Here is a 144179-nt window from a genome sequence, read left to right on the forward strand (position 1 = left end):
GCAGTTTCTGATTAATATGCTGTTGAATTAAAATGCACTCAGTGTCAAAATGACCAGCCTTCAGTTTAATCTACCAAGGCCCAGCTGGAACCGTCTGACGTGACTGTATCTCTGCCTTGGATATTTTCTCAACTGTATTTTTCATTCAGGAAAATTTACCAGAGTAATTTCTCTCTCTGAGGCAGGTGTGTACTACAAAATTTTATTAAAAGATATATACCAATTTTTCCTTAGCAAGAGATTATTTGTGCTCTGCAACTTTTAGAATTCTAGTATTGCAAAAGTCTTAGAGCTAAATCCCTGAATTTTCTTTTGATGTAAATTTCTGTGGATTATTTTTATAATTAACTTCTACTATGGTAGTACCTAGAATCCAAGTTAAAATCAGAACTTTGTTGTGCTCTGCAAAACATCCCTCCTTTTTGCCTCCATCCCCTCTCTGGAAGTCCAGTATATTATTAATTGAGCCATASCTGCCAAAGAGAGAATTAGGCACAACTCTAATGAAGGCACTGCAAACCCTTTATAAAAACTGGTGACTGTTGCTGGGCTATTGTTTGGTTTTAGATCTGATTTGGAAAAGAACTCTGAAAAGCTGAAAAAATAACTGAGAAATAATATTGCTTCATGCATTTGAATAACACTATCAATTGTTTAAAAAAAAAAGAAAAATAAGCTAGTTCACCATAACAAATTTTTTGTTTTATAACAACTTCTATGTTAAGATTCTCATGTGATGTTACCATGCTGGAACTTGAGGAGGGCTTTGTTTAAACTTTTTTTCCTATTCCAGTAGAAACACTTTATTCCCACCTAAAATATTATAAAAAGCTTATACAACAGCTTTTTATGGAAAATGTACTGTTAGGCCAAATCTGTCTAGACAGGTACTGTAAATATTAAAATGATACACATCATTTTTACTTGTTGGATACACAAATCTCTCACCCAAGTAGCTGGTATATCATGATTTTGTATGAGTCAAGTCTCATGTGGCAGTTGCACACTGCTCAGCAAAAACAGATCATCATTAGTTAGTTGTGTGGTGATTTGTATATCCAATTCCAATAGAGCAAACAAATCCAATTTTTACTAAATTATAAAGGAGTTTTGCCTTGGATTTTCAGTGGCTCCAGGCTTTCACCTACAAACTAACTTTGACCATAATCTAGAGTTTAAACAAAAATGAAATTTGCTTACTACCTGGTAACTAGAAAAGTGGTGGCTTCACAGCACAGAGAGAGAACTTCTCTCCAGTGCTGACTACTACTGTGCTTGTGTAGGCATCCTGGAGTTTACATTTCCCATCTTCTCCTACTCATATCTCTTCACATAGTCAGAGCACACAGAACCTCAGGTGTCTCCACTTACAGTGTTAAAAATTAAAAAGCGGTTTCCATCCTCTCCAATGAAAGATGCACCACTTGTAGTTGTTTCACAGTGCTGTTTCACAGTTGTTTCACAACTGAAAGTGGGGTGCTGGGGACCCTGTGTACAATATGCACCTTGTTCACTTTCCAAAGCTGGAGGGTWGCAGGTTAAAAACTCAAGGGGTAATTATCATTGTGTGGACCATAATTATTATTAGAAATGGCTGAAATTAGGGGAATGTATTTCTCAATATTTCTTCACAAAAGTCCCCTCTTTGTCCTTTCCTCAGATGCCTGAGCTGCTATTTAAATTTCCAAATTCAAAAACACTTGGGATAGGCTCCTGTGCAATATTCTTATCCACTCAAAAACAGGTGAAAAAACAAGACATCAGCCCAGCCCTGAAGACACACTTATGTGGAACAGAATGGAAAAGCTACCAAAACACTGTAATATTTACCAAAAAGGACTGTACTCCTGAAAAGGCCAATGCCACCATGTCAGCAATTTCAACAACTTGTGTTGGCCCTGAATATGCTGTGTAGCATAATTTGTGCATCTGACTGGTAAGAGAGTCTTTAATAAGTTTTCTTTCCTAAAGAACTTGGGTTTTATCCCCTATCGGTGCTTAGTAACATTGCATTTTCACCTTCCAGTAATGCCACCAGCACACTCCAAATAAATACGTTTGTCTGCTGGCTGGGAATTTGTTCTTTCATATATAGCAGATGCACTCACTGTATGGCTTTCAGTGGACTAAGTAATTTATGAATATGGCTCTTAGTTCTCTCACTGGGGAATCAAGAAATGATGTTGAAGGTGTTAAACACTTTTGTTAGCTGTCAAGGTAACGGTCCCCAGTATCAGTCTCGCAATATCCTCTTAACTTGCCTCAAACAATCATTGGAATTATTCAGAATCCAAATAAAAACACAAACTTTCCTTTATTATTATTTCTTTTAATGCAACAAATACTTAAATGCTTTGGTGCAGCCCTGCTCTTTGATTGCTTTGAATTTGAAATTTGGTCATGTCAAAAATTATCACAAAGATTTTTTTTTTTGTTTATCTACATAGTTTTTAACCAAAATTACATTATAACACACGAACACAGTCTTCTCTTTAAGGCACAACACATCATTATGCACATTCTGTTTGCCAAACTTATAAAAGAGACAATATTATATAACCTTTCCCTCCCCTCCCCCCCAAAAAGAAAGAAAAATTGCATCCACTTCCAAAATCAGCTGCTAATAAAGTCACAGTAAATTATTTTCATCAATAATTTACACAAATTACAGGACTAGACAGGATTGTCATTATACAGTCTGAGTGCATTCCAATTCAGATTTTCTGGGTTAGGTAGGCTAAAGTCTGGTTCAAACCTCAGTGCTGAGAATATATCCCATTTTGAGGAATGTCGGTTGGAAAACGCATGTTGGTGCTTTGCCAGTTTGAGTCCTTTGTTCTCTCCTGTCAGGGCTCATTTGGTATGTACCAGCAACCTCCACAGTTTTAATTCATTTAAAAACGTTGCATATATAAGACCATAGAGCTTCCTTACGTAGCACTAACGTTTCAACTCCATTCAGTAATCTGAATTCTTCAATTTGGAATTTTTAATTCCAAATATTTCTTCCCTTCTTAAGACAATTCATATGTGTAAAGCCAGAGGCATTGAATCACACATAAAAATTCAGTGTACTTGAAATATATATATATATATATATATATATATAAAAAGGAGCGCCAACTTTAGAACACAGTTACAAATACTCTAGTTCCAGTGCCTGATGGAGAGCCAAGAGGTCCGAATGACTGGATATCCTCCAGAAAGGCATGTTGTGCTGTGTTTGTTAGATGAGGAAAAAAGGTGAGGAAAAATGAACACTGTGACATAGGGTGGTATATGACAGACATCTGGTCAACTTGCAACCATGTATTTTACACCATTGTGTTTCTGGATTGATTTTTGTTAGTAAGATACTGACAAAAATCAGACCAAAATAGATCTGAGCTTATTTCTTTGACTGAAAGTAAATAAATAGATTGTCTTTCCTACTAGTTTCTTTGGAAAGAACTCACTACTTAGAGAGGGCTATTTGCTTTTTTTTTAGCATGGAATCCCATACAGTGGAGCATCAATAGGAAATCTCTGTTTCAGCTCCACTTACTATACTTTGCAAAAGATGGAGTGACCATTTAAAGGGTTATAAGACTTTCATTAAAGGAGGCCTCACTTACAACACTTTGAAATAGAGCTGAAATACATTTTTTTCCACTGAGGGAAAAAAAAATCTCTTTTAGGGAGAAAACAACAAATTACTAGTTTTAAAAAAAGATAATTTATGTTGCAGTCAGCATCAGTGTCTGTGGGACAAGCAGATATATGCACTATTCTCCCTTAGCAATTGTCCAGAATGGAATAAAAAACATACTTCCCCATTCTGTTCAGATCTATTTGTAATGTACTGGGTTCATCTATCCCTATGAATCTGCATCTGTTCATGCAATATAGCTACCATTAAGAAAAAAGCATGCCAAACTGGAAAGTACACAATCCAACCACCTTTGTTTAGCACAAACTATAAAAGACCCATCACCAGTAATGTACCTGTATTAAAGAACCATTTGGAATGAGCATTTTGGTTATTTGCATTTTGTTTCCATTACAACTACACTGTAAAAATTACTTAATACTAAAAGGGCATTTAATTTTGCTTTTCCTAGCACAAAGGCATTTATGTCACTTGGCCTGTGAAAGCCTGAGGCAAAAATTTTCAGTTTCTGCACACTTCCAGGGGTTATACTGGGAAGTATAGCTCTCAAATTATTACTAATTTTATCTGTTTCTGAACATTGAAAACTTATCTGGTGAAGTTTTCACTCAAACTTTTAACTTGAGAAAACTGAGTAATTCTAAAGAATCAGATCTTTTTTATAAACACCAATTTGGTGCACAATATGTACATTGTGTCCTTTTTGATTTTGCAGATACATATTTCTTGAAGTAAACTATATGCTCATCACATTTCCTCCAGTAAACTGCAGATCTCTGTTTATGTTAGCAAAAATTTGCACTATCCTTTAGATATTTTTCCACATTCTCTGTAACACTTCTCTTGAAACCTCCCTGATTTCACCCTTTAAAGAAAACCACTACCCAACCATCATTTCCTAGCTCTTGCTGTGTCATCTTTTTAGGATTACTTTGCTTGAAGTTAATCAGACATTTTGCCCTCATCAGTTTTTGTATATTTTATAAATAATTTTGCAATTTTTATTTCCAAACTGAAACAAAGCAAATGCTAGAATCCAAATGGTTCATTTCATTGTAAGTGTTGGTTTCATCATGCTTTTGTTGCCTTGCATCTGTAGACTGAAATTATTTGTCATTCTGCCATTGCGCAACACTAACAGAAATGCAAACAGAAAGGCTTGCATTAGTAGCTATGTATCACACCAACATTTCAGTAGACAGGTTACCTTTTTTGCTGCCTGTTCTTCTTCTACACCATCCCCAATTACAACATATACTACTTTTCTGCCAAACCTTTGCATTATTCGTTCAAAGCAACTTTCTTTTCCTGGAAGATAAATGAGATAAGAGTTCAGAGTGAAGTTACCTGATTAGCTGCATGCTCCTCATCTCGGCCATCTCCAATCACAACATAAGTTATGTTAGTGCCAAATCTGGACACTATACGCTCAAAACAGCTCTCTTTGCCTGAAAAACAATGCACTAATTAAGCTATCAAGTGAGTTATGGTGAAGCTCTATAAAGGATTATTGCAGTGGTAAGGCATTGTTACTACTACTTTTTTATAGCTCTCAGCCTTGTGATTTAGAGCTAAAACTGGTGAGAAGCAATGAATTCCCTTAGTGACAATAAGCTGCTTCCACTAAAACTATATTTCTATGTTAAGAGTTACAGAAAAGCTACTAAAATAAAGGAATTACCAACACTGTAAAAAAAGAATAGGTCAGTGAATGAATAATTGAATTAAATGATTCCCTATTATTGTAATAATAATTTTTCAACAAAAGCAGCAACTTTACTTCAATGTATCTGCAGCAATGAGCTATGCAGCAATGGAAAAAATGGTCAAAGAACAATGGACAAGGAAAACAAAATTAGACAGCAGTTTCCAGGGGGAACTTCATGAAATATTTGCCTCTTTTACAGGGCTATGGAAGCAAGGAGGCTAAGACAGTAACAACAAATAATAAGTAGGATTGAAAAGGACCATGAGAGGTCATCTAGCCTATCTTCCCCCACTACTGCAGGTTCAGTTTTACCCAACAAATGCCTCTGCAAGCTATTCTAAAAATATTCTGATGTTGGTGATTTCACAACTTCCACAGGCGATTCCCATGTTTAATTAACCTTTACCATTAGGAAGTTTCTCCTTGATATCCAAACTACACACACCTTATTGCAATGAAACCATCAGTTACTGTCTTACCTCCCATCAACATAGAGAAAGATTATTTCTTTTCTCTCTGCCATGGCTTTTTAGATACCTTAAGGCTGTTACTATGCCTCCCCCCAGGTTTTTCAGTCTCTTTTCACAAGCTCATGTTTTTTAGATCTCTGATTCTTATTGCGCTCCTCTTATTTTTCTTCAGATGGTCCACAAAAAATGGCTTATGATTAGCAAAAGCATTGTGTGTATTATGTTGAATGAGGATCAGATTTCACTGTGTGTAAACAGTAGTCACAGTTATAGCTCTGTGCCCAGTGCAGTGAAGAGATCACCGAGATGAAAAGTAAAGAGAGATCCTGCACCCAGCAGAGTTTACTGTGTTCCTGACAGAGTTGTAACAGTGGCCACGTTGTTCCTAGAAGGAATTCCTGATGCAGAAATCCTTCAATGGCTTCCAGAAATGGTGCTTCACTTCCCACCCCTTTCTGTGATGTTGGCACTATTTCTCAATGCTCCTTCCCATGGTCTGAGTGTAATCTCAATAACTGAATCCAAAATACACAGGCTGTAAGACAGACGACATTCTCTCCCCAGGCTGGTTAATACCATGTGATGTTTGGGATACTTCTGCCTTGACTCAAGTTTTTTAAAGTATTTGAAGCATTTCTGTCTATAAGACAGCTACAGCTCATTAAAAGATGATTAATTGATTTTCTTGACCCTGTTAGAATATGCATTGTTTTTTCACTTATGAAAATCATTTAGGAAATATATTCGAATACTCTGTCAGTGCAGTCTCACACTCTGTTACATAAGATGATGTGGATACCGAAATTAAGCATTCCTAAATCAATAAACGATACATCATGAAGTCTGCCAAGATTTTTGGAAATCTGCCAAGTTGTTAACAGGCTGTGTCATGTTTCACAGGAATGGTGACATTTCTTAGTTTACACGAAAATTTTGGATGTGATTTCAAAACTATGAATTCCCAAACTGTGATACACAAGCCCCTTCAAAGAGGTAAGTAGCTACCAACAAAATAGGGAACTGCCCTTGTGATATCCATCAACATGGCTTCTGTTGGTAACATTACCATCACTGATGTATTATGCTTCCAGAAGAAGCTTGTGAAACTGTGGCCTAGCTTACATAAAGCTGAAGGTCAGACCAGAGACTATTTTAAAGAAAGTTCTGTTTAGATTTTAATTAACAAAACTCGTTTCTTTATTCTTTTCCACATTTTTTCTGTACTATGAGAGGCTTTGAAGAGAGGCCTAGTACTGGAGCCTTTACTCCTTTAGGCATCATAGAAAATATGCTCAATTAGGATTCCTATAATTGATAAAAACAATCTAAACACATGCAATACATAACTCTTATAACTGACAACATAAGTGTCAGGAAAGTGGTTTTGAATCCATCCATTACTGGCAAAAAAATTGTTGATAATGCAATGTTTCATCCGATTGGATGAAAGTATCATTTTCTTACCTATTTTGGTTGCACTGTAAATATTTTCAATAGGAAAAGCTCCTCCTAAGCTGTATAACAGGACTTTTGCAAGTGCTGGAATAAGCTGGGTTGTTGTTACCAACACGTTTACGCAGTTACTCCTAAAAGGAGAGAAGCAGTTTAAATCCATTTCCCAAATGCTGATGTGATAACATAGCCAATGAGAGCATATTCAACATTCCTCAGCATTTACTTTCACTCATACTGCTGTGCTACTCAGCACCACCACCTCCAGAAAAAGGTACATGAAACTTTTGGAAAAATCCCATCTTTTCCTATCCTCTACATAAATATGCAGGTCTGACTAGTAGGAAGTATTCCACACTGCTTTATGAAAACCAGAACCCTGAAGATGACTCCACTAAAATACAGATATCTAACATCACTGATTACTTTTGAAAATAGGCATCCTAAAGCTTTGGAAGCATGTTTTTCAAGCTGGCAATTACTTATCACTAACTACCAGCCAGTTAAAAGTGTTAGGAGAAAGTGAAAAGATCATTTGTTACTCTCCTGAGGGGAAAGAAACAGACAATACACATTTCTGCATAATGGGAATTTAATAACTAGACATCACTTTCTTCACGTTTCAAGAGTAGGAATATTTCTGAGAAGAGGGAGAAGCTGAGATAGCAGTTACACAACAAAAACTCAAGGCCAAGCTACTTCACAAGCACTGATAGGCTGGAACATGAGTATGACCAAAGTGTGAACACGGAGCCAAGAGCAACTACTTGTGATTTTTGATCCTGGTCCTTCCACAAATTCCAAGAAAGACCTTCGGCTACTGCCTTTATGTATGTCTCAATTTCCTGTCAGCGACATGTAAATAATGTTTAGCTGCCTCATAGATATCTTCTGAAGATTTATATCTGTACCTAATGTAATCGTAAATCTGTAAATAAATGACTATTATTTAACAGTTTTGAGTAACTGATAACGATTTTTCCAGACTCATCCACCAATGCTCAAATGGTCTTCATTACAGAGTGCATGAGCTAAGAAATGCAGAGCTAAGCACAGCAAATTAAACAGAATTTTTATTTTTGTTCTCTCGAGGTACTTAAGATGCTTCTAATAAATTTAAACAGCAGAAACATATTGCAAAAATATTTATGAGTTTAAAATAGTTTTTCACACCTTTCCAAGTTTGTTCTTTTCACTCAACACTGATTCCTCCCTCAGACATGCTCAGGAGGCAAGATGGCTAAATGTTGTTCCTTTTTATCATTTAAAACTTCCATTTTTGAGGATTTCAGAAGAAAAACTGCATGGCTAACTAAGCAGCAGCAGCAGTGTTCCCCATTTTGTTATCTCAAAGGAACAACTAATTTTATGTTTCAGGACTGGAAGCACAGACTTTTAACTCAATATTAGTGTATAACATAAATACTTGCTTTTCTAAAAACTTACATATATGCTTAATCATATTGATTATTTGAAAGAAGGACAGAAAGAAAATGATTTTGTGTTCTGGGATCTGTACTGTACTTAGGCACCACTATGAATAGGCACAAGCATTGAAAAATAAAGCATATTTGGAGTTCAGAGGATGCTGCCCACAGGACAATAATTTAAAGGCTGGCTCAGAGTTCTAAAAATATATATATACACAGGGTCATTTACCACATTTTAAAAGTCATTTCATACAATCTCCAATAAATGCTGGAATCACTGAAAATGAAATCAATTTCCATGGAATTTTTCCTTCATCCCATCTAAAAATCATGTTAGACCTATTCTATTCTATAGAGGTACTAGTATCTTGTAATCTAAAATGTCAAAAAAGCCATTACATGTCAAAATTTTTTTTAAAAAGTTTTACAGTAGACTCAAATACATACCTTGTGCTGATAATTGATAATGATTTAAGTGCATTTGTTAGCCAGGAATCTGTTAGAGCTTCAATCTCTGCTCTTAATTGCAACCATGCATCTCTTTTAGCAGGACCGAGGAGACCTTTTATGTAAAAAATCAAGGAAAAAAAGCAGTTAAATTCTGTGCTAGCTGGAATTTATAGATTTTGCAGAGATTGTTTCTATTTTAAATTCCTCTAGAATTTGAATAAACAGCAAAGAGAAAAACTGTTGTCTTCAAGGCTCAGTAAATTGCTTTCTGCTTTCTTTGCAGTCTGGTAACATCAATGTATCAAGCAATGTCAGAGGGTATTGTAGATATCTAATAAGTAGTCATCTTATTTTTTTCATATATTCAGCCTCCTTTACCATGTTTTTAAGTGTACCTCTCTGAAGAATACATTTTTGAAATGAAATTCTCACATACACCTTACCCTCTAATTATCAGAGGCAGTGACAAGGGGATCATGCCATGAGGATCATAGGTAGAGACACTCATAGAGAACAAGGAACTTTAGAATAAACTTTTTTTTCTAGTATCTGCATATGCTTATAACTGCCCTGCTTATGGCTCATTTTATATGTAAATCTCAGGTTAGCATGTGAAAATACAGCATTCGTTTGCTTGCTCTTCACTTCCTGTTCTAGTTACTAATGGCAACTCCTTTTGCAGTACTTACAATATTACAGCCTTGTCTGTACATCATACATTCTCAAAACCTAGGTAGCCCTGACTTCTTTAGAACCAAACTATTTTAAATTTACATATGGCCCTGGAAGAGCAGGCAAGAAGGCACGGTGACCTCTAGTATCCTTCTCCTCTTTCACATCCCATATTCTCAAGAAGTGGTGATGACAGTTTTCAAAAATCTGAAACAAAGCAACCTAAAAACTCCTAGTTTGACCTAGTCTTCTGCTGGCTTCTAATTGCTATTTTGAAATAAAGAGTTACATACATAATAAAAAAGATTATTATAAAGGCTAATGAGTGGAGGGTGCATGAAGGAACTTGCCCCTTAATGCTGCTTGCCCAAGTGGAATATATTTCAGAACCACGATTTGTGGGGGACAATAAAAATCTTAACACAATGTACCAGCACACAGCTGTACTGTGTCTTTGCAACAATGCTTCCTGTTACTGTGTTTCTCTATGCTGTGCTGACATAAGCTCTCATTAGTGTTAAAGCTTTAACGAAATGTAACAGCTTTAGAATCCCAGATGCATTAAGAGATGTCATACAGAAACCCAGTAAATTTGTGGGTAAGACTGTTTCATGTATTCTTTATATATAAAGATTCCATTGATGACAGCAAGGAAAGTCAGGGCAGGGCAGTTTCTTTGGGGACTATCATTCACTTCTCAGGGATTCAAGTCACCACGCTTCAGAGCAAGTAAAATCTAACCATCTACTATCACCCTTCTCTGCTATTGCTTCATCCTGTGACAAGAAAAGACTTTGAACCAGTAAAAGTGAAAATATATAAGCCATATATACCTATTTTATAAAATGATTAAGCCAGTGACAAATTCACTGTCCATATTATTAGCAATATTGTTTTCCATTTTTGAGAAACTGCAGGAACTGCTAAGAGCACACCTATCTGTTTTTGCTGCAGGTGAGCTTTACTTTGAGTTTCAAGTTTCTTTGAAATAAATTTCAACTGAGTTGAAAAAGTCCATGCTACAGAATGGGAAAGAGTTTCCTTGAACCACTGCCTGGTTGGGCTGGCCTCTTCTCAGCCTTGAATGTGGCTGTAGAAATGTTTGAAGATCTGTAAGTATTCTCTGTTCTCTCAATCTCTTGAGTAGTCAGCTGACATATTCCCCTCTTCAGAAGAGGGTTGGCTGTCTCTACAATTCATACACAACTCTCCAGGACATATTCCTTCAGTTCTGCTCCTCTGACTTCCCGAAAACGTGCTGGCACTGAGATGTCCATGAGCGAAAACAACAATAAAAAGCTCTCTTCTCAAATGAAGTTGGGATTTTCTTGCTAACACAATTAACTGTGTTAGCTATGGAGTTATTTTATAGTTAGCTGATTTTAGGCAAGGTAAGTGACTCAGCCAGTAAGTCAATAGGAGGTAGGTATATCCGAGCTGGGTCTGAAGGAGGAAAAATGGGCTCTCTGCATGTTAAATGGAATTCTGCTCTGATTCCCCATTTCTGGTTCTCCTGCACAAGAGCACTATGTAGGATCTGTCATTCCTGTAACCGTCAATAGCAGAAGGTCCAATCACTTAATTTTCTATTCACAAAATGGCTTCCAAGGCACATTCACTTGGCACGAGTTCATTACCATACGGTTTAACCTGATCAGTATTCTAAATTGTTTTTGACAAAAATGTGTTCCTTAAACTCACCTCCTATGTTGTTCTTGTAAGTATTATACAACTCTTTTACTCTTCTGTAACGGAAAGCCAGCTTCCTCATCCAGTCAACCCCTCCTCTTACACCTGTTGGCAGACAAAGGTTTGCACTACTTGCAGCTGCATGGAAGCCATCAGTTGCAAAACTGTAGGTACTGCAAACACCCAAAATACAGTAAAAATAAATACAATGTATTCCTGTAAATGCTCAATTTATTTAATCTTTGAAGAAAAAATTTTGAAACAAACATTTGATCTTACCTTAGGTCTTGACCATTATCATCAGAAGAAACATCATCTATATGAACTTGATCACACTCCTGTTGAAAAAAAAAAATTAAACGATAATTTATTTTAAGAGAGTATGATCACCATGTGCTCAGCATATATGTTGATCTTTGCAGGCCACTAACTGCACCAGAAGATGGCAGTGTATGTACGCTCACAGCCTCATATCAGATCAATTTCTTCAAAATAATAGAAACTTCAACTCTTTCTACACTATAAAAAATATGGGTGAAAATAGGTCTTCAGAAAAGTGATATGTTATTTCAGTGTGGTTTTAGATAAAAATTATTTTTAATTTTAAAAGACAACATTTATCAGCCCTCTCTTAGAGTCTCTCTAGTGTGCCAGTATTTCAAAATCACCTAAACCGTATTTCCCCACTCTCTGAAAAGTAGTAATGATGAACCTCAAAAGGCATGTCATTTATGTTAGGTCTCTAGGAGTGTGGATGCTTATCAGATTCTTGTCTTGATTTATCCAAGTGCCTTTGGCTGGGAAATCTCAAAGAATCAATCAGTCCTGGAGAATGTCACTATTTCCTGGTTTTGGAAGGGCTGGAAGTAACTCCAGGGAACTGCGAGGTACAGTGAAAATTTAACTCCCCTCCAAAATGTTTTTATAAGTGCATACCTATCACATATCTCTTTCTGCACATTGGTTACAGCAGAAAGACAGGAAAATACAGAGGGAAGCAAAAATAAATAGGTATTTCAAGACACCATGCAATGGTAAATATAAACAAGTCTTGCAGGCATTGTATTATTGCCTTCTGTAGTTGCTAGAATTAACATCTGAACTCAAAGACACACCTGAAATTCAGTGTCTGGAGATTTTACTTTCCCGTATAAGTGTTTTTGTTTTTGTTTTTTGTATTTAGAATAGCTGTTGTTAACATAATTAATTTAATTTGTGAAAAAATTCAAAGACAGATTTAAAAATGACTCACCAACTATGTTGTTTTCAATAATTTAATCTCATCACTAGAACAAAGTGGGGCTGAACTTTCCAAATGCACAGTTTCATGCTTCAAATAAAGAGTTATCTGGGTCACCTACTTCAAATAAAGTTGCTGACAAGCTACACTTAGGTCAGACTCTCTGTGACATGCAGGAGTATGCAGTTCTACATTTCAAATCTCAGTCTAGTACTAGGGCTAATCTGTCCAGAAAAAGGACAAATCAGAGCACAGGAGTGATTTCCAAATGTATATACCACAAATTCCTAGAGTTTTTTCAGGGAAAACAATATCAGTGTGAGTTTGGGGAAATACCATTTCTGGTCCAAAGTTTTGTTTGCTTTGCACTGAATGAAAATTTAGTAGGTTTTTACCCACATGAAGCAATTTTGTTAAAAAAATCAGATTAGCAATTTGTGGATAAATAAATACATACAATGTCATTTTAATACATGCAATCATAATGTAAAATTCTGCATCAAGACTAAAAGATTGAGTGGCTAAATTCTGCTCATCTGGCTTAATCTATTGAGACAGGCATGAAAGAACTGCAGTTTGAGGAAAAGAAATTAATCACTCTTCTCCCCACTAGAGAAATAAAATACATTTTTGATTATATCTGAGGAGCAGATTAATCTGAGCTGTAGAACATTTTAAAGAAGCTGAATTTGGATATAAATAACAGATGAAAAGAGAAAGAAAAGAGGAATTGACTGCTGTAATAAAAAAGTTCGTTTTTTAATCTTTGTTTATTATTTATTCTCCTGAAAAAAATGCAACTATACTCCACCCAGTGGAGCACAGGAACTCAAAAATCAGACAAAACGCCCCTTTGGGACAAATTCTAACCCAGTATTTTACAGTCTCTGAGCAATATCTGGCTTCCTCATCACCTTCACTGGTTTCAATGGGACTGGTCAAAGCATTAGAAAATTTTAAAAGTTTAAGAACCAGTCCTGTGAATTTGAACAAGTACTAAGTACATGGAGAGCACACAGAAGCCCTCATGGATAAAAATGAGTGTCTGCTRTTCTTTGGTTTTTTTTAAGTCATTCGGCTATACTGCTCCAGCCTTGAAAATATCAGATAACAATTCTACTGTGGGTGGCAAAGGCTCAGCTGTTTACTTTTATTTTTTTGCTCACATTTTGCTCATTGACTCAAGAATTCTGATTACTTGACTCTTGTCCCTGCAGTAAAGTCACTTAGTTAACACCCATCTAGGGTGGATCAAAATCAACAGCATTCTCCACCTTCCTCCATTTTCTTCCTCCTCTTCTCCTTTTGGAGCCACTCAATACCCACATCCACTCAACAGTCTGGCAGTACACAGTTCTTGAACAACAGCAAGCTCATGTGTCCACCACTCTTTGTTTCATTTTATTTTGTTTTCTATTTGTTTCATCAACTTCAAGTAAAATGTTTACATTTTACAAATTCATTTATCTAGGGCGAGCAAACTTTCAAAAAGAGAAGAAGGCTTTGTAAAACTGAGTAGACGGTTTGGGCAGATTTGAGACAGTTCTCTCCTTTTCCCAAAAGAAACAGGAAAGTGGTGGCACAACACTAGATTTGAATTTGCTCGTAAGTGAGACCAAACAGTTGTGCAGAAGAAGGAAAGCAAGCTCTCCGTCAGTTTAAATGTTAAGGTAAAGTACCTTTCACAACAGCTACAGTACTGGCTTACACCCTTCTCAACATGGGTCACTGGCTGTGCAAGGTCAAAACTAAGAAAGATAAAATATATTTGCTCTTACTGAGTGCACAGAAAATAATATAGGTATGATAACTGTTTTTTTGTTTGAAGCAATGCTAATTTAAGTAATATCTGAGTGCCGTCAATTCTTTGCAGGAAGTTTTAGAGCCTGAAAATTTGAGAGTACAGAATCAACAAATCATCCATAAAATTATCCTCCTGGAATGGCAATGTCATTATCTAGTAAAAACACTGACTCACWGCAGTGAAAACAAAAATGCTGTTACAGAGCAGATATTCAGCACTATGCCTTCTCAGGCTATACAGAACTAATCATTTAATGTATATGCTTCAGACTCTGTTAAAACTGGTTTGAGCTGCTTCCCAAATTTTGAGTGTTATTTAAACATATTTTTTCTCCCTCATTTCCATTCCCTAATGAGAAAAAAACAATTACAAAATCTTATTTAAAATATGCTAGGCTTACCATAAAAATGAAAATGTAATTCAGTTCATTTTAAATAAATATGCTTTTCTTCATTGCTCTAGAGAGTAGAGGAGGATAATGGGAGTAGAAAAACTCATGTCCAAATTACTGCTTGCATTTTGTAGATGCTGATTGTTTTGTGGGTGTGCATATAGTATGCCCTACCAATTTTCTAAAAGCTGTCCTAAAATTAATATTGAAATAGAGAGAAAAGCTTCATTTTATTTCTGACCTGGTGGAGAACAGAATGTATTACTCTGGATGTTATTACTGAACTTAGTCCCATCCCCTACGCATTGCTCAGGCACATGAACTTTCTAGAGCACAAGACTTCTACTTTCATGGCAAAATACCAATTGCCTCCCAAGTGATATTTCTCAAGCTAACTAAAATTTATACACTGAGAATGAAATAGCTGGAGAACAGCCTAGCCTCAAATAAAACTGCAGCTTGGCTGATTAGAACACGGGTTAGTAGGTCAGCAGGGAATGTCTCAACAGACTGGAATTTCTGCATCAGCAGTCATTGTAATAAGACATATTTGCATAAAGGAAGGAAAGCTTTATTTTTGTATGTGATAACTTTCAATAACTTGGTTGTTATTACTAGCCCTTGGTATGTAGTGCTTACAACCAAGCAAGAGAGGGAAAAAAAAAGACAGCTTAGAGGACTTAGTGACTGGAGTCAACATTATAGGAATATGGCTTCATTGGTCTCTTACAGGTATCATGTCCAGAGCTGCATGGTTTATTGTGATGATAGATGAAAGCAAGACAGACCATATGGGACATGATGGCTCACCACTTCAGAAAAGTGAGATGATGAAAGGATAAGTAATCTGTGTACTGAATAAAAGCCCATCTCACTTCTCCCAGTAAGAACTAAAGGCCTTGTGCCTTGATGATCATGACCATCAGAAGCTCAGCCTGCTGTTGTTACATTGCAGACTACCTCCCCACTCCTGAGGAAGGGGGGGGGGGAGAGAGAGAGAGAGAGGAATACAAAACAAGAACTGGAGAAGGATATAGCGAATTCTCAGAATCCCTTACACAGTTATCATGCAGATCCACGGTAATATTCAGCGCTTAGTAATGTCCTTGTGCTCTGCAAACATTTAAACAGACAGATTTACTTGTCTGCATATTAAAAGGATGCCTCTATGTATTTTGGCATAGGATGCTATGCTCTTGAGTACAAAAGCTGTTGTAACCTTACTTGCCAAGAACATAGAAACTTGTTGGTCTTCTGGTATGTGCTAGAATTTGTGCATACAGCTCAGAACAAGAACTTTGGAAACTTTGGTAATCTTGTAATAGAGTTGGTTTTGAAACAATGCTGAATTCTGGGTTATAAAACACTTAACTGCCTACAGAAATTGGTTTTAATCAAATCAAACTGATTGAGTTACGAGACTCTCAAAGAAAGTCCCCAAGCAGAATTTTTTGATTTATCTAAAACTGAAAACTGTTTGGATACTCTTCAAGTTCTGGAATGAGCTGGAGTATGAATTTTTGGACAGGATATTAAAAGAACCCTATTAAGAATATACAAGATGTGATGATACAGATTTTTAACTGACCTATGACTGCTGAGCCTGAAATGGCTAAATAAATAACGAGAGAAAGGAATGAAGCTTCAGCAGCCACAAGCGAGAATAAAGAGATATGCAAAGAGGGGAAAGTTCCATTTTGCTGAACTCTTCCACTTGAACTCAGCACAAGCTTGAAGAAATCTGGGCACATGCTACTGAAGGGCTTAAAGTTCATTGGGTGCCACATGAAATGTGAGTGTGCTGGGGCAAAGGTCTGTTAAAAAGAAATTTAAGCAATGCTTTGAAAAATTGATTTGGAATCTATCCCTGGTATGGGGCACCAGAAAGAGAACATTCACCGAATGCACTTGCATTGTCAAGTGATGACTCACTAAGACTGCAATAAAACACCGACCGGCTGAGGCATATCCAGGGTTTTAATTTCTTATGTTTCTGCCACTGAAAGGAGGAACTGCAGCTCAGGTATAGGGTGAAGCAGATCCTAGTTTCCCGACTTGAAAAGAGCTGAGGATAAATGAGGTCTGCAAGGGACAGCAAAGACAACCTCAGCCTGGTACCTTCTGATTTTCCTCCCACCTACGGCTAACAAAGGAACAGAGGAAGTGCACACTAGAAAAATCCAGGTCCCAATGGATGAAAAAATCTAATTTATCTTCATTTTCTCCATTCACTCATCAGATACCTTCCTCTGGCATTTTAAACAAAAACTCAGTCTTCCAACTGTGGTTACTGGCAAAATATCTGTCCATGGAGGGAACACTGTGATCTACTCTGAGTAGGAAAACAATTGATTTGGATCAGGGGAAGGTCTGAAAAGCCTCTAGTTTAATTTGAGAGCTGCTTTTTCACTCACTGTTTATTCTACAAAATAAATAAATAAATAAACACAGTCGTAAGACTGTCACATTCCATGTTAACAGATCTGGACTCCAGGACTGAAACAAAATGTTTCTGAAGCATTGCTGATGGGCCTACTTCCCAGACAGTTGTCACTTTGGCAGTGTGATTTTAACAGRTGAGCAATCCACAGTGGTCGTTGCCTGGGAAAAGGTCTCTCCCTTTTCTGACCAGATGTCAAAATGCATGCCTTGGCACACTGTGACAAAACGTGGTCTCCTGGTTACCTCAGGAAGAAAATGTGGGCAACCAAAAAGACTGACATTGTCAGTCCATGACACACTACCCTTGAAAGTCTGCCAGATCAGAATTTTGGGACGGGAACTTGTGTCCAGATTTCCCCCTGTGATCTGGAAGGGGAAACAAATAAATGAAAGATGAAGAAACACCATCAACTAAAGAGTACAGTATCTGATTCCCAACAGGATTCGATATGCAGAGATCATGTATGAATTGGCCAAACTCATATACCTCTGAGACGTCCAGAAATCTGGTGGCAAGCATCTGCCAAAAGCATAGGACAGTGAAGAATCTGAACTAAAGAGTATTCATGTTATTTAGTACGGCTTACTGAAAGTCTCTAAAAGGAATACAGGGATATAAATGAAATTACCTGGAAGGTAACTAAAAATTTAAGGAATTGAATCAGATGTATAGGTGGTGACTTGAATGTTAAGACTCATAATATTCCATATAATCCTGACTATGTTTTGTACAACACCTATAAGTACTATCTGAATTCTTTCAGCCTTCTTAGCTAAAAAATAACCTTAAATCAATCCAGAAACTTCTAAACAGAGTTCAGAAAAGCCTTTCTGTTGGTTGATGTTGAAAACGAGACAGATACAAAATTTTTTTATTTTTCTTCCATATACCACTTTGGCACTTTTCAGAATGTGCCACTCCTGCCTGTAATTTCTCACTTTAAATTCACAGTATTCTGCAGGGAGTGGAGAAGGGGAGAAGATGACCTGCACATAAGCTCTTCTATTCTAATGGCAAGGTTTTGACACTGATGATCAGAAGGAACCTGTGTCCTCAGACTGTGTCCTCCGTTTCTATGGCATTAGAGATATCAATGATGAGATAATCTACTACAGTTACAGTTCTCTTGATGCTGTGTTCTTTCAAGTGAATGAAGAGTATTCTTCCTTTGAGCAGGAAAGGGGTGGGGGGGAGGCCAAAATGCTACTCAAGAGTGTTGAGAGAAGAATGTAGTCACTCATGGTCAGATGATATCATCCACTGAAAGCAAATGAATTTTGAGAACTTCAAGAGAAAGGATGGGAGATACATAGGTCCCTCTCCTGGAAATCACTGCAGACAACTCTAAATCCATGGAAACCGAAAACAAGATGCCCACAGAACAAAGATCTGTGCTACAGAGAGGAAGGGGTAGTTTTCATATTCCCACTCTCCCCTAGTTTCACGGAAGGACCCTGGTGCCAAAGAAAATCACTGCCACCTGGCTAACCTCTGTCTGATTAGAGTCTGACTGAGGTCTGGAGAAGCAGATAACATCACACTTAAACACGAATGCATAGGAAAACCACTGTGGTAGAAACCCAGGTGTAATGGTGTTAATGTTTCTTTGATTCTTACCTCCAAGTCGTTAAAAAATAAATGCGTATCAGCAAGGTTAAAAATCATTTCTTCCATTCGCAGGCCAAGGGTCACTGCCATTGGAGGATCCTTAAAAAAACAGAAAACAAGATTAACTACTTAATTACCTTTAAGGTATATCACAATTACTTTAAAAGCTGCTGTATAAGAAGTGTTTTGAAAAATTAACCCTGCAACAAACTTCTGCAAAATCCTTTAAGTATTAGGTTATTTTAATATAAAGCTACAAGAAGAGATTGCTGAACTAGTGTGAGAACACTTGGGGAGCTGGGGATGTTAAAACACCATTTTCAACAAGTCAAGGCATTTACAACCTGGCTAACCTATGACAAAGGGGAAACCTAATGGTCATGTGCAAACCTGCATAAATATTAAGGCTGTAAATGGGGAAGAAATTTCTCACAAGAGATATATGTAAGAAAGCAAATGTTTATTATAATAAGAATATATTGCATTTTTCATCYCTGAGCCTTTTACAAAAATATGTAGATATCTTAACCATCAATTAATAGGCAGAAGAAAAAGGAACCATGGAGCAATAACTGATTTTTCTGAGCCTATGTACCAAGACAGTAGCACAGGCAGGAACAAAATTATTCCATGTGGCACCTAGTCTATTGCACAATTCCTTTGATCTCTTGGCTTTTCTCTGAACTGAAAATCTTCCTAATTTTTGGAAACACAGAATCTCCTCTACTGACTCCTGGAAGAATCCTCACCAAGGCCATGCTAAACTGGACTAAGACTGGCAAAAATTTCTTTGCAGGTGATTATCCTACACTGTGATAGGAAGGCATGATTTAAGAGGCCTTTTCAATTTCTAATGTGCTGCTTAATAAAAATATAAAAGCCAGTCTGAATCTTTGTCCATTTCCCCAAACTGAGTTTCACTTTAGATAATATCACTGTCTTACCTATGCTTTTGCCTATAACAATTCTTCATTACACTTTCTGCTGCTCCAGAACGTATCCTCAATCCCTGCTCCTGGTCTTTCCCAGTCTCAATATTTACTCCTCTGCTCCTGCAGGCACTCACCGATGAATTTCCAGGCTCTTTTTTAAGGTTTTATTGCAGGCATCCAACAAAGTACCTGTAAATGTTCTTCTACGTGTTCTTCAGTTTGTCTACAATCTATAGCACAATTCTTTAGGTGGTCCACAGTAATGAGAAAACATATGTAAGCTTGTTTGTTTGTCCAGAGATCATTCCTTAATTTAAGTTATTAAATATAGGATTCTTCCCCCGGATGAGATTCCATTCAAAATTTTGTATCTCTTTGTTGTTGGGCTTTCACACTCCCTATGAAATCATTCTGTCCCAGCAAATTACCACAAATGTACTGCTCTGCAATAACAGTTTGTCTTAGAGCATTTAGCATGCAACAAACGTGAGGTAATTAATTTGACTTTGCGAGGTTTGCTAGGAAAGAGGTTAAGCCAAGCTACATTAACTTACATTTGTTTAGGATAAGAATGCACACATGGACAGTTTCCAATGTTCAGCTGACACCTGGAAACTAGTTATTCCATGACCTTAATCATCTGCCTGAGCTTGTGAGGTTCAGTTAACTTTTTTATGTTAAGGTTGCTGCAGTACTCTACCTATAAAGTAGATTTGAGCCTCTTCTCATTAAAATAAGAAAAAAATCTGTATTTCATAATTTAAACTCTGACTGACATTGTGAGTTTTCAGAAATCCTTTCTTAAATACCTTGGGATTAAGAGACTTAAAATTTACCACTGTGTTCCCATCTGGCAGCAAAATCACACAAAACCTCAAATGATCATTTGTTAGTATTATGATCAAAGGCTTCCCAATCAGGATCAGACATCTCCTATTTCAGGGCTTTGCAAGACAGAATAAAAGATGGCTTCTGCCCTGCAGCACTTAAAAACTAACGGTAAAATCTGAAACATAGACATATTTTGACCCTTGCTCATGAAAAAGTCAGACTTGAAGGGGACAATAGTGTACAAGAAATTGTAATGATCCAAAGTTAGACCCAATTCTCTGTCAGTGAGAGTGAAAGGAAGTATTTTTATATTGACCTTTGAACTGGTCCAGGCTACTTTTCAGAAGCAAAAACAAATCGCAGTGCCTAGTAAAATAACTTGGTCTCCTATGTCTTCTGCAACCATGTTCACTGGATCCAAAAGACACTTGGGTGAAGGGTGCAGCAAGTGCAAAGGTCTTTTTTCCACAGGGATGATTAAGGAACACACATTGACAGATTTGTAAAATCCCACATACTCACAGCACAAATCATAAAAAACTCTGGACTCATGAGATTCCTCATCAAGCCTAATACTTTTATCAAAATGTCATTATGTATAAACATGTGTTTCTCCTTTCTCTTGAAGTTTTTTCAGTGCCCAGTAAATTAAAATTTTTTCCTCTTCATACCATATAGTAAAGAGATTTTGCAATATGCTTTTTTACCTCAATCCTATGAACACGAAGGCATGTGCATAACTTTATGCACAGGTGGTAACTCATTTTTATTTATGTGAGTTGTTATTCACTGGAATGTTTTCAAGATTGGAATCTTAGACTTTTGATTCTCAGCCCCCTTTTCTCCTTCCTGGGTAGAAGCAGACTTAAATGCGGAAATCTGTTATAACATATTCCATTATAATCCAATTTATTTTAACAGAAACTACCAACTATGTATCACAATTTCCTGCCTTGCCTTGTATAGTTGAAAGACATAACTGTGACAAAGCTTTTATGATTTTCTTATTAGTAGTTGTGTAACCAGCTACGCATGACTTTATAACTGTTAAAATGAGATTTCCTATGTCTCTCTTTTGACATGGGCAAGTGTGAAATATTGTTATGTACTACATGCAAAATAAAATAAACCAAAGAGACTTCATAACAACTTCTGCTAAAAAGAGTCACTGGAATTGAGTTCTCAAGGTACAAACAATTCTTCCTTTAATAAATCTGCCCAAACTTGCACTGCAACTGTTTAACAAGTATTGGACATCGAGTTCCAGTTCCATTTAAGTTCACCTCTTCACATACAGAAACAGATAGAGGAAGTAGATTTGTCAGAGTTTAGTGGTTTCATAACATTTGCAGAATGTGGAGGAACATCACAATCATTGTTTTACTGTCTTTCAACTTGAAGCAGAAGTTGCAGACTGACTCAAGTGGCACAAAGAACTGAGTGTTGAAAAGAAAGCAAGAAACATGCAGCTGATACAGATTTGAGCACAGCAAATTGAGAAACTGAATAAAAGGCAGACTGAACTTCTGCCAAAATGGTATTTTGTGCTATTCTGCACAAGCACACGCAAAAGAGGAAATAATAATAATAATAATAATAATAATAATAATAAAAAGGAAGTTTTCCCCAGATGATTTGCTGAATAAAAAAGCACAACTCTTTGGCCCTCCGAGGGAAGATATTTAGCCAGATATTACTAGCATGCAGAGGAGTCAAGATCAGCTACAGCACTTCTGTATACCAAAATACAAATGACTTTAGTTACGTTAGTATGAAAGCACTAAATTGGAGTCAGACTGTCTGTCTGTTGACTTCTGTACTAGACTGGTCCATCCACTGGAATGCCTCCTGGGAGACTAGGTAAAAATAACCTGGGACGGCCAATATTTATATGTTTTGACAAAGAGGAAAGCATATCAGTGTCTCAAATAAAGCTCCAAAAGTTCCATATCCATTAGTGGAAGAAAATTATTTAGTATCATCTGGGAAGGTCAGGTTTCAGCCAAATATGTTTAAAATCATTTCATTTTTTGTAAAAAAAATACAAACAGACCAAAGTATTCTATATAAAATCTCAGAAGACAAACAGGGACTGACAGATTCAGTTTGACCGGATTTTGTACACATGAAGCCTTCAGAAAAAACAAGCAAGCAAACAAGCAAAATATGTGAAAAATACTGTCAGACTAGATTTTCAGTGGGTGACTGTCCTGAACAGACTTACCACAGTAGCATCTTCTGGAAAAAGTAGAAATGCTGAAGTTAAACACTAACATTTTTAGCTTACAGACACTTCCCTACATTAAGCAGGAATCTCAGATTTAAGTTCAGTTCTCATGCTCTCATACGTGATGCTTGTTCCCAGGAGAGTGTTATGAAGGTGGCAACGGAGGCAGAGAATACATCTTGTAATAGCTCTGTCTGGTAGCTGATAACGGAAAACTCACATACTCCTCAAGCAGTTTTTGCTCCATGCTCTCCAGAAGGCAGTAGGAAAACAGACTGAGGCCTTAGACAATCAGGGAGTGAAGGGAGAGCATACTTGGAGGTCATGAAAGATATGGTATAAATATGGAGGGACAAAAGCATGTTTATAAGTGAATTTGGGAGTGTCATCCTGGGCCCTAATGGTGACAAAGTTTTTCTGTTTAATGATTGGCCCAGCACAGTGTGAGCAATAGCAGACTTCTGGGCCCTTTCCAGAGCAGTGTACGAGGTTAAAGTGACCTCCTTGGCAACTTCTTGTCATTAGCTCTTCCATCAAAAATGTCAAAATGTGATCATCAAGTGTTTGTTTTGATTTTTGCACTTGGAGATCACATTTTCACTCTTCTATTGTCATGAGAGACTTTCATTCTTTTTTGACAGGCTTTACCTTGAGTCATGGCATTTATCTGGGCATCCCTGCCCGCTGGACTGACCTTGGAGAAATAAATGATTTCTTAATATTAGAAATGTAAATGCTCTGAAGAAGACAAAACTTCAGCTTAATCACCTTAAATCAGTGAGACTAACTGGAATTAATGGAACAAAGAATACACACTGTTCACAGAGAATAAGAATGTACCTCATAAACTTTAACAGATGATGACAGTCTCCTAACATATGTCCTGTGACATCAACAAATCCTTACTTAAGAGTTCAGCATTGTAGAAAACTGTATCTGCCAACTGGTGCTCAGCTGCAAAAACCATCATCAGCCACACAAGTCATAATATAACAGCTCAAATGCCAATGTTCATAATTTGTTACTGCAGTAAATAGTTAAAAATAGAATGTACTAGTTCTATGAAGTATGAAGCACATGAACAAATGAGATGAACCATGAGAAATACTCTTACTGCTGGGAAAGAGAACAGTTACCTGGAACCTAACAGAGATGTAGTTCTTATTTTTCATTTGTATTAGCTCTGACCAGCCCAATAAAATAACCAGTACACCAAAGTCAGACAGAAACACCCACAGGTAGAAAACAGCCAGGCAGAGAGTCTTCCTCTGGTAAGTTTTATATTTTGATTTTTTAAAGTGATACATTGACCAAACTCTGGTCAAATCTCTCCCACTTCAGTGGAGTTTAAAGCTATACTTCACTGGTGCTTACCTAAGAAGAAGCAATTTTCCCTACATTTCAAATGAGATACCTAAAGCGGGATCCTCAAAGTTAAATCTTTTTGCAAATCACTAGTTTTGTATTTATAATAACATGTTTACTGTAACAGTGACACATAATTCCGAAATGAAATCAATATCACACCATGCAAAGTGTTGGACAAGTATATAGCAAGGATAGTGTCCATTCTAAAATGTAGAAATCTTCAGGCCTAAGTCAGAAATCTGATGTTCTCTTGACAAATATATGATCTGAAACTTGACTTTACTGGATTCAGGCCTTCCCACATTTTCTCTGCTAATGAAAGCCCCCATTATCTATCTCTCCTAGTGGATGCTGGTTTGCCTTTCCCTTCTCCCTTCAACTTTAAATGTTTGTTAAAATGCAGAAATCTTTTGAGAAAGAGAATTTTCAGTTTGTCTACTGGCACCACTGTGACTCTCAAGAGCTTCTGCACATATATGCTGGTCTCTCCACCTGGCTGGCTGTAAGACTGTAACAGGCATGTCCACATATTGCAGTTCTATTCACAGCATTGCATGCACTGTCTGAATTGTAGCAGAGCACAGGGGATTAAAAGACTCATTTTTGAATGTTTTTTTTTTTTCCACTCACTGCAAGAAGTAGGGCAAAGAGCTACTGAAAGAGGGGAATGAAAGTTTACATATCAAGGAGTAGATGGGATAGAACTGAAGGAGTATCCTTAGCTGTCTAAATATTCACACTGGCTCTAAACCCAGCATTTAACCTCTTGAAAGTACAAAGTGAGCATACTTGGTATGCAAAGATACCTTCCCTTAAAACAATGTTCACATTGAAGACTAGCTAATCCCATTTAGAGTACCTGTAAATTTGGGCAAAAGGCAATACTCTGGTTTTGTCTTGTTTAATTTTGTGACTTCTTTTTTGGGAGTAATCCAATTACATCAAATAAAATACGCTCACAAAATATATAGGGAAGAGCACACTATACACAGCTGAGCATCAATGCAACACTACACACCTTCAAGTTTTAAAGCCAGATAGCAAATCACTGCAAAGAAATGATTTAGTATTACAACTGTTTGACACTACCCTGAAAATTTTTTCATTGTGAAGTAACAATTTTATGCCATCTTTCTAGGAAAAAACAGAATCTACAACACTTGAAACACCAATGCTCACAAGACTTCCCATTGAGAACCTCACAGTGAATGGAGTATTTATTCTCATGACAACCCAATTCTCCTTACAATCCAGACTTCAGTCTGGAATAAGACCTTGTTTACAGATTGAAATCATACACAGAAAACACAAGGGCCACATCTGCTAAAGAGGTCATGCTCCCAAAACTGACTGAAGTCCAGCTGTGCTATCTTTTCCATCTACAATGTCTAACCTCTTAGGCACTTAGGCTTAGATACATCCCATCTAAGTTAAGACAATACTTCAATGACATACTAAAGTTAGAGCCTAGTCATGTAAGCTCTCAATGTTTTCCCTTTCCTACTGCCCCAGCCTCCATGCAGTCAACAATATATAAACTATGAGATAAGAAATTACAACACATATTTGAGCTGTACTGCTAATTTCTTATTACCTTCCGAACAAGTTCTCAAAAAATATGTTATAGGTAGTTACTGCAAGAAGGAAAAGGACTACTATTTAATTTTACTGTCTTCCTTACGCTTCCCTATTTGCATGGGTGTTGCCTATCAGTAGAAAAAAGAAGTACTGTATTTAATAATTCCTCTCCTTTTGTTTCATGACTGTTCATGATGTTGGCTACTGATGCTTGGTTTATACAAGCCAGCTTTATTTGCTGCCATTACTGTTGGCTGTTAATATTCCATTACTGTTCTAAGGACTTTGCGTCAATTATAGGAACAGATGAGTTCTTAAAAAGCAGTAGTAGAGGGATTTTTTCAAATATCTCTACTGATAATAAAGTAAGAAACCAAGAGAAATTATGTTTCTGAAGCTGGCTCTAAGATAGTTTTCATAGTTATCTGTAAATGCTTAAGGATTATGAAATGTGTTCTGATTTTTAAAACTTTGTATTAAAATTGATTTCAGTTTCGATCATTTACATTATGAGATGGCAAAGAGTGTAGCATCAAACACAAACATCCTTAGGGCATAATCACACAGGATGAAAGAAATGACTGCATCAGTGGGGCAATTCAGCAAGTCCTCTGGTGGTATATGGGCTACACTCAAAGGTGATATAAATGTTCATGTCCACGTCCCTCTCTTGTTTTGATAGGTATAAGTTAGAAATGGCTCTGACAAAGTCACTGTTGTTATAGTGCCTGAAAAACAGCAGAAAAGGAATTTTTTGACAGGGTTCTGAAATGTGCGCTGATTTGGCACTGTGAATCTGCAAAATAGGCAAGTGTATTTTGTGCAAGAGATGAATAACTACCGTTACCTCAGCATTCCAGAAAAACAGGTTTTTGTCAGGGCCTGTGCGTTTTCCTATTATCTTTCTCTTTTCATAAGCACAAACAGCTGTCTTGAAACACAGAGGACTGGCCCATCAATGGTTATATACTGCAAATTCTGGCTTAGGAAATCTCTAAACCACTGGCTGTACAGGTTGGGTGTGGAAATCATTTCTCTAATATCCTGTTTCTCATACTCGTTTCTTCAGCATCAGATTCTGGCTGGGGTTAAGAGACAGGAAACTTAGACTAAACAAGCCTTCTTCTGACATCACTTGGACACAGTTACGTTCTTAGAAATAAACACCTCTGTATTACATCGAGTTGCACAATACCTAGAAAACCTTCTATACCCACATATGTACATACAACATCCTCTCCCCAGTCCTTTATTCATTAACAGAAAGATCTTTCACAAGAGGGGCTTCTCTGTCTGTCTTTCTCTCACACATATACATGCACAAAAAACAGCTCTGCAGATGGTTCTCATCCCACAGTTCGTGAACAGCTCTGCCATGCCAGACACCAGGGTGTTTATATTATCTCAGGTATGCTTAGGCAGAGGTGACAAAAGCAGAAAAACATTAAGGATACCAAATAAACAGTAYGCTTTTCCACACCCTTTGAAGATTCACAGCAGGAACCCCATGGACTTTTTTGTGACGTCCATGCTCACCCTCTTCCCTGTCCATTTTCTTATCCTTCAAATATTTGCTCTTATTTTTCATTTTATCCAGACTTTAAATTCAACCCTTCTCAGCAGTCCATTTCTGCTGCAACTCACTTGTCTTCCAACCAGCTCCTTCTCCCCAGTCTTTCACCCCTTGGCCAAACAGCCATTCCCCCACACTCAGGCCCTCACTGAGCCTCACAGGGGGCTCAGTGCTGAATCAGCAAGGGAACTCCTGCTTCTGCTCCTTCAGGCTGCCACTGCTTTTCTCTCCCTCACTCTCTTCCTGCTGCTTTGCCGCTCACTGCTCCATGACCTGAACTCCTTTTGGATCTCATCACAAGGGAGAGGATGAGTACAACTGACTGGCTGGTAAAGGGATTCACTCCCTAGCATTACTCATCCCAGAGCTAGCCAAGGGAACCAGAGAATCAGAGCAAAAGCTGGGGAGTCAAAGAATAACATCTGCAGCTGGCATTTAAACAGCTTGCTCTCTCACTTATTCATCCTGATTCATCAATTTCCCTGTAAATTCACCAGTCGTTTTCTTTTTCCATATTCCAATTTATTTGTTCTTTTTTCCTCCGTGCATCCAAATACTGTCAGTATAAACCTATTAGCACCCTGCAATATCTCTGCAGTACCTCAGGAACCTCATCCTTGCTCCTCTATGAAGTCTTCCCTCTGCTTCAGCCCTGCCTCATATATTGTTTAGGGTCTGTGTCTCATTTCTCCCCTTGACTTTTTCACATTAACCTTCTGAAAATAGGTTTTATTGTATGCCTTACCCTCTACCTTCTCCCAAGCCATTATGAACACCAGAGGTGAAAAAAATGTACAGGCCAGATAGTTATGATGCAGTCAATCAACACAGAATTCATGGATTACATACCTTGCCATACTTCTGTGCATAGGATCCTGTAAGCAGCGAATGAAAAACTATGATTGTTTCATCCAAATCCCAAACAAATACACGCTGAAAACAGAAGTGGGGACAATATTAATTCACAAATAACATCAAAGCCCTCCCACCACCACAGAGGCCAAAAATCAACTCAGTCCTAAACTTTAATTGTTTAAACAAAGCAGGTTATCTCTGAAAATCATTAGGAACAGTGTATCATGCATTTATTGGTAAAAAGTTAGGACTGTAGCATTTTCATTGCTCAACAAGCTCCTGTTCTTCCTTTAAAGAGCTTTTCAAATTAAGCTGCATAACACAGATGTCAGAAAACTCTGGGTCAAACATGACTATTAATTTAAGGATAAATAGTTCTCTCAGCTACCTCTGTGCAAATCTTACTGATTCAAGGCTCTTTTTGTTTCTCCTGCATAGCTAATATTAAGTCTTTGGTATGCCATACAGAATACACAATGTAAGTAATATTTAAAAAAGATTATTCTAACTTAAAAAAAAGAAAGAAACTCCTTATGTTGATCAGGGATTTGTATTCATTTTCAGTGGTAAACTATACAAGAAAGGAAAACTGAAATGTAAAAAGTTACAGTCTCTTCACTAGAAAAGTTATATGCCTTGAAGAGTAGGAAAAGTAGAAAAATTTTTAATAATTTCTGTATGCAACGACACCTAGAGCCAGTGCTTAGCACTGCAGCCCACCCTATCACCCAAGGAGAGCCTGTGTTGCCAGCCAAGTCCTAGCAAGTGCATCCTCTGTTATACCCAGAGATGTTCAGTGAACACACAGGCAGTGGGGCTGGCCAGGCTACTCACTCTGAATGCCAGTCTCATGGCAAGAGGAGGCACACGACACACACAGACAGCACATTCCTCTGATGCGACAGCTGAAGTGTTTCACACATATATGTGCTAAGCTTCTTTCTCCTCCTGTCACAGTAAGGCGGTGTGCTGCTAACACAGGAGGAATAAGACTACTAATTATGCTATCGCTAAGAGGTCACCTGTGTTTTGAATCATCACCCTGTATATTAGGCAGATAAACTTCTTCACTAAGGCTCTGTTTTTGCACATAAAGCATAGCCATCACTTCACTGATACAAACTACCTCATTGAAATCCATGACATTACTGACAAGCATAAAGACAAACTTGTACTTAAGTGTTTGAAAGGTTATGGCCAGATAATCTTGCCTATTTTCTCTGCATTCATAAATAAATGTAATTATGCTGAATAATACATGAGACTTCCTATTTAAAAAAAAATTAATTGTGACAAATTTGAACACAAAAGTCTCAGTTTTGTGGTTCTGTTGCATGAGAAACTGAAAGAGACTAGGGCTTAGGGGAAAAAAGCGCAAGGATGAATGACATTTATTTTTCTATCTAACTTTCTCATACAGAACAGTAATGTATCATTGTATGTGTATGTTAAAATAGCCACTAAGATCTGTTATATTCAGTTAATAAAAGAGTCTATGCTGTTTTCTGAAAAGCTCTAAGCTGTTTCCACAGCTGTAATTTGCAGAATTTACTTTCCATCAGAAGAAACCACCATATTACTATTCATCAATTACTACAGGGCATACCTCCAAGTCACTGTCCGGAGGGGGTGATGGATTATTCTTCCGCCCTCTACCCCGGGACTTTGACCCAGAACTCCTACATGTTCTCTCATCAAGATCTTTGATTGGCGTGGAGGGACTCTGTACTGTGTCAAACTCCCCTGTAAAGTCAACCATTCATGACAAAATTAATGGTGGATTTTTAAATAAGAAATACACTTTTTAAGTGGCTCTCATATCTATTTGGCAACTCAACCACAAGACACACTCAAATAAGTTGTAAGAAAAACAGTGATACTTGATTTGTTTTATGCAGATGGAATTTGCAGATGTCACAAACACTTCTGACTTTATCAAGGAAATGTTTATAAACCTTGGTAGAATAAGAGAAAGATTAAAATGACACATACATATGTGCAGACATATATACACATATACATGAGCATGTGCAAAATATTGATATATCCACAGGAAATACATTTTACAAGCCATACTAAAGACTTTCCAAAACATGAAGTGAATTTTAGTTAAAGTATTTTTTTTCCCAATGTTTAGAGTTCAGCTAGACTTATTTCCAAGTCCTGTGTTACTTTTACCAGAACACCCTTTGGTATTCCTCCATGCACTGGAATCCCCAGTCATCTTCCTGCTCCCATGTCACCTGCTCCTTATTAGAGTACACTTTTATTTTAGCATACCTTAACCAATTAAATTATTGAACAGTGGATTTGAAACAAAAAAGAAAGTATTTTAATAAACTGTAGAGTGTATTCTTATGGGACTCAGCAAAGGTTAAGAACAAAACAGGTTCAAAAATGAACTCCATCAATTAGCAGATAAAAGTCACAATATTAAATGCAATGTTTCAGACACTGCAAGAAAAGGACCAAGTCATACTTGCTGTCTTCTAATCATCCTTCTCTAAGTATCAGCTACTGCTTGCTGACAGAGAAAAAATACTGAGACAGAAGGACCTGTGATCTGGCATGGCATAGTTGCTCTTAGCGCACAGGTTTATCTCCGACTTATCCATTTAATCTGCTTTGCATCTGCTGGTAACAAATGGCTATGGAAGTGGTCGCAAACCAGTATCAATGTAAGACAGACAGACTTAAGAAAGTGCTGCCTGGGAAGGATGGTGTGGAATTTGCCCTAGTAAAGCATTTTTATGCCATAGCTCTGTATCTGGAAATTACTGGAAAAGTACTCATGACGGCACATCTTCAGAATAAATTAATACTCAGGACAAACATTTCCCAAGAACCATCCACAATGCATCTGATTTTGAGCTGGAATCTGAATATTATTCATTATTATTAAAGAGTAATTCACTTTGGACACCAAAGTCCACCAGGCAACAGAGGAAAAAGAACTCTTATGTAATCTTTACCTGACTGGATTTTCTTTTCTATTTCATCTGAAAGGTATACATGGCTTAAATCTTTGGGAGCAATGTGAAGAATTTGCACTGATTGGAAAGCAGAGGCAACTGACTCCTAAATCATGGGTAAGACAATTCAGCAGCGTCAATACTGTTTCATTATTGTGCATTCAAGAAACTTCCTCACGGATACTATATTGTGTTTTAAAATCAAGCTAAAGAACTTTGGAATGGAATTTTACAATTAATATTAAAGAATAGTACAAGATCAACTGACAATTATTTTATTTTATTCCTCTCCTCCCCCATGTTAAAGAATATTTCTATTACCATCAACTATATAAACCAACAAAAATCACAGGCCAAAGAAAAAGACCGGGTCATATGGGTCAAAATAGGGAATATTTCCAAGTTTATTTGTGGAAAGAAGCATTCTGAAGCATTTTGAACTCTTCCAACCACAGAAATCCAAAACAGTAACAGAAACAATACAACTTTGAGGTTGTTCATGAGCACACATGGCTTCTTCCTCACTACATTGACCACAGGTCACTCAAAATCAGAAGGCAACATTATGTATAGCACTGGCATATATTGATGCGAATCCTAACTTATAAAGATATTTTATGATTGCTCTTTGGCCATGGACACAGCAGTGGGTGGCATTTACCTTGATTTTAGAATGGCTTTCAACATTGTCTCCCATAGCATTTCAAGGAGATATGGACCAGATGGGTATACTAGAAATTGGGTAAAAAAATGGCTGGCCATTGAGTGAAAGGGACAAAATCACAATAAAAGATATTCTAATTACATACAAATTAAAAACTTTTCATAGTGAGAGTGCTTAAGCACTTGACATTGGTCAACAGTTCCTCAGGGTTGATACTGGGGCTAATACTGCTTAATGTCTTCTTCAGTGACCTGTACAAGGGGACAGAGTGCACCCTCAGCAGTTTTAAAGACAATACCAAACTGAGGAAGCAGTTGATATGCTGAAGGTCAAGGCTGCCACAAAGAAAGACCTTGACAGGCTGGAAGATTGGGCTGACAGAAGCTTCACAAATTTCACACAGTGTAAACACATAATGTAAAAAATGTAAAATTTAAAGATGTAGAAGTCCTGAATCAAAGATGGAATAAAACATGCAATAGCAGAGGCTGCTGACTGGCAGGTAGCAGCTCTGCACAAAAGACCCTGAAGATCCTGCTGGATCCATGCTGAACATGGGCCAGTAGTGTGTCCTTGCAGCAATGAAGATCAGCCTGCATACTGGGCTGTATTAGCAAGACAGTGGCCAGTAGATCAAGAGAAGTGTTTTTTTCCCTTTATTTGCAACTTGCAAGAACACATCTGGAAAAATGCCCAGTTTTGGGTCCCCAAGTACAACAGAGATATTGACAAACTGAAGTGAATCCAATGGAGGGCCACCAGTGGAGGGCCACCAAGACAGTTAAGGATCTGGAGCACATGACAGAAGGAAAGGCTGAAGGACTCTTCTCAGAGGTGTACAGAGAAAGGGAAAGAAGCAACGGACACAATTTGCAGCAAGGAATATTCCTGTTAGATACAAAGAAAAAAAATCTTCTCTGTGTGAGCGATCAGGCACTGTGACAAGTGCCCAGAGAGGCTGTGTAATCTCCATCCATGGAGATATTCAAAACTTGACTGGACACAGCCCTGAGCAACACCATCTAAGTTGGCCCTTCTGCAAGCAGGTTGGACCAAAAGTCCTCCAGAGTTCCTTTCCAATCTGCATGATTCTGTGTTTCTGTGGTCTTCCCCGAGTCATTCACCTCATCTTCCCTCCGCAACAAAGAAGCAAACAATTCTAGTCTAGCAGACCCAAGGATTTAGAAGAAAAAAAATGTCTGTAACCCCAGTGAAGAGTCTGAGAGTAACAACAGTTAAATCCTTCATCTCTTCCATCATTTAATTCTTTATACCTTACAGTGAACCATATACAGAAGATTATTACGAAGACATTCTTATAGAAAATAGGGAAGACATTTTTATACTATCTAGACTGGAAAAAATACTGTTGTATTTCTTGTGAGAATTTAAGCCCATAATGTCACATTCTAGACTGCGAGCTCCAGAYATGATGAGGAAAAAATTCAAGATTCAAGGAAAGGGAGAACATGAAGAAGAACAGTTACCCAGCCTATTAGTTAGGACGTTTACCTGGAAGAAGGACATATCTAGGTTCCACTGCCTTCTCCAGGCACACTTGTTCATTTGACTGAATGACTGATAAATGTGAATTACAAAGAGAGAGAGATTTTCAAGAACCAGAATCCACTTCCCCGTACCCCTGTGTGGAAGATGATGGTACCAATCCTCCATGAAACAGGAGGAAATTAAGACTGTATACCTCACTTCCTGGGAAAGTAACCTAATTATTCTGCTGTTGCCTGGAAGGAGATATCACTATTTTATTCTCAAACTAGATGATGAGTAGTTCAGTCTCTCAAAACCAATATGCTTCTTTGCTTATGCAGAATAGAGCCAAACTTTCACCTAAGAAGAGGTTTTAAGAACTGCAATTTGAGAATCCACTCCAGATACTGTTTTAGGTAGCTCTGTCCTGATTTGGATATGGCTCATATGTATTGTTTAGTATTTTATCTTTAATCTAAAACTCTCATTTGACAAGAAATGATGAGAAAATTAAGCAGCGATAATAATACCTAATGAATAATGATCCTGTGGTGTTTTTACTTTGTCCCTACAGAATGGAGAGAGGGAGTTCTTGTTGACTAATCACTTCTATTCCCAGCACGGTGTTGATGTCAGTAAGGACACTGCAGGCAGTGGAGTGATCAACAGAGTCACATTATCTTAGTTCTTTCTCTATAAAAAGAAGAGCAAAGTATACTTTGCACAAAATGATGTTTCATAACTAGATTCCCTGTGCAGCAAAAACCTACACTGACTTCAAAGTGATTATGCAAGATTTAAGTGCAAAAATATAATTTCCTAGTTTTTCTGACAAAGTGGAAAAAAACCTCCAAAACAAAAATCCAGAAACTAAAACACAAAAATTAAATAACTGAGCATGAATTACTTCATTCTTACCACAAAAGTTCTCATATTTATAAAATTTTACCATTTTACAACAAAATCAAGACTCATTTATACAGTAATGCATTAAAACATCTGTTCTCAATGATTGTGTTTACTCTACTCTACAAAAAATAAAATATAACAAACCCCTGTTCTAAATCTTCTCTGCAAGTATCTAATAGCTGAAGTAAATAACTTTAATTTTCATTTAGCATTAGTCATCACCAGTTGCCCCAGGCTTCTACTTGGGTCAACACTGTACATGATTGCATAATTATCCATTAATCAGTACTGTAACTAATCACTGTACCTTGTAAGTTCTAGATATTTAGAACCAACTTTATTTCATTAAGGTAATCTCTAAATCAGAACGACCAGCTGTCTCTTACTTGAACAGAAGGTATGCATCTATTTTAGAACTGCAGAAGTCAGTAGTGCATGGTTTTTTGAACAACTGTAGGCTTAATTGCTTGATTTGCTTTTTACCAACAGCAGGCTAAAGAAGCAACTGCATTTTCTTATCCTCAGTTTGCTTTAGAAATTCTGATAGTCAATGCTGGTGAAAAAAAACTTTTTAAAAATTCAGCCACGTATATCATAAAAAAGAGTGCATGAGAAATTCTAGTACCAGACAGTACTGAAAACCTTAACCTCATACTGAGTTCCTAGAGCAGCTCATATTAGATAGAAATTTTTACTACGATGTTTGAAATTTTCTAACTTTTTCAACATTCAACACGTGCCTAATAAATATATTTCATGAACATCACTCACTAGAACTATGGCAACATCACAGATCCAATAAATGAAAAGGAAAATGTTAAAACTTGAACATGGAATGACCACTTTTTTGCAGATGTTAAGATATCCATACACTAGTTCATGTCCAGCATGTTACAAAAGGAGGTGGTCTTTTATATTCAATACATTTTTTCTCAGCTGTAGCTCAATGTGAATATCCCTTCCTCCCTGTTAAAACACTCTTAAATTGTGCCACTTAAGGAGGGAAGAGGTGTGGGCATGGGCCAAAACAAGGGCTTAATGACAACTTCTGTCATGTGTAATGAGGGCAGCATACAGGAGGAAAGCTAGCACCAACTGCTTTGGGCTTGTTCTTAATCTGTTCAACATGAACATGTTCCAGCTCTTTCACCAAATTCTGCCAGAAGCAGAAAGCACTGAAACTCCTCCTTGTCTGTCAATGAGGCTTCCATGCAGATGGCTACCTCTGAGCCCCAGTGGCCCAGTCACAGCTTGAAAGGCCTCCAAGTAACAGGGACCTTTGCCAGGAACCCCTTTTTTTTAATAGGAGCAAATCCCAGAGCCATTTCTGGAAATAATCTCTCCAGCGACTGTGATATCACATGCTAATAACATAGAATAATCAACCAAGCATGGAATAAAGCTGCTGACAGAACGTGGCCCAGGCCACACTAAAAATTGACAGTATATTTGTAATTGCATTAGGGAACAACATTTCTATGACCAGACACCTGAGCTCTCTCAGTGCTTATTATAACAGACAGCTAGCTATATTTCAGTCCCTGTCTGTGTATCTTTATATCTTTGCTGTGTTTTTGAAAACACCATCTCCTAGAGAAGTTTTAAAGGATGGCTTCCTTGCAGGTACCAAATTAAGAGAGACCAAGTTCTGTTGCATCCAACTAATGAAAATGGAGCTAATACATTAAGAGTAATTCATCTTGCCTAACTCTGGACATATGAAAGCAAGGTGCCTAAATATGAAGCTTTTACCTACGCTCCCCATGGACCTCTTTCCTCTGCTAGAATTTTATCTGCCCTAGATTAAATGCATATAGGTACTCATCACCTGAGGCAGAATCCCTTAAAGATTCATCTGACTTATCCTAGGATGAGGTGAACTACCTTTGGAGATACATATTTGTCTGCACACAGATACCCTCTGGTAATGAGTGCATTTTGAAATATCTTTATTTAGGGCAGGTATGATACAAACACAGAAGAGAAGCCCATGGAAAGGTTCAGAAGCAGGACCTAACACAGATGCGGGCTGGATGAACTACTAAGTGTCCTCCTACACTCTATGGATCGACTTTCATTATATATTCCTAAAGCCACAGGATACCAGAGAGAGCAGCCAGAAAATGGCTTCAACATTATAACCCTTTTTCTACTTGTTCGTAATGTGACCTGCTTGTTATGAGTAGCAGAAAGAGTAATTTTTTTTGAATTTTCATCCTTTTTTTTGACTCAGCCAATAAATAAAATTGTAACTGATTTTTAACTCTTGAACTGATGGGGGTGTACTATCAAAACAAGAAAGGCTGTATGTGTGGGGAATACTGGAGGCTTTGATTAGTTATTTGAATTAATAGCCAGCAGAGACAGTAGAAGAGTGAAGTGCCTTACTGTGTTTAATCTTAGGTTTTAAGCTAGCAAGCAATGAAGATCTGTCAGACAGCAAGTGAACATGATGAGTCAGGCTGCAGAGCTGCGGTATGACCTACTCTATCTGAAGTGATCTCCAGATTCAAGACACTGCACCTCACTGAGATAAGTGTATTTTTACAGTGATAGACAAGGACATAGGCATGTCATGTATTCTCTAAGCGAGTGCTGCACTTTCAATGGACAGTCGCATGATCAGTTCAACACTTCACAGAAATAAGGAGTGTGTGGGCAGATTTACAAGTTCAGATGCACAAATTACTTAATAGGAACACAGGTTCATATGCTTAAGCAATCTACAAACATATAGAAGACAAAATCCTTACTGTTTCATAGATGTGCAGCCCTCAATATTATTTTCAGCTGTTCAGCCTGTGTAACATTGCTTTCTATTGTCAAGCTATTCTATACGAAGACGTTTCATAATACACAATATATCATTACAGCATTTCTAGGAAACACAGATATACAGATGAGACAAAGGGCAAACACTGCCTGATTTTCTCAAATTAAAATACGGAAGAATAACAGAGAAACAAGAAAAGATACACAGGAAATGCACAATCATCTAAATATCAGTCATGAATGTTCTTTACAATCTTCTAAAAATGCATTACATATGATCTATGTCTATTATGGATGTTCTGCAACTGTTAAATTTCACTTGATTATAAGTTACCTCTTAGTATTTTCCTCTTCAGTTTGCACTCTGTTCTGAGACTACTGATTAACATTTTAAACTTTTATCAAAAAAACAGGAATGTGCATCTTTCCATATCCATATCATACCACAGCACACCACAAACACACACACACACACAATTTAAAAATCAGCCTGAGGAAAACACTTGGCAAGGAAGAATATCAGCTCATGCAATTGAAGTTTGCAAAGTTTTAAGCAAATTTAACCAGTTGAAAGTAGGTTCTTTATGAAATATGAGGTCTTGCCTACAGTTTTCTAGGCAATATAAAACCCTTCCTTTGTAAAAATTCATTATTATAATACAGTACTTTTTCTACTATACTTTTCAGTGATATGGGTCAATTGTTAGGATGAGAATTGGAAAGATTTGTGCAGTGAGTTGATTTTGTGATTAAAGCACGATTTCCTTTTTCAGAGTCTGATCCAAAACCCACTGAAGTTTGTTAGTCTTTTCATAAATGGTCACAGATGTGGGTAAGGCAGACATTACCGATGCTGGATGAGTGAAGCAGGTGTCCCTAGAAGAAAATGTTCTAACAGCACTGGCCCAGGCTGCTGGAGATATGCATTTATGACACAGTACTGAGCTAGATCTTTAAGAACTTCCTAGAATAATGGAAACAATACAAGAAAGTCAGCACGAAAAAGCAGGCTCTATTAACCCAGGAAGGATACCACATTAATCTGGCTTTGTATTTTTAAGTTCCTAAACTAGCCCACTGAGATCCTCATGGATCTTCACTGTACTATGCATAACTTTAAAGACATACAATTGTGTAACAAAATACTGTATCATAATGCATATGCACAAGGGGGCAGAGTTGGGCAGTCAAATTTAGTTATCTGAGTTTGAGAGTCGTCTTCTTGCAATTTCAAGTCTGTTTCAAATACGTTAATTTTAGAGAGACTTGTGCTAATTGCTGAAAGCTCTATTCTTAGTTACCTGTTAGCAAGCATGGCTTGTATATATTTTAAATAAAGCACATGTACTCTTGTTGGCATGATTGGGACGTAATTAAATGAACAACAGCATCTTGTTTTAAGTTATTTACAGAAATATTTCAGAATATGTAGGTGGATACAGTGATGTTTCACTGTCCATAATAGGAGAACTCACTGAATTTTATTTTAAACTTTACTGAKCATTTGTTACTGCACAGTAGTTTTGGGTACTAAAAGATCCCTACCAGATTATTGTGACTTTTTAAAGACCTACTCCCTCCACAGATAACACTCTTAATTTGCGAAGAATTTTATCTAACAAACAAACTATGCAAGTTTCTTAAAACAAAACAAAACAGAACAGAACAGTTTATTTTCACTGGTTTCCTTGAAAAATAATGTTTTCTGAAAGGCACCAGCTTAAAATGTCAGTATTCAAGCTGAATAGAGTATCATCAAGGCTGGATGAGGAAATTTGGGGGTTTTAAAAATACACCATAAAATACAAAAATGGTTTTCACCTGAATGTAGATCTGTACCTGGTTGACTAGTCAGGCCAGGGAGAGACTCCTGTAACTGGTAGGTTGATGATGATGAAGAGGTGCCATCGGCTGTGTTGTTTGAGGACATATATGCTCCATATGTTGATGCTGAATAATACTGTGCATATTGGTTTTGGCCAAAAGCTGTGTAGGATGGATAATCCTAAAATAGCAAACACAGTTAACTAAGTAGAGTAACAGATGATTTTTCCATTAAGAATGTCTAAGTATTTTTATTTTTTTTGTTTAGACTTATAATATTTATTAATTTGAGGAGGTTTATTAAAAGACTACCAAGAGATTTCCAAAGTATTTATGTGCAAAAATACACAGCTAGGCATCCATTGGGATTTCCATTGTTGTCCACTGAAAATAGTACTTAACAACAGTGAGTCTAGTTCAGCATTAACAGACCTAAATTAAAATAACATGCCATCATCAGAGTTATATGAGTATTTTTGTAATGTACAAACAAAAATGTTGATATTCATACCTGTTGTGAGCTATTGAAGTTTGYAGAATTCGAAACTGAATTGTTTGCATAAATAGTGGATGATGGTGTAAAACTAGAACCTAAAATTAAAAAAATATAATAAGAACTTGTTTGTGAATCAAAATAAAATTCTAAATAGAATACTTCATGCTAGGACATAGAACAATCAAAGGAACAAACAACTTCTACTTCCTATTTAAATGATAAAACTGTAATGAATTTTAAAAGAAATGAAATGCTACTTCCAGGTAAACAGGCATACATTTCTTTTTATACTACTCAAGCAAGTATTGGCAATAAATCACTACACTGATCAAAAGAGCATTTTCCCGTTTATTACAGTCTCACCTCTGTTCAGGTCTTTTTTTTCTCCCTTTTTTCCCTTCATTTATGAAGTTCATGCATTTTAGAGCATGTTCACTTACAAAACCAAAAAAACTTTTTTTAGACTATTTTAATGATCCAGGTGTTTTTAATAGATCTGCAGTGAGGCATGTCCATGTTCTTGACATGTCAGATGATTAATATTGTAATTTGTATTGTTTAAAAGATTAACTATTGTATTAGAAACTGAAAAAGTCTCCAAATAAAACAAAGCACTGATGATCAAAGGGTAGTAAATGAATTAATAATTGAGTAATAAAGGAAATAAAAAATATGAATTAAGGAGAAATTCTAATACATTATATTTAATCCAAAACGAAACAAGTCTCAAATGATGTCACATGGCATGTGTTCCCTAATAAATAAAAAATGCTTCCAGTCCTGTTGTGTGGTTTCACCCCATAAAAAACTCAAGGTGCAAACGGGACTGTATTGTATGACTAGATCTAAATTAACATATCACCAAAACAAATTCATCCATGGATATTAGTCATGGAAACAAATTCTGAGCCTTAAATTCTAGAAGTAAAAGTAAATGCAAATGATAAGCATATTTGATAGAGTTCACAAAAATGAATTGAAAATGGACTGTAAAAATGAGCAAACAGCAGGCCAGCAACAGTAGGAGACAAATCCTCAGCTAGTGCCTTTTCTCAGTCCCACTGATATGACTGTAACTATGACATTCTGTCCCACCTACTAGTCAGTCATTTCTCTGTGTTCATTTTTTTAAATTTTCACCAACTCTGAGGGTGAAACATGAGTACTGCCCGTCACATGCAGACCTGCTGGCTTTAACTGCCAGCATTTCATTCCACTTTTGCTTCTGAAACAAGTTCTCAAACACTTTCAGCATGTCTGCATGTGGCACTCTTCAGATTTGTGAGCAGAATTTTATCACAGTATTTTCTTTTTTAAATCTATCATTAACATACATGCTGCTTCTTAGAAACTGTCGAAGATGAGATTTTTCAAAATTATTAGAGTCCTAAATACAGCAGGGGGCACCTTGAGGCATTTTCAGGTACATCAGGGTAAGATACTTAAATCTCACCAAAATCAATTGGAATGAATGAGAGTAAGATATCTCTTATGCTTAGGTATTTTGGAAAATGCTATTAAATGTTCATTTGCATCTTTCAGATACCTTTGAATATATGTACCTAGAGGTCAAACTCAGGTATTCTGACACGAAGTGTCCTAGGAAAAAGGATGAGAGGACACATGACAGCGATGGATACTCACCTGGCATTTGGTAAGAATACGGTGTTTGGCCTGGCTGTGGGGTGGAAAACCCTGGACTGTAACTGAGGCACCCACTCTGCAGTGGTGACTGTGTCTGTGAGAGCCCACTTTCCGTCTTGATGCCTGGCAACATTACACCCAAATCTGTGTAAGAAATCAATTTTCAACTGATTCTTTAAAATATCTTATTACAGTTGGGAAAAGAAAAAAAAAGCAAGGAATGCTCATGTCAGCATTGCTCTTACTTCTATATAAGGTGAAGTAAATTATAAGAGGTCAAATACCGTAAGTAGGTAAGCTGTATGGCTGTCCTGTCTGTGAGTAGGCTGCATAGACCGCTGGCTGCTGCATTCCTGAATACTGGGTTTGTCCGGCATAGGCAGACATTGTTTGAGCTGCTGGTGTAGAAAGAATGTGTGGATAGGGCCTAAATATCAGGAAAAATAGCATTACTGTGGCAACAAATACTTTGCATGTTGATTCAAGCAATAAAGTAAAGAAAAAGGTTCAAAGATGTCCAAAGGCAGTTCATTATTCTGCCAACTSTTCCTCTTATGGGATTCATTCTATCCCCCACTAAAGTAAGCTGAAAAACCCTCTAGTTCACATTCTCCTAAGCACTGTATATATTTTGTGCTGTCCCATCACTACAATTCAATTCTTGAGCTACTTGTCCAGCTCCAGATAGACTGCGCCATTGCTAATATGGCTTTACATGACTTTGACCCCTTCAAGCCAAGATCAGCAAGCTTAAATCAGAAAAGACCTCATGCTTTTTTAATCCAGTTGGGTGGAAACTTGGCCCAACATACAGGAGTGGAAGAAAAAAGGGAATTCAGAGGTGAACTTTAAAGCTACTACATTATATCCTCTACGTACGGTTCTGCTACAACAGACATCTAGCATCTGGCTTCAGTGGGAGATGGATCATGCCCACAGAGAGCAGCATGAAAAATATTGACAGCAATACTTTGGTAACCAGATGGGTTTCAACGTTTGGAAAATATGGGCTAGGGAAACAGAATGGAAATAAAAATGGTCTTTTATCTATAAATACTGAGGTTTTATAGAGAGATTGAATAAAATCAAGTTTAAAATTTTTGCCCTCCAGAGTTGCAAAAACATACAGAGAAACATTTGTCTTGGATTGTTTTGTAAGTCAAATAAGATTTTATGGACCAAGAGTTGAATAAACACACTCTGCAGAATTACGCTAACTGAAACCTGGCCATTAAAAGCCATGACTAAATTTCGGATTCTAATTTATTTTTCTTCTTTTTTTTTCTAATTAGTTCAGTACAGTTGGCAACAGTTAATATCAGAAAAGGATTACTCATTAATTTAGATGCCAGTAAATTATTACAGTAGATTAAAAATTCTACTAGACCTTGTAATGTACTTGGCCAAAAGTATCTGACATGGTCAGCCAAAACTTGTTTTAAGTGGAATAAGCAGGACTGTTCTTAGTTCAGGAGTTTACTTTCTGTATCTTGGCTATATCAAGATACAAATGCAAATTTGTTAAAGAAAACTGCAAAAGTCTAATCAGCTAAAGTTTCAGTGTTTGTATCAAATTTCAAAGTCACTTAGGTAGCTCTATCAAATATGCAGAAACAAATATATGGCACACTGAAATCAAGCACCCTTGTGCACAGCACTGATCACAGGACATGCAAATAAATGTGCATATAGATTGCCAACAGCAGAAGTATCATATAACATCTCCAGCGCTTTTCATTAAGTTCCTACTCCTGGATTCAGGTGACTGGCTAAGAGACTGTTTTCCTCCAAACAAAATGAAGGAAGGTCCTAACAATGCACACCAGTTTAAAAGTCATGAATCAGATTAAAAGGTAATCCAATTTTATTTATTTGATTTTTAAATATTTTGATATTGGAGAAAGAAGAGGAAAGGGTGGTTCATAACTCTGACATTTTTGGAAGTACTTGGCAATGCTGGCACTGGGAGGGTCTATGTGAGCATGGCTACCCCTAAGTACGCATTTTGCACATGCAATTGTGATTTAACTGTCTTCTTTAACATATGTCGGTATATATTGTCAGCACAGTGAAGATGCTGATGTCTGTGAACCTGATGATCTATTTTTTTCCCTCTACTGTGTGCAGAAATTCAAGGGTATTTTTTGTGCAGTAATACTATTGCACAGAGTAGGATCTTATTCTGCAGCCACCTGAGAAAAAAAAAATGGAGAGGGAATGGTAATGCAGTCAGTACTGAGGCTTAACTATTTTCCTCTCCCTCTCTTTCTTTCTTCTGTTGATGAACATTTAGTTCCAACAAACCACAGAATTGCCTAGARCCAAGGTCAAATCCCTATAAAGGCCAGAAGAGATGCAGACACTAACTTGGAGGGATATATCTGCGGAGAGTACTGATGTGCTGATCTTGGACTGTAGCCGCTACTTGTTATTACTGCAAAACAGAAAACAAGAGTACAACACTTAAAAATGTTATGAAACCAACACAGACAAACATTCTAAATACTAATAAAGTCACCTTAGCAGAAAATCTCATTGAAATGGAAAGCTTTTCAACTAGGTAGATGCCATCTGACCTGTGACATCTTAATACAAAAATTAAAACATAGCAAATTCACAAATCATTCATGCTGTAGAGAACTTTTTGCTTGGTATGAGCATATAGCAGTTTTTAAGCTTGACTGACATATTTCTGAGTATATTTTAGAGACATATACTTCATACATAATCTGTGATTCACACACTATAGATCTTTCAAATTTGCAAGTTGTATTAAAATTGCTATTTAAAAAGAATCTTATGATTCAACATATGGTATTGCATGGGATTGAAATAACACTCATATAAGTTTAAATTCTCACATTAAGAAGTTTAATTTCAATACTGGATAGGAAAAATATGTCTTATTTGGACGCGATTAACTTTAATCAGCTTAGCAGTGATGGAAGATACCAGACTGACTGTAGTAACCGACTAGAAAATGAATTTCCCTCCTTATCATCAGGCTGATTAGAACACAGGCACTAACAACAACAATTTTATTTCAGATGCAAGCATAAACAGCCCTGTACAGTAGCCATCAAAATTATGTATGTCTATACTATTAACAGCTGCATTCTTCCAAGACAGCTAACAGAACGATAGTCATATCCCATTAAAATTTCATTCAGAAGCGGTGCTCACGCTGGATTAATTCCAAGTGTTTGGAAGTTTCTCTTTCCTTTAACCATCTGTCTTGACAGAGACAGATGTATTCCAAATATATGTAGTCTAAAGTGTTGAACCAATCCCTTCAGAGCAAATCCATACTGGGCAAACATACAGAGTGTCTTTATTAGGCCATCTGCTGTTCATTCACTTTTCAAAAGATTAAAGTAGTACACAATGAAGCACTGGAATTTCTTTAGTCTAATCAATCATAGTTGTACTTCAAAGTATACCCTCTTCCTGAGTTGTTTGTAATGGTAGTAGAAATGAACTTTCAGAATTATATAAGTGACAAATAGGTTTAGGTTCCTAACTATTTTATGAAACATGATACATTTCTACATCCAGGTCTAATTAACATCTCTGAAATCTACTGCTTTGAACACATGCAGAACTTCATATTTTTAAAGCTAGTTTAAACACATTTAGAAACACGTAGGCCTTAAAAAGAAAATACAGTAGAAGAAAAACCATTAGCTTCTTTTTTAAGGGTGCAGGGAGTATGGCCTGAAAATAAATAAGAATTGGATAAAAATTTTTGGAACATGTGCCACCAGATTTCATAAAGAGAGATGATAGCTGAAAAGATATTAAGGGTTTTCCTGTAATGGAAATCTGATGAATTTAAATTCTCCATGTGGATGTTCTTTCTTTCTGAGAATGCCTTTCCATGGTTTAAGCTTAATTTGCAGAGTAAGCCACTAGGCATGCATAAAGCTATTCTTGGAAACAGGCAAACTTAAGAGCTGCATACATCAACACAAACAGCCCACAAAACTCCAAAGGATCCTCTTATTTGTTCAACTCTAGAAGAGCAATCACTCCTCCTTGTTGTATCACTACAGCCTTTCTGAAGACGAGCAACAGTTAACAAAGTAACCTTGATGATTTCTCAGGGCAAGGAACTTGCATGATCCATTATTGGCTTATTGGATTTTTCTGACCGTTTCATAAATTCAGACAAGAAAATAAAGTATTTTTGGAAATGTGTCTGTCTTTAAAATTTTCTATTTCTTTCAGTTTTCCTAATGACAGTACTGGTTGTAGGCAAGAGACAGAAAAACAGTCAAGTGCCCCAAAAGTAAATTGTGTATCTTTCAAATGAAAAAAGTCTTTTCCTTTCATGCTTTCTGGTAGCTTGTCACATCAATTTGTACACAACATTTTAGACTTAAGATATTTGGGAAACATGGGGTGTAACACCTAACATAAGAGAACACTATGACTGAGTAGAGCCTGTGGACTGGACCTATGTATCATAGCTGAAACTGGGAATTCTAAAGGTTATTAGACTTTAACAGATTTCACTGCTGGATGTCTTCCTAATCCTACTTCTCTTTTGGTGGGGAGGGTTGGCAATGGAAGAGATGGTGGAGGGGAGTTGTTATGTTTGTTATAATTATATTACTTTATATAGCCATCTCTAAGAACTGGGCTAGACACTATCATATTACTTTGATCATGCTGAAAACAAAACTGTCACTCTCTTCTCTGAAAAACTCAAATATTTCTACGACTTCATTACTTGAATTTTCCAAAGGATTGGTCTTCAGGGGTGGTAAAAGACCCTTGATTTCTCAGTGAAAATCCATCAAATTACACACTTCTGGAAAAAAAAAAATCACAGTTCGCACATGTTGTGTTGAGGCATTACGGAGATGTTTGCAGGTAAATTCCCTTTTCACTAAGCCCACTTTCTCTACAAACTGCAGTTCCTGGCTGATGTGTGCCCTGCAGGGTTTCTGAACTGCTACCCTCCAGCTGTGGGGAGGTAAGAGCTTCTGAAGCAAAACATACAAGGTGGAGATTCAGAAATGGGAACGAGGGACTGGCTGGAGGAGAGATGTGTAAGAGAAGAGCCCCTTGTGCTGGAGATCTGAAGATGGGGTGGGAAACGGGATAAGGCCTGAAGGTACTGGCTGGGAAAAGAAACTGTTTACCAAGGTTGTCTGAGATGGAGAGACAAAGGTTGTGAATGGGACAGAACAGGAGAGAGAGAAAGAAAAAGACAGTTGTGGAGAAAAAGCAGCAGTACCTGTGCCCTTTGAGACACACTCCCAGCTAGAGCCTGGCAGAGCTGAGGCTCACTATGGTGCTGAGGGTGTATTCCAGTCCCAACTAATGTTGGTCTGCAGAGGGGATGACAAGCTAATTGACAGCTCTTACCAGCTACTCTGTTAGCTCAAGTGGCAAAGGTGGCTGTGAAGAATTTATATGACCATACACTGTGCTGATAGCATGTGTTGGATTCAGTATAGTCACATGCTGGAATATCCTATTTTTCCATTACACGTCTGGAAAATTCTGTGCAAGGAGGTTAGGTTAAAAGGATCTCATTTAAATAATGAATCACAATGTATAAACACAAGGCAACCAAAGGTTGCGTAGCAGTGACATTTCCTAACTTCGCCTTTATATCCTTCATTTTTGTGCGTAATAACTTGTAAGTAGAAAGGATGACGGGAACTTCAAATGTCTCTCTCTGCTCCATTAAAACGATAAAGAGTTCTCAGACTAATCCAGTATTCTAAGCAACTTAAGCACAGAAATGCATGTGCTAAGGATGCATGAGTTAAAGCAAATTCACAGAGTATGAAAATGCTCAGTTTAAGACTGTTCTGCACTTCTCCACATCCTGTAAATACCCACCCCAAAAAGAGTTTGCTACAGGATCACGACTCAAATACAATATACTGATATGGATTACCAACTGCCACTCTTTGAAGAAAAAGGAGGAGGAAGAGGGGTGCACAAAATGATCTCTCTACTTTCTTAACCCATGCTAATAAACAAAAATTTTCCCAGTGGTAACTCCACAGAATGGTGGAATCAGAGCTTTGAGTATGAGCTATAATACCAGAGCCTGGGCGAGGCCACTGGGACAACTTTAATTCTAAATTCGTTAGATCCACATGATTTATTTTTCAGCTTAAAGGTTGCTTCGTGGGACTTCAGATGCCAGGTTTCTTACTTAGTATATTCAATTTACACTACTTAAGTCTAGCATATTCAGCATAAACTTGCAGGTTTATTGTCATGAAACCTTAAAGCCAGCACGTCCATTTCAGAGGTATTTCTGATTAAAAACACTAGGAAAAGCAACTGGCGTAAGTGTTTCAGAGCAATTTAAAAAAGCTGCAATGTTTATCCATGAAAAATCAGCGTGCATCACAGTTACTTGTGAGGTCTAATGTGTCTCTCCTGCCATATATCTCAAGCAGATCATCACTTTCTATGTTAAAGCAGGTCATTAGGTATAGAGCTGGCTCTACCTTACATCCTGGAGTGCTTGTTCAGCCTCTCACTCAGCTTTACGAAACATCATGGGTTTTTATTGTCATTTGAGCATGAAAATCAATTTAATGGGCAGAATATTTGAAGGAGAAAAATTCTGCATGGCAGACTCTCAAATGGGTCTTAGGACTACGAGTTCTGTTTTCACCCATGTCTCATTTTATAAAAGTATTTAATAACATAACTGAATTGTTCCATATTCACCAAAGAACATTTGTGTCTTTCTGACCTATGCATGTAAGACAGAGCAGGTGATACTCCTGTTAGTGGTCTACCTGTCTATGCATCCAAATGAAATGAGAACACAGTTGTTCTGAAAGCTGCAGGAAAGCACCAGCATTATGACTTTGTCACAGCTGGGAATGACATATATATGTAACTGACTATTAGGGAAAAAATGAACAACCTTCAGTGTTATGCTATGTTACACACTGTTTTCAATTGCAGCTGGTTTGCCTGAAATGGCATCTTTCTACTATTTATTATTTACTGTAATTGACAATCCATTAAGCTTCCCAAACAACCAGCTAGGTTAAAAAGTCAAACATATTTTCATTAAGCGAGTTTTTATTGTTCCTTACCACCTCTGCCACAAAGCTGATCCAAACAAGTTGTCCAACTTGTAAGTACCAGTAAAAGGCAAGAGTGAAAATAAYGGATTTAATTTTTATTTAAGGCTCAAGATGTTACCAAGGCAGCTCTGCATCTTACTCTGATGTGATGAAGACTACACATTACTCAGACTATTGATCTTCCCACTTTGAATGACCACATTTATTTCATACTTGAGTTTGTGGCCTGAGAATCAGGCTTATTTTTCATTTGAATATGCAGGTGACTAACAGACAAAAACGATTGTGTAAAGCTAGAATTCCTGCCTTTTTTGGAGGCACTGATTGTTTCTGAATCTCAGAAGTGTAGAGTTCTCAACACTTCTTTTGAAGTCAGTAGGAGCTAACGGGTGAATGGCATCTTGGGAAATCAAGCTGTTATTTAGGCATGTAAACATGAACTTGAGATAGCAATTTTTGGCACCCTTAATGAAAATGTTGCTTAGCCATGTTCTACATATGAAACGCAACTTAGAGATCTTAAATACATGGCACAAGCTGATAAAACTTCACCAGCAATGCCAAAATCATATATGATCAGACATTCTGTAATCTGCAATCATTACTAAGAAAATTCTAGGATAGAGTAACAACAGGGTCAAAATTCTCACAAGAAAAAAAAGCTATTTTTTAGCCAAAACATTCATTTTAATGGCACTTGTTAGATTTTAAGTTGTTGGGTTTCTTTTGGTATAATCATAATGAGGAAAATGTTTTCATTTTTCTAATCAGATACAGTATATGATTGCTTTCATCTTTCAAAAGACCTTTCTTCAAGAACTTGTACTTATTCACTACACTTTTCTGAAAAACCAGCTTCAGAGTATATTTGCATTTACTGATGCATAAAGACAATTTCAACATTTATTCTTCCTTCCCCTTCCCTGTTGATATTATTTTCAGGATGCAGTTTAATAATTAGAAGGCAGGTTATCTGTACTTTTTCACAGTTCATCATCTATAAATACTCTAATCTACTTAAAAGTTGCTGCTTCTGTTTGAGTTTTAAAAAGAAGTAACTGAGAACTTAAGAATTATTTAAACCAAAATATATACTTTATTTACATGGACAGAAAGCAATTCAGGGAAATCTGATCAGTGTTTAAACTAAGATACTGCTAGTAGGAATAGAAAGATTATCACTGAAATATAACCCTTAAGATTTTAAATTTTATAAATTAGAATGGCTGTTACAAATACAACCCAATTTTTTTCTTATTGAGATTGAACAGGACTAGCACCAAAAAAAAGCTACAGTACATGAATGATGTTATTACGATAAGATTTCTGCACACAAGAATGGTCTTAGTCACTAGTAAAGCTTTTCTAAGATCATTGCTCATGAGAATTGTAAATTAAGATATTTTCTGAGAAAGCTATTATTATTATTATTTGGTATTAAAATGTTACTTCATTGTAGCTTTTAAAAGATTGCTTCCATGCAGCAAAATGTTCATTAGTGAAGGTTATTAAATGCTATATTAATGTGCATCTAATAATATATGATCTTATCACGGCTTTACCTGACCCAGTAAAAGTGTCAAGCGATCCATCTCCAGTTGTTGTTGTTGTTTCACTGCTGTTCATGGGCTCTGTTTTGACTGCAAGAAGAGACACTACATAGAAGAATAAGTAGACATGAGATTTTATTTCTAAATTTACACCAGAGTCCTCATGCCAGTTTCACCAGTAGTAGTCCGGCTAGAATAAGCATGCGGGGTAACAGCTTAGACCTTCATTCTACTCTGTTATTGAGAATATTGTACAACGGCTTGGGCTGGAACAGCCATTCATCTATCTCTTTTTATCTGTGCATTCTTCTATCTATTAGGTTTAGCAACTGGAATATCTTCTGGGGAGATTTCAGTTTAAATCTAATTCATTCTAACAATTCCCTATGATTAGCAGAGAGGAAGGAAACATTAGCTGTCAAGGAATGTAGCACCTAACAAAAATAGTTTTGCCTGACAAGTGAAACAATCATATGGTTTCATTTTCATACAGAACCAAAACACTTTCACAGTGCCAGCCTTCTCACTTTTCCCTTCCCTCATTTTCTCGTGGGGGGGGGTGGGGGTTGTGCCAGGTCATTGGCAAGATACTTTCCATAAACTTAGAAGTAAAAAAGAAAAAGACTAAGAAAAAGAAAGAGAAACCTGAAACTACAGGAGGGCATAAATGACAGCCATGACAAGTCAGCTTCTAATTAAATGTTACCAAATTAAAATTAAATGTTAGCAAATATGCTATTAAATGTTACCAAAAATTTGGTTCCACTGTGAACTCAAAATATTTCCCATGAAACATCATGCACCCTTAGCATCCAAGCTTTAACTGAAACCATCACGGGGCAATCTAGATTTTATAGYTTAATATGTTACCTCAAGAGACAATATAGTGTGGACTTTTGTACTGGAATTTGGGAACCATTCTTCTAATTCATGTGGTAAGAAACAGAGGTACAGAATACACTATGGCTTTTATTAGCAGTTTGACTGCCATATGTGGAAAACCCCAACATAGTATCGTAATTGCTTTGCGAAGGTCAGTTAAGCATGTATGCACGGTTATCACATGCATCAGCGGCCCACTTACAGATACCACAACATGGATCACTGTCTGGGGGTTTAGAGTGGAGTGGCAGGTATAAGGACCCATGTGCCCCATTACTGCAGTGACACGCCGGGTACTGAAATTCCAGTGACATAGTCTGGGATTTTAAGAGAAGCCTTTGTGCGATTGCCAAGCTGGCAGAGCCCCTTCTGGCAGATGTAACATGTGCCAAGCAGAGGCATTTTCTGCCAGCTAGTTACCCAATCCCTCTGAGAGACATCAGCTAAACTAAGCAGACCAAGCTTCTGTCTACATCCATACTTGACTTCGCTGGCAATTGTCAGGTGTGGGAGGGGTTCATGTTCTGAGCTGACAGCATATTTGCAAATTATGGCCCAGATTCAACTCACCAAAAGTTTGGCACCTCACTTAAGCATGTAAATTAGATGCATAATAATCTCCCTTTAAGTTCAGCGGACAGAGAGAGGTACCTCCGGAGGATGATTCAATCCAAGTACAGTTTGAGTTGCCCCCTTGAGTTGATCATCTCTCTTAAAGTCTGTAGAGGAGATGACAGTAGATGGGCTAAATCTAGGATTTGGTGTTCACATGTGGAAAATGGCCAGAACAGTATCTATAGAACCATTCTGCTACTCCTCCTGGTGTGAGCACAAGAAGGAAGTGATCAGGAACTACACAGCTCTAAATACAGTTGTCGGTTTCCCAGAACAGATGAGCCCGATGTGCGTTAGGTGTCCAAAGATAGCACACCCAATAGCCAGGCAAATTGCTGAACAGCTTTTACTTCAGTAAGTCATGTTGGATGTTACAGATGTTTACCACTGCACAAGTGACCTATGCTGAATTCAAAAAAATGCTTGTTTAGATAAAGCATGGAACAGTTGAGAAATCAGGGTACATTTGTCTCTGGGATGTACAGAATGTCCTGCAATATTGCTAGTGTTGCAGTGCTAATGAAACCAAACAGCCCCTTCCTACGCAAGTTGCAGTTATGCTGCAGCTGTAGCTTTCCTTCTCCTGTGAGAGGTTAAAAAATATTTGAATGTATGTGCCTTTTAAATGTAGACTTCTTTTCATCATCTTTTCTCTTTAAAATTGGCATACTCATCACTCTGCAAGCAGCAGGATATTAATTCAAAGTGAAATCATCATGGAAGAATTTTAGCCACATTTTTTCAAGCTGCTGTGCCCTCCTTATCATTTTGCAGGCCTTTACTTACTCATTTCAAAAAAACTGTGACAAAAATCATACAAACTGAACAAATTTATTCATGAGTAGTTGACTGTTACTATTTTCTATTTAGATGAGAAAGATGTGTTTTTATTTTCATCAAATCAGTAAGATATACATTCAGGAAAAGGCTTAATGGTCATTCACCATGTAATAACAATTGCCTTCACTAAATCTCAGGCCTTTCATCCATATGGAACACTTTCATATGTGCCTGTTTTCTTTAACTAAAGCTTCATTGAGGAACTGAAATGCATACTTTAGAGTTATCTCTATTTCTGTGCACTTCCAGTTCCAGTGCACTTCCACCGACACAAATATTCACCGTATTCTTCTCTCTCTGTCAAACAGAAAATGATCTAAAACAAAAGAAACTCATCTGCGTACTTAACTTGAGGAAAACCACCATATTGGCACCATGCTTTGTTCAAGAATACATATAGAAAATGTTTTTGTATGTACTTGATTTTAAACAGTTCATTACATTCACATTTTATCACAGTAAGGAATTAATCTAGACCTTTCCTCACTGCAGCTAGACATTCGGACTATTATCCTTCTTTTTTTTTTTATGTTGCATGTAATTAAACCAAGGGGGAGGGGGAAGCACTAAACTAACTAAAAAAGAAAAATTCTAGTATCAGATCAAAAATCCGATAACATTTGAAGTTGAAATCAAAACATAAGCTGACACCAAGTAAAAACACAGAATCACCCCTAGGTTTCTTGACACATGAGAAACTATGTGTGGTTCTGATACTACTATGGCAACTTGTTTAGACATAGTACGAAGATTAAGAGTTTCAATCATATTGAAGGAATAAAGAATGTAAACTGGATATGCTATTTTTTCAAGTGTGGATTAGAATTAATTTTTAAGCATTGAAAGAGTAAAAATAAGATGAAAGGCCATCTTAGCTGGAAATATATTTGGGTGTTGACAACAGTGAAGACTGAATGTGCTAACGGAGTAGGGCCTCCACAATGGTTGGGGCTGGAGCACATGATGTGCAAGGAGAGGCTGAGGGAGCTGTTTTTTTTCAGCCCTGAGAAAGCTGACAGAAGAACTAACTGTGGTCTTCAGCTACCTAATGGATAGATGCAGAGATGACCAACAAAGGCACTCTCTTCTCAGAGGTGCACAGTGAAGGACAGGAAGCAACAGACACAAGCTGCAGCAAGAAAAAATCCAATTAGATGTAAGGGGAAAATTCTTCACTGTGAGAGTGGTCAGGCACTTGGAGAGGTGCCCAGAGAGGCTGTGGGATCTTCACAGTTGGAGATATTCAAAACTCGACTGGACACAGCCTTGAGCAACATGTTCTAACTTCAAAACTGGCCCTGCTCTGAGCAGGGGTTGGAGCAGCTGACCTCCAGCAGTCTCTTCCAAACTTAATTATTCTATTGATTCTAAGATTAACTCAGTACAGTTCCCAACAGGCAACAGTTTTTACAATATAAGTTCTTTGCTTGATGAAACAACTTAGCAGGCCAATAAGACTCTTGCTCTGCCAAGTTCTTTTTTCCTAAGGAACCTCTCTATGTTAAGGACTGAAAATGAAAACAGACTTTTGGGAGCAGCAGATGCTACTGCTATGCCCATGGTTGGACCAGCAAGTGTGACAGCAGGAGGCAATGACAGCAATTAGAGCAAACAAGTCTGACTCTTTAAAAGCTCATGTAGAACAATCATCTAGGCAGCCTGCCATGGGAAGGATATTCTCCTTTCTTTCAGCAAGCCTAAGGATTTTCCTAAGGGGAAAGGCCAATAAGAACAAAGTGAAGCAGCTAGCAAAGAGTTTATGAAGCCAACGAGCTATGCAAGGTGTACAGAAGACAGCAGCTGAATGCAAAACATCTCATGTGATGGCTAGCAGCTGCCGGGCCAGCTGAGGCTCGCCTTAGAGCTGCACCAGGTCTGAAAGGCAAGAGACAGGGCCTGGTTTGGGCAGAACATCTGAGATGAAGGATTGGGAAGGCAGGCACATTGTAGCAGCCAATCAGCAGCAGCCAGGGAAGCCCTATAGCACACATATCTCATGAAGGAACAGATGATGACATTTATTAAGCTATACTTAGCTTAAGCACATAATATCATATAATGATAGACATACTAGAAAGTACAGGTATTGCACAGACTGGCCTCCCCAGGACATACTCCACCAGAAGCATAGATCTAAAGATTCTACTGCCATTGGAAAATCAGATTTAAGGTTACACCAAAGCTGAAGTGCCCCCAGTAATGCAAGGACTTCCCTGCTGGATTTCCCCACTTCTGATAATTAGTAGCTAAATTATTACCTTCAACATTTACCCAAACATGCTGACCACGTAACTGAAGTGACAGACTAAATTAGCTCAATTTTTCCTTAAATTTAAATTCTTTTAACTGAGCAGGAACATTCACATGAAATCATTTATTCTAGTGCAAAACACACTTTTGTGCTCAAGTCTGAACTTTTTTTTGTAAACTCTCAGGATACATGGCTTGCATATGGCAAGCTAATGCTAAGGTTTTTTTAAAAGGAAACTTTTTACATCTTCCTAACTTCAGCCCAAATCTGTGCAGCTTAAGCACCTATGCTTGTAGATAGTCACAGCAATGCATGTTTACACTTATGATTATTCCTATAGGTACTGCAACAGTATTACACATATAATTATTATAAAGCATTATAATTCATAACAATTAGTAATACACATGAGGGGAAACTCACAAATAAAAACAACAGCTTGGAAAATTTGGCCAAATGCTTGTAAAGTGGCAAGTTACATGTAGTAGCACCCTAGATATAAGCTTTAATAATAAAAGTAGTAGTAGTAGCAGTAGTAGTAGTAATGTCAACCTTGATTTTTGCTCAGGTAATCAGGTAATGTTGTACTTAAAATAAAAGAAGAACAAATGGGCATTCTGTGGAAAATCCACTAGTCTGACTTCCAGGAATGATRAGTACTAGCAGTTTCCAGCGAAGTTAATCAGCACTGGGTTCTCCCAGTCTCTCAGAGCATGTATACAGTTAACCTAAATTAGAGTCAGTTAAAATTCTCATTGTTCATCAAATGGCTTTCAACGTATAGTAAGATAAATATTCATTACAGCTTCCTTCCAGTTTTCTGGCTCTGGGAAAGGCCTCTAAGAAGGGGTTGGAAAAAAAGCAATGGAAAAAAACCCAACATGTAAATGTTCAAACCACAGAACAAAAGCAGACCAAGAGAGATGTAACACAGCAGTCACAAAGACACACCACCACACGCATGCACTGTACCAGGATCTCTCATACTTGTTGCAGAAGAGGGAGTACTGCAACTCAGCAACCAGTCTGCAGTATTTAAAACGGTCATGTTGTCTCCTGAGAACAGGAATAGTATAATGGTTCATTGTCTGAATGTCTGTTCAATGTACATGAATATTCTTCAATGCAAGTAAGTGTTTTTGCACTTTGAGCCAAGTCTTTTAACTGCACTGTATTGTTTTTATGAGTATTATTTTAACTGGTTTATTTATGCAAGTATAATATAGAGGCATACAGTTATTAGTGTTCTTTAAAGATATGCTTGTAGTTTTCCCCTCTCTTTATGCTAGAATAAGCATTTTATTAAAAAATATAAATAGGTTGAACCTTAATGGTTCAGCCTTTCTCTGCAGGACTCTGTTCCCTCCATATACACAGGCACTTTTTATTGACATTGACAGATTCTTTCTTAGACAAGGGTAAGTGAATAAAATGCTTTATATTGTGGTCAGAAAGAAAAAACTACAAAGATTTTGGTGCCAACTATTAAAATAGAATATAGCGTAGAGCAACGTATAAACTCCAGAAAAAAGGGCTGAAAGTCTAGCTGAACTGGTACCAACAGTGTTACTCTCACTGGTACTAATGGGGCCAGGACTCCAACTCAGAATGTGACACCCTTCCTCCCACCGCTCCATTTCAGCTATGGCAGAACCTATTATCTGCACAGAAAACATTGAAACATCTGTGTTTTAGCTGCATGGTAGTGCTGTCCCTACAGTATTAGATACAGCAATAATAATCAGTAAACTTTAAGAAAACCTGAAAATAATTTCATGAAAAACTTTCATTACCTGTAAAGAAATGGAATTAGTGTGTTCACTGTGTGAAAAATTACCTAAACCAGCAGGAGTGCCAATTTTGATGCACTTCTTTTGACATAGCTTTTAAATTAACCCAAATGGGTGCAGTTTAGTGTATAATAGTAAATTATTACTCAGCAATGAAGTATGAAGCAGAAAAGGCAATCTATTTCAAGTTACCAACAAAAATAACCAAGTATAAACTTCCTTCAAATCAATCATTCCAAAATTTTCTCAGTTTCATTGTTGAGTATTTCTGCCTCTCACTTCAACTGGTGCAAACTGGAGAAATGGTGTTGGAGTCAGTATATTTACATTGGTATAAAATTTACATTAAGTGAGTAAAACCTCAGGCTAAATGTCTCTATTTTCATTTGTGTTGCAGAATAGCAAACTGAAATAAAGTGAAAATTTAAATGTTATATGAATGCGATTTTTTCGTAATTCTTGCTGGGTTTATAAATGGGCTCATGCTCATCATTGAAATGGTAACTTAAAAAATGCATATGACTAAAAACTAGCCAAAACCTTCTGTGCACCAGAGATATTTTATACTTACCTCCAGTTCCATTTGTTGTAACTGATGTACTACTGAGATTAGATTTATCCAGTTTGGAACCACCTGGAGCATCACTACTTCCAACAAGATTATGAGGACTTGCTAGATCTTGCATTTCCATAGACCTGTTACAAAAGAAAGCAATAGTATTTAAATGTATTGTGATAATACCTATAATAATATGAATTTCCTAAAATAACTTTTTTGGACATGGAAATTTGTAATGTAGCTAGATTTACAAATCAGTACAGGGTCCTGTGAGGTCTTCTTTGTTCTGTACCAAACTTAAGAAAGTAGCTATTCATATGATGTGAACAGCAACAACGCCAGTATTTTCTACATTTCCTCCAGGTATTATAAAGTAAATAACACAGGCTAATAAAACTGCTCAAAGTGCCTGTAAAAGATGTGCATGATGGAATGCATACACACACATACACACACATATATATACACACGTATATATGTGTGTATGTTTTAGAAGTAAATGGATAAACTAAGCTAAGTCAGTCATTACACAGCAATACAGAAAAACTTCTGACTCCCATTATCTGTATTCCAACCACCAGTAGTCACTAAATTCACACTAAATCATAGTAACAGAGCTTACAGGTGAAAGAACAAAGCTGTCATGGAAGCTTCTTCAATCTCACAAATACATGTATTCTTACTAGCCTGATTTTTTTTTCTTCGGAGTCATTTCTAGGCAACTTGCAAAATTTCCAAAAGGCAATGATGCAGATAGAGATCACAATGGATTTCAGTGCCACAGTCATACTGAAGGATTGCAGGTGGCTTTCAGTCAGGAACAACAGACCTGCTTCCCTCAGACGCAGCAGGCAATGCATACAAGGAGCGTTCCACATTAGACTGGCATCGCAACCCTATTTGCAGTGTGCTCCCCTTTTCCTTGCTTCATTTATAAATTAATTACATAATTTTTTCCCCCAAATAAACATGCAAAAGTCTATGTATAAACAAATTTGCAAGCCCATCTGCAACAGAGGAATTATTTACCATACGCATTCTACAAAGGCCAATATTGTCTTATAGACTTGTAAAAGCCCAATATCATTGTAGAAGATTGAAATGGCTAGGAAAGAGATGAACAGTTGGGACAGTTCAGCAAGTATAACTGTTCTTTTATATTCACATTCTGGACAGGAAGAGCAGTGCCCAAGTGCTAAGGTAACACCCATCATCTTATGTATTCACTGAAAGTTTTCCTTTGAACTATCTTCTGTGCTCTGCAGATTCCCCTGGGGAAAAAAAAAATATGTGTATTTTCATCAGATATGTGTCTGCTGTTTGAATCTGTTTTTCACTCCAAGAAAAGAAAATGAAGAAAAGGAGAAAGAATTTTTGTGCTCCTAATTCATTTGATCTCCTGGTTCCCTTAGTTTGCCTCTCATTACATTTACGTCCCCCAAGACACAGATTGAGAGCTTTCATGTCTTGAATATCTTGATTTAGGAAATATTACATCACAACTGGGAAAATGCACCAAGGCCTTATCTAAAGCCACATGAAGCCTGTGAAGCCCATTTTCTCCAGTAAAAGCCTGAATCAGGTCTGAGACCCAGCAGTATTCTATGGGCAGGGCAGTCTCCCCCAAAGCAGTCTGGACGAGTAGTGGAAAGTTTATATTGCAGAAGGTCATACACCAGTAGGTAAGAATTTTATAGCAATAGTCAAGGAAATGCAATGGCACAAACTGAGATTTGAACTGCCTTAACACAGATTTCATCATCTAATTGTATATACATTTCCACACATCTATCAGCAGTGCATTAGATTTCCTGTCTACTGGAAATGTGATCAGTGTTGGATGAAATAAAATGAACTCAAGTGGTTTACTATTCCATCAGTTTTTGTTTAGCAGTTTCTATACAACAAGGATAGCAGCTAAAGGTTAAAGAAAGTCTGTGAGTTTCCATCTTGTATGTATTTAAGGGAGCAAGAGAAAGCTACACAAAATAAACAATGTATGCTTCATTGCAAATACAGTTTAATATTCCCCATGTGTTCACTTAGCAGTTTAAGTGTCATGATTTCCTGTTTAAATCTGATCAGAGGTACCTAACGGACAGCTGTAACTCAGAAAGTTTTTTTTTTTTCTTGTTTAACATGAAAACTGCAATAATTTCTTTCCAGACAGGTATATATCACAGCCACAAGATGTATGTGCATCAGCAATATTTCATAAGCAAAATCATTAACTTATCTAGCTACTGTATTTAAAGACTATGTCTCAAGCAAATTTCATACTCAAATGAATCAGATTTTTTAAAGCAGAAAACTAAGTCCATTGGTTTTCTTTTTTTACCAAAGAATATAAACAGATCTGACTTTGTAAAAGGAATAGTTATTGCTCCATACCAATATGACACCTTTTGTGCAGAAAAGTATACCACCTTACATTTGTTTTCTACGCTCAGCATCCAGCAAAAGGCAGTCTAGTCCATAAACAGGGCTCCTGATATTAAGGCAAGTGAATTAATTAATCAATGCTATCTTAAAAATAGCACATTTACGAATAGAAATTTTAGCTGGATGAGTAAAAGACACCTTGCACTTATGGGTAGGCTATTACAGATAAAAGGGATATTCAAAAGGATAAAAAGTTTCACAAAACCACTTGTATACATTTATACTTATCCTGGGTGCTCTACCTTGTGTGAACAAGTAATGGGATTATTTTAATATATCCCTATGTGATATATTTATTCAATTGCACATGTTACCTTCTGTGTAACATTTCAATTCACCTTTCTGGATGCTTTTAGTTTACTTTTAGCCTAAAATTTCTCAGGAAGACATAATGGACCTACCACAAATCTTACAGTATCAGTGAATAAAGGATTCAGGAAAAATGTTTAATAAAATGGATGAAATAATTCCAACATCTTGAACTGATTTTTTCAAACTAAATATTTATCAGACTCCTCCTTTCACTGACTTAATCAGAAGCAGGTTTGGGTTCAGTATGTGTTTTCCTGCAATAACCAAGAAAAAAAAGTAAAGAGTGATCTCTGAAGGACCAATTAATACTTCTAAGTGCATGTGGTTATTTATTAAAAACTGTTTTCTAGTACATGCAGTGTGTTTCAATTTAGACAGAATAATGTCTATTGTTAAAGCTGCTTAAACAAGTACATCATACAACTTTATTTTCCATTTGCTGTTGCTCTGCCACACATGTAACTGAGCTACAGTTTCACCAATCTTGCTTTGTCTCAGACTACTTTCTAGAGTAATTAAGCAAAGTGTTCAGTTGTAGCAGAACATAATTTTTGAAGAAATTGATTGTTTTGCAATAAATTCTTTTAAATTTTTCTTGACTGTTTACCTGAAGAGTGTTAGTATGAGTCTAAGCTTCTGAGCAGAAACCAGAAATCTAGCAAGATGGAAATAACTTTTACTCTGCTTTGGCTAAGCTTCAGGTTTTTGAAAATTGGTATTTGCATGTCCTTAGTAGATTATTTTAGAGATTATTTACTGGAAAAGTCTCTAAAACATCCCATTTGCACAGAACCTCCTCCCAGACCCCAGAGGGCTTCAGCTCTAACCTGAATAAGAACATCTCAACAAATCACAGCAGGGCTGTGGGGGACTTTTGGGGCTTCCACAGTAGGTCACATTTTGTATCCTGGCTTGAAGTGACATCTTTTCAAGTGATAACTTGTGTTCAGAAATGGGTTAACAACAGCATCCAAAGAGATAATCTTCCCACCTGTCTTTACAATGGCAACTGAACAGAACTTGTGACGTACCCTGGACCACTGAAGCGTACAGCCCAGCAACGTAATCTAAACTTTCATGTGTATCAAATCCAAAGTAAAAGGGAATTGAAAGAAGGACTGGCAGAAGGCTATTTAAAATTTAATCTTTCCATTATGTTTCTAAAGTAGTCAAAAAAATCTTTATAAGGGAATTACTACATAATTTTCTTTAGCAGAATCTTTACTAGACTTTACTAGGGCAAATATACATTATCTATTTTTTTTCTTAGTTTTCCCTGTTTCTCTTTTGTATTACAACCCCTGTTCTTACATGTCCCAAACCTTTTCACAGAAATCTAGAGCCTTGTCCAATTAAGATGTCAGCTACCTTGGAGCTTCTAAAATTACAAAAACAAGGAATTTTCCTTTATTTAAAATTAACATTTAGAGCAATATTAATGTTGCGTAACAGATCTGTTCAGACTCAGCTAAATCTGTTTCTTACTGCTGTGGGTTCAGCTCTCTGACCAATATCACAGTTTTGAAGAAAATGAGGGGGGTTTTACTATTTGACACAGAAAAATTTGTTAATGCAGATTTTTTAGCCATGTTCTGAATATGACTAGTACACCTATCGCTCTTCAATAAGCAATCTGAACTAGTCCATACAAGGCTTTCAATCTCACAAAAAAAATCAGAATGTATATACATGTGTATATACAAATGTTATTAGTATAATAAAATCTATATAAAAATTGCAACGAAGCTTAAAACAGTCACTAGCAAGAGACATAATATTTATATATTTTTTCTAGCTGTTTGGAAAACTGTATATTACACATCACATTCACAATTAGGCCAGGGATTTTTCATGCTTACAGAATCACAGAATGGTTGAGGTTGGAAGGGACCTCTGGAGATCATCTAGTCCAACCCCCCTGCTCAAGCAGGGTCACCTAGAGCACGTTGCACAGGACCACATCCAGGCGGGTTTTGAATATCTCCAGAGAAGGAGACTCCACAATCTCGCTGGGCAACCTGTTCCAGTGCTCTGTCACCCTCACAGTGAAAAAGTGTTTCCTCATGTTCAGATGAAATTGTCTGTGTTTCAGTTTGTGTCCGTTGCCTCGCGTCCTGTCACTGGGCACCACTGAAAAGAGTCTGGYYCCATCCTCTCGACACCCTCCCTTCAGATACTTGTACACATTGATAAGATCCCCTCTCAGCCTTCTCTTCTCCAGGCTAAACAGGCCCAGCTCTCTCAGCCTTTCCTCATAAGAGAGATGCTCCAGTCCCCTAATCATCTTTGTAGCCCTTYGCTGGACTTGCTCCAGTAGTGCCACATCCCTCTTGTACTGGGGAGCCCAGAACTGGACGCAGTACTCCAGATGGGGCCTCCCCAGGGCTGAGTAGAGGGGGAGAATCACCTCCCTCGACCTGCTGGCAACACTCTTCCTGATGCASCCCAGGATACCACTGGCCTTCTTGGCCACAAGGCCACATTGCTGCCTCATGCTTAACTTGGTGTCCACCAGCACTCCCAGGTCCTTCTCCGCAGAGCTGCTTTCCAGCAGGTCAACCCCCAACCTGTACTGGTGCCGGGGGTTATTCCTCCCCAGGTGCAGGACCCTGCACTTGTCTTTGTTGAACTTACATCTACATAAACTGTATATATTGCAAATAAAAAGAAGTTACACTAATCCTTTAACTGAGCAGTAAGAAAGAAGGTGGAGAGACATGGATTCTGTATCATGGGCATGTTTTGGGAGGAATACACACATACATACAAATATATGTATATCAACACACAACTACATACATACTTTTAATAGTTTTCTGGTGCTAAACATACACTCATATATGTGTATATGTATATGAATGCACACACACACACACACACACAAATTTCCAGCATCTTTTAATCAAGGACTCTCACAAATAGTGTAACACAAAATATAGGCTAAGAACAATCTTCAAACACATAACATTTTTAATCATTATATTAATCCTAAAATACAGGTTAATAATCTTTGGTTTTCCAGGTGCTTTTACTTTGTGTATGGCAGTGTTTGACATTTTTTGCCACTGTAAAAGGTAATGAAAAAACAGCAAAACTGATGAGGTAAATTTTCTCCATTGAGATGATTCCCAGGCTCATCAACTCCTTCTGCTTTGTATTTTCTCAAGCTTAATAGCTGGCCACAATACGAGCTCTTTTGCTTTACTAGGCACCATCTTGCAAAACATGTCCCAACATTATGCAGGTTCTGGGAGCTTGCCAGAGAGTTAAAAACAAATAATACTGCTGGACACTAACAAGACCTCCACTCCACTCTCCTTGAGGCCTCATTTCTTAACTTGTAAAGTGATCTGATAGAGCACTAAGAAGTAGTAAAAGATGTCATGTTATACAGATACAACCAGCAAATGCCCTTCAGAGTTTTATTTTATTACTTTTTTTAAAACAATCCAGAAAGTAAGAACTGAACTTTTTGCAACCATTTGGGAATGGAAGGTGGACTCTAGTGCATAATTGCTTTCTCTCATGGTTTGGTAATTAGGATGTCAACTTTCATATTAAAAAAGTAAGAGAAAGAAGGAAAACTAATACCACATTGATCTTCCAAAAAATACTTTTTCTCCGTCAATTTAGAACCAATGTCAGATAAAGGGTATCACAGGGAAGAAACCTTAGTGAAATGAAGAAGGGCAACATTAGTTTTCTACTGTGTTAATAAATACCACATAGTTAATAAATAATAAAAATACCATGAGGTTCAGATTAGYAGAACTGTAACTGTAGAGTAAGGACTGCACTTACAGTCCTTATGAATATGGATGATTCATTACAAACTTGAATCTCATGGTACAGATTCCCAGTGCTAAAGTTCATGAGTTCAAGCTCGCAAGGAAATAACCTCTACCCAGGGACTGCAGTAACAGCACTGTGCACTGTGGAGAGGAGCCTTGGAGTGTAGAGAGACAATAGCTTGAGGAAAACTGGGACTGCCCGTTTTTGGTTTATAGCTTTTTAGATCTCTTTTTAGACCTTGTGGAGGATGCGGCTCCTTCGATGACCCTTTGGGGCATAAAGTGGCACTGGGTGTGATTATATCTCCATTTTGCTTTTGTGACTATTGTCTTTCTCTTGGTTATTCAAGCTCTAATTCCAGGAGAAAAAAAAACATCATGCAGATGGTATTAACTTTACACGAGATGTCTGACAGGCAGCCAGCCTCAGTACTCAGGCAGCAGTTGGTGCAGAGGGCTCAGCTGTAAACGTGAGCAAACAGGTTCAGTGACAAAGGCCAGCTTTGTAGTGTGCCTCATTATGCCATTTAAAGCTGGAAAATAGGATGTTTCCTTTAACAGCACTGCAGCTTCTTTCCCAATTCCCCCATCCTAATTCCCCAACTAAACTTTTACTACTGCCCTCCTGTTTTGACTCAGTGTCACCTTGAGATTCTCTGCCCTTCCCCACAAATATGTCTCAGATATTTTTGGCTCCATTAAATCTTTGCTTCCTTCTTTTCTCATCTCATGAGCAAATGCCAAAGGCCATAGCTTTTATTAGTCTAGGAAATGGCTACTGCTATAGTAATAAGCAGGTCTTGTTTTACCAAAAGGGATATATGGATATCATTGTGATGGGTCTAACAAGAAAATTTGACTCAATATTGTGAAGATGAATATTGCTTACAAATTCAAGTTGATTTTTGCTGAACAAGAAAGCTGATACTTTCTTCTTTTTCTGTCTGAGGGATAAAATGAAGATGAAAAGCTTGCGTTTGTTCTGGTGATGACTAAACACAGTAATGAATTCAGAAGGCACAGATTTTCATGCTGCATAATTGCTGAAACCTGCTATGTGCTTGAGAGTCAGTAACTGTATGGTCTCCCTGGCTTCTGATTGACTGAGACATTTTATTTCAGCTTAATATCATTTCATATGATATCATCATTTCATCATTTCATATTCCAGCAAACCACTGAAAAATGTTTATTCTGCTGCAACTGAGTTGGCGACAAATTCACATTAAATTATTTTCTCGCTCAATTAATTAACTTTGATTTCCACATTTCTGGATAAAACATAAAATAATTTCTAGGAAACACTTCTGGTTTGTTCTACTGCACGCTTTGGCCATTTGTCCAAAGCCAAAAAGTGCTAAAATGAACACACAAAAATCAAGACAATTCTGGAAAGAAAAAAGCTTATTAAGTTATTTAACTTCAGCATACACTTCCAACTCACGCTCTCTATGCCCAGGAGATTTCTTCAGTTAGAAAACACAGGTCTACACCAGCAAAAACTAGCAGACTTTCATAATGGGAAGCCTTTTCTCTGTATTTCCTTCTTTCCGCCACATCTCCCCATCTGGCTGTTTGGGAATGGTTTGATTTGACAAAGATATATGACAGTTTTATATGGGACACCATTATATTCTGATTGTAATAAATGGATACACCCACAAAAAAGCAAAGCTACACAGAGTGATACTTTCTGGCCAGCTGAATCCCAGCATCTGAGATCTCTTTTCTGAATATAAATATGAATGTGACAGTCACAGGTTTGATGTGATACGTTTTTAGCTCAAGGTCTATGCTCCACGCATTGGAGGAAGTAGCTGGCAAGAGATAATGTGGTGTTTGAACAGATTATTTCCTGTCTTCTAGAAAAAGGCAGCTGGTTGGAGAAAATCATTCCAGGAGCCAAACAGACAGCACCTATATTAAAAAATAGAGCGGCCCAGGGATTGTGCTCCAGCCCAGAGGCCAGCTGAGATGGAAGAGTTGAGAAAATGGTAGGGAGATAAATTCTCTTAGTCTGCATACAGACTGGTCCATCCTGAACCAGAGCCACATCCGAGCATGTCTGAGTGCTAGGTGGCACACACTGAACCTATGCCTAGCACAGCCCTAATAATTTAACAGCATGGATATTCCCATGCCACAACTCAGGCTCATGCATGGTTAACGTATGGCTTACCCATACAGCCCATAGACCACAAGGTAGATTGCACAGTTCTAGTCCTAGTGTGAATGGAAAATACATAAAGGTACATGGGAGGTTAAACATGAGTTTAACCTACTATTTAAAAAGGGGTGACTAAAGTAGGTTTTGAAGTCATTATGTGAACATTTAAGTAAATCAAAAGTGATAATGACACAACAGTTCCACAGGGAGCTGTCAAGTATCCAACTTACAGGAAATACAGACTACCATTTTACAGATACGTAAGATCTAAATACAGATCTTTGGATCACAGGGCCACGTTTTCAAAGAGTAGTTCACACAACAACCCCCATTTCCACTTCTGATCATTTCCAGATGTGACCAGCAGACACCAATTCTGTGGTTCTTACAACATGATGTTATAAGCAAATAACAAATACATCTGTAAAGATTGCTAGAACACCAACAGCAAGCCTGTAGTCTTCCCTCCTACTCTACAACTTATTAATGGAAACTGCAGAGGTTGATCCCTTAATAAGGTCTCTGGGTGGCATTTAGAGTCACATTTGAAAGATCGGGTAGGAATTTCAGAGTCTTTTCTGCATCTCCAAGAGGTGACCACCAGTCCAACTGCTCCAGAGTAACAGGTAACAAACAAACTGAAAAACTGAAGAATGTCACTAAGTCTTTCTTCAGTATTTTTAACTGCAACCAAGACTGTTTCTCATACATGCTGAGGAACGTACATCTACACAACGCGATGATCAGCTTAATTACCAGCCTGCTGCCAATCTGTCCTTTTTAAGGAACACACGTCAAAGTCACACTGTTTACCACAAATAATTTCAAAACATTTCACAGAAAACACAAGCAAACCTTCCTCATTGCCTGACAGTATGATTTTAATTGGAACGATGAGAGGACTTTCTCAAATGGCTATCTGAAGCCCTTGTGTCTTACTGACAATGAGTATGGGCGTGTTCCAGCATGTTCATTCTTGAGTGGGAAAAAACACTCTCTTCTAGACAACATATTAACAAGACCAAGATGAAAAGCAACATCAAAGCACCAAAGATCCCCCAAATCCCCAGTACTCACCCACACATGAAAAACAGGAATTTCTAGGGATAACTTCATCATTATCTTATCTTCTGACTACCTTTTTCTGAAAGAAAGGGATATAATTCCTCATATCCTTTTCTAAGGTGCTGGAGAATATTAGAAACCTGCCTTTGCAATGGGGGGAGCTCTTCTCTTTAGTTCTGACATAACTCCAAAACTCTTTATTCTCAGCATGTCCATGCTGTAGTTGGAAGTATGATTTGAGCAAGGAGGAATATGCTTCCTAGCCTTGACCTGCAACATGAGCAACAACACTAGTAAAGATGGGACAGCTGGGATGCCTGGGTCCTGATACTGGTGCCTGATCTCCGTTATTAATCTTCCTTGAGCTAGCTTTGCTAACTTTGCTTCAATTACATGCTTTGAGTACACCTTGAACTTCAATACAGATATAACTTCTACATATTAGGATTCATGTATGAAAATGTTTAAGCAAACCTAAAATTGGGAAATCAAGGGTGAAAGGCTGGTCCTCTTGAAGTGGCTGGGAATTTTGCTATTGGCTTCAATGGAACAGGGACTGCATCCCATAAATATTAACTCGCATTTTCATAACAAAATACCAGAGGGTGGATTCTATCTCTGACTTTCCCTGAATTAAAATGTCTGTTATAATTTCAAAGTAGAGACTGAAACATGTGGATTCTTCTTCCTTAGGGGTTCCAGGTGCACTGTACTAGAGTGATCATACCTAATGATCATACCATGACCACTAGAGTGAGCATGCCTAATTTCTTTAGCTATCAGTACAAGGGCCTGCAAGAACTTTATCCATCTCCAGGAAGGATGATCTATGAGCACAAACTGGGCAGAGTAGAGGAGCTGCCAAATACATGTAGTTTTTATACTGTGTTCAAACTTCACATTTTAATGCAAACATTCTGAATCTTCTTTTTTTTTTTTTGGTAAATATAAAATACAGGGAATTACTGGCAAGAAGGCTTAACATGGGAAACATTAACGCGTCTCACATTTTACAGTGAAGTTCCCCTTAAAAGTTAAACCTGATCTGAACCTTGGCTCCCAAGACAAAAAATTCTGTAGTTTACCTCATGTGGAACACATTGTATTTGGCTCTAAAACAGTTTGTGTCAAAAGCAACTATTTCTGGTTTCTAATCACAGTCACAACAATGTTCTAGGTTTAAAAAATAAAATATATATATGCAACTTTCTGACTGCCTGATGCTATAACTGCCTCACAGTCTAATCATTCCTGTTAAGTAATAAGGTGTTAGCTAAGCATAACTTTTCTGGGTGGCAATGTATATTAGATGTGTTGTGCACATCCATTTTCATTTTGTCCAGGAGACCTTATTACCTGCACACCTGAAAGAACAGGGAGATTACTGCATTTAGTGTTAATAACTGATTACATTCAAAATAATTTCTATTATTCCTAGCAAAGAGAGATAATGATGTCCTGATAAATGTACTTATGCTGGCTGCCCTTTACAATTGATATTGAATGATTATATTTCGTTTTGCTTGGCTGTTTGATTTCCCCAAGTCATTTTATAATTTGAGACTTAAAGAACATACAGTTTTTATGTACCTTTTTAATTTGGGGTGAAGTAGGTGATTTTTCTAAGAGTCAATAAAAATGTGTAGCTGAGGACTCTAGGGCACAATCGCTTTCCAACCATCCCCTTGAGCCTTAAGAAGGAGCAGGTACCAGCTGCAAAATTGTAACACCTCCTATTTCAATTCAAGCTGCAGGCTGGTACATGGGCTGCAGTGAGGAATACATGCATGTCTACTTAAAGAAAAGGGAGATGGGCAAAGACAGCAATGGCTCCAGCCATTCCTCACCTGTCGTATGGAATATCCCTCCTTGCAGGACTGAAAATGCATGTGTGTGTGTGTGTGTGATGAAAACAGTAAAAGGTTTTGACTGCCCCTTTTACTGCATGTCTGTTATAAGCCCAACTTATACCAAATGGTTTGAGCTCTGTATGACTACTGACATACCGTCTAGCCTTTAAATCCACATCTATCAAAGTCTTGAGATAGGATGAAACAAACTCTCAGTGTTCTTGGTTTGTAGCTTCATGCACAATTATATTGCAGATTCCCTGGGGCAAAGACGGTGTAACTTTTTTGCATTTAGCACAGATTCTCCAGTGGGTAAGGACCTGATTAGAGATACAAGGCACTAGTGTAAGAGAGGTTAATAATAATTGGATTGCTTTTTATAATTCAATTATTTTTGTTTGTCAATAAACTCTAAAATATTACTGCTGTGAAACATGGTAAAATAACAAAACCCTAAGGGGGCTGAATAGGTTTCTCAATTATTATTTTGAGAAAGTCTCAAAAAGTAGCATTATTTAAGAGCACATTTTTTCTATTTAATTTAGTCTATGTAATTAGAAGAAAATAAGATAAAAGTCTGAAATAATATAGGAATAAAACCTGATCTTACATCTAGTCACCTACAAACTAATTCTACACTGAAAAGCAAATAAAATAGACACACCTTAAAAGTTAARGTGACAGAAATTCAGCTATAAATTGAAACAGAACTAAAATGAAATTCACAAAAGAAGATGTGCTCCCTCTCTGCCCTCTTCTGTGCTCTGACTACATAATTCTGCAAAAAAGTCTGTCCACGGAGTTGCTTTATTTATTTGGGCACTGTGTATGCCTTTTTCAATAGATCTGCCAAACTTTCCCTCCCACAGACTTGCTGCTTCAGTCCTGGGCCTCTCCTAAATGGCAGACAAGAATCCCCTATGAATTAGACTGAGACCATCATACTCATTTTCACATATAACCAAATCCAGATTTGAACTTAGGTTTTCAAAGGTGGAAGGCTAGTGGAAAGCAAGTATATTTCAAGCTTCAAGAGGAGGTAAAGTTACCTCTGCTCTAAAAATGACATAAAGTACTTCCCAAAGAAATCTGACAATCCGACAATAATACAGATTCAGATCACACTAAATTATATCACTTGGCAGCTAAACTGGGGAACTAAGTCCAGAACTGGCAACAAAACTCAAGATACACATTTGGATGTATGGGAAGCTTTGAGATTTCTAACAGAATGGAGCATGCACAGGGATCTTATGAGACTCATAAAGAAACTTATCAGTTGCAAAGGAGTGTGTAAATTCTAAGGATAAGATGAAAGTTGCTTTTTCTTTTTTTTAAATAAAAGCATTCAAGAGGAGAAGATGGAACAGACAGACCATCTGCAATGTAACCACATAAAAGACCCCTGGGCAAATCCAAACCCATTAGCAGAAGTGTTGACAAATCTGCCAAATAGCCAGATGCTGCTTATGGAGGAGTCTCTTTCCTCACTTGTCATCTGGATCCTCTGACTTCTGCTCCCAGAGGAAGACAACGATGACTGGTACTCAGGTTAAGCTGTGCAGGAAGAGAACTGAAGCACAGAATCACTCACTGCTAAGTCTATTCAAAAATAAATAAATGAAACCAAATCTGAAATATTAAAAGAAAAACAGTTTTAGCACATATGTATGTCACATGTGCAAGATGCAGATGTTAGAAAACAAAAAGCAAACTTGCAATTTAGGTTATTTCCACATGGTCTCTTCTTATATTGATTTCTTTGGTTAGCTCCGCTCTTTTTTGTTTCTTATGATTTTTTTTCCCTCTAATGACTGATCATGGCTTAGCAGGATGGCAAACAGGTGATTTTTGGCTTGTTAAAAACTAGCACAGCATATTAACTGCTTGCTGTTAGTTAAATACTAATGGAGTGCGGAGACTGACTGATGCATTTAAGATGTGTCTGAACAGGTTGTGAAATACCTCAGCAAAAACTTATACTTAAAAATATCCGATGAAAAAAGTGATTCACTTAAATGAAAACCTGTACCGAACTCAGAATAGGGGATTTGAATCTAAATGGCCATTTTTCTAGTATCTACATTCTTCTAGGAATCTATTCAACTGGATCAAAATAGATTGAACTGAACACCTTTAGCATTTAGGCTCACCAATAGTGAAATATATTTGGATTATCCAAGAGGTCAAAGAAGCTGGAATGGAGTCTGAAGCAGTTCTCCTGTGTATCGCTGCAATGTGATATGATAGAGCAAAAAAAAAAAAAAAAAGACTGAAGGGGAAAGAAAGGAATAAAGCAGGAATAAAGCTCATTCTCATTGTGATTACACGTGTTGCACTTGAAGAATGGACACGGTCATTTTATGGCTCAATATCCACTTCAATTTTAAGATAGAGGTCTCTGAAATTCTTGCACTAAGTAAAAACACTTGCAGGTATAATCTTAGGTTATTTTCTTTCATTCAAAAATAGCATTTATCCTACCCCAATAAATTCCTGAAAGTTCCAAAATATTAAACTATTAAGACCACACCAAAATACACATATTCCTTTTCCCACTCTTTGAAATTCAAGAAGACTTTGTATATCAAAAAATACTATGACTTGGCAAATCAATAGATTTGGTATAAATTTCTCAAAATGCTGCAGGGCAGGACAGGAGAGAAGGAAAAAAAAGCGGAAAGGATATAYAACAAATTCTCAGTCTGCAAGTAAACGCTTTTGAAGGCCAATCAATGGGACCTTACACACCCAGCTTTGCAAGGTAGCAATATACTCACTTTACAGACAAATCAGTTTCAGCCAGGCCAGTGATTCCCAAACTGACATCTTGAGACTGCTGGTAATCCAAGAACACTTGCTAGTAAGCTAAGGAATGCTGGCTAGTCTATAATGCAAGGTGAAGAACAGACTTAGAAGTGAATTTAAAAAAACTATTTATCTATACAGCTTGCTGCAGCTCAGGTTGTATGTTGGGCACCCTGTGATTAGACAGAAGCAAGTTGTGTCTTATACATGTAGACAGGACATTAGCCCATTCACCCACACTGGTATCTGATCAGTCCAAACTAGATGAGTAACAGCTGAGAGCATGCTAAGTCACCATGATTGCTTAAGTCCTGCTCCCTCCATACATCTGCAGCTCAAGCTAGAGAAAGTGGTTGGTGGAGAGGGACCCTAGCTTTGAGAACAGACTCAAAACTGCATTCAGCTGCTGCTGTCAATGTGTATGTAACGTTATGTCACCTGCTTATCCAATATGAAAAGCAGTGAAACATATGCTGGTATCATTTCTCTTCCATGTAAATATTTGCCATAGTTGCCCAAGTTATGCTGTGCAACAAGCATCGATGTATAAAAGGAACAGGAGATTCCAATGGAAGAACTGTACCGTGCGTTGCTATACCTGTACTGCTAACAAGTTGTTTTGAAATGATGACTAATGCATTACACTGATTATTTCAATGTGCTTTCAAGATTCTCTTCTTTTTAATTATAACATTCATGCTGAACTGTCTTTTTACACTTTTGCTTATAAGTTGCCATTACCAGGTGAAAGTTATTACTACAGGCACGTTGTTTTTAGTGTTTTTCTTCCATCTTATTTCCAGATGCATTAGATACTTCTATTTTAAATGAGCTTAAGACTATTAGTCGTGGGTTGGTTCTCCTATTCCAGTATCACAAATCCATACTAGAAAGCTCTTATTTTTCATAGTATGTGGGGTTAGACAAAGAGATTATGTATTTGCATTTAAGGGTAACTACAAAATCTCCCAATTACTTCTACTAACACCTCTGTTAAAATCTTGTTTAGCCTAAATTTTTAAAATAATGTGATATACAAACTTCTAAAAAGTATTCAAAAGTTGATTTTTCTTGTTTCTTACATTCTTTCCAAAGTCTGACCCACAATTGATTCAGGTTAATGGAAGTCTTAACACTGACTTTATCTGGCTTAGGATCACAAACAGGAATTATTAGTAAGAGTGAAAATATTTTATGCATGATTTTAACAAAACCCAGGAATTTGTAACAGACCTGAAATATAAAAAAATACATTAATTTTATTGTTAAAGCCACAGGGATCTGTTAATATAACCCATTCAAATACTTCTCCATGATGTCATCAGTTACCATGTGTTTGCACTCTAAATAGATTACTGTAATTTATGTAAACATATCTTATATATTTTTAGAACTCTTTGGAGGCTTGATCCAAAGCCAATAAAAACCACTGGACAGACAGTGACCAGCTTCAATAGGCTGTAGGTCAGGCCCCTGGGTAACGAGCACGCTGAAGCTCTCAGCTTAACTTACTAGAACATCAGAGCAGAGCAGGCAGAAAGACACCATGCAGACTGCGCTAAAAATAGTGAAGACTTACATTTGCCTAAAAAAACCAGCATATACAGCAAAACAACATATTTTTTGTTGCAACTGTTGTGCAATTGTCATGGACATGTCACTCCATTACATGTATCTGCATAGTCACATCACTAACTGTATTATTTTGATTGACTCAAACTGTGTAAGTGGCATGCAGACTAAATACTTGAACCAAACCTTTAATAAGTAACAGATTTGTATAAAGCTTTCTCTCGACTGCAAGCTAAATTTGTGCATCCCAGAATGTAATCTTTTATGAAAAATCTTATTCCACAATGTAGTTATTTTAAAATTGGAAAATTGTGATACTTTTTTTTGCCAGCCACTGTCTTGACTGAGAAGTCTGGGCTTGATCCTGCCAAATGTTTCTCTTAGGTGAAGTGTTTACAACTGCAGTGGCCTCACTGACATGAATGCTATATTCTGACAGACTTATACAATGCCTCCTGTTGACTGAATTGTTTCTTCCACTTCTCACAACTACTTGTGGCAGCCTTTCCATTTCAACTTTATATATTCTGTCTTTTCGTAGAAAACTTGTGGTGCTGTACTTGTTCCTCTTTATAGTTCACCCTAAACCCAAGAAATTCTAGCAGCTAGTCACAGTGTTTTTTCCTGGCTAAAGCATAATTTTATTTTTGTATGTATTCCCTTCTGAAACTGAACAGTTTCAGAGTAAAAGGAGACAATCTATAAAATCAAAACAAATGCTTTCACTGCCTGTGCTTATGTCTCCAGCTAGTCTTCTTGTAATAAATCAGCTCAACTGCTGGTGGAGTCTGCAGGGATACTCAGGAGAAGAGGAATATAGTAAGCTGTCTTTACAGTCAATAGAGAGAAGCAGATCAGATTAACGGCATCTCACAAGTGTCTACCTTATACATCTACTTTGGAGTGAGATGAATCACACCTTAGGAGTCTAAATTAGAGAGTCTTGTCAAAATCTCATTTCCTCAAATGAAGCCCATTTACCATGTCACCAAGATCTACAGATTCTTCAATGTGAGATAAAGCTGCGCTATTCCTGACTCAGAAGAACATTTAAATTATCTTCTAGCTTAGATAAGCTACATGTGGTTCATAGAAAACAAATCCTTACCTATTAACAAAGTTTTAAGATGTGGATGAGGAGAAAGTGAGCAAATGTATTTGGCTAAACAGCATACCTGAAACCTATAGCCTGAGCTTGTCCATTTTTACTGAACAATACTATTTATTTTTTCTATTATAGTGGCTGAAACATTAATGACAATTTCTATAGCTATTGCTGGCTTTATTGCTTGGCACCCCAATCATAAAGCTTTTCTTCACCATGTAATAATAAACATCTATTGTTTATCTATTGAATAGCAAGTGAATGGGAAGGTACAGCTGGTCCCACTCTCCTATAAACTGATATGTACAGGGTCAAGTGTGTTCAAAGAATCATGGTATTACCACACTAGAGCTTCATCACAAAATCTGCCAGATGAGCTGTTAGGCTTGGATTTGGGCTGAGGAGTTGCAATGTTTGATCTGGTAAATATGGACAATTACAAGGTATTGAAACAATGTCAAGACATTCCTGAAAGAATCAACCATCTACAACATCCTGGGCTAAGACTGTCAAGTTCTTGTTGAACGAGTTCGTCAGTGAAAGTGAAATATCAAGTGTTTCTTATATAGTCAAAGCTGCTGAGAACTAAACACTTCGGATGATCTGATTCTTTAGAACAAGATGCAAAAGATACACATTATCTTCTTTTTTCACTTTTGTTAAATACAATCATGCCCATGGAAACACTATTAGCTAATGCATTCACGCAGTGTTAGTGTAGCTCAGGCTCAGTAAGTATAGTGAGTCCTGTATTCATAATAGTGCCTCTGAGCTGCAAAGGAAAAAAACCTTTGGCCTAAAGAAAGGAATGAAAAAAGTCTGGTAGCTCTCACTGTTATTCCATACCATTATCTATTTAACTGCTAATGCATTAATGATACCAATTGCCTCTGGACTCCATGCATATGTGCACTATATCCTGACAGAAAAAAAACATGAGTGGGTATCAATATGAGACCAGTGACAAAACGAAAAAGCCCATTTCTCTTGCAGGAGATTTAAGAGAGACTTTTAAGATGAAGAAGCAGACACAGAACTTCGTGTTTTCTGCATACATTTCTTATAATGTGGTGCACTTTTAAGAACTGTGGACATGGGAGAACAGAAGAGAAATCAGCTGATGAACTGCTGCAATCTATGCAGAAAGCTTCACTGAAACCTGTATTAAATTGAAATATTGGAGACCATTTTTAAACATCTAAATAAAACCACTGCAGGTTTTTTTGGACAGCCTGTTTACCTGGCAACTGTATCTCTGTGTATATGATTTACTATTTGCCAGTGGTCACCATCAGTGAGTTTGTATTTCAGAAATACACAGGAACTAACTTTGTTTGGTGATACTAATGTAATAGCTAAAATGCCCCTGACTACACTGTTCTTACAGCATCTGATAAAAGTTTTAAAAGGGAAGATTTTCTTAAGAGTAGTTTCTTTCCCTCTCTTTTGTTTTTAGAATTTTAAAAAATATATAAAGGAAAAGACAAGTCAGGAAGAATGGATATAATTTGAGATATTGGATCCATGGGTTTCTAGTAAAAATTATGCAACAAAAATGGAGGGTATTTTAATTCACAGGGTTTAGCTTTAACTTACCAATACAAAGATCCCAAGTACACTGTGAAAACACAAGTAATGTCTTTTTGACACCAGTACATATTTTTACAAGTTAATTTAATATCAGCTAACTTTCATCCCTAGGCTACAAGATTAATTCTCAGAATCTTCAAGTTTTTCTTTTTTTCCCTGCAGATATTATCCTCCCAATTTAAAGATCATGGTTTAAAGAAGGAAAGAAGATGAAATATATGGTCATTACTCTTTACCTGTCCAGTAAAAAAGAAACTGTGTCCCAGCAGCCAGAAAAATCTCATTTTTCTGCAGACTTCTATCATCTAAAGAGGATTAAAAAAGCATGGATTTTGCTCCTATAATCCATGGACTTTGAGGAATCAGCAGATGACTCTGCTCATTCTCCACTCTTACGGACTTCCTCTCCCTCCGCTCATTTCTCTCCTCCTTATTTCTTTCTATAACTCAGCAAACTAGATAACCAGCAAGTGGCTGGTGAGAAGGACGGGAAGATTTGGGGTAGAAGAGACACGGTCCTCAAGCAGTCTGTAGTCACAAAGAACGATGCTGCCCTCAGTTGTGCAGCCAAACAGAACGTGCCGCAGCTGACTGTGGAGTCTGGGACCCAGGTATTTATCCTTCCGCCAGACTTCAGAATCTCAAATACTCTGGTGTTTCACTCATTTTTGTAACAATATCTTGGGATACGAGGCTGTAACAGGCATTCAGTATGGTCAATAAAATATGCCTCTACATCAAGAAACAGCAGTTGACATGTTTTAAGGCAACAAAAAGCTATTCAAGCTATTACATGTATTAGAACTAAAATTGCTTCTTTGATTATCTATGTAAAAATGCAGCTAGTTCATAACTGCAAACAAGTTAACTCCCATACACTGCACTACAGTGCTAAYTTATATGAAATTTAAATGTAATGTTGGGGCTGTTCAGTGTACTTGGGATCAGTCCCACTTTAAAGTATACATACAATATAAGAAAACTAAGAGCAATGTATTTCTATAGGCTCTGAGCCCAGGAACTGCTCTTCCTAATTACTCTCCAGTGAATTCGATAAAGYGTCACTGCACTGGAGTTGTCACCCATGCATACTACTCCAGTCTCTGTCCAGAACCTGTAGTGTGGCTGTTGGCAAATCCCAACCGTTTGCTGCCTCTGTCTCACAGCAACAGCTCCAGAAAGCCACAAGCATTGTGCATTACTGGACAGCTATCTAGACTTGAAAGACGAATTTGATTTTCATTACAAGGTCATGACAAAAACAATGCCATAATATTGATATAGCCACAATACCACCATGATAGGTCTAATACAAATATCTAAACAGATCAGGATAAAAGGAAGTATTTACAACCAGTTCATAAGGATTTAGCAAAATAATTCCCCAGCAACTGTAACAGAATTTTTGAGACTAAGTCATGTGTGAGTCAAAATTTGCAACAGATACATTAAAGAATCATACATGTTTTCTTTTGCATTTATAACTTGCATATCCACTACAACTTCAATTATTAACTACAGTTCCTTCTGCATGTGTGCAGTTTACCTATCTGTCAAGATAGCAACCATTTTGTATAAATAACTGCTGGTGATGGTTGAATTTTATTGCCTATACAGCTGGATACTTCTGGAAAGATTTTTTTTGATATGCTGCATAGGTTAGTAAATTCCCTTCAACAAAAATTTGCTAGTCACATCTGTAGTTTGAATGTTTTTTTTCTAAAAGACAAACCAAGGCCAAGCAAGACAAAGAATCTGCTGATACACACATGTCACTCCAAGAATTCTCCTGACAAAGTTCCCACACCCAATTTAATTACTTCTCTACTGTAAAAACACTTTCCATCTGCATTTATTGTAATAGTTTCAAATCCAAAACCAACACACTGTAAAGCTAGCTAAATAAATGAATGATATTGGCCTTAGGTCCCAAGCCAGGAGCTATTCTGTAAGGCAGTGTGTCTCCAGCATTCATTTTTATGCTGATGTTTCATTTTATGTGCAATGTTTTCACTTAAGACTTGTTTAGAGAAGAATTACCTTGCTCCAGGCTTTAAAGTTTTATGTGCTATGCGGTGCCCTCTAGCGCTGCTCTAGTCAAAGGTCTGTCAGAGATTCCACTGTAAGACCAAAGTCGCATCATGAATTAACATCTGTCAAAAAAACCCTGCTTCAGGCTGTATACACAGCGTTACACACACTCAGGCCAGGAACATTCATTTCAACTGTATCTGATATATTCTGAAACTCAGGCTTTGGGCTCAAAATAAAAAGCATTTTTGCTTGAAAATGCACTTTTCGAAAAAAGATGAAACTGTACCGGATTTATTATTCAAATCGACTATTTGTAATGTCGGTTCCTTTTGCATTTGGAAGAAAAAAGTATTCTGTTCCTCAGACTTAGCACAAAGAATTTAGCTACAGTTCATAAGAAATTTCCTAATGCTTGAAGATAATGACAGTACATCAGATACTGGGTCCTCAGGTTTGTTGCCATATCACAGTCTGATGAAGCTAAGTCCATGGACTTTATTTATAATTTTTAAACACTGGAGATTTAGTAGTCTCATTAGGACAAGTAAGGCACTTAAAACTGTGCACATGCACAAGTGTTTTGCTGAGTTGAGACTGTTCATTCCACCAAAGTACTTGGAAAGAGCTGGACGTTTATAATGAATACATTTTAATCCAAAGCAGAGAGACAGCAAATAAAATTTTTATTTAAAAGTTATTAAATAAAGAAGACAAAATACACTTCCCCTGAAGTCCAAAGCAAAATCCCTACTGACTTCACTGGAAGCATATTTGGACATTGAATGCTGTATTCCCTTACATACATTATTACCAAACTGAATGAAGGGCAAGGACGTGTTAAAAAGGAACATGATAAGCAAATCAAAGAAATACAAATGGTGCACAGCATAGCTCAAGCCACAGATATTATATTCGCCTTGGATATTACAGGTGACGCCCAGCTCTCAGAGGATCCTACTGCAACAGTGACACAAAGACATAGTTAAGACTGGGATTTGGGGGCAAACCTTGAATTATTTAGCTTTTCTGAGTTTTATTTAGAATGTTGGTGTGACTTCAGGTTTGTTTTGTGGCTCTCCCCTCACTACAAAAGCTTTTGAGTTTTTGTGAAACCAAAACATATTTCTTGGAAACAGAAGCAAGGCAAAGAGAGAGAAAAAGCACTGCTATCCACAGAATTTGAATAAAATCATGTACTATGGCTCAATAGTTTAATAACCAACAGGAAGATGCATGCTTGATGGCACATCTCAAGGAATTACTACTTCGCCTGCTTAAAAGTACATACACACACACACGTGCAAAACATAGAAGTTAAAGCTATTTCCTCTTCCATGTGTGCATGAAATTAGGAAGGTTAGCATTTGAAAAGTTTCTTTCTAAAGAATGCATGGCATCTTCCTAACCTATGAACACACTGGCATGTTTTTGGTAAGTGAAAACAAAAAGGGTTTGGTGAAGGTGTATTTACACAAATAAAGACTGAACTGCCCACAATAAAAGCAAATTATAGTATCAGGAGACTCCRAGACTCAGGCACGCAGAGAAGGGCTAAAAGAAAAAGCTGAAATTAGATTACACAGATTTCCCTACACTATTTAATAGGATTTTCTTTTAAATTGAGGATGACGAATGAGCATTATGGCACCATCTAAACTCTTGTCAGCCTACATGCTACCCCCCAACTTTAACTGAGGAGAAATAAAACAAAAACAAACAAACAAAAAACTTTCCAGAGTGAAAAAGCTAAAATTAATCTAGTCTTTCATTCTCTGCAAAGCAAATCTCTCACATGCTCATGTTATTTATCTGCAGTATCGCTCTGTATGCTTCCACACRACTGTTCATTAAGCACTGGTCTTTAGTTACTGTACCTGGAGTTCTGAGGCTCTGAAACATCTGATTCTGTACACGTTTTCTTTACCTGCAAAAGCAAACGATTGCCAGTTACTCTCATTTGAAAACACAACTTCCTCACTCACAGTTCATGCACTTACAGTGCTTAAAGTGGATACAGCTCTGCTCCCCATGATCTCTATAAAATACTTCCCACATTTTACAGCAGCAGTATGCAATACTAAACAGTGTGTTTCATTATTATCCCATGAACAGCTGCCAACTGCACTTCCCTAGGCTCCATTAGTATGTAAAATGTTCAGCTAAAATAGCTTGGGAGTAGTCTAACTAGGAACAAAGAAACCAAAGAACCAGGTTCCCCACTTAGAAACTAGAAAGCCATACTCTTCTCAGTTCAAGTAAAGAAATGTTTTCCCAATTGATACTGCTTCTGCTTCCTGCTAAAGCTCACAATAATAAACACCAGATTCTGGGGCAAAGTGCAGTGTTAGCTAAATAATTCATACATTATTTTTCATTTTCTGAATCTGATAACTGTATGTTAAATGTATTTTCCTAATACATCAATGAACTTCAAGTATCACATACACCACTTTCACACATATTTACAAGATATAATTACATGAACAGTATTTCAGCCTTTTATTAATCTTTGCAATACATTGCTGTTAGCCAATTACAGGTGAATAAATCCATCACTTCCAAATAAAAATAGAAAACTTCTCTTGTAGAGTAGGTGTCTCCTTGGGATCTTCAGTATATCCTGCAAAAATTTACTTGTACCTTCTGGTTATCTAAATTTTGTGTACTTTCAGCAGGGAGACAAACATTTTGCTGACTTGTGGGTTAACRCAGAATCCAGGGCTGTGTTGGAAGTTTCAAAATTCCATTTTTATGGAAAATACTGACTCCAACAGAAAAAGAATTAGACTAATGCGAAGTATTTTTCCTAAACACCTTGACTGGATGACATGCAACATCACTCAAAGATGTCTAAGTACAAGCACAGTTCTAGACACAGTGATTTCTACTCTGCATTTGAATTCTAGATACTGAAAATGACAATTAGAGTTGCATACATGGTTTTACATAGAAATCAGTTTTCAGCAGCAACAGTGAAAATTCCCCGATGATGAATACTTAATGCTGTCTTTATTACTGCAGCAGGTGTCAACTGAAATACCAGAAAAAAMCTCTCAACACAAAATGTATCTTCCTCAAAGTAATTTATTTTGCTTAATTTTTACTACACACCCTTTTTCAGCCTGCCCAAATATCTGTTTAAGCCCCACTAATTTTCAGCTTCCTGGATATATTTTCTTCACTGTTCACACTAAGCTTCACCATGGAGTTTGTAGTTGCAGCATGTCACAGAGACATGGGATGGTGCAGTGGCTCAGCATTAGAGATAATGAAGGCTCACATAAACCTAAAACTCATGGTCACTATTTCATATGCACTCAGACACAAACATCATTGCTATTGTCTTCTGTTTACTGCAATTTTATTGAAGTAACAATAAATCTGAAACACAGTAAAAAATTTGAAATACAAGCACATGATCAAGAAACAAGTTCCTAGAAAATGCCCACAATTTGTGCTAACATACAAGCAAGAACAAAACACATTCAAATTAGTGCACTGAATGTCAACATTACCAGGCAATTGTTCAAAAGATAAATTCAATATCACTCTAAGAAACTGAAATCGAAACAGTTTATTTTCCTTGAGAGGAAATCTGTACTTTCAGAAGCAGATTGTCTCAACAGAAAGTTATAGTGACTTGGCAGGAAAAATAATTTTTCATTTTGTATTTAAGATGAACATATAATTAAAAATATAAATGCAACTAATTAATTTATTGAGTAGAAATTCCCTGTAAAACTTCTTATTCTTTGCCTCTTTAACTTATATTAGTTTCCAGGTCATTTTTGTAATCTCCTTATTTTTAAATTTCCTGGCACTTACACGTTCCTTCCCAATTCCTTTGACTTTGTGTGGTTCCCATTGGTAGCACTGTCTGTCATATTTGGACTGAGGCTCAGATCTCACTCTCTAGGTCAGGAGAGTTCGACCACTGACTTTCACCTGTTTCTGGAGAGTCTGACAGTTCCACAGTACATCCTGCCACCCTGCCTTTGCAAAGTGATGGCAGGTCCTTTGGTGGGCAATCACCACAGAAGCCCAAAGATAACTCAGACAAACAGTAATGCTATTTGAGTGCTTTTAACATACACAGTAAATTAACAGTCCTGATTCTCCTGGGCAGGGATGAGAGGTGCTTACTCTCCCAGTTATGCAGTAGTGGGATACTCACCCGTGAGTTGTCCCATTTCTGCTAACACTGCTGTTGTATCTTGCTCTGATCAACATTACAAAAACATTGAAATGATTGGAAGATCATGCATTTCCTTTGTGGTGAACATTAAAAATCATAAAATTATGCTCTACCATAAAAGGGAGTGGCAGAAAAGCCATCATCCAACTGTATCAAAAAGACTGTCTTACATGCTCAACTTTTGTGAGGTGGAACAATCTCTGACAAAAAAAGAAGTGAGTATTTCATATTCAAAAAAATTGCAATGAAGACAAAGTATTTAAAAAATAAGAATATTTCAGGTTTTGAATTTGATATGTAGATAGTGCAGTTTGGCTATGATTATTCTGTGAGGAAACATACAGTATAAGCACGTATACATTTGTCTGCCCTTGAGACTGAATGTTACCTTCATTACATATATTTAAGGTCACTCTTTGAAAGAAAAAATCAATAAATAAAAATTTTATTTCTTTTCAGGCAAGAGATTTTCTTTGAAGTGGCCATACAGTATGAACATGATTTCTTTTTAGGGCTACTGCAATAGCAAAATACATTTTGTTATATATAAAATTATGCCACCCTTGAGGGTGAACAGAAGATTACTGTGAAAACATACTATCAACGACTAAATATCATTTCCTGTGTTTTCAGCTTCACTGTTTTTTCCTCTTAATCTGATTTGCTCTTTTTGAAATAATCAGCATTTATTAACACCACATTTATTTATATTCTCATGTATTTAATGCTAAAAAAACCCTTTCTTCCCCACCGCTCTGCTTTTTTTTTTTCTCTGTGTGCACAGGTTTTCTCACCATTTTAGTTATAGGCATGCTGAGAATCATTCACTGGAGTGGTAAGATACCAGTTTCAGTTGTTTATGAACTTGGCCAAATTGGGCCGAAATCTCCTACCCTGGCTGCCTACTACAAAATGTTTGAAATGTTTTAGCCAAAAACCTTTCAATCCACTGGAAGAACAAATTTAGAAGAAAACATATTGTTTGTCCATATTTTAAAAGTCATGCACTCTGCTGCTGAAAGACTTTAGTGTCTCCAAGTTTTGATGCAGGATCCCAAAACTGGAAGAGAGAGGAATACAAGGGATACTGGCACCCAGGAATCACCATTTCTGAAATGGTGCCAAATTTCTTCAAGTTTATGAGCTTCTGAAAAAAAAAAAAAGTTTTCACACCATCGTTAGAGTCTTGTTGGAGTCTGGCTGCTGAATTTTTGAAAACCCTATTTGCACTGAGTACACAGGACGTAGGAGCTCATCTCAGGGATGTAGGAGCTAAGCAAGACTTTCCTTGCAACTACTTCTCATGACTGCCAGGAGCCCCTGTGACATGAGGAAAGGAAATGACATTGGAGAAACTGTCCTTTGCTTCGTCAATACAATCTCCCACCCTACAGATACCCAGGGAGCATAGTGAAAAAGAGAAAACCCATTGACTCAGATACAGGGAGAGGGAGGAACATAGGAAAAATATGAACAGGGAGAGGGAACAGAAACTAGAGAACAAAAGAAGAGAGAGGTCTGGAGGGGGCAAAATGAGAGGAGGGCAAAAGCCACATGGAAAAAAAAAGTGGCAGACATAGGGGTGGGACGTGGACAGTGGAGCAGCACCGGGACTGGCTGGGACAGGACAGAATAGCACAGTTTACTCTCTCTCCTCTAAGTTTTGGGACTAAGGCCATAAACACAAGTCTGACCATTCATCAAGTATCTGTGAAACTCACTAGCAAAGCCTTTAACRACTAATCTGCACAGAATAGCAGCCTACTTCTGCTATACCATCTGCACTGCAAATCTAATTAAAGATCCAAGATGGGAAGCTGTAGTTTGAATTTACAAGATGGCGTATGAATGTTATGTTTATACAGAAAAACGAAGGTCTAATTTGCCTCAAATTGGGCAAAAAAAGTCAACATTTAAACAGTTTCTGCCTTAATCTCTGCCTTGGTTCTTCATTTTTCAAATGTGCAAACTCTAAGTATCCAATATTATGAGGGTACTGTGAAAAAGAGATGAATTTGTTATGCACTGAAGTACTATGATTAATGTATAGGAGAAATATCTAAATGACAAAGAATGATTTTATACTCAGTATGGAGTTCGGGTGCTTCATGTTTAACAAATACAGAATGAGGAAGATAAAAAGAAAATCTAAGTAACTACAGATTCACCAAATAAAGAAGACATCCCCTGGAAAGCCTAGTATGTCATGTAATAAAAGCTGCACCATAACACATACAAGGCTGGATTTTCACAGGCCATATTAATTCTGGCATTTCCTTGCTTCTGATGTTTTATTTTGCAACGTTAACATCCTTTTAATGTCATTTTATTGGACCTCATTAGACTAGATGTTAAACCATGGACCAATCCTGCTCTATGAGGTGTTCTCGCACACACATAGTATTCAATTCATAATGTAACACAGGTGAGAAATTCTTTCTAATGCTTACAATAAGCACAGCTGAAAAATCTTGCAGTACCAGCAGTAAATTATTCTGGTAATGACTCTGCTGAGCTCCCTCATCTACTACCTCAAATGACTGAGTGCCTCTCCCAAATGTGGGGACACTCAGTGGGGCTGGGGTTGGGACTGTGATGCTTTGTGTCTGCAGGAAGTAGCTCTGCATGGTATAGGTGTGGGAGCTGTAACATCATGGAGCCAGGAATGAAGAAGGAAAAGTACTCTTCACAGACTCAAAGGCATCACAGGGCATGTCTACGTGCTTGCTCTGCCTCTGCTAATGCCACTTGTGATTGGCCTGTAGTGTGGGTAGAGCAAGCTTCACTACAGCAAGTTACTATTGTGTGAAAGACCACCAGCTTCTACACACTTTCCAGTGAAAGGAGCTATTTCTGAGGAGTGAGCAGGTGAGGATGGGGCATTCAGGGGAACACTTTGATGGAAATAATGTGAAGAGAGTGGCTCAGGATGTCTGCGGTACTGATATGAATGAATAGTTTAAAAAAAAAAAACTTCTAGGATGGATATTTTTATTGGCTGATTTCTATGTTGTTTGCATACAACTTTTGAACCATCTTGACAACAAAATTCTTAGCAGAGAGACTGTCTGTTCAATGCCTAACATATCAAGGATTTTCTTTGCTACCATACCTTTCATTGCTATCATACCTACCATAATACATGCAAATTAATGATAATTTCCCTTGACCTACAAAAACTGTGCTACGGCTAGTTTAAAGATACTGTGCAGTTATTCTGTAGCAAACTGCAGCCAGGTTGCATATCAATAGGCTTCCAAACTCAATTTAAGAAAATATACAAATATCACTGAGAACAAAGCAGTTTTTGATGGCTAATTTCAAATAATGCAATAGCTATATAGGTCCTGTGAAAAGAAAATCTCAGTGAAGCTTCTGCAAAAAGAAACAAATGCAGAAAACACCTAGAGAAAGATCTGAAAAGAGTTCTAAACAATCCCAACTTCTCAATTAAATTAGTCACAGTAAATCACTATTATCCTATACTTATGTAAGTCTCAAAAATTTGTTACTTAAGTCTAAAAAAATAGTAAACCTATATTATTTATATATATGAAAAAACATTTTACATGGAACTTCTAAAAAATAATGCAGTTTTATTCAGTTACTCATCATCAGCTTGTAACTAGGTTCCTGACTTAGTTTAAAAACCCAAACACTGATGCTGTTGTTGTGTGAAAGACCTTGAAATAATAGAGAAAATTTGTCACAATTTTTCAGAGTGCAGAGATTAGACATCATAGTATTTTTACTGAATCAGGGCCTGAAGTAGATTTATCCTATCTCAGCAGATCTGAAAATACAACAGTTACAATCACAATGGAAGTATAAGTAAAAACATGCTGTATGAATCAGCTTAACTTCAAAGAGAGATCAACAAGAATTCACTTGAATGTATTTAATTAATTATTAACTATAAGTACATATATAAATTACATACGTATTCCCACAATGATTTAATAAGCTTTCAATTACAATACAAACCATTTATCATTCCTCACTGTTCTGGGCTGTTGTTCGGGTTTTTTGGCAGGGAGGGCATGTAGAAAGATAAACTTGGAAGATTCTGATGTAGATCATTTTAGAATATGAAATACAAGCAGTCTGAATAACTGGAAAGAGTTATCTGAGGTGAGCTATGAGATTTATATTTAGTCTAAGGAACTAGATTAACTGCAGACTAAAACAGAAGTTAGTTAAACTAAAAAGAGAAACAAGCCAATACTTATTTATGCATATTCAGTCATATTACAGAACATTTTTTAAAAAATTAAAGGTTATTCTCAATGAATGTAAGATTTTAGGTGATCAGCTGAAAAGATTTTAGCTATACACGTAGTGTCTTCTGTTTTATAAGTGATTCAACTGTAATGGTGTCAAACAAAACTGACAATTCTAAGCAAAATGGATCACTTGGAATATGTTCAATTTATTTTTGCAGAATGAGGGTAAAATACAAATTATTTAAAACAGTTATGACTATGTAAGCAGACTGCTGAAGTTTATCTTTAAATATGAAGTCTCATCTACTGTGCTATGTACAATATAAATACATCAGAATCCTTTTCACATCTTTAGAGAGGGAGGAATAAGAACACTGGGATACTGTGTGGAAGTCTCAAATATGCAGGATAGAGCAGGAATGAGAGAATGGGACAGGAACAGGGGAAGCCACTGTCACTGTATCATTGCTCCTTTCCATCTTTCATCCAAAYTTTTCCTACATAGAAGTGTTCATGATGAAATGTGTCATTGCTACCCTCCTGTCTCCCCTACTTCTCTGCAGAGTAATACAGTACCAACTGTGTCTGCAAAACCACCTAGTGTATGCTGTAACGAAAAATAGGCTGAGTGGGATACATCTCACCTAACATCAAATGCCTGCAGTTTAGGTATTTACATCTAAACCAGTCTCCCCCCAGGCTTCCTTTACACCTAACAGAAAGATACAGATATATTTCATCTGACCTAGAGTAGTCATCTGTTTCAAACAGAGATAAATTATGCCTACGAAGTGCTTACTACTCTCCACTGACTGTCAAAGAGAGTTTAGAGAACTAGGACAGACTTCTACATTATGAAGACTGCATAAGGCTGAGGTAATTTTGCATCTTATGCCCACAGTCTATCCTGCATGTATCAGCACCCTCCAGCCCCCGCCCAAAGCACTGAATCCATGTACCTTCTTCAGAGTAAGAGATGGAAAATTCTGATGTTATGTAATTTTCCCCCTCTTTTTGGATGTGTAGTGGGGAAAATGATGAGGAAACAAAACAGTGTTGCCAGACAGTGATGAAACACACACTGTTCCCACACAGCTTGTCTGCCCCATTAAATCTGCCATGAACCTTCTTTGTCTGCATCAGTGACTACAGCAACAACGAGAGATTGCTCTTGCTAAACTTTCTTGCTTTAGATTCTCAGCTTCTTTGAACCAGTCATTGATCCTAATCATTTTAACAAAGAGCTATCACTTACATAGCAAATGCATATACATCTGTTAAATGCTTCCACTTTTTCAGATAACGCTCTTCATTACTGCCACAATATTTTAGACTCTGTGAATAAATCTCTGCAGGGATAGAACGGGTAAAACTTGCCCTTGACAGGAACCAGCCTACAAGACAGGCTGAGAAGCTACAAAGCTTCAGTACATTTCCTATACATCTTATTTCAGCAGGCTGGAATTATGAGCACTGACACACTATGAGCCCTTGCTGCTGCGCATAGAATATAGAAAGTAAAGTACATAGGGATTTAATCAATCCAGGTCAATGTCTTTTTAATACTTGTGAGGGGACCATATCGATTGTTTCTTTCATGAACATTGCACAGTCTTATTGCTGACAAAAGCCTTTGTGCTGGAAAAATCCTTCTGATTCAACTAGGTTTTCTAAAACCAGGTTTCTATTTGAATCAAAAGTTTTACAGGAGGTCTCACTAACGTATAAACTGGCAAAATTTGAGACAATCTTAACTCCTTAATTTTCTCATTCACAGGCTATCTTTGGGGGTGAAACTTTCTTTCGTTGGCACTTTCTTACTAGTGGAAGGGTTTTCTACACGTTTGTTTTTGCAAGCTGATTAATGGGTTCAGTCAGTGCAGAGTTCTAAGCTTCCTTTTCCAGTTATTTCTAACTGCAAACATTTTTAAAACACATTTTAAATTACCTTTGACATTAGTGCACTTCTAAAAATATCAGAGGGTGTGATGTTCAAGTTATAACTTAAGCCATCGGAACCTGCAAAGTACTATCTTCTGCATTTTGAAATGCATTTATACATGCACTGTGGGAAAAACTCACATTCTTTTTTTTCTTTTTTTCTTTTTGTTTGTATGTGTTAGATGAAAGAAGGAAATATGTTTTCCCTTAACTAGCGGGGCAGGCAGGGCAATGCCATACCACAATAGCATTTTTTGTTTCAGCATCAGTTACCTAATATCTCTGAGCTCACAGAACACTTTCCCCTGTCCTGTTGGGAGGATGGGCCATGAGGCTGGCTCCTTTCCCAGAAAGAAAGAGAAGGAGCTAGTTCCCCATTCAGCAGTTGAAAACACGCTGAAGCTCCACCAGTCTGGATCAGGGAGCAATTCTTCATTTACTGTCCCAGTCACACTTAGTGAGAAAAACTAAAGCACTAGCACTGGAAATCTCTCTTACTCGCTCTCATTTTCTTCTCTCTTATTCTCTCCTGCTTACTTTTCTTTTTCTTTTTTTATTTAACCAGAAACAAGCCTGTGGTCTCATCTGTCCTGTCAAATCAGCAGTATGTGTCAGTGCAGCTGAATCTGCAAGTTGATTGATTTTTTTTTTTTTTTTTTTTTTGGTGCCTCCCCAGTACCTCCAAACTGGAAATCAACTAGAAAATACAGCTCTTAATCTGGACATGGAAAAATGCTTCTTGTTCTTACTCCACTTATGGTCCTGTGATCTACCCCAGATTTGTTAAGATCATCACATTAATATTAGCTTTAAGTGTTTGCTTTTTACATCTGAGCACTCCCAGATATCATTGACCTCTCTTCAGGAGAAAAACATACTAAGATGCAGGAAAAGAGCCATGCTGTGAAGTGCTTTTCTAGATTTAATCTTGTGATTTCCCAGCTCCACAGAAATACTAACAGCAAACTAGATGCATCAAAAAGACTTCGGGTTATCATTTAATATTCAAAGGAATAACAAGTCACCTCCCATTATATGCATAAAACTCAGTGCCCCCTCAGAAAACCTTAACTTATTTTCTTTCCTCCCGCTTTTCAAAACTAACCAGGGCCAACAAATGCAAAGGGGGGGGAAAAAAAAAAAGGAAACTTTGAAGCTGAAATTTAAAGCAACGAAAGTCAGGAAGTTCAAAAGTTAATGTTCCTATGGCTGTGTTAACTTGGCCATGTTGCAAATACATCATGCAAATACTTCAAGCTATTTTGTTAAAGGCATATAGTACTCTGCCATAAAGCACAATAAAACATACTGTTTTCTTTTCATAGGGAATCCATCTTGTATGAGCAACAGTACAGTATTTTTCTACTGCAAATGCTGCCTTCTCTACCGCCTAATTAAGTACTGGAGACTCCTCTGGTCTGAGGATGCAGATGCCTCACTGGGATCTAACTTTCTCTTAGCTCCAAGAGTTTCCATGATGACCTCCCAAGCTGCTGAGTCTTTTACCACACCGCAAAATAATCCCTCTTTCCCTTAAGATCAAAGAACGCTTGGCACAGCTTTTCCATCCCTCTCTTAGAGGAAATATAAACAAATGGCCTTGCTGATCATCTCCTTTCTGTTCTCCGCTATCCCGGTTTCTGCCTAGGCCCACACTGATATCCATGTGCTTTCCAGGAGTGAAGTAAACAACATGATCATACATCCATCAAATACTCATCCTCCCCACAGATGACGAATCAAATATATGTAAACAGTGTCCTGTTTCAGTAGGGAAGTCCTCTTTCTATTCCTGTACTCTTTTGTTTGTTTTCTGTTATTTTTAGCATATGTATTTCTACGCACTAAGGTTAAAGAAGATCAGCCCAAAGAAATGTGCCTTAAATTTGGACAAGAATTTTCAGTCCCTTAGCTCCAATGAGAGCTCACTCCCTGATCTTGGGCCAGCTTTGAGGAAGATCTGCCTGCAAGACCAACCTTACCCTCCCATCTGTCTCTAAAGAGACTTGTCAGTGCATTCTTCATCCCGGAGCTAAAGTGATTTTAAAGATAAGGATGGTGGCTTTGAACTATATTCAAAAAGTTCAAGGAATGTAGTTTAGGGAACAGAAGACAGATACCGTGTTCACAATACCCTGTCTTGATGTGAGCTTTGTACTAATTAGCACTAAAATCTTCATGAAAGTCTGGCCAATTTAAGAATGAACGAATACCTGAATCAAAACTGTCTGATAGTATGAGATGGAGTAGTCTGGGTACGTTGAAAGCATTACATGTGGCCACACAACAACTTAGTTCATTGAGGATCCTAAGGAAACTCCTAGACTGAGGCTTGAATTATTCGAGGCTACACCATGGATACAAGCTCTTCTAAGTGTAGCCACTTGCTTACCAGTATCTTCTTTTCTCTTGCTCAGATTCAGTTTCAGCCAACTTTTCTTCACTGTTAGTCTTGTTGCAGGTTTTAGGCCCATACAGCAACGGCAAATATAGCCAGATATAATGGTAGGAGATCAGTGGATTACCTGCACTGTCTGGCAGCACAAGCCATGCTATGTGACCAGTCCAGCGCATCCATGTCATCAAGAACCCGAAAAAACATTGATTTCTGTGGGTCTCCTCTGGGAAACAAGAAAAACTAGTCACGTACGGCAGCTTTTCATTACAATCTGTAGCATGTATCTATTAAGAAAGACTCAAGTTGTCTCTGTCTGTTCTGGATCCCTCTGATTCTCTCAGGAGATACCAGTGCATTCCACAGACAGTGTTGTATACAACAATCAGTACCAGACAGACAAGAAAATGTGACTGTTATTCAGACAGAAAAAGATTATCTAAATTTTCTTATTAGAGCAGTGCAGTTCCACATCCTGTCCTGAATCCAGACTGTACTTGGTCTAAAATATCAGTTTCAATTAAATGATCCTGTAACTGGCATTTGGGTAGTTTTGCTGTGATCAGGCTCAGGAAACAGGAGGTTTGACCATAGCTGCAAGAAAGGATCACTCCAGTCTCTGTGCTTCTTCAGCCCCAGTCATACTCCAGCATGTTTGTCAGAAAAAAGGAGAATTCCCTCTCTGAAGTATGTGTTGATTATTTTTGTCAGAAATTGCACCAGTTGTTCACTGGTCTCCTTTACATCCCTGAAAAGGCAGGAATAGCCCCATAATAAGTGAATGTAGTGAGGTCTGGCAATGCAAACAGGCTGTTGGTGTCTAACTGTAATAACTGCAGGAAATTCTCCAGTCCTACCTAGATTTGCATGGGTTTTCACTGAGGTGTTCACCTGGCTTCAGCAGTAGCGAGGGTAACAGTGATGGCTAATTGAGGCTATGTTGTATTAAGTCCTTTAGTAAAAGGTATTCCCTGTTCTAAACGGTTGTCAAGCTTCGGACAAGCCTAAAAGATTTAAGCATAAGTGTAAACAGGCATGTGGTGGTTAGTCCCATTAACTTCAATGAAACAATTTAGAATAAAGAAGCAAAGTATGTGAATATGCCTTTGTAAGATGGCATTCTCAATTAATGCCGAAGAGCAACAGGTGGATGAAGCAAGTAGACAGGTTGGAAGGAGGCTGAACAAGGTAATATAAGCACGTAATGCAAACACAGTTTTAGCTCAGCACCTGCCTACCCATTATCAGCTGGCAGAGTCCTGTAGGCATTCTGGAAGATGTGAATTAGATGGAGGAGTACGAAGGAGGCAAAGCTAAGACGACAACAACAACAACAATAATAAAATGTGCTGGTATTCTGAAATAGTTTTTCTCCTAGTGGTAGATCAAATATATTCAGCCATAAATATCTAACTTTTCAACTGGTACTGTCTATGAATCTAAAAATGAATAAATCCAGCCATGAAAATAGCCCAAGCTGAAGTCATCAGCTAACTGTACAATATTAACAATTTTTGTACAATGCACTGAAACTATTCCAATTAAAAACACCTCCTTAAAATGTATACAAATTACTGCAGTACAAAGCAGTTTGGTTCAAAATTGGAAAAACTGGAAGTAGAGAAAGAAAGTAATAAATATTTAGGCATCATATTCCACCTTGAAAATTATCAAGTAAATTGCCTGTACGTTTACAGTAAACAGCTGTCCTTTTTCTTCAGTTTTATGCATTTCTATTCTTCCTCACTAGTGACACTAATTTAGTATTGTAGCAATAATTTCTAACAGCTGTTGTCATATTAATAAACTACATCAGATAGCCAAAATTTTCAGCAACCTACTTCTGTTAGAGTAAGTATCTAAAAAATTCCCTTTGGCTCAGACTATTACTGGTCAAAATWGGATAATCAGTCCACCTCATGAAAAAATAGATTTACTAGAAAAAAGATCAAGTGACACACAACTTCGCAGTATAAAAACTCAAAAACAATTGGATATAATCCAAAGACCTATTCACGTGCATTTATATTGTCACACAACAGAATTTAGTTCAATATTTGTCTGTTCAATTCTACTGCCTCTAGAACACTTCAATTAAAGAGAAGAAAATGGTGTTAAGAAACTAATTATTTTTTAAAAGTGGGGAGAGAAAGAAGAATAGTAATTTACCTGAGGCAAAGTACAAATAAAATAATTTCTAATAAATACATAGGAAAATACAATACCTAAGGTACATATACATACTCTATGCTAGTAAATAGCATAGATTCAAGTTACTATTTAGTAAGAGTACATTATATATGTAATTTATATTTAATTACTAAAATGTTAATGCACAGGAAAGCTCCAGGAACATTTACAAAATGGCAGTCATTAAAAATCCTGTAACTATCATACACTGTTAAAATAAGGTATCATTCAGCAAAATTAAACCTAGAAGGATAAATGATTAATTTTATCTATATACGGGAATACAAAACATGTTTGCTTGTATACTAATAAGAACAGCAGCTACAACTATAAAGCACACCAAAAATATTTACCATTCTTTTTTTTTTTTCCTTTTGCTTTATGCTATAGTTTTTACRCTAGCCAGAATAGATGTATTTGCAGTATGAAGTAAGTAAATAAATCTCAAACCATCAGCTAATGGCATATTTTTCATTATTAGTCAATGGAGACAACATCTGAGGTAATATAACTCTTAAAATGCCACAGAAAGAACCACAAGATGCCTTGATATATCATATTTCAGTTCATATGTAATTCATTTTTGCCTTTTTTCTTCAGGTTTGTAAATTTGACTGGTTTAGAATACTTTAGATTACTTTACACTGATATATCCAAGTTTTTCACTTTCATATTTTTCATTAATACCTTCTATATTAAAATGTATATTTTATTTTTAAACATGTCCTATAAACAAAATAGTTGAAATTGCCAGAAGCAGTTAATTAATCATTTTTTTCCAAATTCATACCATTTTGTTTATATTTGCAGTCCTCCAGTAAATTCTTTAACTAATAGGTAATTACTTGGAATAAGGAGTTCTTCCAATTTATTTTGGACAGTTTTATATGTATGTCAAGTATTACAGAAAAATCTATTTCATTTAGAAAAATATGACTATAACGACCAAGTTTGTCTCAACTCTGAAAGCATTCAAAACAAAGTTCAAAAGAGACAGTTCAATTCTACAGGATGAATTTCATATACCACGGTCAACTAAGAGAAATAACAATAAAGTATCTTGCAGCTCATCTGCAGTACTTTCTTCCACAGCCTTTTCAAGCATATTTGATGATGTTAGAAAATAGTGTATACACTGCCCCTCTTTTAAACAAGCAAGTGTCCTTTTTTTCATACTTTGACTTGCAAAGTCTCCTGCATCTTTCACCCCCCCCTTCTGCCTTCCCAACCTGAGATACTGGAATGTTTTGGCCACAAGGTTAAGAAAGATTCTCCCATTTATCACAACCTGCCAAGCACAACACAGTCCCAGCCACAGTCCTACTGTTTAACTAATCCAGCTTCAGCACAAGCATGAAACTTCAAAGATTTTTTGCCACAGGCAAAAATTAGTCCTTATTTGCTTTAAAATTCAAGTATCAATCAAGTTAAATTGTGCTTCAGTGGAGCTAACATTCAGAGTAACGTATACATTTGGTTCTTAGTTCTGACTCTAACTGAACGCAGAGCTTACCTGGAGTATCACTACAAATACTTTAAACACAACAAAAATCTAATCATGAAATAATCCATTTTATCCAGAAAATAAACTTCAAGAAAAAGAATTGTTCAAACATACAAGAATATGTGTTTGTGCATGGGTGTAAATAAATATATACAGTATATAGAGTCCCTGCTTATGTGAAATAATTTCAACTTATTTTACCTTCCAAATTTTTTATTACTAGTTATATCAGATTATCGACCATAGTTATATAATTTTAAAGATCAGTACATTACTTTTAAGTATTCCTAAAATGAATTGTGAAAAATAATTATAGATTTACTCTGAGAACACACAGAGAACTTTGCTTTAATATTTAGTAAGAAAAACTTCAGTCCACTCTAACTAAAATAATACATAAATTCTGCTATTTCAGGATACTGCCTACTACTTTGCTTTCAATCCTACACAAACATAATAAAATAATAATTATGTGTTTAAATCAATCCAAGTTTTTCAATACATATATTGTAAACTGTATCCCTTGGGGCTGAAATGGGATGATTTTAAAATTGGCTTTTAAAAAATCTTCACATTTTCTTCAGATATTTGCTTATAACTGAACTACTGTTTCATTGTGTATTAATTCAGGTTATGATTAAATATTGCATTTAGTATAGAAATAAATTGCATATGATACTCAGATATTCTATTTCCTGTAAAGCTATTACATAAATGTATATCTTTTCTTGGCTTTTTCCAATAGTAAAATTGAAAATACAATTCATTAAATGAAAAATAAAAAGTAAATAAATAGCATATTAACTAGAATGTTAAATCCTACAAACTGTACACACATTTTATATACAAATCTAATACAGCCATGTTCTCATTTTATTTAAAAATATTGAAGTCATATATTACTTTAAAATTTTAATCTCTTGTAAATTAACATTTATTAAATAGATTCTGAAATTCAAAGTTAAAATTGAATACTTCCTAAGTATTTTCTATTTTCTCCCAAAAGTACAAAAACTTTAATAAAATTTAAATATAGCTTCTTGCAGGAGAAAAACAGCAGAAAGCAAAAGATTAAAAGGATAGGTAAGAATGCAAGTAAGAGACAGAACACAGTCTGTTTTTTCATTTGCTTGCTCTGTTTTACAGTATGCTCAGACATTTTTATCAAATCACAATCTATATAAGTTTAGCAAACACTCTGGACTTAATTTCTGTAACAGACCACTTACCTTACTATTTGCACATTAAAACATGTATATGCATGCTTGCATGATCATACAAACATACAGGTATTTCCTCAAAGCCAAATTCAAATTCTTTTACTGGATCTAATCTACCTTCATGCAAGGTTGATGCTAATTGATTCACTAATTTAATAAGTTACACTAAGCAGTTCAATAAATTTAAAATTATCTCAGAAAAATGCTTTGGCAAGAACTGTATTTTAGTTGAAGAATTTAAAATGTTACTTGCTTTATGTATTTTTTCAGAACTTTCACTTGATTTACCTTAGAAGATAAAGAAATCACAAAGGCAAAAACTATTAAACTGAAATGTATTTCAGAAAATAGTGAACAATCTAAGAAAAGAAACATGTAATTGGATACCTCTGCTCGCTGTTCAACAGATCCCAGAAACTAAATCGAAGAACTTATTGGCTGTAACAATTTATCATACCTTTCTTCAAGACACGTTCCCTAAACAATACAGTTCCCTATAGCAGTAAATCAGTTTTTGCAGACGGACCAAACTGAGTTCCTCTTTTTTTTCTTGAACTTTGTTTCCTTTACTAGGATAATAAAACAGAACTCCTAAAGTAAACCCCTTCATAGTTTCCTTGAATGAAAAAGACATTTAAGAAGCAGCAATCATTATGCCAACTCCCATCATGGCCCTCTGAACACAGCAGAACAGCGGTGTCGCTGCACTCACCTGCTACGCTGACTCAGGGGTGGGAAAACACATTTGAATACAACAGCAGCACGCTAATCATGGTGCTACCGAACCAGTAACATTCTAATCCGAATTAATCCCCCCAAAACTATTTAGGCAATTACAAAACAAGATGTTTGAAACAACATCGCAAATAAGTCAGAATCAAATGTGAAGTCCTAGTCCTAAACGGCACGTAACATTCCAGAGAAGGTTGAAGCTAACTCTGAGGGGGTAGCACTGATGCATTGGCAGAATTATGCCAAAGCATTATTTGTTCTGAACTAATACCACATCAAGTTAGAAATGGACTAGATATACTAAAATGAAGCATTAGCAAATTAAATTCACTTTATCTGTATCCATAGTTTTTATAGTTTAGTGCTAATTAATTTGAACTCAATTTATGTCTAGACACCTGTCTCAGTATTGTAGCCTTGAAGTGTCTCTTACAATAAAGTTATTCAATAACACACCAATGAACTGCTTAGAGCTGAAAAAATGTGATGTGTACATTATTTCCAGAACAATACATTTTATTTCTCATTGCACTTAACAAATAATGTCACATGATTATAAAAGTTGCTTCTGAAAGAATAAAATATTTCATGGATTCAGACATATGACCTAACCTAAACTACTATACTCTAGAGCCACTATTAACAAATACATTGTATCAAACCCAAGACTGAAATGGCTACTACTACCCAAACAAAACCAAAATCTCCTTTTCAGAATAAAATTTGACTGTGCAGCTAATATCCACTCATATTTCTCATTTTATCACTAAACAAAATTTGCATCAATATCACAAATTAAGATCCATCACAACCTCACCTCATTTGTCTCTGAAGAACAGAAATGAATTCCCCAAATGTTTAAGCTCAGTTTCCAGGACAAAAAAAGAAGGAAAAAAAAAAGAAAATCTGTTTGGTTTAGCACCAATTAAATTCCCCTGTATAGCAGCTAAGGTGTTCGATGAATTTTCAGGACCAAAAAACTTCGCATCAGTTGGCTGCAGAGTTTTCAACTCGGAAATACTGAAGACACTTTGTTCTTCCTTGAACTGTCACACTGAGCCTAGCACAGCCCGGTTACTTAAGTTAACTAAGAAGCGATCTGAATAGTAAACAAGCTTGGCTCTGCCCAATGGCTTTCCACATCCTTCTGTTTATAGTAAGATGACTTGCATTCAGAGGTCACCCCATCAACAACTCCTGTCTTTCAGTGGGTATCTAATGTGCTGCATTTATCCCAAGGCTCTTTTAATGAAACCACCTTCCTAGTCCCTGCTCGCCTGCTGTCGCTATGACACATCTGCTCCTTATTGTACAAAGTCCTATTAAGTGTTAAAGTACACAGAAAAGAAGTACCTGGGCATATATTCTGCTAGCAATACAGATATTTAGGGGTGCTAACCTTGTATTTGAATATTAACAAAATCTCATCTTTTTAAAGAACAAAGAAAGAGTTCTGCCAAAAACATTCATCTTGTAAATAAAAGAATTTCAGGAGGAAATAAGATGGATGCTATTGTTTGATCTGGACTTTAACCTATTTACAAATACTCCCCCAAAGGATAATGCATGTGCCTGTGCTAGATATATTTACTTGAATACGGTAACATGCTGGAAACAAGATGAGGAGTGTCCTCAAGCTCTGCCGCAAAACAACAAAAAGCCAAGAAAAACAAGGTTCAAGCGCCAGGACCCCAATGCAAACACCAAAGTCAATTCTATGCTGAAAGAATAGAGAATTGATTGCTCTTACAAAACACAGTGAATAGGCTGCAGCATATATACTACTAGCTCTCATTTTTTATGCACCCAATACACTATTATTTGGTTGTTAGTGTTCTGCGATCCAACTGCCAGTTGTTACTTTCTTTATAAAACCTTGCAAACCAAAAGACAAAGCCCAACCTTACATTTCTTTACTGCACTGTAAATTACTCATCACAACAGATGTATCTAATTAACTGTATCTTAAAATGGGAAGGTGGCGCTTAGCATTTCTTTTATAAGCTTAAAGTCTCGTAAGAAATAAGAATTGAGAATTGTTTCCAGACTTCTACTGATACTTTTTCCTCACTTCTTAGCATAAGGCAATACTAGAAAATTCAGCTTTGTTTCACACGGACATATGAAACTGAAGATGGCACTCTCTCCCCATGCAAATCCAAACTTCACTGCTGCTCAGAAATGCTCTTTGAGTGAAAGTTACACCTGCAGCACATTTTCGGCACCAGTTTTTGTCACCACTACAACATCTAAATGACAGATAGCAGCTCGGCTGTGTTAAAGCTAATAAAACATGATTGATGAATTGAGCTAGAAAGCCATGTCAGTTCAGATTAGGATATTTGTGCCATCATTTGACAGGTCCCACACTTTATTATTAGAATGCACTGGCAGAACTGTAAGGGCCACTAATAAATATATCCATCCTGATCCCCTAATGTTTTATTTTTTGTACTTAAACTATTAATGAAAGCTCCTTTTGAAATTTAGCTCAACTTTTATAAAATACTTGTGCTTAGGAATACAATGTACTTCATTAAACAGGTGCCTGTCAGCTGCTATTATCTCATGCATTGAAAGTCTAAATAATCCTCATTTTACTGCATTATATAGCATAATACAGGCCCACCTCTGTGACAATGAAAACCCACTGGAGCATATATAAAGTTTGGAGGAGAGCATAATAAGCTTTCAAATGCTGTTTTTGACATTAGAGTTGGACATAACCCCATTCTTAACTGCTATAACAACTAGTATGTCAGATGTGGAAGCTACAACATCAGCAAGCAATCGGTTACTTCACCATCAGAAAAAGGGGTAACAAAGGAAAAAGCTACCACAATGCTGCCAAAGGAAGACCGAAACCCACAGGGCATATATGAACAAAGAGCTTGAAAGCTCAAATCCAGAGACACTGCTCAATGAACTGCAGCTAGAGTCTTTGCAGTAGTAGATGAGAAGAATTCATTTCACAAAATGAAATGTGAAATATTTTGAGTTTCACAGTTAGTTACAGTACTGGAAGTGTTTGGGTTTGGGTCACTGTAGTGAAAATTGCTTCAAATATCATTCGGAATTTTCTTCTGAAAGATTTTAATTCTACAGTTTGTTCCATACATCATTGTTCACTGCCAGCCTGCGCTAAAGAGAATGCCAAAAAAAAGTCACCAAGCATTCCTTTACAAGTAATGTCAGAAACTATACAGAACCATATAAGCCACAGTTAACTGTTACATATGCAGCTTTGCAAACTAACAAAAAGTGGTGGAGGTAAGAAAGAATTCTCTACTCCTTTTTCTTCTATTTCCTTTGTGTGGAGAAATTGGAGAGAAGGATAATACTTTATTTGTATTAGCAGTAATGTCTCATTGAGATACAAATGGGAACACGTGCTCCCTTTGAATGCATTTTTGCATTTGCTATTATTTTACTACTCCTTCGGATTTCACCATACAACATACACAGTACTTCTCAAGATACATTAAAGTGAAAAACACACAGCAGAAGCAAATTTTGTTGCTGTAGAACAACCTTGTCTAATATAATCTGAAAACAATCAATCACAACTATTTCACATTTTGAGTCAATGTGGTTTTTAAGTATAAGAGTGAAACAGCTGGCAAGAAAATGAATGTAAGAAGTAGAGACACTTTTTGAGGCAGGGCTGCTTATGATATTTTCATTTGGTCAACAGTTTCATAATTGAAGATCAAATTCAATGACAAATAAATATTTTAGCGGACTCTGATCTTGCATTCAAAGAGGGTTTGAAGGTGCTTTGATCAAGAGAACTGTATAAGCCAGTGAGTTTTCTCCCCCTCTTAGGGCCTCTTTACACTTCCCTGGCTGCGTGACTGGGTCTCACAGGTCATGACAGGCCCTAAAGGTATGAATCTTTATCCAGTCTGGTGTTAAGGTGTCTCAAACCACTGAGGTTTTGTCAAAAACCTAATTCAATTGCTTTTAATCCTATTGTTAGTTCATCTTTCCAGTTAAAAACTGTTGGAAAGAACAGATTCTCTGATGTGAAATGCTGTGCTTTTTTCAAGAAACACAAACTAAATTAGAAATAACCCTCTGAGATGGCTTTGTTGTCTTGTATGTTTTGTTTTTTTCTCTGAGATGTGTCCATGGCAATTCTTGAACCCCACAGACCTTTCGAAAAGACAAACTATCCTTTGAATTTGACTTCACAATTGCCCCCTACGTGCTCCATGGCTTGTTTCTAAATGAAGGGAGTGAAAGAAATAAAATCATTACTAGTATGAAACTTCTATCAATATGTGATACTATATTTATTAGACTCTCTAGGTCACACCTAAAGCTCTGTTATGTTCTGCCTGGTAGTAGCTTGCAACTCCTTAGAGCAAAGTTCTGTTTCATCACAGTCCCTGTCACCTTCCCTCGCTTTATTCCCCTCAGCATTGCAGAAAGGGTTTTTTCTCCGATACCAAGAAGAAAAACCTCAGTAGATGCCAGTCAGATTTTAAGACATGCACTTTTTTCATTACTGAAACCATTACCAAAAACTAAAAACTGTTTGATTATGTACATATTTATACTTCATTTCCACATGGCTTTTTTAAAGTCTCTGATTTCAATTCTGATTTAAAACAAAGAAATAACTAAAATTCTGAATATTTTTCAAAATGCATATCAAGTTCCAGGGACAAGTTTTGTAAAAAGAGTTTTCATATAGTTTCTCCTAAAGGGAAGCTGGAATGCAAAACCTTATTTTTAGAAGGCATTTCAAGCTAAACATGAAAAAAAAAGGTATTAATTCAAACCCCAGCTAATTATTAAGTGTTTTTATTACCACCATTTTCTAGGGCTCTGATCAAGACTGGTAACATGTCAGTGCTGAGCAACAGTAGGATCTCAACACTGAAAGTTTAAAATCTAGTTTTTCCTTAAGCTCTAGAGAGCCAACTCTACTGTAATCTTCTGGGTTCATTTTACGCCYAAATAAAAAAGTTTATTTAAATAAAGTATGGGAGAGACTTACAGTTATGTGAAAGTTGGGAAGAGGAGTTGAAATTTTTGAGGTAGAACTTGAAATGGGCAAGGGAGATAGAGGCTGAATTGTTGGAGTTTTAGACTTGAACTTCTGGTCAGCAGACCACACTTTCAATCACTTTAATCATTACAGGTCCAAAGATGAGTGTTCGACTTAGTGTCTTACTGCTCTTAGTAAGCGCAGGAAGTCAGCCTTAGTATTCTAGATAACATCCAGTCCGAGCAAATAAAATTCTATACATCTATATGCTTCAATTTTTCAGATGTTTCATTGCTTGTACTGCACACCTTTTTTCCTGCTTTTTTTCTGCTTCTGCAACATGGTCAGACCTCCTCCCTCATTCCCCTCCCTCAGTATACATGTGGCTATTTCTTTGTACATTCTCAGAAACGATGGTTTGAGGAACGGCATGACAAATTTTTCATATAAAGCAAAGGTTCTATTCTTGCTTTAACTGACTGTTTATTTTCAAAGTTGACTGGCACCTCCATAATTACCATGAACGTTCTCAACAGAAAGCCAGGACAACGTCAAGCCCGAGCCTAACTAAAGCGGGGATTCCTGAGCGGTGCTGTGCAAATGACTTCAAGGCAGCGCTCTTGTGCTGGGGCTGGCAAAAGCAGTAGCAGCAGCAGCAGCAGCAGCAGATGATGATACTGACCTTTCTGGGCACAGTGTTGAGATTCACGCTGTTCATTTGTGCCTGGAGCAAAGCCTAACATGGTAAGGGAAGTGTTTCTTACATGAGGAAAAGGATGGTGTTTAGGTTCTGACTCGGGAGGCATGGGAATTAAAGAATGGCTGACTCACCCTCCAAAAGACGATCATCCATGTATGACTTTTTTTCTAGCAAAAAAATCCCTCTAGGGCTATCACTTTAAGGGATTAACAAAATCAATAGTTTAACTGAGGTCACCTCCCTTACTAAGATTCATATGTAAATATGTAAGAAAAATTCACTCGCCCTTATTTTTTAATGTAACAGGTCAAATTTTATCTATGCATTAAAAATAAACTGGTACAAATATGAAATTATAGAAGAAAAATTAAATTACAAAAGCTTGTACAATAATTCCCTTAAAGGTACAGAAAAGCTCTGCTTGTGAGTGAAYGAAGCTTAACTTTCATAAATTTAAGGAAGCTGGCCACATTACACAGCAATGTGTTTCACTGTATAAAAACTCTGAAAGGATCCTTAAACAAAAATTAATGGCATACATGAGTTACATAGCATATTACAGTGAAAAATTTTGTGCTTCTCTATGTCTAGTTGTGGACATTTCAGAAAGATATCTATCTTGGCTGGGTCAGTTAACATGGCCTTTACTGGAAAAAGCTATATTCATACAATTATGAGTACTCAAGTCCCTTGAAAATTAAGATAAAATATAAAGTAATAAATTACTTCTTTTGGTACAAAGTTTTTTATAGCTTTTTCTGTACAATTACATTTATGCTTGACATTACCTATGTGTTAATAAATAACCCATATTCTTAATGTTATGGCTGAGCCATAATAGCTACTGCTCCCTCAACCTTTTCCTTTAAAGAGAATAACAAGTATTGAACAAAAAATACCAGGTATCACATAGAAATATCTATATTTTAGCCAGCTTGTCCCTGAAGTTATGGATGCTGCTGTAATTTTAAAGCAAGTTAGCCACATCTGCTGCTAAAATCCTTCTATAAAGAGTCATTCCTTAGGAACAAAATTTTAACAATCTTTTACCATAATTAATTAATTATTTTCTTAGATTCTTTCTTGAATTGTGTAAGATCTCAGTGCTTTTTCCATAATGTTTCCAAAAAGTTTGTATCAAACACATTGATGATAAATTTGTTCCTTTGAATGTGTATGTTCTTTTATTCATCAAAGGAAGACTTGCACGGAAGTCTCCATTTTTTTCTTTGTTTGTGTTGGCAGCTTTACCAGTGGGAATTATAAAGAATTTCACAGCCTGGCAAAGGGAGGAAGTGACATCTCTATATCCCCAAATTATCCAGCTTTCAGCAGCTTGCTCCTTTTTCTCCTGTGCTACACTATAGGCTTTTATTCATTTTTCTTTCAGGGCAATCTAGTGACAGCTTACTGCTTAACTAAAATACAATCCTCGCTCTTCGTAATTTTACTAAATGCACCCTTTGCTTTAAGCGACTGTATTCTGAAGTCTAAGTAAGTTTTAAGTCCTGTGCAAGATACAGAAGACAGAGGGGCATATTCTGCTCTCTAGACAAGCTCATGTATTTTGTTTGGGATGCACCACAACAATCAGGAGCAGAATGTGCTTTTTGGCTTCCACAGATAGCAAAACAATGTTATATTAAACTGATCATTTTCTAAACTCAACAAGGTTTTAAATTTGTAAAACAGCCTGAAATGCTACAGTTTCATATGCAAGAATCCTACAGTATTTTTCAACAGATTTATAATTAGAAATACAATGCTATTATATACATTTATGACAAAAAAACACTTTCAGTTACTGTAGTGTCAATTTAAAACTATACATACTAGGAAAATGTGGCCCATGCTATATAGTTTACCTAGTATTTCTATGTATAAAGAAAGTTTTAATTCACTCTATCAGGCTTCCTTCTCTTGACACTGCTGCAATTACCCTACAGGGTATGTAACTACTGTCATTGAGGCTGCACTGTTGCAACTGAGAGCAAAATTTGGACCAGGATACAGATTTCAACACCGTCCTACTCAAAAATATAGTGTTTCAGAGGTTTTACTGCAACTTCAAAGGTGGATCATCTTACAAGTGTCTAGTGCTGGAGAGCAAACATTCTCCATCATCATAACCAATTTCTCAGCGTAAGCACAAGCATTTGAAAGAATAATTTGGTTTAAGTAACAATCTCTGTTTCTGGACATAAGTACAGAAATGCAGATAACTTGCTTTTTAATGCTATTTAGATTTCATTATACAAATGAATATAGTATCACAAATCATAGTAATTTATAACATGATTCAGAAGCTTTAATAAAACTAGGTTTCATGAAACATTAGTTATAAAGTGCTACAAAATGGATAATATAAAAACAGCAATAATTTAAAAAGCCTGCAGTGAGGTGCTTTTTTTTGTATACCTATCAAAAGTATTAATTTCTACAACATACCACTAAAAAAGATCACATTATAGTCTTAATAAGGAACTTGGCAGTCTGCTATGCCAACTGGGCTTTTCGATCATTTCCAATAATCAAGTATTACTTTTTAAAATTTGAGAACAAAATGTAGGGACTTGGATGTTTTTCCATGGTGAAAGAAGGGAAATGAAATACACACAAAATGAAAGAACTTGAGGAAAATCTAGTTAATTCTGCAGGTGAAGAAAATTTCTGTCCAAACTGGAAACCAGCAGCCAAACTCTAATGGACTGCAGACAAAAAACATTAACGGTATTTCCTCATAGTAAGCCAAAGAGAATTTTTCTCAGCTTTGAAGGTAGCATTGTGATTCTGGTCATTGGTCCTACAAAATGAGTACAGATAAACTTTTTATTTTCTTCTCTCTCAGACCTGGCTGTATTTTGGTAATTTTTAGAGTATGAGAAAGTGTTCTGGAGATGCACATTTAATTAAGATACTTTTTAAAATAATGGTTTCTATGCCAATAATAATACACAACACAGCCGGCATAAAGATATATGCATGTGCTTATTTCTTCACATGTGCATTGTTTTACTGGCTTTAGTAAGCTTATTCACAGTATATAGTTAGGCTTATGTGTAAATCATCACACAAGTTGAACCTGAATGGAAACACTGTTGTTCAGTTTCTGCCTGATATTTCAGGCCTATTCTCATTTCCAGATTTATAATACTTTACTATTCTCAGAGAAAAAGACATCACACTGTAGCATGTATAATTAGAAACGAGACTTACTCCTCCTATCTCCAGAGATCTACAAATATGTTGTGATATTACTGAAAAAAATGTATAAAATTAGCACATAAAATACTGCTCTAGACGATTTGAAACAATTCAAGCACACATATATTCATTCCAAATGAACTGACTATAAATATCTTCAGTTTTAGCAGGAGTCCAAGAGAACGTCAGAAAATACTATGAAATATTGGAAGTACCTTGAGGTGCACATCAAAGAGAAGAAATATACAAGTTAGTGACTAAAATAACTAACTGAAATAAAGCACAATCATTTCACTATAAGAAAAATTCCATCACAGATACAGAGCGCATGGGATTACTGAGTGCCAAAGCCGTGTATGCAAGGTGTATGCTGATTTGGCCAAAAACGACAGCATCTGGATATAAGCAGGGCGCCCAACCAAATAGCACCCTGTTACTAGGTATCTGCAGCTTTATCTCCCTGCCATGAGCTTCCAAGCACTGTATGAAAAGTGCTGAAGGATAAAAGGAGATTTCCAACAAACTCCAAAGTGTATTTTTAAAAATTAAATAAATGTCTGGCTGTACCTGCACTGAATGGCAGGTAGGAAGAACGGGAGTTACAAGCAAAGTGCTGCTTCTCACAGCAGTGTCTGTCTGAGAGAGGAGCAGGACAACTGGCAGTAGAGGAGGGAGTAATTTCTTTCCCAGTGAGCGCTGCACTCCAGAGCTGGCTGACAGTTCAGTTTGCAAGATATCAGCAATGGTATCTCTGTCTTCAGTATTACAAATTGGATTACCAAATTAGATCTTTGGGCTATAGAGTATACAATGACATATTTCTGAAAGCGGGAATTACTGATTATTTTAAAAGTAGATACAAAATCCCCCACTCTCCAGTGAAGTTGTGGAAAAACCTGCCAGTAGAGGAAGTTCAATCTTACCTCTTTACTCTATGGATTTGTTTGTGTCAATACCCATATTTATATCTGACTGAAACAAAACAATATTTGTGGATGTATTTTTTTTCATGAAATGATCCCAATCATACAAACCCTACAATTTTAGCCTCAGTGGTCTCTAGTGGCAAAGAATTCTAAATCTTTATTATGTGTTGGTAGAAAAATATTCTTTTTATTAGCCTGAAATATATTTCAGCTTCACTCAATACTCCCTAAATTGCAGCACTTACAGTCTCTATTCTCCTTCTTATTGTGTATGCATTACTGCACTCATATGTCAACTGTATTTGTCTCAGTCCATAAAGAAGGGTCGGGTTTTTGAATGTCTTTATTAATTTCCATTTCCCGTATCGGAACTCTGTAACTCTTCCAAATCCATAGCTGGTTGAGGAAGCAGATCTGAACACAAAGTATGGATTTCCCTTTCTCCGTCTGTGCTTTCCTGTGGTAGCACAGAAAGATTGGGAAGGACTCAAAACTGGCCACATGGTATCCTTGGAATAGATTTTGAAGTCATTTATGTTGGCCTCTAGAGTACCAAAGCTTCTACCAGTCTGTGTAGCACTGGGGGGAATTGTGGGGGGTTCTCACTTTTTCAAGACCTACCAACACTATTCTTTCTACGTTTTTGGATGTCAGTAAAGACAAACAGTCCATTCCGGGCAGCGGGTCAGCCCACGCAGACTCTTCCAGAATGAGACTCGGCAAATCAAGACCAGACTCACTCTTGCAGAGGTCATGTCTTCTCACTGGCTGACCACACTTCTAACTTGGATTCCTCAATGAAATGAGGATTAACTACAGTTAGGTGGGATGAATCTGAGTTTTGGTCCCCAAATTATCCGTGTAAATTTGGACGCCTGAAGCAGCGGTGTGAATTCTCCTTTTATCATATTTAAACAGAAGAAGAATTTTGTACTGTAGCAAAGATTTTGCTTTAGCTAAAAACAAACCTAACACTGGGAACCTTGACACTTTGTTTTTCAGTCAAGCACAATCTAAACTTCTGGTTTCTATAAAAAGATTTACCATATAGACAAAAAGGGAGTGACAGCCACAGATTACTAGGTTAGCTTTGCAAGCTCAGAGGGACACATTGTTTCAGAGTTGCTTATTGGGAAAGGAATACAAATAGGACCTGGAGATGCACCAAGTTTAAGAATAAACTAAGCAGATCAAAGGACTTCTGGGGGTACAAGTAGCTTGAAACAGCTATTGTCTCAATAAAATGTAGGAAATCAAATAGAAAATAGAGCTGACAAACTGTCTCAGAAGAACATGTGTAAATGAACAATTAAACCTTGTGCATTTGGAAACTGTTAACTAACATCTTTCATTTGACGCTGTATGAAAGGATTATATAGCTTTCTACTGCATGAAACAAACTCAATGTCCGGCCAGTTTCTAAACCTTTATCATGAAAGCCTCACTAGCTTACCATTATAGATAAAGATGAAACCAACAGTCCTTAAAATTGAAGTTGGAAGATAGTTTTTCATTACAGCCCTATTATGAGGACAGATTACTATACAGATCCTTAGATTTCAGCAGCTCAGGACTTGTTCTGTAAAATTAATTTAAACAGAAGTTTTTTCCTTAGGGTAAGAGAACAGATGCATATATAGCTAATTCATCTAACAGGGAATTAAAAATGAATATAAACAGGAACTGTGATAGTAATAAAAAGGAATAAAATGGATATTATAAAAAATGTTATAGTCTGTAAGATTCTTAGAATTTATTCAGAAATTTGGGCAATAAATCACGCAGGCTTTCAAAATTCCAGTCTACAAAACAGGGTTTTCTTAGCCACCAATTACTAAGCTAGGTTAAATAGAAGCAACTACAAGTAGTTTCATCAGCATCAGATTTAGCACTGCAGTGAGTAACTGAAAATGAAGGTTAAATATTTTGACTGTACAAGTGAAAGGATTTCCCAGTTTGAAATTTACTAAACTTAAGCATAAATTGCAATAACCATTATGAAATACAACTGGTAACTATGAGGTGTATTTGAGGTTTTGTCTTGGTGTTTCATTTGTACGAGGTTTGAAAGTTACCAAGTTATGAAGGTTCATAACTGATTCATGTGACTCAGTGCACTTGCACGTGCACTTTAAGAAGTTGCTCTGAAGGTCTACCAGGGTTAAGACTGAAAATTCTGCCAAGGGAAGGAGGCCTGATACCACTCAGACAAAACTAGCCAAACGTGCAGTGAACACAGCTGTGCTTCTACAAGACTGTCTTGCTACAGAGAAGGACTGTTTCTTTAAAATGTTATAAGAGTTTATTGAAAGACTAGCACAGACAACTAGAAGTACCAAAACATTCYGAGACTTTTATCCATCATATGGAAAAATGTCAGAGAACTGACATTTTAAAAGATATAATTTTCTACCATTTAAATAATTTGTATTCACTTTGTTTTTAAAATTACATAACTTAAGCAACTACTTTAAATGGTATTTGTAATTATATCATTCTATACTAATACCAAACCTTTTTAAAATTATCAAAATGACTGAATTGGATTTTTTTAAATAGTATTACTGAGTCATTATTGAATGCATAAGCAAGAACTTTTATTTTAATTTCAGACATAGGAAGAAAAAGTTCTAAGTATAACTCAAGATGAAAACGTAAACTACATAATCACAGCATATTCATTAGGAAATCACATTCTTTTACAGTGCAGAATGGAACACATGCTGACAACTACATTTTTTTCAGAAAAATATTTTGTTTTCACCTGCACAGGAGTGAGTTTTCCTAAATACTTTTAGTTTCAGTTTTCTTATCAACAGAAGGTAAGTATTTTCTACCTGTGAGTTAAAGGAACTCAATTAAGAAATGAAAAGGCATGAAAGTTTCTCTTTTCCAATCCATATACAACAAATAAAGTAAGAGAAGCTGAAGTCTACTAGTTATACTAACTTCTAAGGTTTCAGGTGCACAGGAGGAAACTGCAAAAGTGTCTAAGCAGGAAGAAACCTAATTCTGAGTTCAATTTTATTTGAATCAGAGGTCAGCAATTAACTTCATTTGTAACATCTGAAAATCCTTCTGTATACCTTTCAACACCCACACATATCCAAACAGCTTTGAAAATCTCTCCCAATGTTCATTTAGACTTGTTCATTTAGTAACTGTGATTAATAATTCTCTTGTATAACAAATCCTTTAGACTTGCATGAAAAATATTTTTGCTATGCATTCAATCTATTGAGGGTAGTTTTATTTCAATAAAATAAATTAAATGTTGTTTTTTTGCGGTTTGGTTTCTGATTTGCATCCAGACTGCAGGATGATCTAAATAATGAGGACTGAAGTAATGAGAGTAACAAATGGGGTAATCACTTTTTTTTTTAACAAAACATAAACTGAGATTCAGAAGCTCAGTAAACCTATAAAATTACTTTAAAAACACTTGCTTCTCTAAATGCTGGTTTCTCAGATATCATCCAAGACAAATCCAAGTTTAAAGATTACACTTGCAATGATAATAAAGATTTCTAAAGAAAAATAATTTTAAAATACTAACTGAAAGCAAGATAAATACCTGATTTCTGATTGCCTATTTAAATCATATTAGAATTGGTGTTTAAGATTCTTTTGACTTAAACCAGGCAACCCTGGCAAGTAGAATGATTTCAATTAATTCTCCTAAGAAATCTTTAACAGGAAATTCTGTAACAAGACTTTTATTCTGTACAGGCCTTTAGAAATGGTTTAAAACAAGACTTAGATTTAAAGGTGAATACATAATACCTTTCCCCTCCCCCCATTTAGGATAACCTTTTCTGTTTTGCTTGTTTCTATTTCCTTGATCTGTTCATTTCTTTCCATTAGTGTGAAAACACTACACTTGGGCAAAAATTATATTTCATTTTTTCTGGTCAGTTTTGATGACTGCTTCCTTAGCAATATACCTGGCTTTCCCAAAGTTTGTACCTTCTTTTTTCAACTTTGCTTTAAACAATAGGTTTCTTTTCTTTTTAGGAGAAACTAACATGGCTATTGCTAAATGTAAARTAACATTAGAATTAAAAACAGTAACAGCAAGAAGGTTCCGATTTTGCACCATCAAAGTCAACAGCAGATTTGTCACTGATTTCATAGGCCAGAACCAGAAAGGTCTAACCTGTCTTGGACACATTTCTCTTCATTAGCTTGATTTTTAGTCTCTTGACTCTCGCCATGTCAAAATGGGCCTTAAGAATGAAATGAGGTGAATCTAGAATTGTAAAATAGGCCTAGTTGCATTCACACTCATTAACAAATTGTATATTATCTCTGAATTTGAATTATTAAAAATGCCTGAGCTTACGATGGTGTTGCTGATATACAGAATGGTCAGGAGAGAGGCAAAACAGGGAAAGCAACTAAAAGGAGCACACATGAATAAGTTAAAGTTATCCACTCTTATAGTAACTTATACCTTCTTCTGGCTCTTTGGTATGTAAATTAAAGTGACCAAAACCAATCTACATTCACATGTATACATCAGAAAGTGAGTGGAAATCTAGATTGGCTGAACTTACAAATTCCAATTTCTTGGCAAGTTAGTTATCGCACCTTGGATCTCCTTATCCATTTATACATTAGGAAATGTGGACAAACCAATTATAGAATAGACACAGACCCAATCAGATCAAAAGCAGATCAGCATGCAAGAGTGATAAGCCTAATGAAAACATGGAGTACCTTAAACTCAGTGGGGAGCCAATTGGGACTTCTGAACCTGGACAAAATTATAAAGGGACAAGTCCAAATGCCCAGGGTTTACATCCGCCTACAAATCGTGGGGAGCAGACACTTCTCAGTGGTTAAGGAGAGGCTAAGTTAATGGTCTGGGGTTTGTTCTGACCTTGAGCCAATGTAATTAGGGAACTGCACAGTATTACGGCTGTCCTGCGCAAGGAGATTACCAAAATGTTCTGCAGAGCTGAGCTCTTCCAACTAGATCACGTCCAACTGGCCAAGGTTTAATTTTGCAACTTAACAATGATACTAAACATTTGTCCAGATCCCAATATGTACTTGTAGAAAGAATGAGATGGCGTGTTAAATATATAAAGAGTAGCCAGTATTGCCCTCAAATCTGTCATCTGAATGCCTCTGGGAGAAGTTGGACAGAAAACTAAAGGCTTTAAAATAAATCCACAGAACACTGAAACCTTGCAGTAATTCTTCCCCAAAGCTAGAAATGAACTGGATCAGCAGACAGCTTTGCAAACACATATACATACACACGCGGGTGTGGGTGTACACCCACCCTCAAAAACAGATTTCCTAACATCTGCCAGGCCACCATGCCAGAAGTGAGTTTTCTATTTTCTGACTGGGTAATAATATTTTTACTTGCAGCTGTTGAACAAAAATTCTACATAGAGCTTGGATAATAAATACTTTGAATACATCTAAGTGGCAGGGGTATGGGTATGGGGGTGTATATGGGGTTGTGTGAGAGAAATAAATTGACTCTTCTTTAAATGTTTCCAGCCTGTATTATAATACTCGACTTGTTCCAAAGCCTACAGCAGTTACTTGGAAGACTCCTATAAGCATCAGTGCGCTTTGGATCAGCTCTTGGAGAACAGAGCCAACTTTAAGTTCGACTGCAATGCAGAAAGGTATGTAGGAACCCACCAAATACAGGTTAATAAACCTGACTGTTAATTCACAGTGGAACATTTTGCTCTGCCACAGATTGTCCTGCATTTTAATAGAACACAATGACACAGGGGCTTCCTGGCCAGCACTGGAGAAGTTACAGCACTGAGCTCACTGGCTGAAAACTTGTAACTTGATTGATGTGTATCCCTCTGGTAAGGCAAAAGCTATTCTATGCTTGGAGGCACACACAGATCCCAAGTGAATACACTCTGTGCTAGCTCCACGTGGGTCATACTGCATTCCCAGAACTGAGGTAAGGACACCCAAGTGGCTTTGGATAAAATCAGCTCAGTCTAGTCGGGCTTATGAGGTCTGTAGTGGCTATGCCTGGTACTGCAGAAGCAAAGCTGAAGGCAACCTATGGAGTGAGGGTGGGACAAGGAGCCAGATCCAGTGACATTTTTAACTAAGACTCAGCTACAAAAGGACTGAAAATCACTTACAGGGGAATTTTATCTCTTAGTAAGGGAAGAAACGTAGACATTTTTTGACATGAAAGTAGGACATGCTTTGCAGAGTATGTCCTGAACTGTGCTTGAGAGATCCCACTGAACTGTGCACTACCCTTAAAAAGCATCTCAGACATGATCGAGGTTAATATAAATTTTTCTACACTTAACTCGCCTTGATTTTCTAACCAAACCTCAGGCAACAGAATTACTTTGCTGATGCACAAATCAGGCTATTCATTTCTATGAAAGACAAAAGGGGAAACTCCAACAGTTTTCGTTTTGATATTAGAACTAATTATAACCTTACTGCAGCAAACTGTGCTGGGCCATTTGCAACTCTTGCTTAAGAACCAAAGGAGAACTGTACAAGATGACAAAGAATTGCACTGAGCCCAAAATCCCCCTGTCAGCAGATGCTAACAGTAGACATCTAGGAAAATGTCTAAGAACAGGGAAATCAGACAGCAATACTTCTCCAAAATACTCTCCAATCCATCATCAATTGTTGGAGCATTGTTAGCCGATCAATACTAACCAAAGGAATTTGTTAGCGAGTAGTGTGCTCTTTAAAATTTAACTTTTTTTAAACTGTTATTTTAAAAATATTTTTAATATTTTTTCCATGATTTTGTCCAATCCCTTTTGACCATTTCATTCCCTGTTTCCTATTTTCTAACCAGATTTTTATCCATGTTCTCACCTATCCTCTTGTCCCATGCCTGTTTAGCTTCCTCAAAAGCCTTTCAAGAAGAATGCTGTTGAATGCCTTTTGGAAATGCATGAAGACTTGATCAGCTAGATCTCCCTCTTTTAGAGAATTATAATATGTTAGTGAGGCATGTTAATCCTTTACAATCTTGCTTACCATCTCAGAAAACAAGAATTTCTTTAGGTAAAATATTGACTGGATGAGAAGTGCACTTGAATTATGTATACCAAAGCAGATATCAGATGTCACATATATTGAAAAATTGATATGATTATGATACAGTAAAGTTCAATCTTCTGATTTTACTAAAAAAAAAAAAAAATCAAGAATCTGGCATGCTTAAAGCTTTGGTGATTTTTCCTCAGTGTCTTTATAACTTACTTTTAAATGAGCCAAATAATTTTTCTAACCTGAAATTTGTTTCTTTTTTTAATTAACATTTTACAAAAAAAATTGAGTTGTATTAAATGCAGTAATTATTTATAGCATCATTATCCTATATAATTTTTATAATTACTTACATCATATAACATATACTCTACAGAACAAACAATCTGGACACCACTGTACTGTGCAAACAACAAAGTCTACTAATAATCTACAGAAAGTTGACGAAGAGTGAAAAGTACCCTTTCCAAAATCTGGGTATCTGAGAATAGCTGTAGAGCTCAGAGAAGAAAGTTTTGGCACACAAACAATTCTGTCATTTCAGTCAGTGATTTCTAAATACTTCTTCTCTTATCACTGTTTGTTATAAGCAATATGATATCATTATGGATCCAACAACTGTAATTGTGTGTTTCTGTGTGTTTAGAAGGGAAGAAAAAACAAATCCACTTCCCATCATATAACCAATAGTGCATAGGACTTGGATTACAAATGCCTCCATCCCATCTAGGAAATCCACACTTATCATTTAACAGAAGGTTTACCATTAGAGAAAGGAAGCACTAGAATTCCCTACCTTCTCCGGTCACCACCATTCATAAAGCTGTGAAATGCTTGTGAGACAATTGCTATACGCCGCTGAAGAATATGAGGGTGCTAGAACTAAAGCATTTTAGCTTGACAAAAGACACAATCCTGAACGGGCACCAAAGCTTAAGTCCAGTTCTACTGAAACAGATGGCAAAATTTCTATCAACTACACAGAAAATAATTTCTTGCTTTGAAGGTCTTCTGGTTCTCCCCACCTTTTATTTCTACTTCCAAAGCAAGAGGTTTCTCTTCAGCACCTAAGGGTCTCAAAGTACCATCATGCTCTTGCAGCAGCACATCTAGCTCCAAAAAGCCAGACTATTCTTTTAAAAAGGACATTGAGCCCATAACGGCTGCAGAAGAAGGAACTCCTCCAACCTAAAGAGAGAGACATCTGTTCACATGCTTATTCATTCTCACATTCCAATGAGAATCAAAAGTGGGCTATGCTACCAGATGAACAAGCTAAATGTAGCATACAAAAATTGCATTCATTCTGGACCTTCTGTATGCGGAAAGTTGTTATTGATACTCCTCAATATCAACAGCCCTTGTTTTAACTTTGTTCTTATTATTGTTTCTGAAGTAAAATGATTTTTCAACAACTGACAATGAAGGGAAACCAAATATTCGGGGAATGCTGGAACTAAAACAAATGACAGCGTGTTCAAAACAAATGCGGATGGCAGGCAACATGTATAGCTTGGGAGGTCAAAGAAATAATCACTCTGCAAGCAGTGAATAATCAGCTTCAGCCTTATGGAACTAGTTTGCATTTAGCAAGTGAGAGTACAGTGGTGTTCTGCTTGTTAATGGAGATAAAGGCGAAAGAGTTCACTCTTCATGTAAGACGATCATGACAAGGTTCAGAGTGTTCGTGACTAGTACCCATAAGGATCATCTCTCCTATGCCAGCCATGCTTCCCAGATAAACTTATACTATGGCCAGGTCACAAAAGCCCTTACAAACAGCATTCATAATAGAAATACTAATGTAACCCAAATAAAGATGGACATTACAGCACAATACTGGAGAAGCTGTGTGCATGTGTGTGTGTGCATGCATATGTGCCTATAAACATAGTTGTGATAGCACAGACTAATAGACTTGCATACTTTGGGCACAGCCTTAATACATTAATTCCTATTAGTTAATTAGTTACCTCTAAAATATACTTATGTGAATTAAACTTACTGTTATATATGAACAAAAAAACAGAATTTACTTCTAGAAGAATGAAGGTGACTGATTATATAATTACTGAATCAAATGAAATATCAAAACAGCAACAGTTCGTCTGAGTATGCATTATAGGGACTAATATCCTACCTTTCAGTCTGAAATTGAAACAAAATTCAACAACATAGAGATTGTGATAGTGCAAAAAAAACCATAGTTTCATGAAAAGCACTGCTCTTCTAAAGTAGGTCCCTTCTTAGATACAGAGCAGACACAGCTTCCATTTATTATTTATGGTGCCTTGTGCCCATGTCAGCTCCTGATTAATAATTAAAATTAATCTCATTAAGGCAGATTTCATTACAGGAYAATTTAATTAAATGATGAATTGGCTCCCAGATGTCACCATTTCTGCCATCTTTTAAAAGATGCTGATGATGACACAGATTTACAAGGTTTTAGTCCTAACCTAAGAAAGTGTATTATTTAACAGATTTTTACCAACTTTTCACAAGCAAGGCAAAAAACCTGAACTGTGTACTTGTGTAGGACATGAGAAATGGAGGGAAGGTCAGCTTCAAATCTGTTAAAAAGAACTCTTAACTTTGTGAGTATCTTACTTATCAGTATTTTAAGCAGCTGCTTCTTTGTATCACAAAGTGGCTGAGATAGCTGCAAAAAAGCTTATTTCAGACAGCTTTTAGTCTGAGTTTCCCAGTTCATTGTCTTAAGATTTAAGAACTAGGGGAGACAGATGAATGAACAGAAAAAATGTCACTGGTAGCAGGAGAAGATGAACCTGGCTGTACCTGTCCTGCCTGCTACCTTTTGCATAACACCAAGTTTGCTCTTTCTAGCTAACAAAAAAAAACCAAAAAACAAAAAAAAAAAAAGAGAAAAAAAACCCACCCAGATTACTAATGAAAGTTTCTAAAAGCTGAAGTGAGAAATCAAATAGACACCGGAATACCAGGCGCTAGTGAATCAGCGCTATTACAACAGGCCAGAAAGAGCGAGTTCATAAGGGTGTTTCATAAGCCAGAGAACAAGCACAACAAAGAGCAGAGGAGAAGCCAAGCAGTGACATAAAATACTGTGACAAATAGGTTCAAAATAGTGGAAAGGCATTTTCTCTAATATTTCTGCAATGTACAATATCTCACAGTGACAGGTTACATTCAACAAAACCCCACAGAACTCTTTAAAAGACTTCAGTGTAAGGAAAAATGAAAAAGTATGAAGCTGAATTACCGAGTGCACCATGCTAATGAGTGCATTAGTGGGCTAATGGTGCTATTTTTAGGCAGCTACATTTGCCTGAGGCATGACCAGCAGTCTGTTCTCAAAATGCTGCATATTAGTGCTTTCCCAAAAAACAGTTTACTGTAAGAAAAGCACCACATATGTTAAAGTTCATGACGACTAAACGATACTGGAGGTACTGGACTGAGAGAAGAACACAGAGTCAAAGCTTCAACCTCAAGCAGTATTCTGTCCACACTAGAGGGTCTTCCAAATAAAGATGCAAGTTCTCTTTTAGTATGGAAGAGCTTCAGTACAGTTACCTTTGATTAAAAGAATGTAAAAACACGCAGAATACTTTGAATGTCGAAGCTGCACCTCCCTTAGGTGGCTCTGACCTAGTCAAACCATTCAAACTCAGCTGTAGACTGCTGTTAACAAAATCTTCAGTGGAACTGAACCTTCAGAAGACATCATTTTTCCTGCAACAACGTTTGGCAACAAGCAAGGTTACAGCTTCTGTAACAGCCACTTATGGGTGATAAATTTGGTGGCCGTTTTGATCACCAGATAATCTTACTGAACCTTTTTACCAAAACTGTATGCAACTAGATACCAAGGGCTAAATCTAAAAGCATAGATCTAGGTATTCAGGATTAAGTAGAATCTTGAGCCAAAATTTGCTTTTTGGTCTCTACATGCAGTGCATGGAGGGGGAAAGGCAGTGCCAAAGAAGTCAGCGTGCTGTAGTATGCTGCCCAGTAGGAAATGTGAAGGAGACAAAATGGGCTTGGTTGTTAAACTTCTACTTCCAGGTCAAAACAATAATCCCCTTCACTGTGGCTTGTACTCTCAACTATGAGCCACCTGGCCAYGTAGGTGCACCTGGGTAAGATCAGCTTTTCTGTATGACTGGGAGGGTAGTTTCCAATATCAGAAAAAAGGACAGTCCTGGAATATACATATGTATCTTTAAGTTCTCAGTCTGCCTGATATGCAGCAAGAAATTAAACATATCAGATCCTCAATTCCCATGTCCCAGAGAAATGCTATAACCATCCCACTACCAGGTAAAATAAAACACATGGACACAAATACAGACATATATCTCCTTCATCAATCCCAAAATGTCAGCTCAGTATATGCCTTGTACAAGACCTGTCTGGTTGTCCAATGTCTTACACCTGATAATACCTACAGCATTGGGTCCTGTGGGCAACGCAGGCAAAAAAAAMCCCTATTTTATTTAAGAACCTTATCAGGTCTCAGACACTGAGCAGGTCAGTGGCATCAAGACAGGTGTTCCATGTGCCCAGTGGTAGAAACTTAAGATGCCTGCAAGAGTTTACTGGTAAAAACTTAGTGCCAAGAACAAGACACAAAAGTGAGTCATGTACCAAGAGTGAGACAGGGCTGGACATGTCATCATCTAAAATTGTGCTCTTCAAAATCCCTGTTCACTAGCTGAAAAACCTTGATGTTACAGCTGTGCTTCTGCATGAGGTCAGAAGTGGTGCCCAACTGACAGGACGAGAAGCAATGAGCACAAATTGAAACAGAGGAAGTCCCATCTGAATCTAAGGAAAAGCTTTTTTACTGTGATGGTGACTGAACATGGGAATAGGTTGCCCAGAGAGGCTGTGTAGTCTTCATCCTTGGAAATATCCAAAATCCGACTAGACATGGTCCTGGGCCACCTGTTCTAGCTAACCCTGCTTGAGCAGGGGAGTTGGACTATATTATCTCCAGAGGTCCTTTCTCACCTCAACTATTCTGTGATTCCATGATATTCTTTTCCCTGCCATATGATATCTGTGCTTAAGTAATACCTGTATTTGCAAATGTTCTTATTCTATTAAACAAAAAACGTACTTTTTCCCCATGTATCCCTTCATTGCTCACTTCTCCTTTAACTCCGTTTTCCTTCCTTTTCTGTCTGCATTTAAGGTATATAACTTTCAAAATGTGTACGTTTGAAAAAAGCTTTCAACTATTCTAACTCTGCCAAATTTCAAAAACTGCCTGTCATTTTGGACATATAGTGTAACTACCCTTGAAAGTGCAAAAGTGCACTTAAAATTATCAACAGTAGACAGTAGCTGGGACCAAAAGTTAACAACCACTTCTGTAAGCATCACAGAATGATGTTTCTTTGATATTCTTGAAAACGTCATGGATTCTGCTTTGTTCCATCCAAAAATGGTGGAAAATATGCAATTCTCTTTTTTTTTAATCACTACAAAAAAGTTAATGACAACATTACTGTGTAATTTGGGAAACAATTTAATATATAATGTTCTAATTCATAAAATATCTGTATGAATTTTTAAAGTATTAATATATAATTTATTTTTATAGGCTACAGAAATACATTCCTTTGTTCTATACATCTGTTCTAAACCTCTTTCACCATCTGTAAAATGAATACTTTAATCCTTAACACCATATGACTATCCTTCCAATATCAAACCGTTATCTGAAATTAGAAAGACAAAAAGTCACCAGTCCTCTGGTCCTACCGTGCATTGTAAAACATTTACTCTTCCTAAAACTACATTTTAATTATTCCAAAGCATTGGTTTCAATTATATTATTTAGTTTATTTTAATATCTCATGATCTAAAGAAGATACTTTGCGATGACAAATCTTAGTTTAAAGCAACTGTAATTTAGATATGTCACATACACTTTAAAGGATGATTCAACAATTACCATATTTCCATGCATATAACCCATGTGTTATCACAAAACTCTGTGATTTAGCAACAGTGCAGGTTTTACACACATACATAAAGAAACTTACCTCCCTTCCCTAATGGCTTACCTGCCGCTGATCCCTCCTCTCCACCAGACTGGGGAGGGGTGGAATAGGAAGGAGGAAAAGATATCTCCTTCAACAGCTGCTATGCTGTGCTTTCAATTCTGCATGCATTTTCTGAAAATTTATACTCAAAGAACACACTATTTTATATCCTTTTAAAAGAGAAGAGGGGAAAAATGCACAATGACATGCTGGAATTCAAAATTTGAATATAATATAGAAGCTACATTATTTCATTGCTTTTCTACCTTGATCTGTGATTTCTGAGGAGACTACAGTCCCCAAATAATACACTGAAAACTAACGTGTTATTTTAATATTGTCAGGGAAAAATTCCAAAAAGCAAGCCTCTTCTCTTAAAATCCTTCCTTAGGTTAGCTATGGTCTTTTAAATCAATCTTTAGAGCAAAATAATGTTTACCTCATTATCAAATTCTGAATTTATCTGCTGAAAAGCCTACACACAAAAAAGTTTAACAAAAATTCGTGTATGTTCTTATTTTCTGGAGCTCCATGGCTCTATTCCTCTTAAAAAATGGGAGGAAAAAGAAGCCTCTTAACTGTTCTTCTGGTTTCAGTATTTTCATTCACAATTTTATTAGCAGTTTTATAGAAAACAAAAATCACACATTATTTTCTGGGGTCTCCCCCAGTATTTGATCCAGTGCTTAAAGCTGCTTAGTGTCTACAGGTTCTTACTCTCCCCTATCTACCTTTTCTCATATCTTATCAGGCTGGGCTCAATACCATGCTCCCAGTCCGGAACTGCCATAGATTCCATGTGGGCATTCCCACTTTGCAGCACTCCATGGTACAAGCACACCCAGTTGTTCTGCAAGACAATATTTCTCTGCAAAATGTAATTAAACAAACAAACAAACAAACAAAAAAAACAGAACAAGCATTCTGCATTGATAGCAAACCCAGACAGAAAAAAAAAATAGAGAGTGGTTCAAAAAAGGTGGTAGGAAAATATAAATGCACAGGTAAGTGATGTGCTGCATCTTATTGTTGCCTTTAACATAATTTACTAGTGAGCAGATGAAATGCTATTCTTTCTTCACTTAAGAAAGCTTTCACCAAAGTTCTTATGTACTCAACAAACTGCACACCCTCTGGCTTTCCTCAGGCATAGTAAGGAAAAGAAGTAAGTATGTGCTGTATAGGTATTGGGTGCTAAGTGTCAACTCTTCCTAAGAATTACAGAATGTTCCCTCTGGTGATTTAACTCCATCACTAACCTGAGACATTCAAGGCATTATTGTGGGATTTTAGAAATCAAAAACTTGTAAAACTATGTGAAACTATTGAAAACACAACACTTACACTCCAACTTAACTTCTGTACAGGTAGGAGAAAATGCATTAATTCAATTGATTTGAGCCTGCTGATATTAATGGTCATTTTTGCCTATCATCTCTAAAACTGCTGGTGATTTAAGAGAGCAGCAATTATTAATTTAGTCAATACTGCCATTATTCTGGATCAAAACAAATGTACCTCATTAATTATACTCTGGACACTAAATTAGAGTATTTCTCTCTAGCAAAAAAAATTTGCTTTCTCCCATATATATGTCCTTAATTCTTGATTCCATCTAATATTTGTATTTTTCTGATAATGGAAAAGCCTTTCCTCCACCAAGAAATGAGTGCAACTAAAAATATAAAGAAAGTAAGCAAAGCCACACTGAGAAGATTTAAGAGTCCATAGCCACCATCCCTTCAATTAGATAACTGCAATTACTGCTGTCTCTTAGCACAGAAACCATCTGATAATAATAGTGAAAAACCTAAAGGGAGAGAGATGTCACACCATTTTTTCTTGGACCACCAAGCAAAGAACAGTAGTAGCTGATACTTTTCTACTCCCTGAGTAACTTTGCTTTTCTCCTCATTCCCTGCCCTTATCCCCTTTCAGGCAGTGGAGTGATGCTCCTAAGTGACACCAAACTAGGCACTTGAAGAAACGAGATATACAGTTGTTTTCCATCAGTTTACTGCCAGACTTATGCACTAGAAAGGACAGAGGTGAAAGCAGAAGTGCAAAAAGATTGAAGAGGGGAGGGGAAGCATTTGCTTCTGTTATTTTCCCTAAGCCCTGAAACCTCTCTCTATTTAGAAAAGGAGAGCTTACCTCATCTATGCTAAGAGCTTTTCATCTAATAAAGATATCAATTATAATTGTTTCTAACTGGCTTACTAGAACTAATTTTGTTTTATACAATCCATGGGAACACCACTAAGAAAGACACTGGCTTCTACTGATAAAGCTTTGAATGACTTTTCCAAATTTCTTCAAGACATCAAGTAAGTGAAATTCACTTAGTGCAATTTATGTCCTAATAGAAAAATACAGATTACTACAATTCATCTGTAGACAAAGAGGTTAATAGATATTGACTAGTTTTGACTTTTCACCTTACAGGCAGAACACAGCCTAGCATCCATTCGATAGAAATGAAACAATAGGACAGTCTTGATGTAAATAGCTTCCCCTCAAAATATGTTTTTCCTTACATCTGCTGAACAATAAAAACGTTTTCATCAACTTTCTTTCTCTTATTTATTTTAGCAGTGTTCTAAGAAGGATGCAATGATTTAATCATTAATGAAGAGTTGGAAGGACATTAGTCAGAATGACTGTGACAATCCAAAGACTTAAAATATAGGGATAAGTATTTCTATTCACAGATCTTTTAGTGAAGTGTATGATGCCAAAAATATAAGCCAGTTTCTAAGGATGAACTTACAAAACAGTGAGCCTGAAAATTTAATGCTATAACTACTACAACTTCTTTGGGAAGGTTTTTTCCTAAAAATGTGTTTTTCAGTCAGGTTCTTTCTAACAAAACTTTGCCAGGTTTACAGGAGTTCAGGTGGATAGGTAAGGCTTTTTCCCATTTTTGCTCAGCTGGGAACTTAGGCAGTGCTTCTCCATTACCACAGTCTGATTCTAAAGCTACTTTAATTCTTAATGTCTTAATCACTTGTGCTTATTAAATTATTTAAAATGTTCACTGAACAACAAAGAAGGATCTTCCTTTGCAGCTAATGAAGCAAAGGAAAGTTCTGGGCTTGCAGAATCTGTAGGGTTGAATGGGCAGCTGAGGAAAGATGCCCTTGAATGCTCTGTCTCATGCCTTTTGTCTCATTTTTCAAACTTACAGAAGAGGGAAAGCAAAAATGGGTGAAACAGTAACAGCAGAGTTGCTGTCTCATTTTATAATGATTCCCAGTGGGGAATCATTATTTTTCCTGGTTCTGTTCATTCATGTTTCACGATCATCTTCATATTTAGTAATTCTTGCACTTCAACATGAAGGTTAACAAACCAAGGCTACTCTCCAATATCATCATAGTATCCAAAATTAATAAACCCCTTTTCCTACAGGTTTGCTTCTTCCCTACAGTTACTTCCTCATGAAAAGCTGTAAAACAGGCAGGAGATGGCAAGACTCTGAAAAGGGAGGAATCCAAAGCCTTTGCTTTAGTACCAGGGTACACGAGCTAACAAATGGTGGCGCCTAGCAATGGATAAATATAAATACGAAAAGAGTCAATGAGCAGACAGCATGAGGGTGGTACATGGGCATGGCAGGAGGACTGGTTATTATGTCAACCACTTGAACACCCTTTTTTCCACATGTGTAATGAATGAGACAGCAGTGTCTGTATCCATAAATTAAAACTGTTGACTAGGGGGAAGATATATTCCATCTTATCTGTCAAAAATACRCTTTAATGAGACTAAAAACAGAGATGGTAATTTTCAGCGGCCAGGACTACCTTAGCCTTCACAGAGACCATCCCACATTACCACACAGCACACAGGGGTTTTAGGGCGGGCTTTTTTGGGTCACTTTTTGGTCACTTTCCTTTCCACCTTCTTCCCTTCTGCTCCCAGACTAAGTTTCTCTCTTAAGAGAATCTCTTCAGCAAAGTTTATGAAGTATCAAGCATTCTTCAAGAAAAAAGGAAACACAAGCATATAACATTAAGATGTGTCTGTTTGAACACTAAAATAGTGAAAAAAGCTATTAGCTCTGTGATTGAATGAAAGTTTGGAAGAATGATACAGCTATGAAATGGGCACACATACAGACAAGACCATCAAACAGCTTTAAAAAACAGTCAAATGACATTCCTAAAATAAAAAGCCAACTTTTTATGTCACTCATCTGAATATCCTTATTCATATATGTATTTTGTATTAATTGCCTAATATTTAATTACTTTGCAAAAATATAAAGAATATTTTGTGCATCATGAATATAGTGACACAACTTCTTGATTCCTAAGCATATTTTCTTTTCAATACTCAACACAGACCTAAAAGGAAACACTGGAACCTACCAAAATTCTCCTAAGTGACAAATAATATACAAACTGCAAAGTTAATGTCTATTTAGAAAACATCCCCAAACTAGACACCAAACAAATCTTGAAACTTATCTGAATTTTATGTATACACAAATATTTAGGTGCAGTAAATATAATAAAATTAGTCTAGCTAAATTATTTTTTTTCTTAGTAGAAAAGCAACGACACTAAATCAGCAATACATTATTACTACATATTATAGAAATTATCAAGGGTGAAATCAAATTTATTGCAGCTGTAACACTTCCAAAAGAGAACAGGAATCTGGGTCTGTGCCAAAGAACACACTTCAGGCAGTCGATCACATGATCTTCAAAATAACTGAATTGATTTTGTTATAAAAAGTAAAACCCACTAAATATCAAAACCAAAGGGTACACAAGTAATTACCAGATTGAAAAGAAAGCTTTCTTTAATTTCTTTAACAGATGCCATGGCATCAAACTTTCTAACATGAAATGCAATTATACTTCCTATCAATTACAACCAGTATTAATTCAAAATAAATGGATTTAAGTGATGAATACCATAAATATAAAGCCTGATTCAGCTCACACATATATGAACCCTATCAAAAACTAAAATAATCTAGAGCACTAGCAGGCTTCCAGAAAGCAGGAATACCAGAAAAAAATAGTTTGTATTCTAATATCCACCCCAGAGGGTCCCAGGTGGGAGATTTCAGATCACATGCCAGTTACTCTTATGGACCCCAATTCAGAAAAGCATACCTATGCAGGAAAGCACTTAGTTAAGCACATGCTTATGTGCTTTTCTGAATCAAGTCCACAGTACCATAGGAAATGGGTATAACAGACATAAAATGCATGGGGAAAAGTAACTGAGAACTGAGCTCCATAACATAAACTTTCATTTGTGTGCTTTTGTATTTTGAAGAAATGATGCTCTCGTTAAAACATAGCACAGCTAAACACACTCACTGTAAAATGCAAAATGGCTGAGGAGACCCAAGTCTTACCATATCCTGGGACCCATTAAATACCTCACATAGCTGGTCCACTGCAGAAAGTGCTGCAAAAGGTGCCAAGTAACCTTTTTTGCTTTGTTTTATTTTGTTTTCCAGCAGATGGGCAACTTCAGGCGTATTGATATAATGGGGGGGAAAAAAGGCAGGTAGCCAAAGAGCTTTTCATTGCAGTAATTTGGGTCTATCAATACATGACTAGTCAGAGACATCAAAAATGGGGAGCAAGGAAGGAAAAAGCTCTATATATGCTAATCATACATAGAAAAGTTAATTTTAACAAGGTCGTTCCTCTTGCTTTCAGTACCAGCACTGCACGGAAAAACTTTGTATTTGGCTTTTCCCTTCTATTCAACGCTGCTCTCATTATGAGAAATCCTAAACTGAAAAGGATGGTGGCTGCCAGCAAGCAAGGTTGCCCAGCTGCTGCTTTTAACAAAGCAGGAAGCCAGCGGAGGACACACATGGGCCAGACATACTAAGAGTCACTGGCAAGGTCTGCAAAATGCTGAGTTTTGATATGCTGTCATTTCTGCATGTCATTATCAGCCAGCAGGAAAACCCTGTGGTCTGCACTGGAGAAAACCAAGTCTAAGAATGGTAACTATGCATATGTATGGGAATACCAGACCCCTTATTTAGTTTCAAATAACTGTTTTGCTAAAAAAGGTTACTGTTTTCATCTAGTTCGTGTTGATTTTCTATCACTTAAAAGTAATATTAAGCTGAATAAAATTATACTATAGTAGAACCATTCAGAACATTACAGTGCAAACCACAAAGTTTAAAAATATTCTGCTGCCCATAACAGCTTGGATCAAAGAGTTAAAACCTACATTCTGAATCTTCCTTGGTGCAACATAATCATAGTGTTAATATCAGAATATGAAATATAAAGCTACAGTTTCATTCCTTGGCAATCACTCTTAACATTGGAAACTGGAAAAATTTTTAGCAAATACGTGATGGCCTAAACTTTGAATATAACAAACAAGAAGCTACACATAAACTCTCACAACATGACAAACATATTTTGCAACCAGCCAATCTGCCAAAATGAAGGATTTCTTTTTATAATTCAGTTATAGAATTATTAAATGAAGCTCCCTGAAATAATCTTAAAAGACAAAACAGCCAGCCTAACCAGCTATTATTTTCTGCTTACACTTACTAAAACATAACACCATGCAATTAAATCAAAAGAATAGCCTTCAAATAGGCAGCGTTCCTAAATGAAGAACCTGCTGGTCAACCCAACTTTATGTAATTAATAGGTGTATAATACGAATGTACTAACAGGCCTGCAGATGTATTTCAGGAAGCGAAGCAAGGTTCTTCTCAAGTCACASAAACGTGACAAATAATTAGGACAGAAATAGTAGAGCGCTGAGAATTCTGCACACCGGTTCATGCACTGCTACCCTGGGCTGACTTGCAGCCACCAAAGGCTTTGCTTTCACCGCACAACAATTGCTGAAGGATCTCTAACGCATCAACTATCAAATGACAGTCCTGTGCAATCACACGTATTTTTTTTTTACTGTCTGCTTTTTGTATGCCAAATCAGGATGAGAGAGTTCCTCTTCTTTGAGTAAAGAGACCAAATATTATATTAAGGGCTGCTCCCTTTCTGCAGCCCTCCAAACTAACAAATCCTAGAGCCTTATTAATTAGGAATACTCTATAGAATTTGCTGGGTTGGTAAAGGACTTTTTGCATTAATTTCTCTGGGTAGTAAATATGCACATGTTGCTCAGATTTATAGCTATGACCTAATAAACACATACACATCTTTATTATCTAAACAAACACTATCACATCTCCAAAAATTTGCCAAATTTTCTCCCATCCTTAGACTGAATTTGCTCAAATGAGAAACATTTCCACTATGAACTACCAAACTCTGCTACATAAGTGCACATACCTGTTAATCTGCACAGCATAATACAGTTTAGGGCCTGTAGGATTTGTTTAATTTACATGTATTTTGTTTCTCTATTTACTATTGTTTTTCGAGCACAGAATTTTCTGCTGAATTAGCAGATATTCACTGCTTTATAAAAATTCAGTACTTAAAGTATTAAAATATTTCAGTATTTAAACAGTGAAGACTTGTGCTGAAAATGTAACAGGTGGTTAAACCAACCAATTAAAAAAAAAAAATCTTAAAAACACTTCCATTGCATTTGATACGTTAAGATATTTACACCGAGAGCAAGTCTGCAAAGTGCTTTTCTTCACATGATATGGGAGTTTTCCAGTTCCTTAAACCAATTCTTCACTTGCATACAAGCAAACACTGTCAGGTTACATGTATACAGAGCAGGCAACTCCAAGAAAGGACAGCATCAACTGTAAAACTGCGGTGGTTCTAATTTTAATGCATTTTTTTTTGTTTTTTTTTTAAGAGAGTTTGCAAATTACTTGAGTCCCGGGGAAGCAATAACTCTTAAGCCAAAAGGCAATACTGGTCTTAGGCACTTAATCTACTATACGGTATATACAATAATGTTTTAATACAGACGACTACAAAAGACGACTAAAAGAGAGTCTAGTGAATGGGGGGAGTTTTTTTTTTATTTTTACTGGAGGTAGAAAATCTTAATATCATTTGTAATATTTTTTTCTAAAACCAAACAATCATTTCAAATTGTAGACATTACATACACACAGCAGGACAGTTTTAATTTTTTTAAGTTTAATGATTTAAAATGTGCAACTCTGTATTAGGCAGTGCAAAATATTTCATAAAATAAGGCAAATTTTGTACACAATGACAATCACAGTTGTCATAAGTAGAAGACCTCTGCTGACAGAATATGAAAGTGTTAGGTTCCCCACTTAGCAGGCATGTTCTGCTTACTAAAAATATGTGTTTTGGTCATATTCAATATACATAGATTCAGTCTTTAATTCATGTTTTTAGAGGGTACTCTGTACATTTAAATAAAACATCTAAGTCTTTACAGTATCTAAATGTTATCAAAACTCAGTATTCAATGACTTGATTCTTTATGAGGGCAGAAAATGAATGTCATGATCCATTGGAAATACACTACAAATCTCTTGGTAGTAACATAGATGTTGGATGTTTTTCAAAATTTAGCTATTGAAGACAGGATCCAGGATATATAGGCATCCAATGAGACTACTAATGAACCTTAGACTACTACTCATCATAAACTAGATTCTGGAAAAATTTCTCCCCGAAGATTTACTTAAATATATTGCAACTCAAAGTGAGCTTGTACCGAATGAAAAAACGGACCATTTAAATACAACATCCCCACTAACATAAATGCATTGCTAATGAAATTCTATGTTTTTCTTCTACATACATGACTTTATTTTTTTCTCTCATAGTAGATGGAGATAAAAAGACAGGTGGATGGAATAGATGTATTATTTCCTATGCTTGCTTAAAAATATCATCTACACCASAAGTCTTTAAATGGTAGTTGTGCTAAGGTGAAATACATTTCTATGCACTGAAAAGGCATATCTCATTTATTACACATCACTTGCGTGGATACTGGGTAGAACAAGCACAGTAGTATCTCTTGTGTTGCAGTAAATTCTACCACTAAAATGATGCATAAGTAATAGCTTTGTTCAAGCAATTAAGAGATGTACAACAAGCATAAAAAAGCTGAAGGGACAGTTGCCAGCCCACACTGCATCTGCCTGGTTATATATCTTTTCAGTGGAACAGAGAGTCAAATCCTACACACTGTACAATATACTTTTTTCTTTATTACACTTCTAGTAGTCACTTTTTATTCATGCAGAATAGTTTTGTCAGCTCCAGAAAAGAGAGCATGATTTATTCTGTCATTTTCTTTCCATTCAGAAGGCAGCTACAGTTTCTCTTTATTTCTAAAAATGTATCTTTTCCCCATTCTCCCTTTAATCTGACATCATTAAGTTTATGACTTACAGTGCATTATAACCTCACAGCCTGTACAATATGATGTCAAATGGGAAGCCTTGGGAATAAAGCCAAGTTCCAGTGGAGCTTATGGATATCAAACTCACAAACATAGCTGAGTTTGACCTTGGGTAATTCAGTCATTGTGCTGCGCTAATTTAAATAGAGACATTTTCCCCTGGGAAAGAGGAAAAGTCACACATGCAAACTTATCAGGCTGCATTACTAACATGTACCAATAATAAGACAACTTAGCCTGTTCTCCCAGCTGGATTAAGCATACTGTGGACCAAGGAAAGGAAGACAAAGGGGGAAAGAGGTTTTTGGTCTTCGCAGAATTGTAACGTCTCTACGTAGCCAAGTGCTAAAGCCTCATTTCTGGAGCAGCAGTMATAACAGAGACAAGATTCCTGCACAGACCTTCATCACCATCATAAAAATCTTATTCCTACAGACAGATTTACACACAAAGTTGTGCTGCCTGCTTTGTACTGTGTCATCTGCTAAAGACAGTATTCCAAAGCTAAATTTCAAGGGAAACTGAGCAGCTGGACCTATTCCACGCACAGTCTAATATGTCTGTGCCCCTAATAAGCTTCAAAATAATGGCTCAATTATCTGAAATACACTTTCCATTAATATTTTTTCTATGAACAGGGAAATTATGATATGTTTACTTGCACCAGYGCAACACACAATAGGCACGAAACTTTTTTTTTTTTTAAGGGATGAGCCGTATTGATTTTTTTTACATGGCAGAAAGGGAACAGATACAAACTATTTCACACTTCCGTGGGAGAAAAAAAAAAAAGGCAAGAAAACCACCAGTGAGCAGCAGTAGCACAACAGAAACCAATTCTTCTGTTCTCTTCCAGCGGGCAGTAGTATCAGAATGGACRGATACTGTAAGCAGACCATGTTAGCTCAAAACAGCAAAGGGGTTAAAAAATAATGTGAAAGAACACAAGCTCTCACCCCAGGCAAGCATCTCAACTGACAGACTCTCCATAGGCAGAAATTAACTTTAAAATGTCCTTAAGAAGAGGATTCAGGGGCTTGCTATCAATCATATAAATGGTAGTTTCCTCACATTGTTAAGTTTCTGGACAGTAAGGCACTACCCTTCTTTCCCAGTCCTTCCCACTTAATATTAGCATCACTCCATTTCTCTAACAATTTTCCATTAGCCTCCCCTAATCAGAGCTTACTTCGTTTTTCAAGTACTCAACCACAGCACTTTGATGTTTTCTCAGAACAGCAATAAGAAAAGTATAAAGCATGAAAAGTAAACTCAATCACTCAGCAGAAGCAACAGCCAAAGAGCTATGTCTGAACATCTTCATTATATTATTCACAGCAGGCAGCCATGCTGTATTTTGGTATATGCTGTATATACTTGGTCAAAGTATCTTCACAGTTGTCATTTACAAACTTGGTTATTCTTTTCCGATGGATACTTTCCATCTTTTGTTCACTTTCAGCTTTAAAAATTCTCAAGAAAATTACCATAACCTATTCATTCCTATTTATGCGCTTCAATAAAAATTTTTCCAGTGAAAACATAAATTTTTCAAAAGAACTGAGCTAGGTATTACAGATGATATGAGTATAATACGTAAAAAACAATTCTATGTCTGAATGCAATTCATGAAGAAACAAAATTATGTCTTGACAGTACGGTATAYAGAATATTTGTAATACCCAAATAGGCAACACTTTACAACACCTCCTGTATGTGAAGAAAAATTCTCCATATAAAACTGCAAATATTAGTGTCGTTCTTCTGTACTTCAGACATTGTGTCCGATCTATCCACTGGAATCCTTCTCTTTAGAGGAATTAACAAGTGCCCTTGCTACATAAGCCTTGTTACTAAAAACAAGGCAAGAAAAAGCTTTAGTAACTCAAAGCTGTCATACTATTTCAGTAAAATAAACAACCTTGTTGATATTTTTCATTTTGAACCCTCTTAGCTAAGAGTTACAGCACAGTCTTGCCTAAAAACAATTTTAAAATTAAAATGCTTAAGCCGTAATGTCTCCAGTTAAATGTTTCCAGTCCAAGGTGCCAGATAACTAGCATTGCATAGACATAGAAGGAAGGCCAAATCCATGCACAGCCAAAACTCACAAACTGAGTCTCTTCATTTGAACAATAGCTTAAAATACTACCCATGAAGAAAAATAAACTTTACTATATTTTATTCCTCTCACTACCCAGGGAATGGCTGAACTGGAAAAAGACAAAAAAAGTCTGTAGGAATAATACCAAGTAGTATTAAAGGCAATGATGTTTCAAACTCCAAGAAAGGAAACGTCCGTTTCTATAGAATAATAAAGGGGAGACTTCCAATGGGGTTTATCAGCTGTGTAGGGTCCCCCCCTCCCTTTCCTGAGTTTTATGGTGTACTCATTACGGACAAGGTTTTTAAAAATATGGTCTTGATGGGACTGCATTGTGAATGTCAATGTTTTCTGTATTTTTTTTCTGAAAGCATGCTAGCTGCAATGATAATTTTTGAGCACTCAGCGGAGAATTTTGGCTGTGCCAGAATACTGCCTCGTCCCCAGTCAGACACTGCATCCCCTCTGCTTGGTAAAGGCCACAAGAGCGTCCCCTGAGATGGCTGGAAACTGGAGGGAGACGGCTAGTAGGCCAGCTCCTCATCTTAGGAGACACCAGATGGGTTAGCGTAACAGCTGATTTTAAAGGAGGCCAGCTCCCCAGCCCTTTTACAACCAGCTGGCATCCTTCCTCTTCAGTGCGTTTCATGTTAGGTGAACCAAGACTGCAGTGCATACAGCCCAGCCCCTGTGACAATTAAAATTATTAGTTAACCCCATACTCTTTCAGGTAAACTGGGTGAATATTACAGCATGTTTTGTAGCCCCACAGTCAGGTGGTATCCACAGCACTGGCTTAGTTAAATTGCAAGAGCACTGTATAGACGGAAATATATTTAGACATAAAGTTTTACAAAGGTCTTTCTGATGTACAATAAGCTTCTCATAAACATGAGAAATTCATTCATACATGAAGGAAAATGTAGTACAGGCTCTCTGATCATTACAGTCTCCTTTTTATCATTATGTATTTTAGCACATAGACCACACCAAGCTTTCCTTGTCTGACAAAATATACCATTTCCCAAACACCACAAAAGATGAAAGTAGCAATTAGTGCAATCTAAATATACCTTTTTCTCCTGCCTTTTTTAGCTCATCTAACCTCCTTGCATAGTAGCTCTGCCTGACATCCTACTGATAGGCTTTCCACAACGGGTGAATTTTACAGCTCCATAACTAAAAAATTAATTATGTTAAGATCAGACTCTCCACACATATTCAACTTTTGTAGTCATAAAAAAAAAAGAAATGTCGACCTACTAACTACAACTGCATGACTAAAGAATGTATAAAACACCAAAAATTTCAGAGAAAAATAATTCTAAGTTTTCCTTTATCAATATACAGCTATTTAGATTAAAAAAAAAATAATAAAGTAAATCTGTAAACTTTCCACACACATCAACAGCAGATAAATGAATTACTTCTTCGAACCCGATTAGATTTGGCAGGATATCCAATTAGACAATTATTCACAGCCTTGCTTATCACAGCTCAGTACTAAGACTTTCAACAGAACTCTTTGTAAGGTTAATATCCAAAACAGAAGGCATCAACAGCATTAGAAAAGCACCTAAAGTGTATGATTCCTATTACAATACATCTGTTGCTGTATACATATTCTAATACACAGTTAAATTACATGAGCTTAGACATTTTCAGTAATTTATTCAGGATAAGATCGTCAAAATATTAACTAAATCTACCCTATTTAAATTAACACAAGGAATTACTTCTATATGGGAACAATCAGGCCAGTGCTGATGTTCAGGAAAATCCTACGTTCAGACTGTTTTTAATTTTGCAAAATTAAGTACTATTGAACTTTAGTACCAACAAGAAAGAGCTAAAGGGTTTATGAATGATCAACCAATAAGGCATGAATTATTCACCACATAACTGCACCTAGTCCTACAAAGACCATTTCCTCTACTGCTTATTTTATTTTACAATTATCTCCAGGTTAAAGTTAGTATCTTGCAAAAAATATATAACTATTTCCTTCAATTAATTTGCATTCAGGATTCCTTGATTACAAAGCGAGTCATGCACAAAACTCTGCATGGTATCAACTCCTCAAAAGCCTATGATATCCACTTGTAATACCTTGAAGCATATGGATTAAGTTGCCATTCATTAATAAACACACAGAAGCATTCTATTCAAAATAATAAGATGAGGATATGACATCCCTTGCATCTTGAAAGCTACAAGGAAAAAATCAGATTTTTATGCATCTTCTAGGTACAGAAGCCACGTTACAGAAGCTACAGACTAATGTTTACTTTTTTAATGAAGGACTAAAAAACCATGAAGACTTATTATCAAAGGTATTTAACTTAGGCAATGAGTTTGGGACCATGACAGACAAGCAGTTGGATAACGGACTAATGAGCAGGATGTCTGTAGCTCATCAGCAGACTAGCGAGAGCTAGAACCTCCAGAGCTGCATGGAAGAGGCTGCACAGAGCAAGAAACACACAAATACAAAATTTAAGATTATTTAGCATAAACTGAACATGTGAATGTGCTAATGACTGGAGCCTGAGCTCAGTGGTCTAAGTAATTAATCACCTCGGAAGTAGATAATAGATATGTAAAGGAAAATGATAATCAGTAGGTAAATATATGACTCAAAGTACAAGAAACTGATTCATTGTATATACAGGGACACTGGTTGGATTCAAGTCCCGAACAGTTAGACCCCTGCATATAGGATTTGACTGACAGTACACAGTGTTAACACTTATCTAGTATACTACCCTGAAAACATAAACTTCTGTGTCCAACGCAATGAGGCTAGTAAAGGCTGAGTGAATCTGGTCCCGGAAATAAGTGAGGTTAAAAGCATTCAGGAAAGGTCCACGGTGACCAGCAGGTGAGCAAGTGGACCTCAGAYGCTCATAATGGACCAGGGACTTCCAAGGGCTGATAGCTGCCACTGGGGCAACGTACCCACTAAGACAGAATTTGAAGGGGCAGCTGACACCTAACAGCAGAGAGCCCTGTGAGCACACTAACTGATCTTTTAATGTCGATCAGATATAAAAACAAAAAAATTAATAAAATGTGAGTACATCTAGATGGGCTCACTGACTGTCACGACTGTACAAATACTAATAGGAACACTGATTGTAGGACTGCAACCCCAACCAGCTTTGTTCTTATTTCTGAGAATTTGGGGAAGAAGCATATGCAGCGGAAAACACTTACATACATTAAACTAGTCTACTAAGACCACCATGAAAGAAAAAAATATCAGTTCATTTACAGGGGCTTCTCCTCTCTCTCCTCCTAACATTGAGCCTCAATTTTCGCCATGAAAATAATAAAAAAAAAATCATACAAAAATAACATATTTGATTATTTAGGTTATTACATTTGGAATATTTTAATGCAAGGCAAATCAACATCGTGTTCCCATTTATGGAGAAAGGGAACCGCAGAGACTGGGCTGTAGAGTTGCTAGTCTATAGGCAACTGGTCCCACCAGCCCACTGCGGCATGCTGCACTCCATCCACAGGCTACTACAAGAATTTTAACAGTAGAGTAAGAACCTTATGACAAGTGGAAAAAAAGAGCAAGTAGCTGAAGAGGTTTTCCTAGCTGCCAGAGAGCCATTATGAGAATTATCGTTTAATGAAAAAAAGTTCATTTTTCTATGTGATCCTACCTGAGTAAATAAATGCAAAAGGCTATTTATGAAGAGTCAGTAAAAAAAACTCTTAAAAAATGTTTAAGCACACAAATACTCACTGTTGTTTTCTGCAGTGGAATCACAGACTTTTTTAAAGGCAGAATTTGGTATTTACACTGCCATGTCCAACAATATGAGATTCACAAGCTGTGTGATTACTAAGTAAACAAAGTCACGAACAATCCTTCAGGGAAAGTGACTGCATGTCAAATTGAAACTTTAAAAACTGTGGTGTTTTTAAACAGCATTGCTAATTGAAATAAGAAAACCATTCTTTTCAATTTTACAAACAAATGGTGTTTGCTTCATCTTCTTCCCTGTATGTTTTGACTGAAGCACATAAACAAAAATTTCATGYGGACCACAATCAAAGACAAAAAATTTGAAGCCAAACACAGTTTCTCAGAATCAGGAATGACTGAAGATTTGTGCTATAAAAGTATTTTTTCATGAACTCCTATTAGTCACTGTGACCACTACAAACAACAAAAAGGAAAAATTAGGGTTGGTTAACATTCACCTATCAGTATTTAACTTAAGATTCAGATTGTGGAAGTGAAGAGTCATGTTTAACACTTCAGCTCCATATTGCCTTACCAAATCATATCAAATAGTCCAGTATTTTTCAGAGTGGAGCCTTTGGGGACTGAGGATGGAAGGCAGAGCAGAGCAACAAAGCATTAGGGATCAAAATGCACCTTTCCTCCAGGTCCTGCAATGTTTGAATCAGAGATACTTCTCCAAAGTACCTTCTGGGTCTGTGCGGTAAGTCCAAGGTACAGCAAAGAGCATACTGAGAACACAAATGAGAATGCTAAACTACAGAACACCTAAGTTGAGGAAAGAGTACAAGCAGGATCCATGAAGGATCTCAGTGAGACAAATGAGCTTTTTAGTGCCTACTTTTAACACCTGTTGCGCAGCAGATTCTCTTCCTTTTGATCTTACCACATGCTAACTTCTATAGGTCTTTTCTCAACAAGGAAAAAAAAGAAAGAAAATATATTCTCCATTAACATTAGAAAAGGATTTCAGTCAGTACTGGAACATAGTATTTTATATAGTCTTTCAGAAATTGGGCAGAGAAGCCCCACAGAGTACTGAGCATACTGAAAGTATTACACTGGTAACATGTATATGATATCAAAATATTCTGCGCCTTTTAACGCTGCACAACATCACTATTTACTGTACAGAGTTGAGTGCATACCAATGAAAATTTACACTATAAATGACATCTGACTGTGAGATTGTTCATATCTCAGTATATGGCTTTTCTTTCACTACATGAAACACAAAACACATTAAACTTTTCAAAACAGGTAAAAATCTTGACTCCACAGAAACACAGAATTTTTTCTAGAGATGTCATAGGCTTTCTGGGATAAATTCCTAGTGCAGGTTCTTAAATGTTACAGGACTATAGGCTAGACATGGTTCAGAGTACTTCCCAGCCCTGTTTTTAGCTGACATATGAGCAACATTCAGCTCATTAGCAAGAACATTCTGATCTGGCTTTTCTTTACATATCCTGAAACCAGTATCAGGATGCAGTTAACATACATACATGTGTAWATAAAGAGAGAGAGAGCTGATAAACTAGGATGCTGCCACATTTAAGCAAGCCTTGTTCAGTCAGCTCTGGTCTCGGCTGAAATAAACTTTCTCATCCTGGAACTGCCTTCCTAGGAGTTACATCCCGACACAAAACTCCAGCTCTCAACTGCAATGATGCTTCACATATGAGCAGGCGGGCTCCTTGGACTAAAGCACGAGCATTGCTAAATTCAAGCTGCTAACGCACCCACTTTTGCAATGCAATGCTGTGGCTCCAGTATTCTGATCCGGCATTGGGTGTTGCTTTTAGGAGGGTGGAACACGAACCACAAATAAACATAACTGATCTTAAGACAAATTATTTTACAAATAAACAAGTAATAAAATAAGTAATACACAAGTTTTCCATTGCTTCTTCAATGGGATCCTCTGGAACAAATTATGCCTTAAGTTATACTATGGTAAAACTATTTTTACTCACTGTAGCCATAATGTTTCAATGCTTTTAACTTTTTCACATTTAAGTTGCTAGATATTAACTTAATATAAAAGAGGACAAAGATGTGACTGTGATTTAATGGGCCTAGATATGCACAGTATGTTTAAGACATATTTTATGAAACATGTCCGTAAAGTTAGATTCTTCATCTAGTGCCATTTCATTATTTTAAAATGTTAACATTTCTCCCTATCATTCTTTTCTTTTTTAATAAAAGCTGACTTCCAAGTCAACCACTCAGATACTGAGGTACAGCTCAGAGAAAAATTACTACAGGAGAGAGAAAGAAACCATGACTGCTATATGATGCTAAACAAATATTATTCATAGCCACAAATCATTCAAAAGTGTGTGCTAATAAAGTATTTCTTAAATTATGGCTTTTATTTTGTAATATATTTCCAAGTCTTTTCCAGAAAAGTACTTAAGCACATGCCTAACTTAAAGCACATGAGAAAACCCATTTGATTTCAATGGGCTTAATCACATCCCTTAAATCCCACACATTCTTCAGTGCACTGCTGTATCAGGGCTTTTTACAATAATCAAATGAGAATAAACTAAATATGTGTTCATTGTAATCCACACTTTTCGCATGCAAATGTAGACATAGTCATTACTTTGTAAGTAACAAAATCACACAAAAATGAAAAGGCTACAGCTGATTGATTCACTGCTACATGGTCAAATGTTTTGTATGCATCAGTAGAACTCCATTTTTATTTAAGAAGACAGTATTTCTGGACATGACAACATCACTTGAACACGGTCAAAATCAGAAGTCTAAGCTGATGCACAACCACTGTCCTAAGGAAATTATAATATTCATATTTTGCATTCTCACACAGGACTGACATGGATATCCTCAGAAATTTCATGATGAATTTTGAACTTAAAATATAATAAATTAAATTAATATCAATTAAAAATATAGCATTTATAAATTTGGCATTTTATATGCCTTATCAAGTGTTATATCTTACATCCGGAATCCAGCTGCAAAGCTTGAAATGTGTCTGTCAGATACTGATGATTTAATTTAGAGAAGCATCATCCTCTAAAGAGAATGGGAGAAGCAATACCTTTTATTACACTAGCTGATGTTTCAAAACATATATATATACACACATGTACACACTTCTTTTTAGATAAATAAGCCTTTCTTGATGTCACAAAGAAAGTCTCACATATTCAGAAGTTTGCCGAGTTTTCAGACACTGAGAAGATGTTTTTGTACCGGCAAGTGTCTTCCATTTTTTCCAGTGGTATCACCTGCTATAATATATCGTCTACAAAAGTTGCCTCTAATCTCCTTAGATCATCAGAGCTACAACATCACTGTTAATATAAAATTAAATGTATCTAGAAACTCTAGAGCCCCATGTGCAAAAGACAATATCTAGTTTGAGGGAAGCTCCTGTAGCTGATCAAAGTAGAAATTTTCCCAAGTAGTTTTGTCTCTAAAATTCCAGTCTAGGGCCTCTCTGGAGCCATGAATACTAGTCATAATAAACTATATAGTAGCTATGTGTCAGTCAGTCTTTGCCAGCACTCCAAGGACAGTATGTGGCAACAGAACATATTTCTTCTATTGGTTTCCCTTGTTATTAAAAACAGCCCATATAATGCCTTTCCACTTAAACCCCTGATGCTGACTTAGTAACGTCTTCCAGAAAACAGGTGGAGAACTGAACCAGAGGAAACTGACAGTACCAAAAGACATGAACACTTCTGTTTGTTTGTCAACTCCCCTTCCCACCCCATCTTGCAAAGCTACAAACTATGAATATTATTCTATTACATTCTCTTGGATATTTTTGAAGACAGTAACTATTTAGCTTTTGAAGAAAACTGCTTTTAAATCATTTTATCTTTTATTTAACTCACAAGATATGCACATTTCTATTAAGCGTGTATCAACAGTGAATGTTTGTATCTTTGCTCAACACTAAACTGTATTTCTCTAATTATATGTGATTCATAAGAAACATGAATGATCTCAGTTTGTTCTAAATGTCAAAATGCATCATCTGCTTCTGAGCTTCGTCTGATATGGTCTGCAAACGGTAAACAGGAAAAAATATAATACATAAACAACCTCTAATGTAGTTTGGGAAAAGTCCCTCCAAATTTGTCACTGGTGGATTATGGTATATAAATCACAGAATGTAGAATCAGAAGAGGGAAAGGTAAAACACATATTTATGTGTCACAGTGATTGTTGTGCCATATGTAAAGGTATTATGGGGGGAAAGAACAATACTGATGCTTTTCCCTCAACTTTTTTGCAGTGGGTAAGATTCAGCACCTCCGTTTTCTGCACTTTCCTGTTAAGAGTTGAAACCGGGAGTCTTGGCATAGCACCTTTTTCTTGATGCACTGTAATTCAAACTGGGTGATAATCTGGGGTCTTCTATGGCAGGCCATGTCAATGGGCCAATTTCTGTGTCTACAAAAAGGTTTAAGAAAATATCTAAGAAACTTTCTAAAATGCTCCGAAATATACCTTCAAAAGACATGTTGATTTTTACTTTGACTTCAAGTTACGCCTTCTTTTTTTTCAATGTTTGTTTTTAGGTAAAAGCAAATAATGACTCATTAAGGCAACCATTTTTGCTTGCTAAACCCATAATTCCTTCAGAAGGTACTCACTGATATTTAATAAATCCCATTGCTTTCATAACAATGAAATATTTCAGCATAATGCCAGCAATTCATTACTGGAAGTTAGACTAGATAACTTCCAGAGGTACTTTTCAACTAACAATTCTATGATTCTGCAATTTGACTACAAAATGAATTGCCTCTAATATAGCAAGTCCTATAAATAATGATATTATGGGGATACAAACTACAACATGCTGTGATGCAATAAAGAAATAGAATGATAGACATTTAAACAAGATAAGAGTTTAAAATAATTTTGATTTCACTGAAATTAGCTTCTGCCGAAGCACAATGCTCCAACTTCCACAGTCATCGCAGAGGGCTGGAACACCACACAACCTTGCTAAAAATGGCAGGTTTGGGGACTAAGTGACAATGAACTAACTACAACTGAAAACTGATCTGCAAGGGGAGCACATCTGACACTTTCACATGTTTCAAAAGAAAAAAACCCAACAACAACGTGGAAACGATACCTGCCAAAAAGGTTGACAGGGACTGTCCAGCTACAAGCAGGGGTATAAATGCAAGAACAGATATGCTAGTCTATATAATCTGATAAAAAATGAATAACTTACCTAGTGCACAATGTTAATGATTGTCCACACTCCACAAAAATGAAAATGGATTCATTCAGTTTAAGTCTCACACATCTGCTAGCGTTCTGTCCTACAGTACTGCAATCTATCATTTAATTCTAGGTTAAAATGAAGTAGTCTAAAAATGCACTCTGTTATATAAAAGGGCCAGAGGATGAAATTACATCAGTTTCTAATAAGGCCCTTTGAAACCCTAAACTAGTAAGTTAGCAGCCAAATTATTTTTCTCCTACTAATACAGATTGAACAGCAAATAAGAATGCAGTGAAAATAAAATAAAAAGCTATGACTGTTTGCTACAGCAGGACACAACAGAATCCTAGCATTATTTTATCATTTTGTCATCTTATTAAAAATCTCCCAAAGCAGTCTTACAAAACTTTTTTAAATGTAAGGTTCTGCCTAAATGCAAGATCTGTAAAGTTTCCTTCTCTCACACTGCAAAACTAAATAAAAGAAATTTTAACATACATCTTTTGGAAGAGTATTTTTAGTTAGCATGTAGCAAAAATCAGAGTATTTATTTTGAAGAAAGGCAATAATAAAATGAAGTACATCAGATTTTACTTTATCTCCTACATTTATTTATATGTTGCATATAAAATCTATGGCAACTACAATTATTAACACTACATTTTTCTGTGTAAAACCAACTTATGTGGTTTAACAATTTTTTTACTTTATAAGTAGCAGCCTGTACATGGTGACAGACGTCACACTAGAATATAAAAAAAGGACCATTTGTTTATTTTCCTCTGTGAAATACATGCCTTACTATTCTCTTTCTTTTCTTCCAGGATATTCTTAAACTGAACTTTATTATCAATGAATAGCAAATTTCCCTCCTGTACATGAACATACGAGCATATTCTGCAYCCGAACTGGGAAAGAAAACAAGAGTCCTGAACTCTTTAGGATGCAGCCCAGAGGTAAGGTGCCAGAGGTACGGCACCACCTCCGAGCCCCAGCCCAGCCCCTCCAACACTGCCTGCCAGAACCCAGCTAGAACCGAAATGCATCTGACGGGTCCCAGCTTTCCTGTCTGAAGTAGCAACCTCCATCATCTTCCTGCTGCTGTTCAAACTACAGCTATTTATTCACGAAGTTGTGCGTAAAGACAGGAAACCTGAAGTATGGTAAATCCCACTTTGTTTCAGACTCTGTTTTGATCGCTGTGCAGTCTTAAGACTAGATTTCCCCACCTCTGCCACATGGGATCGGGGGTGAGAAGGTGAAGGAAAGGAAGCCGGACAGATTTGTCAGTACAGTGGCTCTACAGTATGAAGAGAGGACTGCAAGTCAGGAGTTCATATAACCTTCTGGTCAGTCATTGCATAAGGATTTGAAATTTAGCAGGGGCAACGAATTTACTACAAATAAAAATAGGAAAAATAAACAAATTAGTGTCATAATACAATAAACGGTGTATGTATTACAGCTAATCAAACAGGCGTCTCAGAAAACACAGCAGCTGCTCATTTCAGTCAAATGCAATTCCTCCAGAGGCTCAGAGAACAGGGGTTCACTTAGATTTCTGAAGCACCATGTGGCCACGTGGTCACTTCTCTGTTTCTCAAACAATAGCTGGGATGCTACAAAATTGCTCATTATTCTGATCATATGAGTTTCACCCGACTGTGAAATAGTTTAAGGATGGGAATCATAGAACCAATCAATTATTAGTTTATTTTAAAAGAAGACAGAGTGAACAACAAAAACTTGAGTTAGAATAGTATTAGTGATCTCAAAATTATGGAAAAGGCTGTCAGAATAAAAGCTACACTATCCACTGTACTTCAGGAGGACTATCTACTTGCAGAAATGAGCATTATTTATTTATTTTCTTAAATATAGAACTCAAAAATTACCCTTGTTATTTAGCTAACCCAAATAACTTTGCCTGGCCTCCCTTCCTGAGCATGAAAGGATCTCATGAACTGCTCAGGAAAATGAATTCAAAAAAGGAATCTCTGTATTCGGAAAACCCAATTGTCCATCAAACATATTATCCAACAGCAAGCACTTTCTAAACTATCCAATTGCAGAGACAGCCAATCTTTCAAATAACTAAGGACTGGAATACTCAGGGCAAGATGCCAGCACCAGTTTTAACACAGATCTTGCATTCAGGCTTATTCACACAATCTAATGTTTTCAGTACAGGCTAGATTATTAGGCTCCTAGAATTTCCATTATGTAAATCTTATGCACCTAGCCCCCAGAGTGAAATCCTGCAGCTGAACTTAAGTGCCTACACTCCTTGAAATATGTGATGAACCCAAAATCCTGCATGATGAGCAGGAACTGCCTAGAGCTAACCAATACAAAACACGAGTACAGCACAAGCAGAATAGGTAGAGGATATACATCTGATACTTTCCGGGAGCTTGAACTACCTAAGTCTGTGATAGAGAACTCCTCTTTCTACTCAGGATCTCTAGCCCAGAATCCTACCCTGTGGCTTCTAAAGAACTAAGCTAGATTCACTCTTTTATTTTTTAAAACTTGGCTGTGAGAAGAATTTAACTGTGATAAAACACTGAAGAGGCTTATGAAGCAGGGAAATTGAGGTTCAGTATCTGCTCTAGGCAGAGAGAGTTCAAACCACAAATCCATTTCCCAGGATAGTGCCTAATATATCTGGGCTAGGTCTGAATCTGGGTGCATACTTAGGATGAAGAAAGTGATGAAAGGGGACTCTTCTCATCCATTCTGCTGAGGCTCTGCCACTGTTCACCAAAAAGGTAGAAGAATAAACTCTTGCCTTGAATCGGTGTCACCCTGTGACACTAATAGTAGCATAAGGACAGCAAATTCTTTCTCCATCTACAAGTATCATACTGCAACTTTCACCTCAATTTGTAATCTGCAAGACCATTTTCACCTATTAGCAAAAATCCATAGAGTAACGATGAAAAATACTAGAAATATGACTGCCGTAAAGTAATAAAATGGCTATTAAAGTATGCATTTATCAGGCCTCCAGTGCTCCAAAAACGTCTTAACTACTATGAAAAACATATTTTTGCACTAAGCTAAACTGGCTATTAATAACCAAACTATGTATATTGCATAAAATAATTCTTTCACATGCTAAGAGACAAGAACTTCTGCTTAATCTTTTATGACCTTTATAAAACTTTATTAAATTATGAAGCCATGTAGCTCTTACATGCTCTGAAGTTTTGGTTGGGAACAGTTTAAATGCATAAATAAATGCAGCTGTCCCAAGTAGTGCCACCATGATGACTTAAGATGCTGTTATGAGCTTCCAGTTCCACCTCATTTTAAATCAGCAATAAAACTCTATTGCAAGATAAAGTCTCAGATATGAGATACCCATTCAGGAGCAAAGTACTCCTTATCAAAAAAAAATTACTGACATTTTAAAATGTCTCTTTTCAGACAGTTCTCTCTCATTTTTAAAATACTTTTCTCAGTTCCTTGCACTTGTGTTACCCATAAACATCTCTGCTATAAAAATAAATTACAACTAGTTTATTACATGGAAAACATCTTTCAATATGTCAGAAAGATAAATATGAGATCCCTTTATTGATCTTTAGTACACTGATCCCAAGCTGACACTTGTGGGCAACATACTGCTTACAAACCCCTCCAATACTGTGACCACAAGAAATTAAAAATGTTAAAAATGAAGCCAATACTTTGGATGGCAGGCCCCCAGCCAATTTTAAATTTGACCAGAACATGCTACTTCCTCAGAACTGTAGCCTGATGGCTAAAGAATTTTGGAGACTGCATCCTTAAAGAAAAGGAAAAACTAGAAAGGAAAAGGAGAAAAAACGTCCGCCCTGTTTTTCCCAGCTATTTCACCAATGACAAGGGGAATCTCCATCTCCATAGGCCAGGGAAATATACTGCCAATTCTCACAAATCTCTTGAAATCCAAGAGAATTCTAAAAGAATTAATTTAAGTCATCTGCAACAGTCTAGTCATCTGAAAGTCCTTGTTCATGTTTTTAGCAACACTTGCTTTGGCAAAACTGCCAGACCATGATGGATATACATTTTGATAAAACTATTTGAAGAAGACATATCACTGTGCACTGTTTTAACATTTTATTCTTCCAGTGTACCTCAATTATATCCATCAGCACTCCTATAATTTAAGTTCTGCCAAATCCTATGTAACTATTATCTTTAATATTTAATAGATAAAAGATTAAAAACCATGTATGAACTAAGAAAAGATTTGAATCTAGAAGTTCAGAAGCTCTCCCAACATCTTAGTAAAATTCTCAAATCTAAAGTAAAATCTCTTCAAACACAATTTGAACATAGTTCAATCTATTTCATAAAATTTAGCAAAACTGGTACTTACTGACTGTTCACTTAGATCCTGAGAGTCTTCCATGGAGGTTACTCACTTTTCTTTTTCCCCACAAGCAGAAATTATCTTATCTTCAAAAGTTATAGCTCAGTGGTCTAAATTAAAAAGGAGAGAAAAATTAAAATGTGTTAGTCTGTGGTCCTGACTTCTAAGGCAAATCCGCAATAAACAAACACCTTAACTGAGGGTCTGGTTCCACTGAAATCAGCAGCAAAGTTCCCATTGACTTTTGTGAAGCCTAACACATAACGTGTTTCAACACAGCCAGTATTATTTTGGGAGGCTATCTAAAATACAGAAACACACCTAGGTAATAATACAAAAAAATTAAGAAAAGAAAAAGATATAAAAGCTAGAATGTTTAACACAGGCAGCTATTTAGGTAGACAACAAAAGATAGCCCTTGGGAGAACATATTAGAAAGATGAATATGGAATACAGAACAAAGATGCTTAATACGCATTTAATGATAACCTCTTAGTCATCAAGTGTCTGGCAGAAAAAGGTTATTATGCAATTATCAGCATGAAGTCTCCTCTCTAAGGTCCATTAAATTCCTTTAGGATTAAATAAAATACACAAAGTGGTTTCAAACAAGCAGCTCCCTACAAAGTGCTAAATGATAGACATTATCCTAATTATCAACCATG

The 144179-nt window shown here is 36.7% G+C and overlaps 1 protein-coding gene across 9 annotated transcripts; it reads right to left on the reverse strand.

Annotated features, from left to right (window-relative positions):
• Nucleotides 1-2435: 2435 nt before the first annotated feature.
• On the reverse strand, nt 2436-79353 carry EYA4 (EYA transcriptional coactivator and phosphatase 4). Of its 9 annotated transcripts, none has more exons than XM_026072814.1 (18): nt 79310-79353; nt 56712-56836; nt 55338-55406; nt 49775-49867; nt 43507-43573; nt 41424-41566; nt 41140-41283; nt 39511-39590; nt 38997-39180; nt 29977-30113; nt 28365-28448; nt 19016-19105; nt 11800-11858; nt 11533-11693; nt 9157-9271; nt 7292-7413; nt 4997-5097; nt 2436-3217 (listed from the first exon to the last, which is right to left on the reverse strand). In XM_026072814.1, the coding sequence occupies exons 2-18, from the start codon at nt 56830-56832 to the stop codon at nt 3137-3139; spliced, it is 1851 nt and encodes a 616-aa protein (XP_025928599.1). In that variant the 5' UTR covers nt 56833-56836; nt 79310-79353; the 3' UTR covers nt 2436-3136. The 9 variants fall into 9 exon arrangements, with proteins under 9 accessions (XP_025928599.1, XP_025928604.1, XP_025928606.1 ...); XM_026072819.1 differs by lacking the exon at nt 79310-79353 and adding an exon at nt 63640-63755 and having other exon boundaries at nt 3137-3217; XM_026072821.1 differs by lacking the exons at nt 4997-5097; nt 79310-79353 and adding an exon at nt 4857-4957 and having other exon boundaries at nt 3137-3217; nt 39015-39180; nt 56712-56832.
• Nucleotides 79354-144179: the final 64826 nt, after the last annotated feature.

This window comes from Apteryx rowi, unplaced genomic scaffold, assembly GCF_003343035.1.
Source record: "Apteryx rowi isolate R43461 unplaced genomic scaffold, aptRow1 scaffold_351, whole genome shotgun sequence".
Lineage (NCBI taxonomy): Eukaryota > Metazoa > Chordata > Aves > Apterygiformes > Apterygidae > Apteryx > Apteryx rowi.